The sequence below is a fragment of the Artemia franciscana genome, chromosome 6 (genome assembly GCF_032884065.1).
Source record: "Artemia franciscana chromosome 6, ASM3288406v1, whole genome shotgun sequence".
NCBI classification, from domain to species: domain Eukaryota; kingdom Metazoa; phylum Arthropoda; class Branchiopoda; order Anostraca; family Artemiidae; genus Artemia; species Artemia franciscana.
This window is the reverse complement of record NC_088868.1, coordinates 22518376-22653985: the sequence shown is the minus strand read 5'-3', so window position 1 is coordinate 22653985 and position 135610 is coordinate 22518376. Positions and strand designations below refer to the sequence as shown.

Sequence of the window (135610 nt, the reverse complement as noted above, 5' to 3'; positions counted from 1 at the left end):
AACAGGGACTTGTCAATAAGCTAATTTCCGTGTTTCTCATCATTTGAAAACCATCGAGTATTTTTGATAGCTTGGAAAATGATTTTGATTTATTTATTGATAAGTGGTGTAAGAAAGAGAATAACAATAAAGAGAGTTTTCACAGTTGGAAGAATTTAATTATTAGTAGAATACGAAATAAAATATATTCTAACTTAAAAAATAGTAACAGTAAATCATTATTTTATAATGCTAAGATAAAACAAGTAATTGCTAATCTGCAGAATGAATTTGTAATTGTGCTGGTAGATAAAGCTAATAACAATTTTGCCATAATTTGTCAGAAGCTGTATTGTGATGTCTTAAAAAGGGAGTTATGCACAACTAATGTTTACGAAAAGGTAAATTTAGAGGATGAGAATTTAATTGAAAAAAACTGAAGAAATACTCTTTAAAAAATGTAATATTAAAATTAATGATAATGATAAAAAGTTCCCTTTCCTATATTGGACTGTAAAATTTCATAAGAATCCCCCTAGACAACGGTTTATTGCTGGAGGAGCTAAATGTCCAACCCGTATTGCTGCTATTGACCTCTCTTTAATTTTAAAGGAAATTATAAATAAACTTAAAACCTATTGTTCTGGTATTAAAAATTTTCGGATTTTAATCCATATTGGAGTGTTAAAAATTCACTGCAGGTGATAGATTCTTTAACAATGATTTCAGCTAAAAGAATTGAGTCTTTCGATTTTGCGACAATGTATACTAATTTATCACTTAATGTAGTGTTAGATAATTTAAAAACGGTTATCAAGAAATCTTTCCTCTTATCTAGTAAGAGGCTCTTAAAAATAGACGCTTATAATAAAAAAGCTATATGGACAAACTGCTTTAAGACTACAGTTAACTTGAGATGTTACAGCTTAGATATGATTTTTGATTTATTAGAATTTGTTTTGTATAATACTTATATAAGATTTAATGGTAATTAGTGCAAGCAAATCGTGGGAATTCCCATGGGCGGGGGGGGGGGAATGCCAGCCCGTTTATAGCTGACTTGTTTATAAGTCAACTCGAATATAATTATATGATGGATAAGAATAATCCAAATAATTTAAAACATGTTTTGTCAAATAATAAAAGATATTTAGATGATATTTTGGTTTTAAATTGTAACGAATTCATTGATACTTCTAAAAATATATATCCATCAGAGCTTACTCTTGAACCTAGTCACGGCGTTGGTCTAGAAGATCATTTCTTAGATTTAAATATTAATATTTATGATAATAATAAATTAAGTTTTAAAATGGATAATAAAAGGGATGATTTCGATTTTGAAGTGATTAATTCCCATTCCCTGAAAGTAATATACACTCAAATATCACACATTCGGTATTTTTCTCACAGTTACTTAGATATGCAAGTATTTGTAGTAATTATATTGATTTTAAAAATAGATGTAAAATCTTAAGCCAAAAATTGATTTTAAGACGTTTTTCTGCAAATAAATTAATTTGACAATTTAAAAAATTTAGTTTTCATTATAACGAACTTTTAAATAAATACCAAAAGAATTATCTGGAAATACTTAGAGAAATCCTTGGTTAATTTTGATTTTCCTTGTTACTAAGTTTGGTGTGTCCCTAATTTTTGAGTGGATTTCCGAGGATGTTGCATATATTGTCGTTTCAGTTGGTCTTATTTACATTAATAGAGAAATTTTGACACAGTGAAAAACTTCGAATAATTGTTTAGTTTTAATATAGATTCTGAATTGGTAACTTAAATACATGAGAGCCAGAACTAAGGTAGGATAAGCTTATTTTGGTATTACTTGGTTGTTCTACATTTGCTTGTTATTTCATAGGCATATAGTTTGGGGGTGATACCTTACCTTAGACCTTAGTTCCTCCTGTGCCGCCAGAGGCACCCAGGGCATCCAAAAAGAGCCGCCAGTCGTCCCTCATATGTGCTGCTGCCCAGGCGTCTTCCCACTGGGGTTGGACTATCGCATTGATGTGTTTTAGGTCCCGCTGGTACGTACGACGAAGTGTATTCTTCGGCTTCCCTCTTCTTTGGGTTCCCTCTGGTTGCCACTCCAGTACAGTTCTGGGGAGTCTATCTCCCGCCATACGGATAACATGCCCCAGGTAGCGCCATCTTCGTTGGCGTATGACATCTGTTACCAGGGGCTGGCGCGAGATAGACCGAACAGTCTGGTTGGTTATGTGGTCTCTCCAGTTAATGTTCAGTATTCTGCGAAGACAGTTGTTCTCGAAGGCAAGATTCCTCTTTTCTTGGTTTTGGTTTAGTTTCCAACATTCACAGCTACAAAGGAGGGCGGAGATGACGTTACTGTTGAACAGCCTCATTTTCAGTTTCAGGGAGTACTTTTTCGATCGCCACACTGGCTTTAGTCGATTAAAAGCTCCACTGGCTTGTCCAATCCTAGACTGCACCTCCTTTTCGCTGGATCCAGTTCGTTCGACTGTACTTCCAAGGTATCTAAAATCCACTACCTGCTCTACTGTATTGTCCCCGCACTTTAAGCCCAGTGGTGAGTCGCTCGTTGCCATGCTTTTTGTTTTGTCCGAGTTGATCTTTAGTCCCAAAAGAATCGCTTTCTCTCGGATTACTTCGAGAAGATCCTGGGGCCTTTCCTTGTTTGCTTCCATCAGGGTGATGTCGTCGGCGAAATCAAGATCTGCTAGTCGTTTGTTGTCGCAGATTTGGATACCAAACCCCATGCAGTCTCGGAGCATATAATCGATTACAAGGACAGAAAGCAAGGGGGAGAGGACACACCCCTGTTTGACACCAGACATGATATGGAAATACCTTGTATTTCCTTCGTGGGTCCGAACGCAGCACTCGGTGTTTTCATATAGGGCAATGATCAAGGATACAAGTTTTTCTGGAATGCCGTAATATCGGAGGATATTCCACAGCGAATCTCGGTGTATTGAATCGAAGGCTTTTTCGAAATCCACAAAGACAAGGTACATCTTTTGCCTCCATTCATTGCATTCCTCGATCATCATGCGTAGGACATATATAAGGTCGGAGCAGGAGCGGGATGGGCGGAAGCCATGTTGCTCGTCCCGCAAGTGCTTATCTAAGGCTGTCTGGATGCGACGAAGGATTATCTGTGAGAATAGTTTCCCCGGGATAGAAAGGAGACTGACGCCCCTCCAGTTATCGCATTTTGCTGCATCTCCTTTCTTAAAAAGCTTGATGAGTGTGCTTTTTCTCCATTCTTCGGGGACTTTCTCTGATTTCTATATACATGCAAAGAATGTGATCCACACAGTTATGCAAGCGCCTAAAGAGGCTTTAATCATTTCTGCTGATATCCTGTCGCTTCCTGGTGCTCTGCCGTTCTTCAGTTTGCGAGCGGCTTGTACCAGTTCTTCGGTTGACGGTTCTTCCGTATTGATTTGAAGTAAAAGGGTTGTGGGGATATCTGCTGTGTTCGGAGGACTAGGTCGGTTGAGAACTTTCTCGAAGTGTTGGGCCCAAACTTCAGAGATTTCATCGGGGGCTGTGACTGTCTTCCCGTTTCCGTCTTTTACTGGTCCATTTAGGTTGCGACGTTTCCCGATGATTTCATTGGTGATTTTATAGACGGCTCTGGAATCGCCGCGCTTGGCCGCTTCTTCTGCCATAGCTGCCTTTTGTTCTAGAAAGTTCCGTTTATCTCCCCTTGCGCTCTTTTTCACCAGCTTGTCTTGGTATCGATACAGCTGGTTACTCAAGACTGTGTCGCTGTTATCTCCATCATTTAGAAGACGTTGTTTTAGTTTCCGACGCTCTTCGATAAGGGTCCATGTCTTATCGGATAACCACTCGTCCTTGGGTCTTTTTTTGTGCCCAATTGTTTTTATTGCTGTCTGGTTGTAGGCTTCTTTTAGGGTGGCCCAGGTTGTCTCCACAGTGGCTTCTCTATCCAAATCTAGGGCCAAGCTCTCAAACCTGTTTGTAAGCTGTATGTTGAACCTATGACGAACTGCTGCGTTTGAGAGCTTTTCAGAGTCGTAGGCAGGTTTCTCTTTGGTTTGGGATTTTTTTTTTGTGGCTTTCAGTTTGAGGGACAGCTTTGCAATCATCAAGGCGTGGTCTGAGGCGACGTCGGCTCCTCTGTAGGCTCTTACATCGTGAAGGCTTGACTTCCACTTTTTGTTGATCAAGATATGGTCAATCTGGTTGTGGGTTCGACCATCAGGCGAGTTCCATGAGTATTTGTGGATAGTTTTATGCTGAAACTGGGTTCCTCTGATGCTAAGGTCATTTGTTAGTGCGAAGTCAACTAACAGTATCCCATTCTCATTTATTTCGCCGAGGCCTTGGCTCCCAAGAACCTCAGGACAATAGGACTTGTCGCTCCCCACCTTGGCGTTGAATTTAAAGTGCCGAAACCCTATAGGCAAGTGTGTATTCTCCTGATGAGCCCTTTTGGGTTGTTGCCTCTGAATTATTTGTCTTTACTGTTTTTATGGTTTGGTAAATGACGACTTATACTTATTGACGACACGACTGTCTGTCCATGGATTATTCTTTATGGTTGATTGTGTATGGCTATGCTGTTTGACCTATGTGATTGTATGGATGAGTAGGGTTAAGGCCTCATTCAAGTGCTGATCTATATTAATCACTAATGTAGGAAAACAGTCTTCCTTTTCTCCTTCTGTCTTCCTTTTTTTAATGTGTTTGTGCTGTTGCATTGGTGATTTCTCTTTTCATTATATATAAATAAGTTATATGTATTTTTGAATGTTTGACAACTGACGTCATTATAAGTATATCAGGCTTTGTATATGACGTCATTATAAGATAACGCTACAGACCGGGACACAAATGACGACCGAGACACAGGGAATATAAATGACGACCGGGACACTCAAAGAGAAATTACAGACCGGGACAAAAATGACGACCGGAAAACAGGGAATGTAAATGACGGCCGGGACGCTCAAAGAGAAATTACAGCCCGGGACACCGGAACACAACTGACGACCGGGACACAGGGAATATAAATGGCGACCGGGACACAGGGAATATAAATGGTGACCGGGACACAGGGACACAATAACAACGGGGACGCCGGGGGGGGGCACAGGGGGATATATAAATGACGATGGGGATAGGGAATATTCGATTAGCAATCACCATCAGCAAAGCTGAAGGGCAATCATTAGAAAACTGCGGTATAGATCTGAATACGGATTGTTTTTCCCATAGACAATTATATGTTACATGTTCAAGAGTTGGTAAACCTGACAATCTTTTTATATGCACTGACAATGGGACAGCGAAGAATGTTGTATATTTGCAAGTTTTACGTAGTTACAAACATATATATATATATATATATATATATATATATATATATATATATATATATATATATATATATATATATATACATATATATATATATCTATATATATAAAAATAAGTTGTCTGTCTGTGGATGTGTGGATGGATGTGTGGATGGATGTGTCAGGTGACGTCACCTGAAAAAACTGGATTAGGTGACGTCAAAACTGAAAAAACTAAAAAAAGGCAAAAACTACAAAAAAAAACTAAAAACTAATAAAAAAAATAAAAAAGCTAAAAAACTAAAAAAACTATAAAGGTAAAAACCAATAAAAAACTAAAAAAAAAACTGAAAAAACTAAAAAAAGGCAAAAACTACAAAAAAAACTAAAAACTAATAAAAAAAGTAAAAAAGCTAAAAAACTAAAAAAACTAAAAAAACTAAAAAAAGGTAAAAAACTAAAAAAAATAAAAAATAAAAAAAAACTAAAAAAAAGGAAAAAACTGAAAAATAAGCTAAAATAAAGGTAAAAACCAATAAAAAACTAAAAAAAAAAAGGAAAAAACTAATAAATGACGACACTCAAAGAGAAAGCGACCAGGACAAAAAACTAAAAAAAAAGGCAAAAACTACAAAAAAACTAAAAACTAATAAAAAAAATAAAAAAGCTAAAAAACTAAAAAAACTAAAAAAAGGTAAAAAACTAAAAAAACTAAAAACTAAAAAAAAACTAAAAAAGGTAAAAACTAAAAGAACTAAAAAAGAAAAAAATAAATGACGACACTCAAAGAGAAAGCGACCAGGACAAAAGGAATGTTCGATTAGCAATCAACAAAGCACCGGGACACAGGGAGTATAAATGACGACCAGGACACAAGTAAAAAAAAAAATTAACAAAACTAAAAAGAAGGTAAAAACTACAAAAAAACTAAAAAGAAAAAAAAACTAAAAACTAATAAAAAAACTAAAAAATCTAAAAATCTAAATAAACTAAAAAAGAAAAAAAAAGGAAAAAAATAAAGGAGAAAAACAAAACTAAAAAACGAATGTATATACAGACCGGTACACCGGGATACAAATGACGACCGGGACACAGGGAATATAAATAACGACCGGGACACAGGGACACAACTACAACGGGGACACCGGGGGAAACAGGGGGATATAAATGACGACCGGGACAAAAAAACTAAAAAGAAATAAAAACTAAAAACTAATAAAAAAAACTAAAAAATCTAAAAATCTAAATAAGCTAAAAAAGAAAAAAAAGGAAAAAAATAAAGGAGAAAAACAAAACTAAAAAACGAATGTATATACAGACCGGGACACCGGGATACAAATGATGACCGGGACCCGGGACACAGGGAATATAAATGACGACCGGGACACAGGGACACAACTACAACGGGGACACCGGGGGAAACAGGGGGATAACCTGACAATCTATTTATATGCAAAGACAATGGGACAGCAAAGAATGTTGTATATTCGCAAGTTTTACGTAGTTAAAACCATATATATATATATATATCTATATTCACAGGTGGGACATAGGGACACAACTACAATGGCGCGTAACTATTATGGCGCGTAACGACTTACGCGCGCGGGGGGGCTTGGGTGGGGGCGCGAAGCGCCCCCACCAACTAGGTGTTGGGGTGGCGCGAAGCGCCACCCCAACAGCTAGTATATATATATATATATATATATATATATATATATATATATATATATATATATATATAAAAATAAGTTGTCTGTCTGTATGTCTGTCTGTGGATCAGGTGACGTCATGTTTCTGTGTCGGCTGACGTCATGAAGTTAGTTGTCGTCATTTTTGCTATGACGGTGACGTCATTAAAGATATTTAAGACATATATGTTCACGTAGAAATCTATTAATGTTTAAGTTTAAAATGACTGATGAACTTACAATGGCAAAAGCCGATGAAGATGCTCAAAGAGTCTATGCCAAAAAACTTGCTGCTGATAGAGAAAGTCAGAAAAGAAAGCGTGCCGAGGAATCAAAGGAACAGCAAGGAAACAGGCTTGAGGCTAAAGAACGCAAAACCGCGCAGTTAGATGAAGATCCACCCGGACAGCGAGAGTCAAAACATATCAAAACTGAAAATGATAGCGATGATGATTGGGTTTGGGATTTTGACTCGGATAAGGTCATCAATGCCTAACAGATTTTAGTTAAAAAAACAAAGGTTCGGCGATATGTATTTCATAGTGAAGCTGAAAAATAAAGAAGAAAAAGAAAACTGAAAAAAGAAAAAATGTAAAAAACTAAAAAATACTAAAAAGAAAAAACACTCAAAGAGAAATTACAGACCGGGACACAAATGACGACCGGGACAGAGGGAATATAAATAACGACCGGGACACTCAAAGAGAAATTACAGACTGGGATACCGGGACACAAATGACGACCGGGACACAGGGAATATAAATGACGACCAGGACACAGGTATTTAAGAATGTCGTTCAAAGACAAATTTTTAATTGTAAGAAGACTGTTGAAAGAGAAATTTCTAATTGTAAAATGACTGAAGAACCTACAATGGCAACGGTACCACCATCGAAGTAGATAACCAGTGGGTTGTTCCATATTCCCCATTAGTGCGAAACGTCAACCCCAAGTCAAATTCGTGCATTGTTTGGCATCATTTTAACAACTTGCTCTCCATCAGCTCCTACAGAGTTATGGGAAAATATAAGTCAAAAATGTCCGAAGATATACTCCATCGAAAACAGTTAGAGACGTCAGATATGACTTTTGATTTTACATCAGAAATTTATAACTACACTTTAGTTATTATAGAAGATTTGTGCGTACGTATGGCAAACAAACCTCTTCAGGATTTGGGAATGCCTTCACCTAACCGTATCGCTGCTGTTTCGACATGTGTAGAATTGGATCGTGAAAAAAGTTACAGTACGAATGATCTATTGTCGTATGTACAAAATAACATTTCCAAGTTAACGTCGGAACAAAAAGGACATTTATGATACGATAGACTCAATTCCAGGACGTATACAACTACCTGCTGATTTCTGTAATTTAGTGACGTCCAAAAATGAATTGATTGAAAAAGTATTTCCGAATATTCTAAAAAATTATAAAAATAATAAATGGCTAAGTGAAAGAGCGATTCTCGCACCCAAAAATATAGACGTCCACGAAATCAACAATATTGTTTTGACCAAGATTCGAGACCAGGCAGTCCTTTACAAGTCAGTCGACACAGTTTTGGAACCAAATGAAGCGGTTAATTATCCATCTGAATTTTTAAATTCCATAGATCTTTCAGGGTTTCCACCACGCGTGCTACAACTAAAAATAGGCGTACCAATAATACTTTTAAGAAATATCAACCCACCAAAGCTTTGCAATGGCACGCGACTTGCCGTAAAAAAAAACAATGGAAAACCTAATAGAGGCCAGAATCTTGACAGGGCCTTTTGAGGGTGAGGCTGTTCTTATTCCTCGCATTCCCATGATTCCAACGGATCTGCCTTTTCAATTTAAAAGATTGCAATTCCCAATTCGATTAGCATTTGCAATCACCATTAACAAAGCTCAAGGTCAATCATTAGAAAAATGTGGTATAGATCTTAATACTGATTGTTTTTCCCATGGACAATTGTGCGTTGCATGTTCGAGGGTCGGTAAACCTGAAAATCTATTTATATGCAGCGACAATTGGACAGCGAAAAATGTTGTATATTCGCAAGTTTTACGCAGTTAATTTGTATTGTATCTACCTATCTATCTATCTATATAAAAACGAGTTGTGTGTATGCATGTTTGTTTGTTTGTAAAAAAAGCGTTTGCATATGACGTCATCCTGTTGGGGTGGCGCGAAGCGCCACCCCAACAGCTAGTATATATATATAAATAGGTTGTCTGTGTGTGTGTGTGTGTGTCGAGTGACGTCATGTTTGCGTGTCGACTGACGTCATTATAAGGATTGAACTGTATGTGTCATGAAGTTGTTTGTCGACTGACGTCATGTTTGTCAACTGGTGAAATTACATCCCGGGACACAAATGACGACCGGGACACAGGGAATATAAATGACGACCGGGAACCTCAAAGAGAAATTACAGACTGGGACACCCGGACATAAATCACGACCGGGACACAGGGAATATAAATGACGACCGGGACACCGCGACACAGGGAATATGAATGACGACCGCGACACTCAAAGAGAAATTACAAACTGGGACACCGGGACACAAATGACGACCGGGACACGGAAACAACAACAACGGGGACGCCGAGGGGCACAGGGGGATATATAAATGACGACAGGGACACAGGGAATGTTCGATTAGCAATCACCATCAACAAAGCTCAAGGGCAATCATTAGAATAATGAGGTATAGATCTGAATACAGATTGTTTTTTCCATGGACAATTATATGTTGCGTGTTCAAGAGTCGGTAAACCTGACAATCTATTTATACGCACAGACAATGGGGCAGCCAAGAATGTTGTACATTCGCAAGTTTTACGTAGTTAAATATATATATATATATATATATATATATATATATATATATATATATATATATATCCATTTTCACAGGTGGGACACAGGGACACAACTACAATGGCGCGTAACTCCCCCAAGCCCCCCGCGCGCGTAAGTCGTTACGCGCCATATTAGTTACGCGCCATTGTAGTTGTGTCCCTATGTCCCACCTGTGAATATATATATATATATATATATATATATATATATATATATATATATATATATATATATATATATATATAAATAAGTTTTCTGTCTGTGTGTCTGTCTGTGGATCAGGTGACGTCATGTTTCTGTGTTGACTGACGTCATGAAATTAGTTGTCGTCATTTTCGCTTTGACGGTGACATCATTCAAGATATTTAATCATGAAGTTAGTTGTCGTCGTTTTTGCTATGACGGTGACGTCATTAAAGATATTTAAGACATATATGTTCACGTAGAAATCTATTAATGTTTAAGTTTAAACATTACCTATAATACCTAGATCAACTTCTGCAGACGAAATGAATGCTTGCCTGAAAAATTCTAATTTATGGGCACACGTAAAAATATTAAAATTAACTACAAATATGCGTGTCCGATTGCAAAACGATGACTCTGGTCAAACATTTTCAGATCAATTGCTGGCAATTGGAAACGGAAAGCTCCCAGTAGACTCAATTTCAGGACGAATACAACTACCTGCTGATTTCTGTAATTTAGTGACGTCCAAAAATGAATTGATTGAAAAAGTATTTCCGAATATTCTAAAAAATTATAAAAATAATAAATGGCTAAGTGAAAGAGCGATTCTCGCACCCAAAAATATAGACGTCCACGAAATCAACAATATTGTTTTGACCAAGATTCGAGACCAGGCAGTCCTTTACAAGTCAGTCGACACAGTTTTGGAACCAAATGAAGCGGTTAATTATCCATCTGAATTTTTAAATTCCATAGATCTTTCAGGGTTTCCACCACACGTGCTACAACTAAAAATAGGCGTACCAATAATACTTTTAAGAAATGTCAACCCACCAAAGCTTTGCAATGGCACGCGACTTGCCGTAAAAAAATACAATGGAAAACCTAATAGAGGCCACAATCTTGACAGGGCCTTTTGAGGGTGAGGCTGTTCATATTCCTCGCATTCCCATGATTCCAACGGATCTGCCTTTTCAATTTAAAAGATTGCAATTCCCAATTCGATTAGCATTTGCAATCACCATTAACAAAGCTCAAGGTCAATCATTAGAAAAATGTGGTATAGATCTTAATACTGATTGTTTTTCCCATGGACAATTGTACGTTGCATGTTCGAGGGTCGGTAAACCTGACAATCTATTTATATGCAGCGACAATTGGACAGCGAAGAATGTTGTATATTCGCAAGTTTTACGCAGTTAATTTGTATTGTATCTATCTATCTATCTATCTATATAAAAACGAGTTGTTTGTATGCATGTTTGTTTGTTTGTAAAAAGAGCGTTTGCATATGACGTCATTATTAGTACATACGGCTTTGTATATGCACAGACAATGGGAAAGCCAAGAATGTTGTATATTCGCAATTTTTACGTAGTTTAACTCCTGCACACGAAATGAATGCTTGCCTGAAAAATTCTAATTTATGGGCACACGTAAAAATATTAAAATTAACTACAAATATGCGTGTCCGATTGCAAAACGATGACTCTGGTCAAACATTTTCAGATCAATTGCTGGCAATTGGAAACGGAAAGCTCCCAGTAGACTCAATTTCAGGACGAATACAACTACCTGCTGATTTCTGTAATTTAGTGACGTCCAAAAATGAATTGATTGAAAAAGTATTTCCGAATATTCTAAAAAATTATAAAAATAATAAATGGCTAAGTGAAAGAGCGATTCTCGCACCCAAAAATATAGACGTCCACGAAATCAACAATATTGTTTTGACCAAGATTCGAGACCAGGCAGTCCTTTACAAGTCAGTCGACACAGTTTTGGAACCAAATGAAGCGGTTAATTATCCATCTGAATTTTTAAATTCCATAGATCTTTCAGGGTTTCCACCACACGTGCTACAACTAAAAATAGGCGTACCAATAATACTTTTAAGAAATGTCAACCCACCAAAGCTTTGCAATGGCACGCGACTTGCCGTAAAAAAATACAATGGAAAACCTAATAGAGGCCACAATCTTGACAGGGCCTTTTGAGGGTGAGGCTGTTCATATTCCTCGCATTCCCATGATTCCAACGGATCTGCCTCTTCAATTTAAAAGATTGCAATTCCCAATTCGATTAGCATTTGCAATCACCATTAACAAAGCTCAAGGTCAATCATTAGAAAAATGTGGTATAGATCTTAATACTGATTGTTTTTCCCATGGACAATTGTACGTTGCATGTTCGAGGGTCGGTAAACCTGACAATCTATTTATATGTAGCGACAATTGGACAGCGAAGAATGTTGTATATTCGCAAGTTTTACGCAGTTAATTTGTATTGTATCTATCTATCTATCTATCTATATAAAAACGAGTTGTTTGTATGCATGTTTGTTTGTTTGTAAAAAGAGCGTTTGCATATGACGTCATTATTAGTACATACGGCTTTGTATATGCACAGACAATGGGAAAGCCAAGATTATTGTATATTCGCAATTTTTACGTAGTTTAACTCCTGCACACGAAATGAATGCTTGCCTGAAAAATTCTAATTTATGGGCACACGTAAAAACATTAAAATTAACTACAAATATGCGTGTCCGATTGCAAAACGATGACTCTGGTCAAACATTTTCAGATCAATTGCTGGCAATTGGAAACGTAAAGCTCCCAGTAGACTAAATTTCAGGACGTATACAACTACCTGCTGATTTCTGTAATTTAGTGACGTCCAAAAATGAATTGATTGAAAAAGTATTTCCGAATATTCTAAAAAATTATAAAAATAATAAATGGCTAAGTGAAAGAGCGATTCTCGCACCCAAAAATATAGACGTCCACGAAATCAACAATATTGTTTTGAACAAGATTCGAGACCAGGCAGTCCTTTACAAGTCAGTCGACACAGTTTTGGAACCAAATGAAGCGGTTAATTATGCATCTGAATTTTTAAATTCCTTAGATCCTTCAGGGTTTCCACCACACGTGCTACAACTAAAAATAGGCGTTAGTTAATTTGTTAGTTAATTACGCAGTTAATTTGTATTTTATCTATCTATCTATCTATCTATCTATATAAAAACGAGTTGTATGTATGCATGTTTGTTTGTTTGTAAAAAGAGCGTTTGCATATGATGTCATTATTAGTACATACGGCTTTGTATATGCAGAGACAATGGGAAAGCCAAGAATGTTGTATATTCGCAATTTTTACGTAGTTTAACTCCTGCAGACGAAATGAATGCTTGCCTAAAAAATTCTAATTTATAGGCACACGTAAAAATATTAAAATTAACTACAAATATGCGTGTCCGATTGCAAAACGATGACTCTGGTCAAACAGTAGACTCAATTTCAGGACGTATACAACTACCTGCTGATTTCTGTAATTTAGTGACGTCCAAAAATGAATTGATTGAAAAAGTATTTCCGAATATTCTAAAAAATTATAAAAATAATAAATGGCTAAGTGAAAGAGCGATTCTCGCACCCAAAAATATAGACGTCCACGAAATCAACAATATTGTTTTGAACAAGATTCGAGACCAGGCAGTCCTTTACAAGTCAGTCGACACAGTTTTGGAACCAAATGAAGCGGTTAATTATCCATCTGAATTTTTAAATTCCTTAGATCCTTCAGGGTTTCCACCACACGTGCTACAACTAAAAATAGGCGTACCAATAATACTTTTAAGAAATATCAACCCACCAAAGCTTCGAAATGGCACGCAACTTGCCGTAAAAAAAAAAAAACAATGGAAAACCTAATAGAGGCCACAATCTTGACAGGGCCTTATGAGGGTGAGGCTGTTCTTATTCCTCGCATTCCCATGATTCCAACGGATCTGCTTTTTCAATTTGAAAGATTGCAATTCCCAATTCGATTAGTATTTGCAATCACCATTAACAAAGCTCAAGGTCAATCATTAGAAAAATGTGGTATAGATCTTAATCCTGATTGTTTTTCCCATGGACAATTGTACGTTGCATGTTCGAGGGTCGGTAAACCTGACAATGTATTTATATGCAGCGACAATTGGACAGCGAAGAATGTTGTTTATTCGCAAGTTTTACGCAGTTAATTTGTATTGTATCTATCTATATAAAAACGAGTTATGTGGATGCATGTTTGTTTGTTTGTAAAAAGAGCGTTTGTATATGACGTCATTATTAGTACATACGGTTTTGCATATGCACAGACAATGGGAAAGCCAAGAATGTTGTTTATTCGCAATTTTTGCGTAGTTTGAAACACATATATAAATCTATCTATATTCACAGATGGGACACAGGGACACAACTACAATGGCGCATAACTAATATGGCGCGTAACGACTTACGCGCGCGGGGGGGCTTGGGGGGGCGCGAAGCGCCCCACCAACTAGGTTTTGGGGTGGCGCGAAGCGCCACCCCAACAGCTAGTATATATATATATATATATATATATATATATATATATATATATATATATATATATATAAAATAGCGACGAAGACCACACTGCCTTTCCATAACAAACAAATACAACGTAGAGACAATAGGGAAAAATTTTTCAAGACAATGGAAATTATTTATGTAGATATTTCGGTCCTACGTCCAAGGGCCGTCTTCAGTACAATACAAGAATAAGAGAGAAACTATATATATATATATATATATATATATATATATATATATATATATATATATATATATATATATATATATATATATATATATATATATATATATATATATATATATATAAAAGAACTTACATCAAATTGTGAGAATTAAAACTGATTAGTTAAAAACACTTATTAAAACATTTTTTTTTAAATATAGCCCTAGCATCCTTACTTCAGCGAAGTTCAACCAGGACTGGCGAAAAGAATGAAACGAAGAAGTATAAACTCATTCAAACTAAAGAGAACAAAATGATTAGATGCAATTTCTTAAAGCTAATCTTGCTTGTTTAGCAGCCTGTCTCAAAGGCCTTTTCGTAGTTGGTTCAGTACTATTATAAATTGGTTTAGTAAAATATTTTGTTAGATCATTTTTAATTAAATTTGCGTATAAAGAATTTAGTGGGTATTCCCCCAAGTCCCTGTTCAAAGAAATATTTTCATTTATTTTGAGATTAATTTCAATTCATTCTCGAACCACCTGTTTTATTCCCAAATCATTACTAATGAGTGAAGAGTTTTCAAAAAGTATCATGTGGGACGGATTTTTAAATATATGCCAACCTAGAGCAGAATCAAAGGAGTTGTTGGAATTATTTGAAATTAAGGCCTTGTCTATGTCTTTTTTATGCTGTTGTAACCTTTTGTCTAGATTCTGATGGGTCCTGCCGACATAGTATTTTCCGCAATCACAGGGTATTTGATAGACCCCTCTTTGGCGAGTAACTGGGGTCTTATCTTTACCCGAATTTAAGAAATTGATGATTTTAAAATTATTAGTAAAAACTACGTACAGATTATTTTTTGTGCAAATATTTTTTAATTTTGTTGTAATCTTTGGGATATACGGAAGATAGACAATATTTGAGGGCTTATCAGTAGCCTCACGTTGTGAAGTATCTTCTTCGATTTTACAAGAATGTCTTTTTATTCTACGGCTAATTATTTTATTTACAAAAGGAATGGGGTATCCATTACCAAAAAGAATATCTCTGATAAAATTTATTTCTGCATTTATATATGAATGGGAGCAAATAGTTAGGGCACGATCAATGAGGGAAGTTACAACTGCTCTTTTAACTTGTGGGGGGTGATTTGAATTAAAGTGAAGATATCTATTGTATCAGATTTTATCAGAGATATTCTTTTTGGTAATGGATACCTTTTTGGTAATTTGGTGTTATGCTAATTTATAGTCACTTATCAAGTATCCAACCCAATTTTTTTTTTTTTTTTAATCCTTCGTGTTCCCTGTATCTACCTTCTTTAAGAAGTCTCTTTTTGCAACCATATCCTTTAATTTTTTTTTATTTAAAAATTTTTCTTAAAGTAATTTTGTTTCCTAAGACACTTCTTTAGCAGCAAGTCAGACCAAAATTCTGACGCTAGCAATTATTCAAAATTAAAATTTAATTGGTTGTAATTAGTCTGGGCGTAATTGCTGTGGTTGTTTGCTTGATTACTTTTTCTTTTGTTGATAAATCTAAAGTGAAGTTGTAAATCCCCAAGGGGAGGGGGCATGTCTTGTGGGCTCTTAATAAAATTCAGAAATATCTATAAAGATTACCATCAAGCTGTGTGGTTGTCAGATTTTATACAGTTTGTTTAGAATTAAAAAATATTTAATTTCAATAATTCTTAACTCATTTGTGACCCTCATTATAGTGCAATTATAATTAAGGTCTTGTCCAGATTTAAAATCAATGCTCAACTTGAACTTGTCTAAAGGAATTACTGTTCTTGAGAAAATTGGCCATGAGTCGAATAAAAGTTGAATATGATCATATTGTCATCCCATTTGGTAATCTTAGTTTCTGTATTATCCTTCTCTCTTTCCCGAGGATAATTGGACAGCCGCAACTTCACAAAAATGTTATCTATCATCTTCAAGTGTTCATCATTTTGCTCTCAAACGTCACTCAGATCAATTATGGAATTATGGGAGACCCTGGCTAGATTCTTTAGTTCAAGAACTTCATCAATGTTGAAACTCTGGGTATTAGAATACAAAAAAATAGAAAGTTAAGTTTAGCATTGTATTTTTTTTTTTTTTTTGTATTTGGAAAAATCATTTTAAATGGAACCTTTGCTTTGATCTTGATGAGGGAAATGGGTAAAGGGGTAGATGTAATTAGTGGAGGACTATTTGTCGTACAACTTGTTGAATAGTATGAAGGTTTGGGTGAGACAGAGGGGAATGCAGAGGGACTCGAGGAAGGATATGCTATCGTGATACGGGAGGAAGTTGTGTCAAAGACATTTGAGTGGCAGGAAAAGGAATAGAACCCCCATCAACATTCCTGGCACCTCCACGGTGCCCGTAAGAGAGTTCGAATTTCTGGAATAAATGGTCTGATTGTATGGAATAGCTGGGTGGACTTACAGGTTGGAAGGGGGGATAAAATGGGCATTGAATGACTTCATTGATTAATATGTGCTGGTTTCTTTGATATTAAAGTTTTTTTATTCAATTATATTATGGCATTGTTTACTTGATTAGGATTTCCTGTTGAATTATAAACTAAAGTTTTATTATTTTTGCCAAGGAACTTACTTGAAAAAATTTCACTTAAATAAGAGGTACCGCTGTTGGAAAATGGCTAGGGATGGCAATGCTCACAATGATCCTCTGTATCATTGCTAACTGATAGCAACAAACACTGCCTTTCCATCGTAAACAACATTTTTTTTTTTTTTTTTTTTTACAAGACGGACATTTCATTTTTTTTTGTTTTTTACAAGACAGTGGTACAAAAACTTTAAATGAATGTTTCGACCCTATAACCACAGACTTTCCTCAATAAAACAAATAAAAAAAGAAAATATAAAAGAAACTCGCATAAAATATTTAAAACTAAAATCTCTTCAAAACAATCCTAGCATCTTTACTTCAGGGAAGTTCAACCAGGACTGGTTGAAATTCAGTTCAACTGAAGTATTCGTCATAACGCTTTCATTACTTCAGGGAAATGAACTTTTCTGAAGTAGCAGCATACATTTAAAGTAGCAGCATAATTTATTGTACCTCAACAGTTTCCCCACATTAAGTGTAATCTCTCTCATCATGTTTTTACCTTATGTCTGAAATAGTGGAGCAGTCCAACCACCTTACAGGCTTCTTATTCTGCTCTCTGCCTGATATCTTGAAATGTCATGAAAGTTCTTACTTTCAAAAGTAAAATAACACATAAACATATTCAGTACCAGGTGTGTAGTCAGAGATGAAGACCCCCCCCCCTAAAAATTTACATCTTAAAATTTGTTTCTGTACCTCCTATATTTTTCTTAAAATGTGTCCTTTTTATTCGTCCCCTTTACCACTTACATACATTTCCTCATACACTGCCTGTTTTCAAATGTATATCTTCCCTTTGCAATAGATAGAATCGTGGCCATTCCTCCAGTTTAATTAAATACTAATTCTTACTTGGTATCCTTTTGGATGAAATCGCACAGATGAAAGTTTATCTGTTTTCCTTTTTCTAGGTAAATCCTGAACAAAATGAATAGATCTGTTGTTGTAACGGGAATCGGCCTAGTCACCCCTCTTGGCACTTCGAAGCTTGAAACTTGGAATAATTTGATTAACAGTGTTTGTGGCATATCGAAATTAGAGGGTGAGCAGTTTGAAAAGTTGCCTTGCAAAGTAGCTGGTCTTGTACCTAAAACATTATCTTCTGAACATATATTCAAGCCACATGAGTTAAGACATGTCAACAAAGGAACTGTCTATGCTTTGCATGCAGCACATGAAGCTGTCAAAGATTCTAAACTTGAATTAGAAAATAGCGACATTAAATCGAGGGTAGGTGTCACTGTTGGCATGGGGATGACTGAAATGGATTACATTTATGAGACTGGAAAAATTCTTGAAACTAAAGGGCCGAGTAGAGTTAGTCCGTTTTTTATACCCAGAATCCTTACCAATATGGCAGCTGGACTTATAAGTATAAAATATGGTGCAAATGGACCAAACCATTCAGTATCAACCGCGTGCGCAACGGGGTTACATTCTGTTGGGGATGCATTTAGGATTATAAAATATGGGGATGCAGATGCAATGATTTGTGGCAGTGCTGAAGCCTGTATTTATCCACTTTCCTTAGCCGGGTTTTCTAAAGCTCGGGCATTGGCAACTAAATTCAATGACTGTCCCTGGAAGGCTTCTAGACCCTTTGATTCAAAAAGAGATGGATTTGTGATGGGAGAAGGTGCAGGAATTATAGTCCTAGAAGAAGCAGAACATGCAAGAAAAAGAGGTGCCAGGATTTATTCTGAAATCTTAGGTAAGTCGTTGTTACACTTTGTTTATTCTGTTGCGTTTTCATGTCCCTCCTCCCTTACGTGTAGGCTTTATTTTATAAGTTAGCTTTTGGTTCGTTAGTAAAAAAAAATAGCTTGCCTATAGGCATAGGGTACACTTGGTGCAATTTATTAAATCATTATAACCAAGGCTCCAAACTTATACAAATATTTTATGAGAATAGATGCAGGCTATTTAAAAGAATGGTGAACACCTTACACCTTTCTGAATTCAGAGCTATAAAAATATTTTCGAATATATGATTGAAAGGTTCTTGGGTTTTTGATCAATGAGGCTCTTGGTCTTTTGCCGCTTCAAACACCCCTTCTCTAGTTCTGCTCTGCTTTTTATTTTTACCAGTAACGACATTAAAGGGTTTTATTATCTAGTTGATTACAAATGTGAGACTAATGTTATAAAATGAAAGTAAAAATTCCGAACAGTTTTCACTAATAATGGATTGTTGCACCCTTGTTGAAAATCTGAGTCTTGCAAGGATTAAAATCTTAGTTATTGAATGATCAGTGGTGGTCCCACTTCCTTCCCCTGTTACACCACCTGTCCGAATCCTAACTTATATTTTATAGACGTATTGTATCTCTTTCGACTCATGATTGCAAGGGGATTTGTGCCCTTTCCTCTTACACCACCTCTCCCAATCCTAACTTTTATTTTATAGACGTATTGTATCTTTTTCGGCTCATGACCGCTCCGGGATTTCTAGGGAATGGTCCTAACTGATGAAATATTTATCATTAAGCATAGTTAGGATTACAGTCGGTATTTGATTCATGGCATTTAAGAAGTTTGAGGTTAGTGACAGAGCCAATGTATATTCTACAATATAGGTCTAGAAATCCGAAATCACGGCGTGACTACTCTTTATCATAACTACATCATGATTATAAAATGTTGCTAATGGAAAACAAACAGAGATTTAGTAAATAAAAAGAAACAAAATCATTTTATGGAAAGTACAGAATGAATTTTAAACTATAAACGAGCAGAAATTAGCTCTTGTTATATACCAAAGCTGGAACAACTAGAAATTCTGTTGAAATGAAAACTTGAACGAACAGAAATTATAGTGAACAATGAAACCAGACTTAAAGTGAACAAAAGTTTTACATATAAGGTAGGGGCTGCCCCCGTTCATGCCTCCCCCACAAAAATGTCTAAGTGATATTTACGCTTGAATGAAAGCATACAATAATTATTCTTTTTCATTGTATCATTAGCAAATTAAATATTGCTCAAGCTTTCAGAAATCTTTTTTCTTATATTATCCTGTTAAGTTTTAGTTAAAGAGCAATTGGCTTCTGGAGAATTTGAGGGATGGTAAGTTACCGTAACTTTTAACAACTTCTTTCAGTCGTTCATAGAATACCTCTTTTTTTAATGCTTGTCGAATATAATAAAGGTTATGCCTCTTGAGGATATATATTTATTTTTTAACCTAAGCTGCCATCAGTTGTTCTTCTTTTTATTAATTTATTTTGCTCTTCGTGAAATTTATATTACCAAGAGATAAATTTCACCAAGGTGTATTAATAATTCACGAAAATAACGTATATTAACATAATGGAGGTTATGTTCATAGCATTCATTTATGAATATAATATCTTTAGTCTATGCCCTTAAATGGTTAAATATTTTCAATAAAATCGTACACTGAAATCCAAATTTGGTCAACCAAAAATATCGTAAAAACATGCTTCTAGGAACGGCGTGATGGGTGTAGCCCCACTAGCCCCAGAGAGAAGGATAGAAAATTATTAAAGTGTGTTACAAATTTGTACAATTCCAAATAGCTCACTGCAAGGCACGAAGAAGGGCCCATTGCAGCCTTCCCCTTCCTTTCGCAAATTTAGGCACATTGCACCTCATTGTGTTGCGAGAGCAACTCTTTGGCTTTGTCGTTTTTTTTTTGTCTTTTTTTTTCTAGCACCCCGATTTCAGCCTATTTCTAGAAAGTGGTAAGGGTCTAACCTCTGCGGTTTTTACGGAAAGTTCGGACCTTAGACCGGATGGATGAATATGGCTTTGCATTTTAGAAAGCTTCGTAGAGCTCTTGCCTGGGGCCAAAGGGGATGGTTTTTGCTTGTCCTTGAGCCAGAGCCTATAGTGTGTGAAGTGACTTGGAGTTATATAGCCTATGTGAGAGAGAAGTATCTGAAGTTATGCAGTCAAGCTTTCGTTTCATCAAACCATGTTTCTGCTTTCAAGTGGAAAGCTCCGTTCTAGCAGGCAAGCCGGCAGGCACCCGCGATGGACTAAAATCTATAAATGTTAAATATATGCGGCAGTTACCCGGCCCCACAGCCAAAATATCTTCTTTGAGTGATACATAGAAAAAAAACTACAAAAATAAAAAAGTGGGGACCGAAAGCGCTGCCAACTATTGCTTCTACCCATTTCTGTTCGTGATTTCAGCTGAGTTTATCACTCGGTTTTTCACACTTGGGATTGCGGTAGAGAATTGGTATCAGATGTACCTCTTAAACTTTAAAAAGTTCTCTCATTGCTAAAGAAATTAGAGTTCATCCTTTACTTCTTTTTAAGTGACGACGTTAGAAACTTGGCATACGGCAAAAAAGTCAACTTTTGAACTTTTGAAGTCGATAGCTCTTGACAATAGGTCTTGATCAAAGTATATGTCATTCATTTTTTGGTAGAAAAATTCCTTCATGAGATGTACCAGTTTGAAAGTTTAAATGGGTGTACAACTTCAATAGTAAGGTACACACTAAAACCAAAAATAGGCCGATACAGAAATGGTATCAAATATGCCTCTTATACTTTAAAAGTTCTCCCATTGCTGAAGAAATTAGAGTTTACCCTTTCTAAGTGATGAGGTTAGTAACTTGGCCTACAGCAAAAAATGTCAACTTTTGAACTAAGACAGATCGATTTTTTTTCGACTGCAGTCGATAGCTCTTGATGGTCTCATCGAAGTATATGTCATCCATTTTTCTGTAGAAAATTCCTTCATGAGATATACCAGATAGTAAGACACATAGGTACAGAAAGAGACGGAAACGCACGTACAAATTAACAGAGACATGTAAACAGATGGTCAGACACATGGGCCCAGACAGAGAGAGACAGAAACATAGACACAAACACACAGACACAGACAAGTAAACAGCCAATCAGACACACAGTTACAGAGAGAGAGAGAGAGAGAGAGAGCTATACGCAAAAACACAGAGAAAGACAAAGAGACAGGCAAACATACAGTCAGACACACGGATAAAGAGATAAAATCAGACAAGGAGACATAGAAATAAATGATCAAACACACAGGCACATCGAGAGAAGACACATACAGAGAGACAAGCAAACAGACGGTTAGACACACTAGCATCGAGAGAGAGAAACAGAAACACACACACAAACACGCAGAAACAGACATTGAGACTGGCAAATATACTGTCCGACACATAGGCACAGAGAGAGAGAGAGAAAGAGACAGGCAAACGGATGGTCAGACACACAGGCACAAAGATTGAGAGAGAGACATAAACACACAAACACACAGAGAGAGGCAAACAGCTGGTCATACACACAGGGACACAAAGAGAGAAATGCACCCACAAACAAACCCAGATAGATACAGAGATATTTGAACAGGTGGTCAGACACATGGGCAGAGACAGAGAGAAACAGAAACACGCATAAATACACAGAGACAGACAATAAGAAAAGTAAACAGAAGGTCAGACACACATTCACAGAGAGAGAGAGAAACACGCAAACAGAGACCTGCAAACATGCCGTCACACTCAGACACAGGCACACAGAGAGAAAGAGATAGAAAGACACACAAGCCGACAGAGACAGACAAACAGACTTCAAGACGCACATAGCCTGAAAGGGAGAGAGAGAGAGAGAGAAAGAGAAACACACATACAAACAAACAGAGATATTTAAACAGACGGTCAGACACATGGGCACAGACAGAGAGAGACAGAAACACACACACATGAAAATACACAGACAGGCAATGAGACAAGTAAACAGACGGGTAAACACACAGTCACAGAGAAGGGGAGAGAGAGAGAGAGAGAGAGAAATAGAAACACGTACACAGAGACCTGCTAACAGACGGTCACACTCACACACAGGCACATAGACAGAAACAGATAGAAACACACACAAGCAGGCAGAGACAGGTGAACAAATGGTTAGATGCACAAGTACACTGAAAGAGAGACAGAAACACAAGCACACAGACAGGAAAACAGACGTTAAGATGCAGATAGCCAGAGAGAGAGAAAGAGAAGGAGGGAGAGACAAAGAGACAGGCACAGAGACACTGAGAGAGAGACGGAAACACACAAACACAGAGACAGGCAAACAGATGGTCAGATACATAGGGAAAGAGAGAGAGAGAGAGAGAGAGAGGGAGAGAGAGAGAGAGAGAGAGAGAGAGAGAGAGAGAGATTGAGACGCCCATACAAACAAACAAAGATAGATACACATATTTAAACAGACGGTCAGACACATGGGCACAGACAGAGAGAGACAGAAACACACTCACAAATGCACAGAGACAGACAATGAGAAAAGTAAACAGACGGTCAGACACACAGGCACAGAGAAAGTGACAAAATACCTACAAACACGCAGAATCAGACAAACAAAGACAGATAAAGAAACAAGCAAACACCTGCTCAGACACACAGGCACATGAGAGGGAAGCGAAGAGCCGCTCAGACACACACACACAGAGAGAGAGAGAGAGAGAGAGAGAGAGAGAGAGAGAGAGAGAGAGAGAGAGAGAGAGAGAGAGAGAGAGAGAGAGAGAGAGAGAGAGAGAGAGAGAGAGAGAGAGAGAGAGAGAGAAAAGCGAATAGCCGCTCAGAAACGCAGATACAGAGAGATATAGACAAAAACATATACAAACAGAGAGCTAGACATCTAATTTCCCACTGTCATGGCAACGCAAGCCTACATTTTGAATAGTGTTGCCACTAGTAGTTTTTTCGAAGTTCAATTATGACTATCAGCTTTCACCGCGACGATAACTTTCTCATGTGACACATTCTCTTGAAATATTTCATCTTCACTTTTTTAAATATGATATAAGTGTATATCATTTCAATGTACAAATAGTAGTGTTTGAAAACTAAACTAGGTACAGTCAATGACCAGCCTTAGAGTACCACGGTAGCAGCCGCATAAAAGTATACAAAATTTCATGTTCACATGGCCAAAAATTTTTTTGAGAAATTGAAAAAATTCCAAGTCCAAAAAAATTATATTTCCCAAAAAATTCAGAGTCTAAATCCAAAAGAAAACTTCTAAGTCCCGGAAAAAAATTTCAATTAAAAAAAGGGGGTAAAATGCTGGGTTTATGTGTCCAATTTACTTTACCCAAGCGTGTCTCATAAGAAAAAAGGGGTAGCAGATTTGTTTCTTTTTAATTCACAAAAAACCTCTCCGTATTATAAAAACGCGTCTAATTTACTTTTACCGAAGCGCGTTTCATAAGAAAAAAGAGGTAGCAGATTTGTCGCTTTTTGATTCACTAAAATTATGTCCGTATTATAAAAATGCGTCCAATTTACTTTACCCAAGCGGGTTTCTTAAGAAAAAAGGGGTAGCAGATCTGTCGCTTTTTGATTCACTAAAATTATGTCCGTATTATAAAAATGCGTCCAATTTACTTTACTTGAGCGCGTTTCATAAGAAAAAAAGGGGGAGCAGATTTGTTGCATTTTGATTCACTAAAATTCTGTCCGTATTATAAAAATTCGCCCAATTTACTTTACCAAAGCTTGTTTCACAAGAAAAAAGGGGGAGCAGATTTGTTGCATTTTGATTCACTAAAATTCTGTCCGTATTATAAAAATTCGTCCAATTTACTTTACCAAAGCTTGTTTCACAAGAAAAAAGGGGGAGCAGATTTGTTGCATTTTGATTCACTAAAATTCTGTCAGTACTATAAAAATTCGTCCAATTTACTTACCAAAGCTTGTTTCACAAGAAAACGGGGGAGCAGATTTTTTGCATTTTGATTCACTAAAATTCTGTCCGTATTATGAAAACTCGTCCAATTTACTTTACCAAAGCTCGTTTCACAAGAAAAAAGGGGGAGCAGATTTGTTGCATTTTGATTCAATAAAATTCTGTCCGCATTATAAAAATTCGTCCAATTTACTTTACCAAAGCTTGTTTCACAAGAAAAAAGGGGAGCAGATTTGTTGCATTTTGATTCACTAAAATTATGTCTGTATTATGAAAATGCGTCCAATTTACTTTATCTAAGCGGGTTTCATAAGAAAAAAGGGGGAGCAGATTTGTTGCATTTCGATTCACTAAAATTCTGTCCGTATTATAAAAATTCGTCCAATTTACTTTACCAAAGCTTCTTTCACAAGAAATAAGGGGGAGCAGATTTATTGCGTTTTGATTCACTAAAATTCTGTCCGTATTATAAAAATTCGTCCAATTTACTTTACCTAAGCTTGTTTCACAAGAAAAAGGGGGAGCAGATTTGTTGCATTTTGATTCACTAAAATTCTGTCCGTTTCATAAAAATTCGTCCAATTTACTTTACCAAGGCTTGTTTCACAAGAAAAGAGGGGGAGCATGATTTGTTGCATTTTGATTCACTAAAATTCTGTCCGTATTATAAAAATTCGCCCAATTTACTTTACCAAAGCTTGTTTCACAAGAAAAAAGGGGGAGCAGATTTGTTGCATTTTGATTCACTAAAATTCTGTCCGTATTATAAAAATTCGTCCAATTTACTTTACCAAAGCTTGTTTCACAAGAAAAAAGGGGGAGCAGATTTGTTGCATTTTGATTCACTAAAATTCTGTCCGTACTATAAAAATTCGTCCAATTTACTTACCAAAGCTTGTTTCACAAGAAAACGGGGGAGCAGATTTTTTGCATTTTGATTCACTAAAATTCTGTCCGTATTATGAAAACTCGTCCAATTTATTTTACCAAAGTCTGTTTCACAAGAAAAAAGGGGGAGCAGATTTGTTGCATTTTGATTCACTAAAATTCTGTCCGCATTATAAAAATTCGTCCAATTTACTTTACCAAAGCTTGTTTCACAAGAAAAAAGGGGAGCAGATTTGTTGCATTTTGATTCACTAAAATTATGTCTGTATTATGAAAATGCGTCCAATTTACTTTATCTAAGCGGGTTTCATAAGAAAAAAGGGGGAGCAGATTTGTTGCATTTCGATTCACTAAAATTCTGTCCGTATTATAAAAATTCGTCCAATTTACTTTACCAAAGCTTCTTTCACAAGAAATAAGGGGGAGCAGATTTATTGCGTTTTGATTCACTAAAATTCTGTCCGTATTATAAAAATTCGTCCAATTTACTTTACCAAAGCTTGTTTCACAAGAAAAAGGGGGAGCAGATTTGTTGCATTTTGATTCACTAAAATTCTGTCCGTTTCATAAAAATTCGTCCAATTTACTTTACCAAGGCTTGTTTCACAAGAAAAGAGGGGGAGCATGATTTGTTGCATTTTGATTCACTAAAATTCTGTCCGTATTATAAAAATTCGTCCAATTTACTTTACCAAAGCTTGTTTCACAAGAAAAAGGGGGAGCAGATTTGTTGCATTTTGATTCACTAAAATTCTGTCCGTTTTATAAAAATTCGTCCAATTTACTTTACCAAGGCCTGTTTCACAAGAAAATAGGGGGAGCATGATTTCTTGCATTTTGATTCACTAAAATTCTGTCCGTATTATAAAAATTCGTCCAATATACTTTACCAAAGCTTGTTTCACAACAATAAAGGGGTAGCAGATTTGTTGCATTTTGAGTCACTAAAATTCTGTCCGTATTATAAAAATGCGTCCAATTTACTTCACCCAAGCGTGATAAGAAAAAAAAGGGGTAGCAGATTTGTTGCTTTTTGATTCATTAAAATTTTGTTCGTATTATAAAATGTGTCTGGTTTACTTTACCTTGTTAATCAAGTCAAGACAGGTATATGTAGCCTAAATGAGCTGCCGACTGGATTATGCTAATTATGAATCTTTTATTGCTCAGTGGGATCTAGATTTGACTAGTTTGCTCTAATTTTGTACCTGTTGGACTATATAAATTATATACCTCGTTCCTGTTAAATATATAGTAATTGGTTATGCTAATTTTGTTACCACAGGTCGTAGAGAGGCCATAGCCTACTACTGCATTAAATTTTAGATATATATATTATCTTCCTTAAACTTTCCCATAAGATGTGTGAAACTTTTTCAAACAGTTTTCCGTAACTAACTATAAGCAAGGAGCTACTCGGCTCAATAGTAACCAAAATTATGTATAAAAAACAGAATTTGAAACCAATAGATATAGATATATCAAAAGAACTGGCTTATCATGCTGATTCCAAAAGTCCTACCCATCAAAGACTATGAGCCTGAAAAAATTTGCCTCATTTTCGAAAAAAATGGAAAATATCTCTAAAATAAAAAAAAATCTTAATGACAATCACACCATCAGATTCAGCGTATCAGAGAGCTCCTCTGTAGAGATTTCAAGGTCTTTGTGGAACTTTGTATTTTTTACCAGAAGGAACATCACGGATGCGTGTTTGTTTGTTTTTTGTTGTTGTTTTTTTTTTTTCGTTTTTCCCCAGGGGTGATCGTATTGACCCAATAATCTTAGAATATCGGAAGATGGTTCGTTCGAACGAAATTAAGAGTTCCAGTGTCTTTCTTAAGTGACCAAAAAGACTGGAGGGCAGCTAGGCCCCGTCCCACGCCGCTTTTTCGCAAATTTTTTTTTCTCAGAGATACTCATTTTTTTTAAAGCATAGTTAAAAGGCCGAATAACTATGCCTTTGGAGATAATTTGACCCCCACAGCCCCTAGAGAAAGATCTTTAAGTCAAAAGTTTGCTCATTGTGTACGTATCGTATTTGTTATTAGAAAATATGCGTAAATTTTTCGAATTTCTGCTTTGGGATTTTCAAAGGGGAGAATTTCCTATTGGAGGTAAGTTTCTAGAGGGTGAATTTTTCAGGGGAAATTTAACGCTGGGGGAATTTGCCTGAATTCCTATACGAAATCCTTCTTATGTCGTGCTCTTTCTTTGCCGACTCAGTTCTTTCTTTTTTTTCGGGCTTAAATAAGGAGACATATCATAGTCAGAACGCCAGATTCTGTATCTCGCTTATTTCGATTAGTACCGATGCCGGAAGGTACAAAAATGTTAAGGGTGGATCCCATGTTAGTCGACCATGTTGAAAACGAATATCGTAGGGCACAGACTCGTCGTTGGGGTGTTTCTGAGATTTGGGCTAAAAACACCAAATTTGGCCTATAATGGAGTTTGACGATTCTAAATTTTTATTTTACAGACAAGATTGGTCAAATCCAGCGTACTCATACATCAATAGAATGAAAGAACTTGAGGCTACACGAACACGATCTTTGTTTGTAAAAAAAAGTAAAACAATGGTACATTTTTTCTGCAGTTTTTAAAAAAATCTGATTTTTGTCAACAAATTTCTAACAGAAAACCTAAAAACTCGAAATTTTTTCAAGATGAAGTATTTTTTTATATTAAAAAAAGAAAGCCCGTTTAATTCTGAACACATTGAGCTAAGAAAAAAAGTTTAAATTATTGTATCTTGGGGGGTCTGCAACTTTTTTAGCGAGTGTACCCGATAATAGGAATTTTGTTTAGTAATCTGCTACCTGGCGGGAAGTTGATTGATAAGCTAAGCAGAAGAAATTGATAAGCAGAAGATGAAAAAGAAAAGTGAGTTAGGTAGGCCAAGATAAAAAAAAAACAGTTACTTCAGGTTGAGTCAACATGTGACTCTGACGCAAATACTTATTTGCTGATGGATGATAATGAAGAATATGACACAAATTTGGAAGATCAAAAAAAAACTGAAAGAAATAGAATTTTCGAAGAACTTTTGGTGTTGTGAAGTTGGCTGGCAAAAGGAGTGTAAAATTTTTTTGCAGAATTAAGAGACTTAATTAAAGTAATTTACAAAATTAAATATTTTGAAAGAACTCCTTCCTGTTAACTTACTTCTCGAGACTCCAAAAGAAATTAGATACCTGGACAAGGCAATAATACTGGCTAGAGAATGCCCAACACAGCTTGTGGCCACAGAAGAAAGTCCCCCGTCGTTACTAAACTATCGAACAATTTGCAGTAAAGTCTCGAAGGAAAATGTTCCTAAAAGCAACGTTGCAAGGTTGCACTCCTAACTTTGCCTTCAGAGAGAAAAACTCAGAAGATGAAAGGTGTCCTTAGAACTGATCTCTTGAGCTCTGAAGTCACAGCCTTGAAGAGAATTATTACTGCTCTGTTGACCTACGGCGAAGAAAAGGAGAAAGCAGCTGCAAAGATCCTCACAAAAGAGATTCTTCCTTTCCCTCTATCCATTTTTGAACATCTTTAGCAACAATCAACCAAGACATCCTCTGGCTGGAAAATGAGGACCGGGAACAAAGCTCTGCTGTTGAACTAGCTAAGACAAAAAAGGAGGACTTTGAAATTCAAAGAAAAAACATCAGCTACTATGCACATCAATGACCTGATCTCCAAGATAAGGTCATATCGCCCTACCAGGTTTGAAACAGTCAAATCCTTCGCGGAAAGATCGCTTCTATCGTTGCTGAATGATCTTCCAGTGGGTATTCCTGAAGTCCATATTGTCGCAGATACGCACGACAGGCTGTTTGGGAAGCTTATGGACACCGGAGAGTCGATCTCCTTGAAATCAGCATGCAGACTCCGACGAGGGAAAGGGAAAAACCTCCAGATTTCCGCTCTTAGCACATTTGAAAAATCGGATGCCGTACTTGCAAGTTCAGCGTCTAAAAGTCGGCTCCTCGAAATTTTGTATAAAACCTGGGAGCATATGGGTGATGAGCTTCCGAACGCACTCAACCTTTTTATCTCAGGTGGGTTCAAGGAGAGATTGAAAGCGTCTCTGGTCAAGCGTGGTTCCAGTCCAACTTTACCAGAACACTGTGACTACGAGGAATGCTTGTCCTCCACCCACGAAGAGGCTGACCAATGCCTTATGACACATGCCAAGTACGCTAGCCGTTACGCTTGTAGCCTCATTGTGCATGCCAACGACACAGATATGACAGTAGCCTGTGTTCATTTTTTTGAAGAGCTTGAAGCTGAAGGGCTGAGCGAACTTTCCTTGAAGTTCCCGACTTACATTATCTCTGTACACGAGCTGGCGGTCCGCTTGTCCAAAGAGGAGCAGATTATGTTACCGTTCGTGCACTGTCTGTCAGGGTGTGACACAACGAACTTTTTCTTCGGCGTCGGGAAAGCTTCTTTCTCAAACACCGCGGCGTCTCCAACTTTTGCCTCAAAAATGGTGTCTGTGACGGAGCTGATCAAGGATGCAGAAGGGAAGCTTTCAGTCGACGCGTTTAGAGAAGTCTGCGACCTATCAAATCTCTGGTCATTGAAATGTACGGTAAACAGACAGGATTCAATTCACTGGCCAGCGTAAGGGCTTAAATTTGGTGCCAGAAACAAGATGTGAGAAGACTGCCACCTTCTGACGACACCTTCGAGCCATGCATACGAAAAGCCATATTCGCTACATGAATAATCCTGTCGTCAGTACAGGATCGGCCGAGCATTCCAAATCCACTCCTCCATGGATGGAAGATGGCTGAAGGGGGAGTAGATGCGGTCGTCTCAAGCTGTAAAGAAGCATCAAGCCTGGAAGCTTACTGCAGATGCAAAAGTGGAAGATGCATGAGAGACTGCAGCTGCTCAAAAATGAAAGGATGCTGCAGCTTATTCTCCTGCCGCGAAACGAGGAGAGCATGCAGGGAGTCTGACCTTGCCACATCTTAATTCTCGGAAGAAAAAAATGAGGAATATTTTTGAAAGTTTTATTTGATACCTTTTACTTTTAATTACAACAGGTCCCTAATCAGTTATTATTACCCAATTTTACGGGCATGCCGAGTAAGACAACTCCAGTGCGCCGACTAAATCCATCTATGGAGCAGAATTCTTTTATGTAGTAAATAGCTCAGTCGTATCAGTGGCAAATCAGGTCCCAAAAAGGTAATTGCAGACACCTTAGTACACTAGAAAACATATTCGTTCATTCTAAAAAAAAAAAATACTTTTTTTAGTCAACATTTTTTTAAACCTATTTTTTTTTAAGTAAAAGTTAATAATTTTAAACACTAGTGATCATTTCAGTGACACTAGAAAAAAAACGCAGACGTTTTAAAAATAAAAACAGTTTCTAATTTTTTAGCTCATTGAATGAACTTTCTTTTCGAATATGGAAAAAAAAGTTTGTTACCTTGTAGAAATTTCGAGTTTTTAGCCTTTCTTTGAGATATTTGTCGAATTTTACAGCACTTATTTTGAAACTGCAGTAAATAGAGAAAAAAATAGTGGTTTTTTTTTTTCAATTTAAAAATAATTTTCTTGTAGAATTACATCTCTTCCTTGGTCTCGTGTCCTTAGGACATTTGACTCCGATCGATTATATAGCTTCTAGATTATTTGATGTTAGAAGAAAATACCATATGGTTTATTAAGCTTGGTTTCTTTTTGGGCTAAGATTTATATGCGTTGACTGACTGCTTATGGACAATTCATCATTAAATTGCTAGATTAGCTGAGAAATATGTTTTTGTAAAGATATCAGCAGTTTGATTGTAAAATAGAAGTAGAAAATTGTAAAAAATTTAATGTAAATTATACATCCCAGTATGTACATGAAAAATACTGTTATAGTATTTACACTTGTTAATTACCAAAAATTTTATATTTTTATTGAAAATTATATAAAAATTTTATATTAGAAATGTAAAATTGTAAAAAATTAATGTAAATTATACATCCCAGTATGTACATGAAAAATACTGTTATAGTATTTACACTTGTTAATTGCCCAGAATTTTATATCAATTTATTTGTTATAGGATATGGAATGTCTGGAGACGCTTATCATCCAACTGCTCCCAGTGAAAACGGCCGTGGCGCGAAGCTGGCAATGAGTGCTGCTCTACGTGACGCTAAAACCAGTCCAAAGGATGTGCAGTATGTAAATGCTCATGCTACGTCGACTCCCTTAGGAGACGCAGTTGAAAATGCTGCTGTCAAAACTGTTTTTGATGGTTGTCAAAATTTTAAAATTAGTTCCTTTAAAGGAGCTCTTGGACATTTGCAGGGAGCTGCCGGAAGTGTTGAGCTGGCATTAACTGTGTTAGCATGCTATAATGGTGTTTATCCTCCAACAATTAACATTGAAGGTCTTACTGAGGAATTTACCTTAGATTACGTGCCTAATGCTGCCAAAATATGGAAATCTGCTGATAGAAGAATAGCTCTTAAAAATTCTTTTGGTTTTGGAGGGACAAATGCATCACTAGTTGTTGCTTCTGTCTGAATATTGAATTAGGCTTTATTCGACTATAGTTACAGTCGACTAGAGAGAACTGGCTTTTAGTTTATTAATTAATTTTCACCTACGATTATCAATTGAGCGAAGACATGGGTGCCGAGTTTAAATAATCCATTACATACTTGCCAGAAAAAGAAAAATATTTCCTGAGTAAAAATGTAACTCGCATTCTATGAGTAAATCCAATCATATACGAGAAAGACTGTTTCATTGCAAAAAGACGACTCTTTGTTTAGCCTCCCTCTACTTGCAGGGGTCTTTGACTCTCGCTTTGCTCAGACTGGGCTCTAAAATAACCGACTCTTGACCATGTTAGTGTGCAGAATTATACTACCAGGAGGTTACATTTCTAGCTGATATACAAGTATTTTTAATGCCAACAATATAAATAGAAAATCACAATGCTATTAAGAGTTTAAAAATTAGCGTTACTATAAATAAGAGCGGAGCTACATCCCCCCCCCGTGTACCCTTAAGTCTTTCAAAAGATAAGCACTGTTTGTGCCTTACTAAAATCAGTCTGGGTTTCGAACAGAAGAATTTTTATTTGTCAAAACATAAAAAAAAAGAAGAAAATAATGATAGCGTAAAAGTTACAGGACAGAAAAAAGGTATTCCACGAATAAATATATTCGTGGCTTAGTTTAATATACTATTTGGAAAGATTTTTTTTTTCATAACTTTAGCTCTTAATTTAATTTTATTTAAACATAAACAATTGATGCCTGGAAAAATTTTTAAATGAACTTTGGTTAATTTTGAAGCAATCTGTTTAGTTTATTCAAGCAGTATTTTATACATTAGTACATTTGGAAGGAATATACTACCAAGATTTACTGAAAGTTTTAGAAAAATAATTCTGTACAGTAAATATAACAGAAAAATTGTTTAAGTTTTTTTTCAGTAAGGCGCAAATCAGGCACTAGAGTTTTTTTTTATTTGTGGTAATTTCTGGTCGTTTTGATTTTGAACTGATTATATATTTAATTTCTGTGTGTTTTAGGGTTAATTTGCTCGTTCATTTTAACTTTTGGTCGTTTTACCTTGGACGAGTTATATGCTTCATTTGTGCTTGTATTTGGTTTTACTTTAATTGATTCAATTTCGCTATGGGCTAATTTAGGACTACTTGTTAAAGTTTTTTCAACTTTTCTGATCAAGGGCTAAAATGTTGGCCCAAAATTTAAATTTTAGGCAGAACTTGAATATTCAAAAAAATGTCAAAGCTTTAGTTTTTTTTTATGGCATATGGTATGACTTATTTATTTAAGGTTAACAACAATTTACATACATGAATCAATATGATTCACCCAAAACCAAACGGTTGACGTGGGGGAATATGGTAAAAAAAATCACATTCAAATAATCTCATTCAAAAAATAAAAAAATAAAAATTCCGTGAGGGAAAGGAATTTCCATGGAGGGGGTGGGGGTTTGGATTTACTGGTATTATTTAGTCCAATTTAACCCAAGTCTTTTTGGTAGCATTTGGTAAAATAAAAATTCAGCAGCATTTTTGTTTGTTTAGAATGGCAAATAACAAAAATCCCAATAACTAAACAAAATAACAGTATTTACAGAATAATATCTTGTGACAGAGAAGTACCAGTACTACTACTACTACTAATAATAATAATAATAACTCACTGTATCCACTCAGTCATACATCTTTGGAAATCTTTTATTTGGGGTCTCCAATTGCCCACAAATGTCTCATAAAATTTGTAGACTATTTAAGTTACCCTAAAGCCATGCCTATCCACCTTAGTTCTTTTTAGGATGGATCATCATCAACTATAAACAAGTGAAATGACATCGTTTTATACAATTATGAAAAAAGGGCTATGCCAGCTTTGCCTCTCACTGAGACTACCTATCTTGGTATTTCTCCAGTTAGCCATGGCTCTGAATTTATTCATCACAGTCCACCAATATGTTTTTAATTCGGGGTATCATACCCAAAGAACTCTTATACCAGCCTCCATATGCTCCATCGGGCTGCCACCCCTCGCAGTTAACTCTGGCTTAATTATGTTTCTCGCTTAACTTTCTCACTTAATTATGACCCACGCAGTCATAATTGCGCAGTCATCGACATAACCAAACAGTCACAATCAAAGCCCCCTGTCCCTCTCCTATTAAAGGGGGACATTTTCCCCTCCTTAAGATGTCACTTGTAGAGGAAAATTGTAAGACATCATACTTTTTCGTGGCAGGGACTCAGATAAAGGACTTATAAATCTAAGTATTGACAGAGATGTATCCTGTGAACCAGAAGTACCACTACTACTACTGATAATAACTCACTGCAGTGCCAAGCTGCCAAAAAAGCCATGCGCGGTCCTCTTCCATCCCAATCTATTCAACATCTCCCATTTTACACCCTCCCAGTAAGTTCCTTTTTCCCTTAAATCTTTCCTTGTGATATCTTTACACCCAAACCGGGGATAACCTGCATTTTTTTTTATCCTAGATGGTTGGCCGAAAAGGACAATCTTTGTCACTTCATCTGCAGAACAGGCACTGGCCATCTCAACCTTTTTCACATAATAGCCATAGAAAGTGGGATTGAACCACATTTTTCGTACAGCCTACTGTCCGAGAAACGGTCAGTCAGTCTGGTACCCAAAAAAATCCGTAGGCAATTTCTCTCGAAAACATCTAGCAAATCTTCCTCCTTTTTGAAGCGCCCATGTTTCGGAACCTTAATTCACCATTGTCATCACCTTAGCTTCTAATATTCTAATCCTGGCTAGCAGACTTGTATTCTTATTCTTCCAAACATTTTCAACTGTGAAAAAAAAAACCTGGACCTTAGCTATTATGCTTTTAATAGTTTCACTGCACCAGCCGTTTTTACTAATAATACTACCTAGGTAAGGTCGCCCTGGTGACTTAATCATCGTAATATTAATTTTCAAGCCTATTCTCTCACCCTGAACTTGCAAAACCTCTAAAAAGTTCACTTGTTTTCCTAACGCCTTCATCTAGGATGCTTGAATTATCGGCATAATCTAAGTCCAGGATAGTTTTACTTCTTCACTTGTTTCCGTGTTCTCCCATTGCATTGGCTGTGTTCCTTAAGATAATGTCCATAAAAATGATCCACATAAACGGGAATAGTACGCAGCCATGCTTAACTCCTGATTTAATCCGAGACCAGCTACTAACCTCATTTCCTACCTTATCCTCAGTAATGTTACTTTCGTACATAGCACAAATCACTTTGGTGTATTTTTCTGGTTTACCATACAAGAATAAGACATAAGCTAAATCTCTTTTATCAGCTGAATCAAGCACATCCTCATGATCTATAAAACTGAGGACTAAAGGTGTGACTCAGACACTTCTCAATTATTAATACAAGAGTGAAAATTTTGTCGACACATCCTCTTCTCTTCCTGAAACCGCACTACTGTTCTGTCAAAACTTTATCTCTAAGTCTAAAAATTATCATCATATTAATTAATTTCCTATCTACACAAACCAGACTAATACCTATCTAATCTGATAATTCTGATATCCTCAGGTCTTCGATGCCTGGAACCATATGCAAAATGGCACGATATGTGGAAAAGGCGGGAGAGGCTCAGTCGAGCCCGAGTGAATGAAAATAAGTATTGTTTTATATTAAGTGTGGGTTCTGTGCAGTGTTGTATTATTAAATCATGTTGTGTATGGCCGTAGGGCTCTAATAAAGTTTCTTTCTTTCTTTCTAATTACCACAGTCTTATTGTCTTTTTCTCACAGGGGTTTCATTAGAGTTTTCCTGAAATCGCTAGGTACTTCCCCTTTTTCAAAAATTATATTCATGATCTTCAATAACTTATTGCTAACCTCAAAACTACCAGAATTAGGAAACTCATTTACCAAACTGTCAGCACCAGGAAGTTTATTATTTTAATCTTTTTAGTACTGTTACTAATTCTTCCTCACAAAATATATTCTCCTTCACATCCAAAGCGTCACTAACTTTTTTTTATTCTCATCTATAAAACTTCTGTATTTCTATTATGGTTTAGCAAATTCTCAAAATTTTCTGCCCATCTCCCTTTAGCTCTATGGTTATCACTAATTGAGGCCCCGCTACTATCTTCAACTCAGGCAAGTCCAGATTGAGCACTGCCTCTCAATTTATTGACATGCCAGTACAGTATTTAACTATTATGCCGTCTGGCTGCATCTTCCAGATCTTCGATAATTTTATCCATGACCTCCACTTCACACCTCCTTATTTTATATTTTAGTGTTTCACCACTTTTTTTATATTCCTCTTATTGTCATATGATCAATCACTCAGATAATTCTTGTACATCAGTGACTTTACATCCATATTTTATCCATTGTCAAATTTTAAACTCGCTAGTTATGGCTATTTTATGGCCAAAAATTGTAATGTTTATAACTAGATTGTTATACCTATAGAATTCCAACAGTCTGGAGCCATTACTGTTTTCTTTTTCTATAGCCAATTACTTCGGCTAGGGTACCATCTGTCCCTATTTCTACTGACCTGGACGTTAAAATATCCTAATCAAAACGCCGCATTTTCAACCTTGGGCCCTGTCTATTTGTTCCTGTAGCAGTAAGTAAAATTCATCTGAGTCACTACTATCTCCGTCAGTCAGTCCTACAGGGACATGTACTACTATGACTGATACCCTCTACATTTTAGTAAAACGAGCTACTAGCATTCTATTATTAATACCTTCGTAATCTAAAGCAGACTTTGCAGTTTCTTTATTCATCATGAGCCCTACACCCTGTCTATATTCCCCATCCTTTCTGCCTGACTAAATAACTTCTATATCACCTCATTTCATGTTTCCCTCCCCTGGGACGTGAGTTTCAGAATCTCCTGATAAGTCCAGTTTGAAGTTTCTGAATTCGTCAGTAAAAATGTCAATGCGATTGTTATTTTGTAACATTGTAATATACCAAGTTGCAATTTTCATATTAAATCATTGAAATTATTTTCGCCTGAGGAAAAGCAATGGCCCCAGAACCAGCGTAGGACAATGACTAACACATTTTCTCAAGTATAAACCAAGCATTTAAGCTGGTCTAGAACCGGACAGCAAGGAGTCGCTGGGACCTTCAATTAAATGGAGTCTTGGTGCAATCCTGGGCCTATCTTGGCCACAATATGGTTTTCCACACATGGTAATGCACTTCTACCAACAAGAATTGAAATTCTTCTCGGACAATCTCAAGCCTATTACCCCCGACTCAATATATATTCTTGCCTACAAATATGCTACTTATGCTACTACGGGGAGGAGACCCATAGTAGATAAATTATTTAGGAAGAGTTAAATCAGTCCCAAAAAATCCCACCTAAAGAGACCAAGCCCTGAAGAATTGTCCATTGATCAGAATCCATTGCAAATGCTGTGTCGTTTACTAGCCCATAATTTCCTTGAGGGCAGAGCTCGTCAAGGTCACTCCATTGTGCGTTACCCATCACCTTGCTTGGTGTGAGGCTAGGAGATGTTAACACCGCTTTGAGGTGTGCTGACGGATTTCCTATGCTAACTAAGAATGGAGGGTCGAATTTCACTTCCTAGAACTCTACCACCGCCGCAGAAATGTCCAGGTTTAGCTTGACCCTTGCTCACACCTAGTGTCACCAATAGGCTTCAGGAAGGGGATCAATAGGTCACAGAAGAAATGGTGAGAATAGTCAAAGCAAAACCTAAATAACCTTTTTGTCGTTGAATAATGGAACTTTATTTGTATTATCTAAGTCGTGTGATTGCCAATGTAATACAAAATGATTCGATTTTAAAATCTTTGAGTACTCATAAGTCTTTTTATTAAATTTAGATGTTTAGACAGACATTGAAATTATTTCACGATATCCAAAACCCACATTTTCTTACGTTACAGGAAGTGAATTGCTAGGGGGCTGGGGCAAATGGAGTTCTCGTTCACCCCCAAGATTTGGCCAAAATTGCGCCTCTGAGGACAGAAGTATAAATGGTTATTTTTTGGAGGGAGGATAATTTCACGTCGAATCGGCTTAGAAAAAAAAATGAATTAACCTATACGAGTCAGCCTTTGTCACCTCCGACAAAATGGGTGGAATTATATTCCTATTTATATTGTTGTTTTGAAGCGGTTTGAGCTGAATGCGTTTGAGTTGTGTTGAATAGGGGTTTAATTAAATAGGGGCTGAGTTGAACGAGGGTTGAGTACACAGAGGTTGAGTCGAATGAGGGTTGACCTGAATGGGTTTGACCTGCATGGATATTGAGTTGGATGAGGGTTGAGTTGAATTGGCGTTCAGTTGGAAGAGGGTTCAGTTAGATGAGGGCTGATGTGTACCAGTATTTAATTAAGAAGGGTTTCAGTTGCACGAGAGTTCAGTTTTACAGGTTTTAGTTAAACGATGGTAGAGTTGCAGGAGGGTTCAGTAAAACGGGGATTGAGTTACACTAGGGTTCAGTTACACGGTGGTTGAGTTGCACGACGGTTCAGAAAATCATGTTCAGTTGCACGGGGTTAAGTTACATGGGGGTGTAGGTGCACCTGGGGTTCAATTGCTTGGGGTTCAGTCACATGATGGTTCTGGTACACGCACACTAGTATCTTTGTTTTTGGCTATTCACAGGTTCATTGGCTTTTACCTCTTTATATCAATTAATGTAAAAAAAACACTTCTTCAACAAAAGATTTTTTTCAAATAAAAGTAGTACTGCAATAAACCAAAAACGAGCAGAAATACAGTGAAAGAATAGTTCAACCGTAAAATGAATCATTTTAATAAATGAATGAAACCCAATTACAATAAATAATCGCGTCACACTTAAAACAAACAGAATTTACCACATACAAGAGAAGAACGATCGCCTCTATGGTGGACCAGGCTGATATTCTAAGGACCAGACCGTCAGTTGCACTTTCCTGAAAACAATTTTTATTCCGAGCTCTATTTTTTTATGTGTCAACTAATCTACTGGAAACAACTAATGAAATTTAGACTGACAATTCAATATCGGTTGAAGTTTATTCCTAAGAGTCTCAGCAATTTCAGAGTTATTAACGATATAAAAGAGAAAAAGTTTCAAATGCATTTTGTTTTAATAAAGCGGAAATGACGTTCTGGTATTTAGGAGGCATAGGGAGTGTTAGCCTTACTCGTTTTTCTCGTAATTTCTGTTAGTCTCAACTTTGACTTGATCATTTATTGTAATTTCTTTTTGTTGAGAGTTTCATTTATTTATTAATTGTGACTTAAGTTTGTTCTACGTTTGAATGATATGTTGACTTTTCTGCTCTTCTTTGGTTTAATATACCTCTATGAGAATTTTGTACATAGGTTTGGTTCAAGATCCCCTCAACATGCCTTAAAAGATTTTCCTTAATATCCTTAGCAATTCTAGAAGTATTGCGTATGCGTTCCTTTGGAACCAGGATACACATTGTGTCTTTCGGTATAGTTCAACATGCCTAGTAACAAACCTGAAACTTCTGTTGCAATACCCTTTTGTTGTCTCTGGGATACGGCAAAGACATTCTTTGACAATCTCATGCTTTACAGATGGTTTCTTTTCTAAGGCTCAAGAAAAGTACTAGGCCCCAACCTGTGCAGGACAAGCACTGATACTTATTTTTTTATTTAATTGATATTTTCTACTTTTATTAAATACTCTGCTCCAAATCAGTTGCATTCTGCGGCACTGAAACAGTTGAGCATTCTTTGTTTCCAAATTTTACGATGTTTTGGATTTTGAATTAATCTTGGCCGACTAATAATAAATATCAAATCATTCACATTGCTTTTCTTTTAGCTATCTTTGCGCAATCGATCTGGTTCTTTTCTTTTCTCATATCAAAAACAGCCTAATAACGCAAACTTGGAATAGTTAATAATGGAGAGACCTAACCACTAAGAATGGGAAAACTAGGGTAGTGCAGTTACCACAATGAATGGGAACAACATCAGCGCAATTATAGATCACAAACTTAGAGTTATCTGCATTAAGCCGCTTACTTCTATCTACATATATAAGGTCAGACAGTTTATGTCGTTTTGTTTTTTAAGGAGTTTTCCTGCAGTTTCCTATGCTATAACTTCACAAATAGAGAGCCATTTGTTTCGATAAAAAAAAAGTTTCTTAAAAGATCTATTAAGAAGCTAACGCTGCTATCCGATGTTTTGATTTATTGTGCCAATATTAATGTTGAAGCTTCACAGGAAGATTTGTTGTGAAACATTCGACTGTGAATGTCACCAATATGACTTTTAGGGGGGGGGTTAACATCAAAAACACTAAATATATACCAAAATAAATGTTTTAGGACTGGAACTATTATTTCAGCAAGAATTTAAGCCATATAAAGGCTTCTCCCCAAATTTAGAAAATGTGTTTATAAATCCTTAACGTGTCAACTTCTAGCGTAAATTGACATATATACGGTTGTTTTTCTGTAGATGGTATTGACTTGAGCCTATTACGTTGTGCCGAAGATTTGCTCTTGAGTGGAACCTTGCTCATCAACCTATAGGCTAATATTGACCTTGCTCTCAAGAGTTATGTAATCATTGGCTTAACAGTTCACTTATTCTCAGTCTTTATTCGTTAACATTGAAAGAGAGAAGATCTTTCCTGGATCGAGTTCCAAATATTTTGGTATCACCTACGGAGGAAATGTGTGAAGTTCAGGCCTTCAAGCAGTTGACCAAGTCATTTTGGTCTAAATTTAGGCTACGCAGAATCTGTAGCCCTTAAATTAAATGCAAATAATATAGTTTGTTTTGCTTTTTTTCAGCAGCAGCACTCCCCAGCATTTGCTACATTTCCCAATATGACATTGGTTTTTAATGTGAATAAGCTTCGTACTTTTTCATGCTTCCAAAAGGACCTTCAGTGTCTAAATGGCCTTTCATTGTACCTACGACACATGTAGTTTGTTTAGATAAATACCAAATCAATGACCCTGTTCTGTTTGTTTCTGAATTATAAGACAGTCGGTACAACAGTACTGAATCTTTGTTTTTTTACATACTATTGATATTTTTCCCTAAAGTTTGTGCGATAATAACTGTTATTTTTGTTATACATTTTTTTTATATCTTTAGAAGGTATTTTTCAAATTTATTTTCTTCAAATTTCAGGACTGCTGGCTAACATAGGTAGTGCAATCGCGATGCCTAAGTAATGAGCGATATGGGACAATGTATTTTTTTTTAGTCCAGGGCACTTAGAACAGAATGAGTTGTCGTAAGATTTTCAATGGGGGCTCATTCGATTGCAAATTACAAGTTCTATTGCCCAAGTTATAAATAGCCCCCCTACCACGCCCATTATTTCCTTAAATCCATTCAATCAAATTTTGAGATAGTCATTTTGTTCAGCGTAGTTGAAAGTTCCAGTCATTATGTCTTTGAAGATTATCCCTGCCCCCTCAGAGCCCTAGAGGCAAAGATTATAAGTTATGCTCCGGGGGCATATAAGGCTTTTATGGAAAGGGTGATAGCATAAACCTCGGAAGGGGATCATTAAATCGGGAAATTGAAAGGTTTAGTTTCCTTTTAATAGTCAAAAGTAATCGGAGGGCATTTAGTCGCCCCCCTCACCCATCACTTCCCCAAATAGATCCAATAAAAATTTTGGGGAAGTCATTTTATTAGCATATTTGAAAGATCCAGTAAATATGTCTTTGGGGGGTCACAACGCTCACCCCCCCCCCTCGTGGCCCTCAGGACAAGAGCTATAAGTTATATTAATTGTCCATTGTTGACATTTGAGATGTTTATTGAAAGGGCAGTCGCATAAACTGTGGATGTTGCTCATTCAATTGAAAGTCAGAAGTCTTAGTTATTGCACCCGATAGAATTTTGAAATAGTCGTTTTGTTAAAAGTAGTCGAGGAATCATGTAGAAAGTGCTTCGGGGTTGAAATAGCCTCTCAGAACTTGGGGACAAAGGTTGTAAGCTATGCCCCGAAGCAATTTAAGGTTTTTATAGAATTGATGGTCATATAAACTTTGGATATGACTCATTTGATTACAAATTGAAAGTTATTGTGCTCTTTTTAAAAGTCAAAATTGTTTTAAGGGCAGCCAACACTGTTCCCTCTCACAACCATCAGTTTCAAACAAGCATCCAATCAAAATTTTGAGACGTCTAGATTCCTCAGTATTGTTGAAAGATTTTGTAGTTAGGCCTTTATGGGCGTCCACCCCCTCACAGCCCCCAGAACAAACGCAGTAAGTTAGGCAATTCGTTCACTGTTTCCATAAAATACATATTATTGGCAGGGGTGTAGCTTCAACATTCTATTGGGGGCAAGAGGGGGTCCGCATCCAGGGAGTCAAGGAGCATGGGATATCCCTAAGAGGAAATAGATTTTAAAATATTTCTGAAAACACAAGCCTAAATGTGTTTTCAAAATGTCAGCGAACTTGTTTTAGAAAATTATTTTATAATGGATACTGAGCACCCAATGAAAAAAAAGGTTAAGGTGGCCTGGGCCTGCCCTTAGTCTGCTATAGCACATTTCTCTTCAAGCAGCAATGAAGAAAAGTTACTACTTAGCAAAGGTGTAACTTTGTTAATTTGATGAGATTACATAATAAACACACTCTAAACAAACAAAATTCAGTACTGGTGCTTAACCTTTTTAAAAATTAGCAACAATGTCTTTCTGCAGACAATAGAAGCATAGTGTAAACAAGTTTCTGGGGGGTGGGGGCGAAGTTGAATGTCGCATACACTTGGCTTTCTCTTTGGCTCTTTCTCTTAACTCTACTTTTTTAAAACAGTAAAAAACTTTAGCGTAAAGAGTGGGGTGTTGATGAGGAAGCATCTCCGTTCATATACGAAGTAATTTCTGTTCGTTTTAAGTTTTAATGTCGCTCCTTACTTTCCGTTAGAAAACTTGTTTTTTTTATTTAATTTCTAAACGTTTTTGAATCAATGGATGTTTTGATTTTGGCTCTCCGCAGATGAATAGTTAAAACGAAATTTGCATATTTATTTATTTTTTTTGCTAAATGGCTTTCTCATTGTTTTGATCGAATGATTTTGAGAAAAAAAGGAGCGGGGGAGGAAGCCTAGTTGCCCTCTGATTTTTGGTTACTTAAAAAGGCAACTAGGATTTTTATTTTTTTTACGAATGTTTTTATTAGTAAAAGATATACGTAACATACAAATTAGCTTACGTAGAGAACTTCTGTATTCTCATGTTTTTATTACGTATACAAAGGGGTTCACCCCCTCGTCAGAACCTCGCTCTTTACATTAAAGCTTAAATTTTATTCCAATTTCTTAAGAATGACCCCTGAATCACAAAAGTCGTAGAATAAATAGTTGAAATTACTTAAAATACTTTAGTTTAAAAAGAACAAGGTATAAGGAGGAGGTGAGCCCATTATAAGCGTAATAATTTCTGTTCGTTTTAAATTTTAATGCTTCTCCTTACTTTCAGTTGAAAAAACTTTTTCATATTTAGTTTTTCATTGTATTTTTTTAAATAATGCTAGATAATCCTGCGCCTCCTTCATGAAAATTTTCTTCCCCCATGACAAATTCCTCCAAGGAAAGTTCCACCAACATATTCCCCTCTTCTCAACTCCTCCCCCAACCTAAAAATCCCCCTGAAAACGTCTGTACACTTCCAAATAACCATTACTATATGTAAGCACTGCTCAAAGTTTGTAACTTGTGGCCCCTCCCACGGGGACTGTGGGTTAGTAAGTCGTCTCCAATGACATAGTTATAAGTTTTTTTTTTACTAAATTTTTGACTAAGGCTTTTTGACTAAGATTTTTCGACTAGTATGCTGAATAAAATGTCTATCTCAGAATTTTGATCTGGTGACTTTGGGAAAATAATTAGCATGGGAGGGGGCCTAGGTACCCTCCAATTTTTTGATCACTTAAAAAGGGCACTAGAACTTGTAATTTCCGTTAGAATGAGCCCTCTCGCGAGATTCTAGGACCACTGGATCGATACGATCACCCCAGGGGAAAAAAACAAATAAACACGCATCCGTGATCTGCCTTCTGGCAAAAAATACAAAATTCCACATTTTTGTAGATAGGAGCTTGAAACTTCTACATTAAGGTTTACTGATACGCTGAATCTGGTGGTGTGATTTTTGGTGAGATTCTATCATTTTTAGGAGTTGTTTTCCCCTATTTTCTAAAATAAAGCAAATTTTTTTTCTTCGATTCTTTTGATGTAGCTATTGATATCAAAATTCCATTTTTTAGAGTTTTGGTTACTATTGAGCCGGGTCGCTCCTTACTACAGTTCGTTACCACTAACTGTTTGATAAGAGAATCTGGAGCTATGCTAGAGTTTCAATTAAATACTGTAAGTAAAAAGTAAAACTTCAAACAGATTATTGGGGCAGATGCCCCCCCCCCTACAAAATTCCATGACCAAGCTAATACTTGTTTGAACTATCTAGCTTTAGTATTAACATTATTATAAAAAGCACTAAGTCTTGCTTTCGTTTTATATAATTTGTTTTTGATTCAGGAGATTATATTCACTATATATACCTTCTTTGTCTTCAATGATTCTATTTCTGTCTTATTTGTAGATGTAGAGGATGTATTCACATCCACTTTCAATAGTTTTAAAGTAAGAAAACCTAATCTTGAACTGATAGATTTTAGGAAGTAAAAGAACCTAAATATCAGGGTAACAAATTAACATGAGCAAACGTGGCGCAAAAGTATAATATTATAGCAATTTTCCATTGACTAGGCTCACTTATTTACTTGACGATAAAGATTCAAAGGCGGTATATTTGCATAAATATTAATGTCGCTCGTGTTAGAAAGGGTAACGGACCAGTGTTTGTCGCGTTTTTTATATAATAACGAGCACTGATTAATTTAAAAAAAGATTATTCGTTTTATTTTCCAAATTATTGGGGGACTAGCGTGCATCTTCAATATGGATTTGAGTATTAACTTGGAATTTTCAGAAATAATTAAAGGGGAAGATCAATTGACCAAAAGGCAATGTGTGCATGTTACTACTACTGCTACGTTTACTACTGCTGCTGCTACTTCAACCACCGGTACTACCTCTATTGCAATGACTTGTAATGTTAAGAGCATCAAGATGAAAATCAAAAAGGTACATAAATATTCAATTTATCAAAAGGATATATAACCAATATCTTAGCAACGGCTAATTTGATCAAGTTTGAACTTCCAGGACTTGATAAGAAAGATGTTCAAATCACCAAAAGGCAATACATATACTACTAACGCTACCACTATAGTTACTATAACTAACGACGCTAAGGGTATTAACGTGAAACTTTTTGGGAACGTTTAGGGAGAGTTCAAATAAACGAAAAAACTATATGCATGCAGGTTTTCAAAAGGGCACATAGCCAATATCATAGACAGTGTCACTCTATAATAGCTAAAAATATCATTTAAACTATTGAAGGAGATAATTTGGTTCAAGATTAAAAGTTCTAGTTCCCTTTTTAAGATAAAAAGACATTGGAGGGCAAGCAGTCCTGCTCCCAAGCTCATTCATTTTCAAAACACGTCCAATCAGAATTTTGATACAGCTATTTTATTTAGAATAGTAAAACAGTCAGGCAGCTATGTCTATAGGGATATTGACCCCTTCAAATTATACAATTGGCCCATTATTCTTTAAAAATTAATGTTCCTTTAAAACCAAATTAAAAAGCACTATGTATGGCTGCCAATAAGAAACCTCAGCAATATATCGAGAACCACTGGGGATTTGAAACTTTCATGGCTACTACTGGTGCTATTTCTGCTCTTACACTTTAAATAAATCAAAATGGTGTTAGTGTACCCGAGTTTTCAAAAAGCATATGTAGGATTGGTTGGTGCGCTGGATTTGGGATCCTTTGTCTGAAAGGACGCCGGTTCGAATCCCAGTGTACCCAATTGTTCAGTTTGGGACGGGAGTCAGTGGCGTGACTCTGTAAGCTTAGCCAGAGTCGACCCAGCTTTAAATGGGTACCTGGAGAAATCTGGGGAAGGTAAACAGGAAGGGTGTGCGAAAGCACAGGATAGTTGGCCCCCAACCCCCCATTGCACTTCCTGGCTGAAGGGCCAAGAAACGGAGATCAGCACCGCCGGTAGGGACTGTAAAGTCTAATGCCGTATCCTTTACCTTACCTTTATATGTAGGATTGTTTGGCAACACTATTAAGTTCTGTTTCTCAGGTCAACTTGAGGAGGTATAAAATTAAGTTAAATAGTACTATTTGTGTCAGGATTAAAGATTGTAAAAAAGTTTCTCCCGCATACAAATAGCCAGCCAAACTATGGATTCTTATAGAAATAAACAGAAAAAAAAATGTGAAATATTAATTTTTTCCATGGAATGACTATGTTATTAAAAACTATCTGAAATAATTAAAAAAAAAATTCCGCAATGCAAGTTTCCAAAGAAAAGTAAAGAGCTCCAATAGGCAAAAGGAGCAAAAATAAACTCAAATAATCTTTCAAGCGTAAAACTACCACAAATCGTCATCAACAAATAAGTGAAACTCGAATCGAACAGATATTATAATAATAGCTGATTCAAACTCAAAACGAGTTAAAATTAACATGAGCAGAGCTGATAGCCTCCATGCTGTCTCAAAACCAGAACACAATTTCCACATTACTGAAAGCAAAATACATTTAAAATTTTTCACTTTTTTCTACTTTAATAAATAAGACAAATATTGAAACTTTAAGGAACAAATTTTAGTATGTTTATTTTAAACCTATAATCCACGGTCACTTATTCTTTTTTTTTTTTGTTTTTTTCCAGTGAAAAAATTTTTGTTCTGCCATGAGAAGGCATAGAGGTTGTCAGTCCTACTTAAGTTTAATTTTGATGGTTTTGAGTTTGTATTGGCTATTTATTGTAATTTCTGTTCGCTTTGGTTTTATTTATTTATTGATGGTGATTTGTGGTAGTGGAGATCTTTACTTTTGTTTGAAAAACTTGTTTTGTGGAAATAGCTTTTTAAATTAATATGCAAAATAAATTCATTTTAAAAGAAAACCTTACCAACGTGAATTTTGGGGGAAGGTTTTTTTAAACACCAATTAAGGGGGAAAACCCACTTTGAATAGCAAATTTGACTCGATTACAGCTGTACACAAACTGCCCACAGCTGTATCTAGCCCCTGAACATTGTAATTGGCAACTGTTAGCGTATTGGGCAGTTTTGCAACGAGGATATCATTTGATTTCACGTAATTGGTTTCTTGGGATATAAAACTCGAATATAAATGTCAATTTTCATCATGCACCTCATGACACAGACTTGGAATATTCAAATTCGACAGGTCAAGAAACTGCGACTCTTATTGTTTAAGTGTATCCATTTTAAAACTGAAAACACAAACTATTTAAAAGTTGAGTTTCCATTGTTGCAAAAAAATCTGGTCAATAAGCTAGAGCTAATTATTGGGCCTCAGTCTTGATTTTACAAGATTCTCGAAAATACGATCCATTTCTTGAAATAATCGATTAAAAAAAATACAACTAAAAGTTTTATGAAAGCGTTAAGCAGAATACTTTTAATTCGGCTTAACAATTACTACTCATAACTTTCCCGGCTGCACTTTCCAGTAGCAACACGAGTTTTAAGTCTAATTTTTGTCTTCTCACAAATACCAGTTAGACAGTTTTCTGCTAATAGCAAATATCGCTGGAAAAAAAAATCCGGTTTAAGCAGTTAGTTTACAAACAACGCCTTTTACTTAGTAGTAACACTGGAAATAAAAATTAATATTAATATATTTAACCTTTTTACCTTTTTTACTTAATTTTCTGACCTTTTCAGGCTAAAATTTTGATACCAGCTTATTGACAGCGGTGCTTTAAGAAGAATCGGTTCGTGGTATTTAAGATTTAAATTTTCTAACCAACATGGATGATTTGGCTAGCATTCTTAATCAGGCTGAACAGCTGACTAATCGTATTGATGGAATTGGAGCGACTCTAGAACTTCCAAGAGTTGATAGAAATTTGAAACAGATATGTGAAGAAACTCAGCAACTTCTAAAAGCTGGAGGACAACCTGCTGGACTTGGGCAACAGGATGTTAATGCGTAAGATTAAAGCAAACAATTCCTTTTTCCTGTGCCAAATTCAACCTATTTTTTTTTTATTAATGGTAAGGGAATAGGGTAAAATTCTAGTTTAGTGACTTCTTGCTATCTTAGAAAGGGGTTAGGTTAGGAAAATGAAACTTTCAGGGTTGGGTATACAGGCTAAAGTATGGCCCAGGAAGTTATTTTGAAGTAGCCTACCTACAGTAAAATTCTAGTTAATTGACTTCTTGCTATCTTGGAAAGGGTTTATGTTAGGAAAATGAAACTTTCAGGGATGGGTCCACAGGCTAAAGTATGTCCTGAGAAGGTATTTTGAAGCACCTACTCTTTCTCCCTCTAGAGGGCCTTGACCTTTGATCACCTTCAAAAATATGTGTTTTATAAAAGTGAAACCTTGCAACATAGATCTTCTGCTTGAATGAAGCACAACAAAATTGTTTTCAGCTTCACAATTTTGCTCAATCTCAATTAATAAGATTTTAAAGATATGCAAATACATTTCCTAAATTTTGAAAAAAAAAACAACACTGATATGGCTCAGAATTCTACTCAAATAACAGGAATTGCATTTTTCAGTACTAAAGGCAGAGAAAAAGCAACTGGTAACTGAAAATTAAAGTAAAATGTTGTTTTGTCAAAATTTCAATAGGTATAGACCTGTCATGTAGGCAAGTTTCAGGACCCTCTAGAGGGAGAAGGAGTGGAGGTGGGTACTTTAAAATACTTTCCCAGGACATAGTTTAGCCTGTAGACCCATCCCCAAAGATTTCATTTTCCCAACTTAATCCCTTTTTGAGATGGCCTAGCATAAAGTCACTAAACTAGACTTTAACCAGGAAAAGTAGCCTTTTATCTATCATTTGCCACCTCTGAAATAAAGATACTAAACGAATTAAAGCTGATTAGCCTAGCACCATTAGTTTCAGAACTTTATGGTGGTAAAATTCTAGTTTAGCTGCTTTTTGCTATCTTGGAAGATGGTTAGGAAAATTAAATAGTAAATATTGAGCAGTTCATATTCTTGATGTACAAGAAAAGTGAACATAGCTTACCACTAGATGTCATCTTTTATGCTCCTTCTGAATATAATGGGCCTAGTTAGGTAAAATTCTAGTTAATTGACTTCTTGTTATCTCAGAAAGGGCTTAGGTTAGAAAATGAAACTTTCAGGGATGAATATACAGACTAAAGTATGTCCCAGGAAGATATTTTGAAGCAACTACCTTCACTCCTTCTCCCTCTAGAGGCCCTGACCTTTAAAATATGTGTGTTATAAAAGTAAAACCTTGCAAAATAGATCTTCTGCTTAATTGAAGTACAACAAAAAAATTTTCAGCTTCATAACTTTGCTCAATTCCATTTTATATGGTTTTAAAGGTATGCAAATACAATTCCTTAATTTTGAAAAAAACATTGATATGGCTCAAAATTCTACTCAAATAACAGGAATTGGATTTTCAGAACTAAGGGCAGAGAAAAAGCAACTAGTAACTGAAAATTAGGGTAAAATGTTGTTTTGTCAAAATTTCAATAGGTCACCTGTCATGTAGGCAAATTTCAGGCCCCTCTAGGGGGAGAAGGGGTGCAGGTGGGTACTTTAAAATACCTTCACAGGACATAATTTAGCCGATAGACCCATCCCTGAAAGTTTCATTTCCCTAACCTAAACCCTTTCTGAGATAGCAAGAAGTCAATTGACTTGAATTTTACCCTAGTTGCTTTTCTTGCAAATTTAATTTTAAGCCTGTTTAAGACCCTTGAAAATAGTAATTTCAGTCTTTAATTTTGGATATAAAAATGGGTTATAACATTTGTTTCAAACTTACTAGGTTATTTCATTATAAATTCATTTTTTAAAAGTTGTATAGTTCACAAAAATTGATTTGTCCAGATTAAGTTGAATGAAAAATTAAAACAAATCTGCCATGTTTTCTTCTTATTCTCTTTGGCTGCTTATAAACTTTCATTTCACCTATATGTTGAAAAATATTAAAGCCACCTGAAGAAACATGGCAGATAGAAAAATGGAGAAATTTTGTATGCAACTTAATTATGACAAATCAATGCTTTAAGATTATATGACTTTAACAAAATGGATATGTTCCTAGCCTATAATGAAATAGTAAGTTTGAAACCAATGTTTCAACCCTTTTTATAAAAAAAAAACATAGAAAGAAATTATCATTTACAAACGTCCAAAAAAAGGCAAATTTGCTAGATAAGGAATTGTTATATTCAGAAAAAACATAAAAAATGGCACTAGTGGTATGTTCACTTTATTTATTGATCAATAATATGAACTGCTCAATATTTACCAATTAAACTTTCAGGAATTGTCTATATACTAAAGTATGCCCTTGGAAGGTATTTTGAAATATCTACTTCCTATCCTTCTCCCTCTAGATGACAGTGACTTCTGATGATCTTTAAAAATATTTGTGTTTTAATAGTGAAACCTTACAAAAAAGGGTCTTCTACTTAAAGCAAGTACAGTAAAACTGCTTTCAGCTTCACAACTTTGCTCAATTCCAATTTATGAGGTTTCAAAGATCTGAAAATACATTTCCTAAATTTAGAAAGACCATTGGTATGGCTTCTTAAAATTCTTCTCAAATATCAGGAACTAAATTTTCAGAACTAAGGAACATTTTCAGAACTAAAACAGAAAAAAAAACTGATCACTGAAAATTTAGGCATAAACATGTCAATTAGGGAAATTTCTAAGGATTAGACATCAGAAGAGGGTTAACATAGAAGCTTGGCAATACCTTCCCAGAGTATGTTTTTGGCCCTGTATTCATTACTGACAGTTTTGTTTTCCTAACTCAACCCCTTTTCATCAAAGCAAAAAGTAGCTCTTGTTGTTTCTTGACAAAAGGGTAAAAACATACAAGATTTCATAACTGACATACAGACAAGATTATTGCATGACTTATTTCTTATTCTCTGCTTTTTCCAAATATGTTAATCAACTTGCTATCTAATGCACACACCCTTCCTCCTGATGGTCTTATATGCAATCATAATATGGTACTTTCTATTACATCAATTTAATCAGATGTTATAGGACAAGACCCTCAGTACACAGCCAGTGCCTAATCTCTGCCATATATCCTGGTTAAAAAGTATCTTTCCGATTAAGAAGGTCCAATTTATGGAGCCTAAGTTTAGGTAGTTAAGATTAGCTAATAGTTTTGACTAGACATGATTGGCTGACATCAATCTTGGAAAACTAATGGTTTTTAGCATTTGAATTTTGACAAAAGTTACCCTAAAACCTATTTCCATACAATTACTCTGTTTCATAAAGATTATATTAGATTACATCTGTCCAAGATTGACTCTGTCAGTGATTTAGATATTCTGTTCTAACTTTAAGATACTGTTTCCAAGATTGGACATAATTTTCCAAGATGTGGCTCAAGTTTTAAATGTATCCAAGATTATGCTCTACTTCCATCTGTCAATATATTTGAAATTGTTAGTGTTTTATATCATCCAAACATTTAAGCCAATAACATGCTTATTAAAAAATTGGGCAAATCTAATGATTGAATAATCTACTTTCTAGGTGTTATGGTAGAGATTTTATGATGATTTAACTGTTGTATGGGTGATTGGCTGTCCAATTACTGGGTGTCTTACTGTAGCTCCTATATTAAACCAGTTATATTTTAAGTCAGGATTTATCTCTGTGTGAAATTAAGTGTATAATTGACTAGAATATTGTTTGAAATGGTTTTGATAAGATAATTAAATAATAATGGAAGGAAGCATGATAATCTATTAAAAAATTGCAGCATATCATAAACCGAGCATTTTGTCCTTCTAGTCTGTCTTATTTTTGTATATTCCTTAGGCTACATATGGGACCATGAGGGGGAGGGGGCAAATTTCCATGTGAATTAATTATTATATTTAGAAAGAGGATTAAAAAAATGACCAATGTGTTCACCTTGTTCCTATGTCAGTTATGGAATCTTGTATATATTTATTGCTAAGAGTTTGACATTAAAAGTAGTGGTCTATTGTTATATTCCTTATTTTATGGTCTTTTTCATTGTAAGAGTTCTTATCCTGACTCTGTATCTCATCCCCCTAATGGCCTCATATAATGTCCCAAAAGTTTACATTTCTTTCTTATTTATTATCTTGTAATGCATTATGTATTCTACAATAAAACAAGATTGCTGAGTTAATTCCATGGGACTTGTGTTAACTACTCTGCCTAAGTTATTTCGAAAGAATTGTTAGAACTAGATGTCACCTCAGTGTCCATTTAAAGGCTCTAAATGCTATTTGCAAGCCAAGCAAGTATCATATTTGAAGATAAAAAAAGGCAATGAGTAGTGTCATCATCTTGCTTCTACATAAGTAATGGCATTGTCTTAAAGTTTATCCCAAACTCCTGATGGTTTGAAGTATAGATTTATGAATATATATATAAAATTAAAGCACTAAAACAATGAAGTTTTCAATTAATAATACCCAGCATGCTTTTATCAGTCAGATGATCATGTTTCCTTTCATTTGTGTTCTTTTTTATAACCATTTATTTCTAGGTAAATATATAGTGCCATTAGATTCCTTATTTTATAATTTTCCAAATATCATGGTTACTTTTTTAACAATGCACCCTCCCCCCTAATTGTATCAGCTTCAGCCCTAGGAAACTAAAAGAAAGCACTAAAAAAAACAAATGAAATGAAATTCCTACTTCTTAATATACCAGACATTTCTATTAATCAGACCATCATGTTTCCTTCTATTTTTGTGTTGTTTGAAAAAATATTTTATGCATGTCTCATTGTAGTTTACTCCACCAAAACCAAATTCCATTAAGTATGATAGTGACTGCAGAAACCTGTCAGAGGCAACACTATAGATTTGTCTTTTGTGGGGGCCATAAGGTTTCAATGTTTTATTATTTATTTATTTAAGAAATTTCCCAGAGGCTCTTCATATGGAAAGGGTGATTGTATAAACTTTAGAGGGAGCTTATTTGATTGGAAGTTGGAATTTCTACTGCCCTATTTAAGAGTCAAAAGTGATTGGAGAGCAACTAGCCTCCTCCCCTCATACCATTTTCCCCAAAATGTGTCCAATCAAAATTTCACAAAAGCCATTTTGCTCCTCAAAGCCTGGGGGCAAGTGATGGAAGTAATGCCCCTGGGCCATATCCAATTTGTATGGAAGGAATGGTGTATAAACTTCAAAGGGGACCCATTTGATTGGAAATTGAAAATTCTAGTTGCCCTTTTAAGAGGCGAAAGTGATTGGAGGGCAACTGGGCCCCCTTTCCCATACCCTGAACCAAGCAGGCACCAACAAAAACTATTAAAAGAAAGAAATAGAATGCATTTAAAAAGATCACTAACAGGAATTTCTTATGCAGGGAGGGGGGGGGGGTAAGTACTACCTAGAATTTGTTATTTACCAGGGTCTAAATGAGAATTGTTTTGCGTACCTAATAGATAATGTTATTTAATATTTCCTTGTTTCCAAGGGGTAGTGCCTGCTGCCTCACCCCCTGGTTATGTCCTTGGCATGCAAAAGACAAAAAAAGCACAATACTTTATAAGCTAGCTTGACAGTTATGAAAAAAGATGGATACAATTAGATACTACCAAATGAAATAACATAATTGGTCCAAACAATGTTGAAAGACATTTTAAAAGCTCCAGTATTCTTTGTCCTTACAGTTTTCATGTTTCTATTTTAAAAATATTTTTATATCATTCACTCTGTCAATATTTTTTAGATCCATCTTGCTAGGAGCTAAAGGGGTGGATGTCCCCAGACTATCACAGAAACTAGAAAGTCTCAGTGCCACAGCAAATCTTGAGCCACTAGAACCAATTCAAGAGACTGATATTCAGAGTTTCCTTAAGAATGAAAGAGAAAATGCTATTTTGGCTATATTGGAAGAGACACGCAAAGAGGTAAAGAAAATTGTCCATTTTCATCTTTCAACAAAAGACTTTCTATAGTAACATTCCCAGTGCCAACCATAATGAAGATATTCTGATAGCTGTCGCAGTTATCTCTCCTAGATAATGGGAAATGTGTTAAAGTAGGAACTGGTGCTAGTGTCCAAAAAGTGGTAATCATTATCAAAAGCGTTTGACAGTTTTAACCTTTTTTCCTTGTCCCAAACTGCTTCATACTGCTCTTTTTATGTACTTTGAAATATAGGAGAGAATACCGACAACAAAATTCTGTTACCATCAAAAAAAAGTTAATGGTAAATTTTCTAAAGACAGTGATTAGAATATAACCAAAGTAAGCACTTTGAGTATATAAATGTCTTCAGCATAATATAATGCCAAAAAAGAACAAAAAACAATAAAAAATCTAACTCAAAAGTTTGCTTAGGATTTATTTTAATAACTCCCTTCAGAAAGTTCCTTATTAACTTTGTGTTTTTCATAATATTAAATATAAAAACAAATTCTTTTAAATGAAAGTAAGGAGCAACATTAAAACTTAAAACGAACAGAAATTACCCTGTATATGAAAGGGGTTTTTCCTCCTCAACGCCTCGCTCTTTACGCTAAAGTTTGATTCTTTCTCTTAACTCTATTTTTAAAACAGTAAGAAACTTTAGCGTTTCTAAAGTTCTAAAGAAAAGAGCGGGGCCTTGAGGAGGAAAAGCCCCTTTCATATACGGAGTAATTTCTGTTCGTTTTAAGTTTTAATGTTGCTCCTTACTTTCAGTAAAAAAAACTTGTTTTTTTATTTAATTTCTGGACGTTTTTGAATTAATGCATGTTTTGATCTTGGCTCTTCGCACATAAATAATTGAAACGAAATTTGCATATTAATTGATTGCAATTAATCGGAAGATTTTGAGAAAAAAGGAGCGAGGGAGGAGGCCTATTGCCCTCCAAGTTTTTGATTACTTAAAAAACAAGTAGAACTTTTAATTTTTTATAAAGGTTTTCATTGATAAAAAATATACGCAACTTACGAATTAACTTACGTAATGAACTTCTATATTCGTATATTTTTATTGCGTATATGAGGGGGTTCAACCCTCGTCGATGCCTCGCTCTTTACACTAAAGCTTAGATTTTGTCCCAATTCCTTAAGAATGACCTCTGAATCACAAAGGCTGTAGAATAAATAGGTGAAATCACTAAAAATACTTTAGCGTAAAGAGTGAGGTATAACGAGGAGGTAAACCCCTCATATGCGTAATAATTTTGTTCGTTTTTAGTCTTAATGCTGCTCCTTACTTTCAGTAGAAAAAACTTTTCATATTTATAGTTTCATTGTTTTTTCAAATAATGCTAGAAAATCCTGCGCCCCCTTCATTGAAATTCTCTTTCCCCATGAGAAGTTTCTCCATCGAAATGTCCTCCCACGTAACCCCCCCAACTCTCCCCCTAAGCCAAAAAAAATCCCCCTGAAAACGTCTGTACACTTCCCAGTAACCATTACTATATGTAAACACAGGTCAAAGTTTCCAACTTGCAGCCCTTCCCACGGGGACTGCGGGGGAGTAAGTCGTCCCTAAAGACATAGTTATTAGGTTTTTCGACTATGATGAATAAAATGGCTATCTCAGAATTTTGATCTGGTCACTTTGGGAAAAAATGAGCGTGGGAGGGGGCCTAGGTGCCCTCCAATTTTTGGTCACTTAAAAAGGGCACTAGAACTTTGAATTTCCGTTAGAAAGAGCCCTCTCGCGACATTCCAGGACCACTCAGTCGATACGATCACCCCTGGAAAAAAAAAAAACAACAAAAAAACAAATAAACACGCATCCGTGATCTGTCTTCTGGCAAAAAATGCGAAATTCTACATTTTTGTAGATAGGAGCTTGAGACTTCTACAATATGGTTCTCTGATACGCTGAATCTGATGGTGTGATTTTTGTTAAGATTGTAGGACTTTTAGGGGGTGTTTCCCCCTATTTTCTAAAATAAGGCAAATTTTCTCAGGCTCGTAACTTTTGATGGGTATGACTGATATTCATGAAATTCATATATTTAAAATCAGCATTAAAATGCGATTCTTTTGATGTAACTATTGGTATCAAAATTCCATTTTTTTGAGTTTCGGTTACTATTGAGCCAGGTTACTCCTTACTACAGTTTGTTACCACGAACTGTTTGATGTAAAGGCAAGGTTGTCTTTGTTGCTATTTAATTGTCAACAGTAGGCATTACAGATTAAAGTCAATTAGCCTACTTAACCTGCAAAGATTTTCCCAAGCTAACTTAGGCAAATATTATGCAGACAGATTTTGACTTAAAATAATTTTTGAAGAAGACAAATGCTGATTAATTATAGGGAAATCTCATTGCGTATTAATTATGGCAGTTATCTAATTTTATTTAAAATTTTCTGTTTTTTTTTGTGAAGTTACCAGACGCTAAACTGTCAGTGGTGATAGCAGTTTTTTAATCAATATCTTCCTTCGCTAAACCGTCAAAGGTCAAACTTTGTTAAATTTCCCTTTCTCTTTGACCTCCCATAACGGAGTTCAAATGAAGACTGGAAAGTAGGAGTAACTAGTAATAGAGATTTAGAAGAGTAAGAATAAGATGTTGTTACTGATTTTCTATTTGTTTGCAGAAACGAAACTATCCACTAGTAAAACTTCGCTACTAACAATTCATGGACATACATAACTTTGGTAGGAAATTAAAAAATGGGATCTTTATCAAATCAATTCGTTTATCGTGCTAATCAAGTACAGATCAAATTAAACACTACAGTAGAAGTTTCAACCAGAAGAAAGTTTACAACAAATCAATGTTTTAAATTTTAGCCCATCTTCCTCTTTTCCTATTGCATTTGCTTTGACAGAATTTGTTAGAGCTGTCCACTTGATAGTCTTTGACTAGTTTGTGAAGGACTGAACCTACAAATCAGTGTTTAGAATTTAAAAAAATAACAATTGGAAGTGAAATGTAGATAAAAGAATCAAAAGAATGGAAGTAGATAAAGAAGTGCAACAATGGAAAAGTAGTAAGAGAAATTAGTAATAGAAAAAGTTAAGAGATTGGAAATTCAAAAGAATATTATTATAAGCAAAGATAGGGATAAGATATAAATATCGTTTATCTTCATGAGATCATTAGGAGTGCAAATCCTCCCCTTCCCCTAGTGTGTCAATGATTCCCTGTGGAATAATAATTTTTAGCTGCAAAGGGTAGTTTCTTATGGTATAAAAAGCCTTTAGGACCTAGTTTAATTGGAGAACACGTCCTTTACGCCAATCGAACGGAAATTTTTTTCTTTGTCTAGGAATATATTTTGTTGTTGACTGTATAAATTGACCTAAATTTCATTTTAGACTTACAACCATTTTAACAAGATTTGCTGGAATTCTATCCAGTCAGATTGGGAGAAAAATAAGCAGAAGATAATTGATTCCCTTGGAGGGGCGAGAGAGAGTATACTTGATCTGACAGCCCCCAGTGGTGAGGTAAGACTTTAGTTTGACCCTGTTGTGCAATCAATATAAAGTAATGGAACAACTTCTTAAAAAAAATCGATGTACCTAATACCATGTGACAGCACAGTTTTAAAAGAAACATGGGGAAAGTCAGCAGATTGCAAAAGCCAAACGTGAAAAAGACCCGCGCTCACATCGCCCCGATACTTGACGCCAAAGCGGTCCCTGGGTCTACTACGCGAGGCGGCGCCATCACACCACGCTAGCTGCCCCTGGGAGCCACCACATCATCACTGCGACGCCACGCGCCCTGGGACACGCCACACACGTAGCCGCTGCACTTACTGCTCCTGGGAGCCGCCACGGCGTCCAGTAGCAGCGCAAAGTGAGCGTTGTTGGGTGGTTCTTTTTTACTCTTGGCTTGCGCAATTTGAATCTAGTGTTTGGTATCATATTTTTTTAGCTTATTTTTTTGCTGAATTCCCCCATGTTTCTTTTAAAACTTAGTCCTTGTTGAAGAATATGAAGCTTCATGTTGTAAATTTCTGAAGAAAATGGTTTAGTATAGGTGATAAAGGTATATGTTTTTTTTCTATAGAATATAGTCTTTACTAGTTACATAAATTAGAAATTTGAGCAAAAGAATTAGCGCAAATCTGGCAGATACAAGTTTTAAAAGTGTGGAAATGACAAAAAAACATAATTTGTATTCATGTTTACTCTAACCTTTCTAGAAGGGAGTGGGGGGAGGTTCGAACCTTGATTAAGAAAGCATGTGGGTTAGATCAGATCTCAAGTAAAGAGTTTAAACATACTTTATGAATTAATTTTCTTCAAGAATTCAAGATGTATGGAGTAATGATAAGTAAATATATTGAATTAAAGGATGCGAATTTTTGAATAATTTATAAAGCCGATTTCCTGAGTGAGTGTCCAGTGACGTACCAAGTCATAGTAAGTGTATTGCATACAGATACGGTGACTAATCACCAAGCATTACATGGCATCAGTTATTTCTCTATAGAAATACTTGATTTTCTTTTTGCTTGTATTTATGTAGGGTTTTTTTTTTCGTTTGACCAGTATATGTATTTAACCTTACTGTGTCTTTAGCATATACTATAGAAGAGAGTATGATTAAATAGCTGTATTCACCCCCTTCAGAAAATAGATAAAAGTTATCAGAGAGCAGGGAATACATTCAGATAGTATGGGTGAGTCACATATTATGGTATTAAATGTGCCAGTTTTGGCTTATTTAAATGCTAGGTTTTGTTGATGGGAAAATGTTAAGAGGTAAAAACGAAGTTTGTGAGGCTAGATAGAATTGACCTACCTGAATAGTGGTTTATATTAAAGACAATTAAAGTATAGCTTTTAAAAGGTTGATTAGGGACAAAAAATTATATGAACAAATAGGGTGAAGCATAGAAAATTATTTTCTGTATTAATTCAAAGTTACTACGGTCCTAAATCCCACATAAAAATGAATGAAACCCAAAAGAAGAGAAAATAAATAAAACAATCAGCAAACATCGTGAAAAGAACTAGTAATATAAATGAACAAATCCTAAACAAGTAAAAATTAAATTGCGTATTTAAGTCAAAGATAAACGATAGAAATATCTAGAGAAAGGGCTTGGGTAATGGTCCCTACTCCCTTCTCTAACCGTAAAAATCTAAAGCTTATTGCCTCATTCGCGTTTTATCGAAAACTATATTTGTCTTGAACAATGTGCTTTTGTTTTTTCAAAACATTTAGAACAAAAAAACTATCATTATAAAAGATCTTTGTTATGTCTAAGAACTTGCAGAAATATGGGAGGCTACGCTAGGTGACAGTCTGTGAAAAAGGGTTGAAATTCAGAAGTTCATGTCCTGGAAATAAAGTTTGGAATCAAATATCAAATAGATAGATAGATAGATAGATAGATAGATAAGTGTATTTCAAAAGCCTAAGGGCCATATACACACAACAATATAAATAAATAACACACAAGCAAGAACATTAAACAACAGCACAAATTACAAGCACGCACAGAAACAGAATACAGCGCGAAAATATCTAAACTAACGACAAAATAAGTTAATCATAAACACGTTTCTTCTTACTAAGGATTAACGGACTTTTCCCCTTTATTAATAGTATTTTCACTCTTAACAACCTATTCTAAAAATATTGCCAAAGACCCCCACGCTTAATTGGTCGTCCCATAAATCTTCCGCTTTCCCGATTGAAAGAGAGAGAAAAAAAAAGAAGAGAAAAAGAAATTCTTGTGTTTTATATCATATAACGGGAAAGAGAGAGCACTTCCAATCTTGATGGGAAAAAGTTGACTCTCAACTAGGATTCAACGGAGGAAATTTAGTGCAATTCTATTCCGGGAACGTGGAGAGAAGAAAGGATTTGCTTAGGAAATTCTCCAGATCTAGGCCTCAAATTATTAAGACTCGCTGTCTTTGTGACTTATAATAATAATTCATATTGTGTCTTATAATAATAATTAATAATAAATTATTCCAGAAAAAAAAGCCCGTGGGCCATAGGAAAATTACATAATACACAAACAACAAATTCACTGCATTAAATTAAAACTATTTAAAGAAAACGCTCCCGATGCACCGCTGCAATCCTGACAAACCTTGCTATCCTTTTAATACTCAGGAAATTTGTATCATTCATTCTATCTACCATCCATATCTCATTCAATTTTTCTTTACCATACATCTCACGCCTCCAATCATTCAATTCGACACATTCACACACAAAATGTATTAAACTTTCATCCTGAGATCCGCACATAGGACAAGCAATAGATACTACCTTCTCCCCTTTTCTCCCTTGATACTTTCTTTTCTCCCCAATCAAAAATCCATTTCCCCTCCAATCCAAATACGCCTTCAAATCCTCTCTACTTAACCCAACCTTCCAAAATACCTCCTCCCCCCAACTCCTCTTTATCTGTTTATAAAATTTTAACGACCCTGAACGATCCAGGCTTGCCCACCATATCTGTATTTCTTGATTCTTCAATCTCTCTTGTACCTCCCTTATTACTATTTCCTCCATACCCATAATCCCCTTTCCTTCATTCCACCATTCTCCTAATCCACACTTGTCTAAGATGTCCTTAATCTCCGCCGGCCACCCTGTTTTACTATTCTGTCTCAACGCCTCTAAGTATGCTGCCTTTGCTACCGTAAATCTCTGCATACCCAGTATCCTAACCCAATATCTCACCATGGTCACTAGCCTCATAGATCGCAGCGATACTAGCCCTAAATCCCCCTGGATTACCAAATTACTAAACGAATCCCGTAGTCCTAACATCCTCTTATAATATCTCATCATAACCACCTCAAGTTTTGGACCTTTCCGATACCCCCAGATCTCTGCTCCATAATGCATCGCCGGTACTATCTTACTTGTCCAAATCCTCTTATGTACTCTAATATCTCTCACCCGTCTAAGACTACTCCTCGCTATTTCACCGCTAATATACCTCCCCCTTGCATTCGCTAGATCCAGATGCCCACTGAATTTCCCATTACTAGTAAACTTTACCCCAAGATAAACAAATTCATTATTCACTGGTATAGTTTCACCTTTAAAGGAAAAATTCACATCTTCACTTTCCATGGCTTTACGACCAAATACCATCACCACTGACTTCGATGTGTTCAGGATTAACTTCTTCTCTTCCAAATAAACCTCCGTAATCTCTAATAATTGTTGCAGTTTCTCCTTTGTTTCAGCCAGTAATACGATGTCGTCAGCAAATAGTAGTAAGCACAGTTTAAGCAAATCTATCGATAACATTGGTGCATTATTCTTAGCGAAAAATTCATTGGCATCATTTAAATAGAGGCTAAACAATTTTGGTGACAGCACACATCCCTGCTTTAGTCCCAATAAAGATTGCACCGGAGTTGAGCACTTTCCCGCGACTTTCACTACTAACTTCACGTATTTATACATTTCGCACAGCAACAATACGAAATAGTGAGGCAGTCCTAAAGATAACAGGTTTAACATTAACAGGTTCCTATCGACATTATCATATGCTCCTTTCAGGTCTAAAAACGCTGCATATAACCTCCCCCCTTTTCCTTTCCTATACTTCTCTACCATAATTCTCAAAGTAAAAATATGATCTACTGCACTATGATTTTTTCTAAACCCTACCTGAAAAGGGGATAGCAGTTCCTTTACCTCCAACCACTTCCCTAATCTTGAGTCTATAACCTTGCAGAAAATCTTACTCATCACATTTCCTAAACTAATTATTCTATAATTACTATGATCCTGTCTGTTACCTTTTTTGAAAATTGGTATTCCTACTGACACATTCCACTGGTCAGGCCATTTCCTATTTTCAGTCACAAAACTGAAAACTGCTGCTAAAACTGGTACTAGAACTGTTTTCCCCATTTTCCAAATCTTTGCTGGTATTCCATCCACCCCCGGCGCCGAAGATCCCTTCATTCCTTTTAGGCTTGCACAAACTTCCTCTACCTTAATCGGTTCTAATAGACTATAATCCTCTTGTCTTAAGGGGAAACCATTCTGCTCTCGTAGCTCCTCTACTAAACTCCCTATACCGTCTTCATATTGCTCCCTTTTGCTAGTGTCCTGCTCCAGGTATGTTTTCCACGACTCAGCTGGAGGTATGAGTTTGTCGTTGGCCTTGAATTCCCGCCTTACTTCACTCCAAAACTGTTTTGGGTCTTTTGACAAGTATTCCTCGCTGATCTTTATAGCCCTAATCTCTTCTACTTGTTTTTTTCTCATTTTTAATAACCTCTTGTAGATTTTTCTCTCTGTTCGGTACTCCGATAAGTGTTTATTCATTTCCTGGTCATTTAGTGCTCCTTTCACTTTCCTGAGAAGTTGAATAAGGTTTACTTTCAGCCTCCGACAATCCTCATCAAAGAATTCGTTTGTATTTCTCACCCTCTCCTTGTTATTTGATATCCCACTGCATTTCTGGTATACTTCCTCTGATATTTCTTGCACGGCTTCTTCTAACTTCCCTTCTCCCAGTATATATATGCATTCCTCCGCCCTTTTCTGCATCTGTTCACTTTCCAACAAATTTTTCAAACGGTTTTCCTCCATACAATCTACCCTAATCTGCTGCTTCATTACCTTCCTATCCTTATCTTCCCTCTTCCCCTTATTCTTCCAACTATATCTCTCACCCTCTATCTCATACATCCATTTCTTCGCCTGTCCTGCCTTCATGACTACCTCTATTGGCTGGTGATCTGATCCTACAACATCCATAACATAAAAATCCAAACAATTTTCCCATAACCTCCTATCAACCATAATATAATCAATCACGCTAGGCTTCCCCGAACCAAAGCACGTAAAATCTCCCCTTTCATGATCTTTACCCACCCTTCCATTCAAAATTATCAACCGACCCTCAGTACAAAAATTTATCAACTTATGGCCCCACCTATTTTTCCTCCTAGTTTCATCTTTGCTTGTCCTACCTTTCGGACATCCGTTTCTTCCATACCATTCAACCATACTCTCCATACCTGATAAGCAAGGGTTGCCAAGATCCACCTGTATGTCTTCAACCTCCGTACTCGTACCCGTGTAGGCGTTGAAATCACCTAGTAATACAAAAAAATGGTCACAAAAATAATTAACATACTCCTCAATTAATATGTCCCATGTATACTCATTCATATAAGAACTATTTTCAGGGGGTATATATACACAGCCTATAACATACCTCTTATCCCACATGGACATTTGTAACCACACAATATTTTCTGACGCACTCAATAGCCTATGGATGCTATCAAATATATCATCCCGGATCAATATCGCTATCCCCCCATAATGTCGACCATTACTCGATTTATTTCTCACTCTTTCAAAAACATTGTACCCTTCAACACTTAATGGGTTTTTCCCATCACTCCATGTCTCTACTAGTCCAACTATATCTTTCTTTTCATTATCAATACACGCTTCCTTCAACAGATTACTTAGTTTTGTCGCTGAAAACCCTTGAATATTCCAATGCACCATGCGTACTACCCTTTCACTAGAATTTTCACTATGGCCCCCCGTTTCCTATTCATCACCAGCAGTTACTATAGCCCCTTGACTCGGCTGTTCTCTTGACACGCTTTCACCATCCCTTGCCCTCACCTCAAGACCACTGCCATCCATTGGTGCTTCCTGGTTGAGCACTCCCACTAATCGTGACTTTCTGATAGGTTGATTTTGATCGTCACTTGGACTTATTATCCTAGCATGGTCGCGTTTGGCCCGTGGTTCAGGCCTCCCGGGCACCTTCAAAGCAACCGTATTTTTCGGTGTAATAGATGTCGTTGTGGTTCGAATATCCGTGTTTGGATCGTCCAATTCATTTTCATTGGCTGAAAAATATCCTTGCAAGCTACCTGTAGATTCTGCCCTGCTACGCGTTGGAGTCTCATGGTCAAGGGACTGACGGCTCTGACCTTGAAGCCTTCCCAAAGCTATCGGGACCATATCTCTAACACTCGGACCACTTACTTCAATTATTTTCTCATTCTTAAAATCATACGTCAAAATTTTGTCCTGTAAAATTAGCCTTACCCCCCTTAATTTAGCAGGCATATTTTTTGACCTAGCCTCCGCTAGCAGTGGTTTTAACTTATCTCGAGCCATCCGCTCTCTTTCCGTGTAGTCAGGGGATATATACAACTTATGACGGCTAAATAGCCCAGAGGATCTCAACACCAAATCTCTCAGAGGCTTGCTAATAAATTTAATGACAACCGGGGGCACGCCATTATTTTTAGAGCGAAGGCGGAAAATATCCTTTATGTCTCGCCTCTCTAAATCCAAATTCGGGACAATTTCATTTAAGCATGACAAAATATCTGACGCTAGACTGGGTCCTCGATGTTTAGGGTCAAAATTGTATATAATCAAATTCATGTTCTTCAATTCTTTTTCAATAAAATCTATCTTGGACTGGGTTTTCCGCAAATCTTTATTAACAGTCGAGCAGCTTAATGCCAGTCCCGCTATCTCCGATTTAATTGCTCTGTTGGTTTCCTCTACCTTGCAAGAAAATTCCGAAAAAATCGTCTTTAGGCCTTCAATTCCCTTTCAATATGCCCAATATTCAATATTTAGGCCTTTCAATATGCACTATGCAAAAAAAATAACAACAACAAATATGCACGGTAATGTCGAAATATTCTAGAAATATGAGTTTAAAACAATTAAGATCAAAGATTTTTTGTAGTTTAAACTTGGAAATTACCCAGTTTCTTGATAAATTAGAAAAAGCCGTAAATTAGAGATAGCCAAAGAGGATGGGTGGCCACAAACCTACATGAAGCGGAGATCAGAGCTGTTGGTAGTGACTGTAAAGTCCAGAGGTGCGTCCTTTACCAGTTGTTTAAGCTCTGAACAAAAAAGTTTTCTACGTGTCTAGGAATTTACCGAAATATAGGAGGCTACTCCAATCTGTAAGAATCAAACTTGAAAATAGGCATAGAAAATGTACACTAAGCTCGGGTTATTCAGAAATACAACTGAAGAAGACTGTTTAAACGATTAAAAATACCCAGTTCCTTAAGAAATTAGAAAAAGCCGTGAATTAGAGATAACCAAACAGGACGGGCTACCTTCACTCCTCATGGAAGTTGGGAAGGGCCCCTACACGGGGCATAAAGAGAAAATTTCTTCGATATGCGGTGTCTGAGAATAAAATTAAACGCCAAAAATTGTAATAAAACAAACTTTAAATAATAAAAAAAATCTGAATGTCCGAATCCATGTCCACGAATTTTTGTCAACGAAAAAAATTTAAAATCCATAATATCAGTTCTAGCGAAACGTCCAGAAGTCCTTCCTAAGTGTGTTTTGAGAGAATGCTAGGCCTCAGGTTCTATGTCTCTGTTAGTTAAATCGAAAAATAAAAGCATGAGGACATTTCTTGGCGCAAATAATTGGCATTTCCATTTGTGTGGAAATAAAGATCACCTTTATCCTTATAACTTAGCCTCTCTTAGAGCTTAATAGACAGAGAAAAATAATAATGTCGTAGTAAGTCCGCGATGACCTGTGGCGATCATAAAGGCATCCAGTGGACATTAATATGACCACCAACTAGTGGAGACCCCCTAAAAATGTCATACAGGGACCCTAGGAAATCCCTAAAAAAAATTGCGATGCGAACGCTTGCCTAGCGGGAAATCATGGAACTGAACGATACCGTAGGGATCTAAGCAGAGAGATCTACTCAAGACCTAGGATGGGTAGGGTCAACTCTTTAATATGATCTGTAATAGCATTACGAGTCATTGCCAGACCCATTGTGTTTTGATATTTACTGATTTAAATCTATTCTCTTTGAATTCCGGACTGTCCCAAATAATGATTGAATTTCTGTATTAGAAAAATGAAAAAAAAAAAAAGGTAACTTCTTCCACTTATCAAATGATTATGAACTATATTCATTCTCTCAAAATAGATTTCGGATACAACTCACTTTTAGATTTTGAGTTTTTCATCACGTCAACAGGTAAGTTTCCAGATTCATCTTATGATATTGACGAAATCCACTATTATCCATTGTTTGCACCCCGCCCCTCTCCTCTGTCTTAAATTAATTTTTTTCTCATGTAACATATATCCTTGATAGATTTAAGAACCTCCATTCCCATATTTCTAGTTCTTTTGTATTGTAAGCTTAATGATGAATGCTCAACACTAAGCTGAATTTTGATTGGTAAGATTCGCAGCAAAATATTTTTAAATAGCTTCCTATCATTGCCTTTTAGCTTAAGTTTGCGTAGGTTAGTTACAACGTTTTGTTTATTCTTCTTTTATATATTTATAGAGAAGCTTGCTTGGTGATACTCTTTCTGCGTATAGCACTTTAAGCAACGAAGAAATGGTCTATGCTAGAGTTGTGGCAGAATTTAACGACGTGGTTATACGTGGTGGCGTGAAACCATCTCTGGCTGAAAAGTTTGCTAAAGCTGTTACTACTTTCGGTGACCAAGTCAGGATTGCTTTTTACTATTTATTTTTTTTTTGTTTTCTTGTAACCGTAAAACAATTTTTCAAGTGTTTACTGATGATTTCTTTGTCATTCCAAAGAGCATGAAAAGCTGATAAAAGCGAAAACTCAAGTTGATAGCCATTAATTGCATCTACTGGTACTTAGCAAAACCCTTCAATAGGCTACGATTTTTCGATTATTCTCTAAAATGGCATATCTCCTGTAGTCCTTGTAATACGCAATTTTTTTTTTACTTTTCATCAAAATTAGTAGCACGAAGTAAGTCATGTATTTAGTATCCAAACTCTAAATTGTGTAAGACGGTAGAAACAAAATAAAGCTTATTGCCCAGCAGCGAGGGAACCAAGATTTGCACGGGCTTAAAAAAAGAGGAAAGAAGACATAATGCTGCTGAACTTCTTACATCCAAAACTTAAAAAGCTCACAAATAAATCCCCCCCAAAAAAACACTGAAAAAATACCAGAGAGACTGGACTGTGAACCAACTGCCAAACCTCAATAAAAATATAATATATAAAAGTTTATACAAAAAATAAGGTTGAATTAACTTTCAATAAAGATAAAGCAACCTAGATGGCTAATGTCTGGTCAGGGGCTGACGAGGATTGAAAGATGAGTAGAGTAGTGATGGACACTATTTGTTGAAGACAAATTAAGTAAATACGTCATTGAAGACAGACTGTTCTTAATATAAGATTCCAATTAAATAATCAAAGAAAATTGAAAAAGAAGAAAGCAACTGAGAAAGAAGCAAAATATTAAGGAGCTGATAGATACTCTTCGTAGTAGTTCGATCCAGCAATGACAACAGAGATGACAAATACAGAACACGAATTCCCCAATTATATTGCCAATGCTGCTCGTTGCACTAGTAGTATTTAACTCTGATGGTAGGCTCAGATTCACTGTAAAACCAATCTTCCAGCCTATAAATGCAGGTGCTTGGTGTGGAAAAACGTTACTGTTTACCTTTTTACTTTTTTCAAGCAGGGGGAGAAGGATCTTTTTTCTGACCTCTTCATACTGGTTCTTTGTTGAAGAAAACATTTAAAACAAAGATATACTGCACTTGATTTAAACAATCCAAAGATATTATTTCTCCTGATGATAATTTACCTGCCTCTTTTATAGATCCTGCTCGGATTTCGAATCATCCACCTTCATGGTTTTGTAGGCTGGGAGACCGTCCTACCGATAAATCTTAACTTGCCGCTATAAGAGCCTTGTTGAAGATCAAAGATCTATTCTGTCAGATTTGGATGTTGTGTATATTCTTTTAGGTTACTTTTGACCAGTCTCTCTCTCTCTCTCTCTCTCTCTCTCTTTCTCTTTCTATCTCTCTCTCTTCTCTCTCTCTCTCTCTCTCTCTCTCTCTCTCTCTCTCTCTCTCCCTCTCCCTCTCCCTCTCCCTCTTTTTCTTTCTCTTTCTCATTTCTGCGTTATATTTTTTTCCTTTTTTTTAAGCAAGATAGTCCTTTTTTCCTTTTTTGTAGCTCTTTACAAATTTAGCTGTCATGGATATTTTTTTTATCCTTAATTTAAAAATGGAGTTATTTTTGCAATACTAATAAATTAATTGAGTATCAGTTTTATTTACTTGGTGGTTTAAATATTATACGAGCTATGATTTTTTTATAGGATGTTCATGAATTATTTTTTTAGCGCTTGAATGAGATATGGAAAATGATAGAAGTTATGTCAGAAGTTCCACTCGTAACTAGCTCAAGCCCGGTTCTTGCTCGTTCCTCAATACCTGTCCAAAATTCCTTAGTTCGAAGTGCTCGCAAGATACTGGAAAACAGGTAATATAATTTGTCTGAATGGATTAGGATCATTGAAGGAGATAAAGAAAAGTTTCAATACTTAAAACTTAATAATTACTACATTAAAGTAGCGTAGCATTTCTAGCTCATGGTAGCGCAGACAAACAATGTGTGGTCTAAATCTACTCTAACCGTGACATTGGCTATGTCACAGGGAGAAAAATTCAACAAATTTAATGCTACTAGTAACAACACACCGCAGCCACCTCAACCACGCACACTCCTCCACCATCCCAGTCTATTCACAGCCTCCCTCTTTACACCCTCCCTGGAAGTTCCCATTTCCCTTGAATCTTTCCTTGCGATATCCTCCCACCCCAACCGAGGACGATGTTTCTCGTTTAAACCTGGACGGTTGGCCGAAAAGAGTAATGTTTGGCAATCTGTCGTCCTTCACCCACAAAACGCGGCCTAAACATCTTGATCTTTCTTTCATTATAGCTTTAGGAAACGGGATTGAAACAAACTTTTGTACAGCCTACTGTTTGAAATAAGGTCAGTCGGTTGGGTTCCCAAAACAATACGTGGGCAATTTCTCTGGGAAAGATCTAGTAAATCTTCCTCCATTTTTCGGAGCACCCATTCTTCAAAACCATATATGACCACTGTTATCACTGTAGCTTCCAATTTGCTGCTTTTGGTTCGCAGAATTATCTTCCAGTCTTCCAAACTTTTTTCAACTGCCAGAAAGAACCCTGGCCTTGGCTATTCTACTTTTAACATACTCACTGCACTCACCATGTTTACTAATAATACTACCAATGTAAAGGAAGCTGCCCACTTCATCAATCTTTTCTTTTTGTAACGTCCCCTTTTCATCTTCACTCATGCCTAGCCTTAGTAACTTTGTCTTATTAACATTAATTTTCAAACCTACTCTAGCACCCTGGACTCGTAAAGCCTCTGAAAGTTCATTCATTTGCTTACGCTTTCTTCTAGGACGCTAATGATTCTGATAATTCTCTAAATCATCAGCATAATCTAAGTACAGGAAAGTATTTCTTCCCCAATCGATTCTGTGTTCTCCTATTGCCTTTCCTGTGCTGCTTTAGACAAATTCCATCAAAATTATCAATATAAATGGGGATAGAACACGACCCTACTTAACTCTGATTTAATACGAAGCCATCTACTAAACTCATTTCCTACCTTAACCGCAGCAGTGTTATTCTCGTACAATCACTTTAATGTATTTTTCTTGTATACCATACAAGGACAAGATCTTTGCTAAAGCTCTTCTATCAGCTGAATCAAGTGCTTGCTCATAATCTATAAAACTAAAGGCGTTTGATGACTCAGGTACTTCTCAATTATTAACCTAAGAGAGAAAATTTGGTTGACACATTTTCTATCCTTTCTAAAACCGTACTGTTTTTCTCTTAAAGCGCTGTCTACAGCGTTTTGGAAGTCTAAAAAATATCATCATACTAAATAATTTTCTACCTACAGAAACCAGGCTAATCACTCACTCGTATCACCTTTCTTGTACAGGGATTTAATTAGAGTTTTACGTAAACCTCTAGGTACTTCCCCTTTTCCAAAAATCGCATCCATAATCTTCAGTAACTTTTTTCTAACCTCATAGCCACCATATTTAAGAAAATCATTTACAACATTATCAACACCCAGGGCTTATTTTTTTAATCATGCTAGTGCTGTCACTAATTCTTGCTCATAAAGTAGATCTTCCTTCACATTCTAGGTGTCACAAACTGTTTCATTTTGCTCTATATCTTTTCCTGTAACTCTATCTTGGTTTACTACATTCTCAAAATATTCTGTCCATTTCAGTAAGGTTAGCTGTTTTACCATCGTGTGAATACCATGTTAACTTAAGGGCCATTTTATGGCTAAATACTGTATTGATTATAACTAAATTGTTATACCTTCAGAGCTGCAACAGTCTAGAGCTATTTCTGTTTTCTTTCTCAACACCCAATTTACCTAGGCTAGGATACCATCTGTCCCTATTTTTACCAACCTGGATGTTAAAATCTCCTAATAAAAAAAAACATATAACTATCTTGGACCCTGTCTATTTGCTCCTATAATAGTAAGTAAAATTCATCTGAGTTGCTAGTATCTCCGCCAGTTGGTTCGGCAGCGGCATATACCACTAAGACTGATACCCTGCTCCTTTTAGTCACAAAATGAAAACTAGCATTCTGTTATTATAACCTTCCCAATCTAAATAAGACTTAGCAGCTTCCTTATTTATCATGAACCCTATTCCCTGTTTATGTGCCCCATCTTTTCTGCCTGAATGAATAAATTGCACATCCCCTAATTTCATGTTTCCTAGCCATGGGATGTGAGTTTCTGAATCTCCTAATAAGTCCAGTTCGAAGCGTCTAAATTCGTCAGTCACAATGTCAATGCGATAGTTATTTTTGACATTGTGAAATTCAAAGTTTCAATTTTCATATTCTTTAAATTATTGAATTTATTTTGGCTTCAGGAAAAGGAATGGTCCCAGAACCAGTGCAAAACAAGGACCAACACATTTTCTCAGTTCTGAATAGAAACGCCTAAGCCAGCTTAGAACTGGACATCGAAAAGTTTAATAGATTTTTTAGAGCAAATCTGGTAAACTTAACCTACCCTAACTATAGACTTATAGACGCTCGTGTCCCCGTCGAACCCCCTACTCTTCAGACTTAAGCCCAACTATGCATCAAAAGGCTTCGACATTTAAGAAGGAACATTTCTTGTTTAAAAAAAACAGTCCCTGAAGGGGCTGACACCCTCTCAGGGACAATGTTGTATGTTTATCCCAAATATATGTCTGCAAATGAAGAGAGGCTAGAGTTTAATCTCCTCCATCCCTCTCTATGTTTATTTGTTGTATCCCTCTATGTTATATCACTCTCCATATTCATCTAGATCGTCCCAATTTTCAAAGAAGAATTCATTCCCATTTTCAAGTTTTCTTATCCAAATAACAATTTACGGGTAAATTGAAACTTAACCAATCTCTTGCAGTTGGTGTAAGCATAATCAAAGCTATATGTTGTCATCAAAATTCGTTTTTCAGGTATCGCTGTAAATAATAACTATAAAATTTCCTCCACTTACCGTCCAACCTTTGCAGCTAAACATAAGAATTTAATGTTCTATAATACACAGAAATATTATCAATAAGAGGGGAGTTGCCGTCCTTCAGTGCACATATTTTACGCTTAATATACTCTCTCGGAATGAAGGGGGGTTAGAGGGCAAAGTCAGTGAGCCATGTTTGGATATTTTACGACCAATGGGTTGATGAGACTATTCTAGAAAAAAAAAATTGAAGATGCATCTGTGAATATCTGTATTAAGAAAATAATAAATTTAGTATCTCTGTTGATGTGAGCTTGTAACGTCTGCTAATGGGCTATCAGATATGCTGAATTTAATAGTGTGATTTTCATCAAATTTTGTTTTGCAGTGTTTCCCTTCTTTCTTGAAATGTTATAAATGTTCTTATTTTCATAAGTTTTGATGAGTAACTTTAAACGTGTTGAACTTTGCATATTTTGAATCCTTATGAAAATCAGCTTATTCTGGTTTATATGTTGTAATGGGGTATTTTCACGGCTTGATTTATGCTTACTGTTTGTTTCCACGAAGATTTCATGTACAATACTTTTTCAATTTTCAGGTATCTCGAATATTTGAAAAAAGAAGTCTATCGTAATTTGAGTTCTGCTCGTCTAGGAGGCTCTATCGGTACGTTTCATTTGGTGAAAAGTTTCCTTGGAACTCGTCAAGTTTCCCGTCAGCCTGGCTTAGAAGACGGGTTGGTTGATGGTCAACCTGTGTGGGCAATTGTTTATTATTGTCTTCGTTGTGGTGACCTCGAAGCTGCTTTGGATGCAGCGAAACGTGCTGGGTAAATAGGTTTAATTTTTAAAATTTATGTCTCTTATCCGCAAAATTAGGCATCATAACCACTGCTCTTCATTTTTCCTGGTATAGCCTCTTCAACAATTGTTTAATTAATAGTTTTATTTTCATATTTGATTTCAATTTTTATTTGTTTAATTATAAATTTTTGATTGTTTAATTTTCTTGAATAAAATAACTGATTTTTTTTTTATAACTGATATAGTTGTCGGTAAGAATACTAACACAAAAAATGAAGCTTTTCCGATAAAATGAAGAGTGACATTGCAACTTAAAACGAACAGTAATGAGAATAATCTGAAGTGAACGTGCCCGGGTAAATGTTAGGTTAAGGCTATAGACTAGCTTCAGAAATTCGTATTATAGCTTGAAATTATCCGTACGATAGCCAGATGTAACTGGACTTGTTGACTTTATGTTATTTTTATTTGGTCGTGGTTTTGAATGATACTAAAGCATGTTTCCAGTATAAAGATTGTTCATGACTAGCTGTTGATACTGCGGCCGGTAAGTCCAATAAGTTGCCTTATAAATATGTCGATTATTTTATTGATTACTGGGGATATTAAAATAAATTTTCTTTTTTTTTCTTCTGTATTGAAAGTATTTAAATGTTTTACTAAAAGTTATCAATACCAAGGGTTTCGATAAACTATAAAAAGCCTAATAGATTAACCCCTTTTCTGCAGGCTATTCAAGGATTTTTATTTTCCTAGAATAACATCCTTTTTTTGTGTGGGTTTTTGTTGTCAGTCAAACGCTAGCTTTGTATAAAACTAGTTTTGCGTAAAAAACTTGGTTACTGCAGCAAACATGATGCAAAAAGAAGGAAATAAATATAGCACGTTTTAAAAAATGCAAGAATTTGCGTTTGCGGAATTTTAAAAACAGTGGAAAATCGTATTATTGCATTTCTCGGAATTTAGATTCTCCTAGAAAAACATGGAGTTGAATCATAGATAGAATTTGAAGAAATAGAAATATGCCTGTGGTGTTGTTTAACGAGAATAGTATAGAAGTCAGTTGGGGAGAAACTGTTGCTGCTACGTCCAATGATTACTTTAAAAGTAAAGAATCATCTGTTGCCTTAATAAACATTGACCTTCTCCCGTATAGGTCACATGATCAGTACCTCTTGCTCTCTGAACATACGAGTACGTTTTAAGCGCAGGTTAGACTTGATGACCTTTCTACTAATTTGCTACAAAACGTTGCAGATGTAATTCTCGAACCGCTTCATCATATAATTAATTTATAGATTTTTTTTTACATAAAAGGAGAAGCAATACATAAAAAGGAGATAAACTTAACATAGATAACTATCTCCCTATTGTGATTTTGCCATCATGATCAAAAGCGTCGGAGAAAAAGGGAACGATTGCTGCATATTCAGACACAACAAATTTCTTTACCAAATATTAGTTTGGATTTTGAGCAGGTCTTGTATCAGAAAGTAATTGCATATGTTCTATCAAAATATAACGATTACTTAGGTAAGTAAAATTTGCACAAAATACTAGGTCTGTGCACCTTGTTAAACAAATTTTTCTATTTTCCTCTTTAAAAATAATTTATCACTTTATGGTTGCATTTTATTTAAATTACTTCGCAATCATTTATTAAAAAAACTTTTTTGAAAGTATATAGAATCACGTACTTCAAATAGAATCATATGTACTTCAAAATGAAACAGTGAGAATGTTTGGAAATTTTTTTTTACATTGACCAGCAAAACTAACAAAAAACATTAATTTTTCTTGAATATTTTGGAAATTGAAACATACAAACAGAGATGCTGTCATCGCGATTTATCTATTTATTTATAATCCATCAAATAACACAAAAAAGTAAAGTACACAGAGACGGAGCACAAAATAGAGAAAAAGACCAGATACGGTATTTTACACCAGAACTCCAGCAATTATTTGGACGAAAGGTCTATGTGTACCTTTTTCGCTTTTTAGGCATTCTAAAGCGTACCCACTTCCTTTTGTTGATTCTGAACGATCTAGGTTCTCAGTTAGATATCTAATATCGTTAAACTCAAATAAATATAGATTGAGAGATAACATGCCAACTGTGTCTGTTGGACATGATCACTATATTTTGAAAAAGAAATATTGAGGATAACTTTTTAAGCTTTGATGATTTTTAAGCTTTTATTTAGAGCATCTCTGTCTTGTGTTTTATTTATTTACTCATGGCGGTGTTACTACCTTTCTTCGAGTGCTTGCCCAGTTTTTCATTTTCTCATTTCAGAGTTTTGTTCTTTTATTTCCATATTAACTTTTCAGTTAATAACTTTTCATTTTCAGAAAATGGAAAGTTTTAGTGCCCATTTTAAGGGCCGATATTGACCAAAGGGCAACCATTCCAAAACCTGCGTCTCCCCCTGTCTCCCCATATAGTATTGGATTAAGATCTTGAAACACTACTTTTCTCAAATATCTCCGGGTCCAAAAGTGTGCTTTCATGAGGGGGGGGGGGGCATGCTGTATGCTACCCAAGGGACAGGGGGTCCAAATTGTTCGATTATACTCTTTTTTATTTGAACATACTGCCCCTTGTTAAGAACGGAATCATTTGAGAATGTGCATCGTTGGAGACGCAAAGTTCCCATGGGCTTCTCTCCCCCACCCTACCCAAATAATGTCAGTTTCTTTTGGCAGAAAAGTAATCGTGTTGTACATTGTTTAATGGAGAGTTCTTCAAGGACTTCCAAACTGTGGAACTGAAGGGTAAAGAGACGGCCCGTAGAAAATTATAGTTTCCTTAAGTTTCTGACAAGTGATTGCATTAATGTTTGATTAAATGTCAAATTAAGTGAAATAAAAAATTTGTGGACGTTAAAATGGCGTTTTCCCTCTGTATTTTCGCTTCTTTTTCAGTCCAAGTTTGTCTGAATTTTCTCGGAACCTTGAAGAGGTCCTTGCCAGCAACGATTGCCGTCTTACTCCCAACAATGAAGCTCAGGTCAAACTTAACTACCGCCGGACTGTAAGAAACGCAACAGATCCATATAGAAGGTAAAACAGCTTATCTCTAATAAGCAGTGATGCTTTTTTGTTATGATTTGTTATTTTTTGTTGAAGCGCTAAGCTAAAAAGCAATATGAATGTATCTCTTATATTTAACAAAAATAATTTACACAGTTTAAACTAATGATTTCAGAAGACAACGGAGAATTACCATTGGAAGGTTTTTTCGGGGAAAGTTGGATTCAGCAGCACAAAAAAGCACATTTCAAGTCCAATATTTTAATATTCTTGTGGTGGGACATTTGTACCAATGTTTGGGGGTGGAACTGTTGACTCTGTTTACACCTTTGCATTTAGGAGATATAACAAATAAGAATAAATATGCACAACAGACGAGTTAATACACGAGAAAAGTATTCTCGCTGGGACGTAAACTGTATCAAATTACTCCAATATGAAATTTAAAATGCTTTTAAACCATTTCGAACTGTTTAGGTCAGTAGGCCAATTCAAAGATTCTTCTCTTTTTTCTCTATAAGTAGAAAATATGAAGTTTAAATTAACATAAAGGTTACCATATGTATTGACTCAGCATTATTTTAAGCTTTTTTTTAGTTTTAGAACAAGAATTTCAAATTCGTTAAAACCTTATAAATCAAGATTTAATAAAGATACGAAGGTGGAACTACATTGCTTGGGCCTCATTTTCGCTATATATTTGTTTCTGACGGTAATACTATTATGACGCAAAGTTTGTCCTAGTTCTTCAAAGATAAGTGCCCTTTGAAGAGGACAGGGGAGGAGGTAGGTAGCTCAGATTAAAAAATTGAGCTGAAAGTACATGTTTTGTGGGTTTATACCCCTCCGTCCTAAGAGCCTGATAGGCGCTTCTCCCATGATTCAAACCTGTCTGCAAATATATTAATACAAAGAAGAAATACGAAAGATACGAAAATAAAGAAAGAAGATAGAAAGAAAATACAAAGATAAACAAAATCAAAGAAGATACGAAAATGAAACTCATCTTTAAACACTGAGTGAGTCAGGTAGACTTAAATCTTTCTCTCTTATTTTCATGAAATCGTGGCACAAGCTTTCGACAGATGTCTGGTGAAAAACTTCAGTGCCCTGACTTGCAGTTATTTTCAGTTAAACTTTTTGTATTTTGTGCTTAAATAGGACACGGAAAAATTAGAATAGAATATTCGAAAAAGGTATGACTAGATAGCAAATAAAGCTTGCACATAAGACTCTTTAATTACTATTAAATAAAATATCCTAAGGAAGATAAAATGATCGATAATACTAGCTTTAAATGACTATCGATGGCAACCTTGAGTAAACAAAATTAAAAATAGGGTGATATTGTTAATTGAAAATAACTGGGCGAGAATCAAGAGTCTTCTATAGATGGATAAAGAGTGTCCATTCATTTGTCTTGGAAAATATGGAAAGGAAATGTGTCAAAAGGTGTAAAACTCTTTTATGTCCCGGTGGAATATTAAAATAATTAAAAATAGGGTGATATTGTTAATTGAAAATAACTGGGCGAGAATCAAGAGTCTTCTATAGATGGATAAAGAGTGTCCATTCATTTGTCTTGGAAAATATGGAAAGGAAATGTGTCAAAAGGTGTAAAACTCTTTTATGTCCCGGTGGAATATTTTTTTGGGTCGCTCTGCACCTTTGATCTGGCTGCTTGCCAATTGCACAGAAATATTGGGTAAAATATAGTGGATGTTTCAGTTAAGACAGGTCAGGAATGATCGTGCCTACTTTTGTTGTGGTTTTGGATGTATATACTTGCATGCTGTTTGACCTATGTGATTGTATGGATGAGTAGGGTTAAGGCCTCATTCAAGTGCTGATCTATATTAATCACTAGTGTAGGAAAACAGTCTTCCTTTTCTCCTTCTGTCTTTTTTTTTTTTTATGTGTTTGTGCTGTTGCATTGGTGATTTTTCTTTTCATATATATATATATATATATATATATATATATATATATATATATATATATATATATATATATATATATATATATATATATATACTAGCTGTTGGGGTGGCGCTTCGCGCCACCCCAACACCTAGTTGGTGGGGGCGCTTCGCGCCCCCCCCCCAAGCCCCCCCGCGCGCGTAAGTCGTTACGCGCCATATTAGTTACGCGCCATTGTAGTTGTGTCCCTATGTCCCACCTGTGATATATATATATATATATATATATATATATATATATATGTTTTTAACTACGTAAAACTTGCGAATATACAACATTCTTTGCTGTCCCATTGTCTGTGCATATAAATAGATTGTTTACCGACTCTTGAAAATGCAACATATAATGGTCCATGGGAAAACAATCCGTATTCAGATCTATACCTCATGATTCTAATGATTGCCCTTGAGCTTTGTTGATGGTGATTGCTAATCTACCATTCCCTGTGTCGCCATCGTCATTTATATATCCCCTTGTGCCCCCCGGCATCCCCTTTGTAGTTTTGTCCCTGTGTCCAGGTCGTCATTTGTGTCCCGGTGTCCCAGTCTGTGATTTCTCTTTGAGTGTCCCGGGCGTCATTTATATTCCATGTGTCCCGGTGTCTCGGTCGTCATTTATATCCCCCTGTGCCCCCCGGCGTCCCCGTTGTAGTTGTGTCCCTGTGTCCCGGTCGTCATTTATATTCCCTGTGTCCCGGTCGTCATTTGTATCCCGGTGTCCCGGTCTGTATATACATTCGTTTTTTAGTTTTGTTTTTCTCCTTTATTTTTTTCCTTTTTTATTTTTTTTCTTTTTTAGTTTATTTAGATTTTTAGATTTTTTAGTTTTTTTATTAGTTTTTATTTTTTTTTCTTTTTAGTTTTTTTGTAGTTTTTACCTTTTTTTTAGTTTTTTTAGTTTTTTTTACTTATATCCTGGTCGTCATTTATACTCCCTGTGTCCCGGTTGTCATTTGTGTCCCGGTGCTTTGTTGATTGCTAATCGAACATTCCTTTTGTCCCGGTCGCTTTCTCTTTGAGTGTCGTCATTCATATTCCCTATGTGCCGGTGTCCCGGTCGTCATTTGTGTCCCGATGTCCCGGTCTGTAATTTCGTCAGTTGAAAACTTATGATGAAATAAATTTTTAATATTTTCCCTTTTTTTGTTTTTAGTTTTTTTTTATTGGTTTTTACCTTTTTTTAGGTTTTTTAGTTTTTTTCTTTTTTCTTTTTAGTTTTTTTTGAAGTTTTTATCTTTTTAGTTTTTTTATTTTTATTTTTATTTTTTTAGTTTTCTTTTTCTCCTTTATTTTTCAGTTTTTTCCTTTTTTTAGTTTTTTTCTTTTTTAGTTCTTTTAGTTTTTACCTTTTTTAGTTTTTTTTAGTTTTTTTTAGTTTTTTAGCTTTTTTTATTTTTTTTTATTAGTTTTTAGTTTATTTTATGGTTTTTTCCTTTTTTTAGTTTTTTTTTAGTTTTTTATCTTTTTTTAGTTTTTTTTAGTTTTTAAGCTTTTTTAGATTTTTTTATTTTGTTTTCTTTTTTTTTGTAGTTTTTACCTTCTTTAGATTTTTGCTTCTTTTATTTTTTTAGCTTTTTTAGTTTTTTTTCGTTTTTTCTTTTTAGTTTTTTTGTAGTTTTTATCTTTTTTATTTTTTTGTATTTTTATTCATATTTTTTTAGTTTTCTTTTTCTCTTTTATTTTTCAGTCTTTTCATTTTTTTCTTTTTTAGTTTTTAGTTTTTTTTTAGTTTTTTACCTTTTTTTAGTTTTTTTAGTTTTTTAGATTTTTTAGTTTTTTTATTAGTTTTTAGTTTTTTTTGTAGTTTTTGCCTTTTTTTAGTTTTTTCAGTTTTTTTTAGTTTTTAGTTTTTTACCTTTTTTTAGTTTTTTTTTAGTTTTTTAGCTTTTTTAGTTTTTTTTTTCTTTTTAGTTTTTTTGTAGTTTTTACCTTTTTTAGTTTTTTTTCTTATTTTGTATTAGTGTGAAATAATTCAGACGTCATATGCGAACAAACATGACGTCACCTGATCCATCCACAGATCCACACACAGACAACTTATTTTTATATATATAGATATATATATATATATATATATATATATATATATATATATATATATATATATATATATATATATATATATATATATAGATATGTATATATATATATATATATATATTATAAGAATTATAACTAAAACCCTAAAGAAAATTTATCTTTCAGAGCTTGTTACTGCATTATCGCTAGTTGTGATCCAAGCGAAGATCACTCGGAGATTGCATCAACTACAGAGGATTATCTCTGGATTAAGATTTGCCAACTCCGAGCAGATGGAGAAGAAGAAATGGGGGCATCAAGAGAAATCCGTTTTACTCTTTCCTATTTTCAAAGCTTGATTCTTGAAGAATATGGTAATTGTCTTGTTATGCATTGTTTTACGTGGAAAGATTTTTTTTCTTGAATATCTTTTTACCTCTTACTGTAGGAATGCGATGCATGGGTCGTGGGTTCGTTTGGGCAGTGTGCTAAATTCAATTACCTACGATTATGTATTGTAGGATAATGGGGCGTTAGTTATTTTGTTCGTTTGCAGGTATGTTAAACTTATTGAAGGATAACAAAGTGAAAAGAAGTGGTGACGACAAATCAGTAATAAGTTAAAATGTAAGAATTGTATTTGTTTATTAGATAGATATAGATATTTATTCATATATAGTCAAGAAATGATAGTAAACCTGGACCTTTGAATTAAAGAGTTTCTAGCGCACAAGTCCTTGGTTATAGGGCGGAGCAGCCGCTAACGTGTAATTATTCTTCTTCTTTAGGTGAACGGCACTTTGATGCGTATAAAGAGCCACTTCGATACTTTGAGGTTCTTTTCCTAACTTCTCAATTTGAAGCTGCTGTGGAATTCCTTTCCAGAATTGATAAATGGAGGACTTTGGCGATTCATGTTGCCTTGGCATTGAGGGAAACGAAGCTTCTTCTTCTTCCTGAATCTGTTCAGTCACCACTTAGTAAGAAGTTTTTCAGCTTTTACCTTTATTTTCTCTTTTTCTCCCCTCTCTCTCTTTCTCTCTCTCTCCATCTATCTATCTATCTATCCATCCATCTATCTATCTATATATCTATCTACATATCTATCAATCTATCTTTTTCTCTCTTTCTCTTTTTGGGATGAGTAAAGGTGTACAAATATAGTGAATGTACAGGTTCTTACTGCCCCTGCAAAATCTTTGAAAAAGAGTTCAAAATTAGACCATAGAAAAAAGGTGATTAGACTAAGTTTTTAGCCTTTGAAAAAATGTATTTAATTTAAATTTGTTAAGTATTTTTAATTGGTGCTTTAATCCGTTTTTAAATGAAATTAGAGAACGATAGTCCCGAAGATGTATTTCAAGTGGTTCGATCTTCGGCCAATAGGTATTTCAGATTAAAATTTGGAATAGTTATGCTAGTATCAGGGACGTTCGTGAAAACTTAAGTAGTTATGCCGTAAGAACATTACAAACAATATGAACTTGGCATGTTTTGTTTGAATTCTGATAAGAAGCAGGTATGTACAGTGTGGTCTTCAATATCAAGCCGAAGATTATAAACTCTTTCAATTATCTGTATCTTGTCGATTTAAAAGATAAAATGCAATCTATTTCATGTTTAAGGCTCCAAAAGTATTATCAAAATGAATAATTAACTTTCTCAATAGCCTTTTCCGCAATTTTTAGTTTAGACAAGTTTTGAGGAGACGGCTTGTAAATACATATTGAAAATCGTCTATTAGATACAAAATTAAATTTCCTGTGAAAATCAAGCGAAATCTGTATTATATCTTGTGTAAGATTACTCTCGCTATAGTTTTGCTAACTATGATAATTCTGTTAGTCCGAGGGTTCATTTCTTTACAGTATGTTCTAAATTAAACTCCTCATTTTTTTTTTTTTTTTTTTTTTTTGGAGGGCATTTTTAATTTCACTTTCAAGTTAAAATTCGGTTTATACGTAGCTTTGTTCTTTGAATTCAAATGCATTGCGTAGATTCGTCAGGGCAGTTAGAAAATTAAGGCTTATATTCTATTCCTAGTACTACACAACTTCTTGTGTTTGAGCCTCCTAGACGCCGAATCTATCAAATCTAATTGTCTGTTTCTCGAGGTTATACCTTATAACGACGCATAGCTTTGCGTAACTTCATTCCCTCTAACCAAAAACACCACAGCACATTTTTACTGTCGAAAGCTAAACCGTTCTTTTAATGACGCTCTAGTGCTTTCTCCTTGCTTAACATATAAGTATATAATGAAAATAATAAAATTTAAAATATAGAATAAAATTTGAAAAATGTAAAAAAAGTAATAAAATATAATAAAAACGTGTAAAAAAAAATCCTTTACATCTTTCTCAGCAAGTGATTTGCCCTTTAAATAAAATAACTGCTAGTTTTCTTTCTTTTTTTTTATTGTTTGTCTCATAGATTGATTAAATTCTTGTCTTTTTAAAATTGAGTTTTGTTCATGAGAACAAAAGTTTTCAACGGAAACAATTTTTTTTTCAGCAACATAATCTCAAATATTCTCTTAACATACATGTTCTATTATTCTTCTTCCAATATGTCCAACTAAGTAGTATATCTTTGACCATTAATGTTCATTATTTTCTCTTTTAGTTTCAAAGGTTCCAACAGATAAACCTCCTATGCGACGTCTTAATTTGGCTCGTTTGGTTATGCTTTATACAAAGAAATTCGAGAACACCAATATCAAAGAAGCCCTAAATTATTACTTTTTTCTAAGGTTAGTCACATAATTTTACTATCCATTTCTTTTTCACTGATATTTCTCTGATTTTTGCAGCATTTGTCAACTTCGCTTGTTAATACTATGGAAGTATTCTACAAGAGGTAGCGCTCTAGGGTTGCCGCTAGCCCTATGCCTCCCATATATTTTTCCCCCTGCCACTTTATTTGCCTGAAGTGGTGGTAGAACATTTGGAAGGGATGATTCGATTGTAATGTGAAAATCCTAGTGTCCCTTTATTGGTCAAAAGTGATTGCAGGGAAATCAGCACCCAGGCCTCCCGTGTCTTCTTTTGCTACCCAGCCCTCCCGTAACCCAACATGATGTCAGATCGAAATTTGGAGATGGTGGTTTAGCCAAAACCTGTCGATAGCTTCAATAAATATGGCTCTGGGGAATACATGACCTTCCAGCTTTGGGATAAGGATCGTAAATTATAGAATTCGCGAATTATTTTAAAATAGGTCTTTTGTAGAAATTAAGGGTAATACTTGTTCTTCGATGTCTGATTGACTCGAAACTTTCAGGGATTGATCCCTTTTCCAAATGGGAAAAATTAACTAATTTTTTGTGTTTTGATATGTGACGCCCGAAAATGGGCCTAAATTTGTTTTATGTTTGATAGGTTTAAAACTTTCAGAGTATGTATACAGGGCGAGGTGCACCTCAATGTAAGAGAAAGCATGTTGGAGTTTAGTTCTATTGATAAGTGACACCTTAAACGGGGTAGCAAGTTATCTTTTGTCAGATTTTCTCGAGCTTACCGGACTTGTAGATAGGGACAAGAGAACCTCAATGGACACAAAAAGTATTGAACAAAATATTCGTGTTGATCGGTGGCGCCCAAAATAGGTTCCTATTTAGTCTGTTCCGATTGGCTTGAGTCTTACTGAAAACACAGTGGGCAAAACAAACTTAAGAGGAGAAAATATTTGATAAGAATGGGTTTTACTTACTTACGACGCCATAACATAAGCCAATCATTGTTTTTCTCCGATTGGTGTGAAAAATTCATTTTTTTAATCTAACTCTAACTGCAAAGAATTCATCTAAAAACTCATCTAACTGCAAAGCAATTAGTTTTGTTTGTTTTCATTTCAACTTCGCTCTTTACTTCCGTAAGAAAAACTTTGTTTTAAACAATTAATTTTAGCTGAATGTGTACATTATGCCTTACAAAAAGAATTTTGCTTGACTTAAGCGATGAAATTAGGTTAGTCGACATGAGTTTTTTTTTTATTAAAACAGGGCATTAGATATCAGTTTTACCTCCTAGCTCCCTTAAACCTTCGAGATATATGAAACTCTATTACACAGATAAAGAGTCGGGGAGAGGGGTGTGACCGCTCTAATTGAGAATATGTATATAAGGACTTAACTATTTTCGTAAAAGTGAAAATAAACAAGTGATTTATTTTTTATTAAGCATTTTTTTTAAACTTCTTTTGTAGTTTCCACTTACGAAGGGGGCGGGAGGGGCATCAAAAAGAGGGAGGATTATTAGCTTCTTTTTAAGAACTTTTGACAGTGGAGATTAAAACGGCGACCCTGTTATGTTTCCCAGCCTTTCGCTTACCGAATTGCCCCAAAAGTTGCTACTTGAAACTTACGCTATTCGGGAAATATGCTATTTGGCCCGTCGATATGAGTATTACCTTTTAAATGAGTCATTAAACATATCTCTGTTACCTTGCTAGCCCTGGCAGAAAAGAAATTTGAAATGAAAAAGAAAATGCATGCTAACTATGCGTGGTGTCTTGTTGTTTCTTGTTTTTCAATGTGGGGGACTGTAATTCTCCAAAATTGTACACATCCCTACGTCGAACATAAATTAAAATGATTAATCATAGGTAAAGACAGCAGGTACGACTGTGTATGTTTAAATGGATCCTAATACGAACAGAAATTAGAATGAGTAATCAAGTACAACTCTAAACTGACAGAATTTACTACAAATAAGAGTAGTGTGCTGTCTCCGAAACAACTTAAAAGCCTAAGGCATTATTTCTGCTTTACTGCGAACAGTTTTTATTTGAGCAATGAGTGTTCGCGTAGATTTTTGTAGCCATGTTTTAACTGGGCTTATGTGGGAACGGGCCCATCTGTTTTATGAAAAAAACTGTTTATTTTGTATGATCTGAAAGTTTATGGAAAAATTGTAAAAATAGCGTCCCAAAGTCCTGTAATATAAGGTGTAGTCCTTCCCCTCAATACATATTGTACAAAAATTTATGGAGCTAATTCTGGACAGTAAACTCACACTCAATTACGTGAATATTTTTTAAATTATTTATGGCCGCACAGAAGATTCTGCACATATATATATATATATATATATATATATATATATATATATATATATATATATATATATATATATATATATATATATATATATATATACTAGCTGTTAGGGTGGCGCTTCGCGCCACCCCAACACCTAGTTGGTGGGGCGCTTCGCGCCCCCCAAGCCCCCCCGCGCGCGTAAGTCGTTACGCGCCATTGTAGTTGTGTCCCTGTGTCCCACCTGTGAATATAGATAGATTTATATATGTGTTTCAAACTACGTAAAAATTGCGAATATACAACATTCTTGGCTTTCCCACTACTGGGAGCTTTCCGTTTCCAATTGCCAGCAATTTGATCTGAAAATGTTTGACCAGAGTCATCGTTTTGCAATCGGACACGCATATTTGTATTTAATTTTAATATTTTTACGTGTGCCCATAAATTAGAATTTTTCAGGCAAGCATTCATTTCGTCTGCAGGAGTTAAACTACGTAAAAATTGCGAATATACAACATTCTTGGCTTTCCCATTGTCTGTGCATATACAAAGCCGTATGTACTAATAATGACGTCATATGCAAACGCTCTTTTTACAAACAAACAAACATGCATACACACAACTCGTTTTTATATAGATAGATAGATAGATAGATACAATACAAATTAACTGCGTAAAACTTGCGAATATACAACATTCTTCGCTGTCCAATTGTCGCTGCATATAAATAGATTGTCAGATTTACCGACCCTCGAACATGCAACGTACAATTGTTCATGGGAAAAACAATCACTATTAAGATCTATACCACATTTTTCTAATGATTGACCTTGAGCTTTGTTAATGGTGATTGCAAATGCTAATCGAATTGGGAATTGCAATCTTTTAAATTGAAAAGGCAGATCCGTTGGAATCATGGGAATGCGAGGAATAAGAACAGCCTCACCCTCAAAAGGCCCTGTCAAGATTGTGGCCTCTATTAGGTTTTCCATTGTTTTTTTTACGGCAAGTCGCGTGCCATTGCAAAGCTTTGGTGGGTTGATATTTCTTAAAAGTATTATTGGTACGCCTATTTTTAGTTGTAGCACGTGTGGTGGAAACCCTGAAAGATCTATGGAATTTAAAAATTCAGATGGATAATTAACCGCTTCATTTGGTTCCAAAACTGTGTCGACTGACTTGTAAAGGACTGCCTGGTCTCGAATCTTGGTCAAAACAATATTGTTGATTTCGTGGACGTCTATATTTTTGGGTGCGAGAATCGCTCTTTCACTTAGCCATTTATTATTTTTATAATTTTTTAGAATATTCGGAAATACTTTTTCAATCAATTCATTTTTGGACGTCACTAAATTACAGAAATCAGCAGGTAGTTGTATACGTCCTGAAATTGAGTCTACTGGGATTTTTCCGTTTCCAATTGCCAGCAATTGATCTGAAAATGTTTGACCAGAGTCATCGTTTTGCAATCGGACACGCATATTTGTAGTTAATTTTAATATTTTTACGTGTGCCCATAAATTAGAATTTTTCAGGCAAGCATTCATTTCGTCTGCAGGAGTTGATCTAGGTATTATAGGTAATGTTTGCCTGAAATCTCCCGCAAGCAATATTAATGTGCTGCCAAAGGGTTTCGACTTCTCTCTCAAATCTTTCAAGCATTGATCCAGAGCCTCGAGCGATTTTTTGTGTGCCATTGTGCACTCATCCCAAATAATAAGTTTGCATTGCTGCAATACTTTACCCATCCCAGATGATTTGGAAATATTGCACGTGGGAGTTTCTGTAGAATGCAAATTCAGAAGCGGAATGAGCAGTTCTTCCACCAGGCAGCAATGTTGCGGCTATTCCGGACGACGCAATTGCCAACGCTATATCATTTTTTGATCGAATTGATGCCAGAATCAGTTTTATCACAAACGTTTTACCAGTACCTCCTGGCGCATCCAAAAAGAAAATTTCTCCAACGTTGTTATCGACACAATGCATTATCGTATCATAAATGTATTTTTGTTCCGACGTTAACTTGGAATTGTTATTTTGTACATACGACAATAGATCACTCGTACTGTAACTTTGTTCACGATCCAATTCTACACATGTCGAAACAGCAGAGATACGGTTAGGTGAAGGCATTCCCAAATCCTGAAGAGGTTTGTTTGCCATACGTACGCACAAATCTTCTATAATAACTAAAGTGTAGTTATAAATTTCTGATGTAACATCAAAAGTCATATCTGACGTCTCTAACTGTTTTCGATGGAGTATATCTTCGGACATTTTTGACTTATATTTTTCCCATAACTCTGTAGGAGCTGATGGAGAGCAAGTTGTTAAAATGATGCCAAACAATGCACGAATTTGACTTGGGGTTGACGTTTCGCACGCGTCATTGATGCAGTTATCCCAGTGTTGGTCATTCTCCAATAAATTCAGAGCTTGGCATGTACTACGGTAAGTGTCATGTATAGTACCGTTTACAGTTCTCAAATACTCAAAGGATGTCGGACCGGGTACATTCACCAAAAGCAGGCGTAGAAAGAAGCATTCATGTTGAATGGGGTGAACGGTGTAGAGTCTTCCTATCGTGGTATCTTTGAAGATGGTAGGTTGGCCGTCGACTGACTTACCCTGTTTTCGACGTTCAAATACTTTATTTTTAGTATTCCACGTGTAATACGAAGGCACTTCAGTATACAGCAGTTTTTTTGCAAAAGAATCATTTTTGCAAAGCGAAAAAAAAGCTGTTAATGTTGTATCCGGTGGATTCAGGGCTCTTTGTTGCACGTTGGTTTCCGTGAAATAAACACGTTGACCATTCTGTAAATGTACCGCTAAGTGAACAACAGCTGGACTACGTTCATGCATCGGAAATGAAAGAATTCGCCAAACAGCTTCATTACTGCTTATGTATCTTCCAGCCTGATATTGTACGATTTCGTCGAAATCTTTGATTTCGGGCTGCAAGCCAAAAACTGCCTTGTGTGCATTAAATGTTTTTGATAATAATGGGGAATATGGAACAACCCACTGGTTATCTACTTCGATGGTGGTACCGTTACGCTTCTTTATTATTGCTGTTTTACCGCCATCTTCAGTAGATCTTCTTCTATATTGTGGGTAACCATCATTGCCAGTAATTGTGTTTGATACTAAAAGTCGAGGATATTGCTTTGTGCACCTTCCTTTGGCCATGCATGGTGAATTTTCATTCAGTGCACCGCAAGGTCCATGTATCATATTTTTTACAATAATATCATGTAACCCCTTATCGACATATATATCAGGTATTTCAGCGGAAATCACATCATCAATTTCGTTCGAAGTAATTTTTTTTATGTAGCCAGATTAGTATATGTGCGTGTGGCAAACCTCGTTTTTGTCATTCCACTGAGTACATCCAGCATCGCACTGACCCAAACACTTCAAGTTTTACTATGTAGTTTATCAGTGATTTCAACTTTTGCCGGAAGACACGGGCCGTAATGTCATGCCTATGAACCGCCGATTGTCCTTGAAGTAAAAGCTGCAGTATCTCGTCCCAAGATTGATTACATGTAAATGTAATAAATAAATCTGGACAACCATAGAGACGAACATACGCAATAGCATCTTGAGCATATTCATGCATATGACGGGGACTGCCAGCATATGACGAAGGTAAAATTGTTAATCTTCCAACGTTTGTGGTATTACCGTCATTTATAACTGCATCTCGCAAATGAATGTATTCTTCAGAGCGGAGCTTGGTCTGATTCAGGCGGATATATAGCAAACGTTCTGATTCAATTTTAGCATACATATCAACGACGTATTGGTGAAACAATTGACGGCATTTTAAAATATAATTTTCTTCATCCTGCCGAATCATTAGTCTATAGGAATAATAATGCATTGCACTGCATTTCTTATTCATTTCTTTGTTAGTGGCTGGATTCATCAATTTAATATTAAAGTCATAGCCGTCGGCTCCATCCCAAAAAATGATAGGATATTGTAGGGCATCGTAGCATCGATGAGTTTCAGCAATTCTTAAGAACTGAGCGTTTCGCTTATGAAGAATAATATCTCGAGGTAAAAACTGATCACCGACCATAACGATTGCCACTTCGTCGATAGTTGGAGCATTGTATCTACGCACATGTTAGCCAGGAGGCGTTTTGCCAGCGGAAGTAACAATTTTATGCGTATCAGCAGGCATCAAATCAATGGCTGTTTTGAACAGACGCACTAAATTATTATTTTCATGGAAAAGATCTTGCAATTGGGAAACGATTGTCCTTTCAACGTTGGGAGAAATTTCGCAACGTGCATTCAATTCAGAATTTCTATAACTGATGAAGTACAATTGTAAAAATTTATGATTCTCGCCTGAGAATGGTAGAAGGGACCCTGCTCTATGATAAATTTGCCCTTTTACTTTGAAAGTAGACATAAATTGATCTGGATTTTCGATTTGGGCTCCAAACGACGTCATTTGGAAACATGAGTTATATTTTCTGATTTGTGATAAAAAACGCTTAGATTCTGACGTAGTTCCAGTAAGGAAAGTCTTCAATGTCTCTGGTGGTGCAGCCAATAGAGGAAGTTTAACTTTTCCTGAGGCGCAACACATTCCCATTGTTTCACCATTGAATTTCAAGGCCTTGCAATAGGGACTAATTTTAGACATAGTCCCGATTTGAACACATCTACTCAAGCTATAATCATCGACTGGGCTGTACCTGAATGCCAGGCGATAACTTTCAGGTTGCTCTGATTCCTCGGCACGCTTTCTTTTCTTACTTTCTCTATCAGCAGCAAGCCTGATTTCTTGCTGTTCTTGTGATTCCTCGGCACGCCTTCTTTTTTCACTTTCTCTTTTAGCAGCAAGTCTAGTTTCATGTTGCTCTGGTAGTTCCTCGGCATGCCTTCTTTTTTCACTTTCTCTTTTAGCAGCAAGTCTGGTTTCATGTTGCTCTGGTAGTTCCTCGGCACGCCTTGTTTTTTCACTTTCTCTTTTAGCAGCAAGTCTGGTTTCGCGTTGCTCTGGTAGTTCCTCGGCACGCTTTCTGTTCTTTCTTTCTCTATCAGCCTCAAGCCTGTTTTCTTGCTGTTTTTGTGATTCCTCGGCACGCTTTCTTTTCTTACTTTCTCTATCAGCAGCAAGTTTTTTGGCATAGACTCTTTGATCATTTTCCTCGGCTGTTGCCATTGTAAGTTCATCAGTCATTTTACAGTTAAACATTAATAGATTTCTCCGTGAACGCATGTCTTAAATACCTTTAATGACGTCACCGTCATAACAAAAATGACGACAACTAACTTCATGACGTCAGTCAACACACAAACATGACGTCACCCGACAGACCCACACACACAGACAACTTATTTTTATATATATAGAAGATAGATATAGATAAATAAGTTGTTTGTGTACTGACGTCATGTTTGTCGACTTTCGACTGATGTCATTATTGTCGAGTCGACTGACGTCATTATAAGGATTGAGCATTATGCCGTCATGAAGTTGCTTGTCGACTGACGTCATGTTTGTCGACTGACGAAATTACAGACCGGGAAACAAATGACGACCGCGACACCGGGACACAGGGAATATAAATGACGACCGGGACACTCAAAGAGAAATTACAGACTGGGACACCGGGACACAAATACCGACCGGGAAACAGGGAATATAAATGACGACCGACACACAGGGATACGAACTACAACGGGGGCGCCGGGGGGGCACAGGGGAAATATATAAATGACGACCGGGACACAGGGAATGTTCGATTAGCAATCAGCATCAACAAAGCTCAACGGCAATCATTAGAATAATGAGATATAGATCTGAATACGGATTGTTTTTCCCATGGACAATTATATGTTGCATGTTCATGACGTCATTATAAGATGACACTACAGACCGGGACACCGGGACACAAATGACGACCGGGACAGAGGGAATATAAAAGACGACCGGGAAACTCATAGAGAAATTACAGACCTTGACACAAATGACGACCAGGACACAGGGAATATAAATGACGACCGGGACACAACTACAACGGGGACGCTGGGGGGCACAGGAGGGATATATAAATGACGACGGGGCCACAGGAAATGTTCGATTAGCAATCACCATCAACAAAGCTCAAGGGCAATCATTAGAATAATGAGGTATAGATCTGAATACGGATTGTTTTTCCCATGGGCAATTATATGTTGCATGTTCAAGAGTCGGTAAACCTGACAATCTATTTATATGCACAGACAATGGGACAGCGAAGAATGGTGTATATTCGCAAGTTTTACGTAGTTAAAAGCATATATATATATATATATATATATATATATATATATATATATATATATATATATATATATATATATATATATATATCTATATTCACAGGTGGGACACAGGGACACAACTACAATGGTGCGTAACGACTTCCGCGAGCGGGGGGCCTGGGGGGGCGCGAAGCCCCCCCACCAACTAGGTTTTGGGGTGGCGCGAAGCGCCACCCCAACAGCTAGTATATATATATATATATATATATATATATATATATATATATATATATATATATATATATATATATATATATATATATATATATATATATATATATATATATATATATATATATATATATATATATATATATGTGTGTGTACTATCTCTTGAAACGAGCAATAATTGTGTGTGTTTATTTATTTATGTATGTTGCTCGAAAACGGCTCCATATTTTTTCGGGAAAATTTGCATCCTGAAATTTTCTGGCCAAAGAAAATGATCTATATAGGTCAAAAGTTTGGGGAAATTCGTAAAGAACTTTCATTTTGGAAAAAAAGATTGATGTATGTGACGTCATATTTATGAATTCAATCGTTAAGCATACCCACATCATATTTGCCTTAGTAGTGGTTCTATCGTTTTTAGTGTCCATAATGCAGGCAAAATTACGCAAAAAACTTATTAATAAAAAGAAAAATTATATGATTGACGTCAGATTTATGAGTAGGCTACATTGCAAGAGAATAATTTTCAAGAAAATTACTTCATTACTCCCCCCCGCAAGAGTGAACATAACGTTTTAATATCTATAATGCATGCAACATTACTAAAGGAACATTGCTAAGTATACAATACAAAATGTAATTAGTCTATTTACAAGATGGGTTTTAAGTAGTTTAATAATGCCTAGAGGACAAATGAAGAACATAGACCATAAAATATAACAAGACTAATCCGGGCAGCTAAGGTAAAGGGTATTGAACGAATCAAAAACAAAAGGGAAGAAGAAAGAAATATCCGGTTCAAAGATAAGTGGCGGCAATAATTAAAACAAGTCAAAACAAAAGTTAAGATCAAAGAAATATGCGGTCACAATACATGCGACAACAAAGAGTAGAATGAATTAGAAACGAAAGTGAAGAAAAAAGAAAGATTTTGCTAATTGTGCTAAAAGATTAAAAGATTATGGCTAAAAGATATGCCACAGCGAGGACAAAGAAATATGTTGTTTTTGTTTTTTGGCTAGATTTTGAGATAAACCCTAGGTGTTTATTTCTTTTTTTGAGAAGAATTCAAGTTTAGAAAGTTCTTTTAGATTGTTTTTGAAAACTATACGGCTTTTCAACTGTGGGGTATTGTAGACCAACTAAACTGCACTCTTAATAGTTGACCCCCCCTAATAAATCTTTTAGGGCATTGAGTTTAGGACACAATAGATGCTATATACTACTATTTTAAGTGATATTTTCTGCACTTTATCTTTTTTGACAAAATACACAGTGTAGTCTTAAAGTTTATTTAATTTATATGTCAATTCCCGTTACCGAAAATCATATATTCTGTCATGTTGATTCTGCCAAAGGGAGATATAAATCTAATCAAATTGGCTGTCCCAATATTATTTTACTGGTATTTGGAGTCTAGCAATGCAAGCTTTTGCTAACGATGATATCCTTCCAGAGACTTAGAAACACCAGACGGCACCAATCTCTTTACTGTTTGCATTTCTGAATTAGCAGTTGAAACTCGTCAATATGAACAATTGCTAGGAAAAATTGAGGCTGATGGATGTCGCAGCCCTGGGATAATAGATCGTTATCAAGGAGTTGATATTTCAGTCCAGGAAGTGATCCAGCATATTGCTGAAATTGCTGAAACAAGTGGTCAGTTTGAAGATGCTGTTGCCATTTATGATCTTGCAAAGGTGAGTTATAATGACCCACGCTCCCTCTTCCCTATATTATAGGCTTTGTTTTAATTTTAAGTCTGAATAACTCAGCCCATCACGAGACGGATTAACTGACTAATTTGTTTGCAAACTGATATAAAATAAATATCGCTTACAACAATCGCCAAGTGAAAGTAAAAAAGTACCTGATAAAAGACGGTTGCAATTTTTTGGCTCTCAACTGATTAATCATTCATTTAAAAGAAAAAAAAATGCTCTCTCTTCATACCTTTTTTCATGAAAAAAGAATAAAAAAAAGATTAGAAAAACAATTATTACAAAAAATCTAAATAACTTCTATTTCGTCATTCAAAAATACTTCTTTAGTCTATTTTAAAATAAATTAATGTGCTAAAAGGTCACTATTAAAACGAAGGACCTGACTAAAGGTTGAGGGACATGCATCAATTTAACATTGATACCCAAAAATTGTTCATTATGTTGTTTATCGCAGTTGTTCATTGCGATCGCATAGGTCGCAAAAAAACAACAAAATTACTGCCTGAGCTTGACAACCGCATAAAGAGGACAAAATTGTAATCACGCGTGATAATCACGAATTTTTCCTACGTTAGGCACTCTTAAACGCTTGAAACAAGAAACTCTATTATTAACTCCTTCAGCATAAATTCCTAACACTTAAAGGGCTTTATTCTATAGAATTTATGGCACTCACCAAAAATTTGCATAAAAATTACTCGACAACAAAAAACAACCATAAGGAATGTAACGGCTTATTAATGCTGGGTATGATGCTAGAAGAGCCGGTAGACGTAAAACATACTTTAATCTCCGTATAACCCCGAGACTTTTTGAGTTTTACTGTGTTCTTATTAACACATACCAACTCTATCGCATAGTGGCTAGAATGCTCTATAGCTAACATGCCAAAAATGCTCGGCCTTGCTCAAGAATCTTAGTAATGGTTATTACATGCTTATGATTTCATGTCTCTAGTTTCTAATGCATCCTGATATCACTTTACCGTCAAAAACTCCCTCCCCATCAAAAACTCTCTCTTGACATCCTCCTACCACTTTTCGTCATTTCCTACTGTAAAGGCAAAGTGTCAACACAGGCAAAAAAGTGGTTCTTTTTGTAACCTAGTTTCCGTAAAGCAGACGCGATAACCATGATAACAGCATGAAAAAAGGTAAATATAAATACTATTTCTAACAACTCACTGTATTACTAAGCCGCATGAAGCTAACACAAATACGAACGCCCCCCTCCATCTGATCTATTTAAAGCCTTCTTCTTTACACCCCTACTAGGAATTTCAAACTGAAGCCAACTATGCAACATTAATTAAATTAAATCAAACTGTCAAGAGTTGTTAGCACGAGAAAAGTTGCATTATTTTTACGAAAAAGGGAACTAGACCTTTCAAAAGGGATCAACCTTGACGAACATTGTACCGTCAAAATTTATAAATTGTAGGTTTTGTTTCCCTATCTAAGCTCAAAATTTAGTATCTAATTACAAGAAGCTTAGAAGCAATATATGCATCGTAAATCAACTTTTTATCCTGATCCTCAATATGTAAAAGTAAGCATGTTTAAAATTACTGATCTTGGGTTATTAGCATAAGCGACTTGCCATAAAACACTCAAACTAGAAGTTTGCTGAAATTTCTGAGAACATGTCTGAGAACTGCAAAGCTGAGAACTAGTAGACCATCAGAAAATCAGAATCATATATATTGATTCTATAGTCTTATGTACTCAGAACGGTTGCACCTGAGGCATCTTTGGAAACACTTGAAATTTGTATTTGGCGCCCAGGCTATCTGCTGCAGTTATGTCATATTCATACTGTTTTTTAGAGTGTTGAAATTAGAATCATCAGTACTGATGATTCTAATCCAAATTCTGATTTTTAGCTGATGTTCAGTGGATTCAGACTTGTCTGGTAGTTTCTGCGTTACAAAAGACATTGAATGTATATCTTGATGACTCTTTCGTCCACTGTGGTACAGCCCACTTTTTAATTTTTTTTTCAAGTTTGTGGGCGGCAAATAAAAATATTTAGAAACAATTGACTACACGTTAGGATATAGTTAAACTTGTGATGCACGATCACGTGGTAGAAGGTATCCAAAAAGTGACTTATTTTTGAACAAGAGAATATTTTTTTTAAACATGAAAATTTATCTGAAGCTATTAGGAAATTGACTTAGGTGTTAGAAGTAGAAGATACTCTATTGTATTGCTAGCTTTCATTTTTATTTTCAGAAAGATGATAAGGTCATTGAAATCCTTATTAGGCTGCTCGCTTCGAATGTCTCCCGGCCAGCAACCACTGACGCTAAGATTGTCGGCCTTCAACGTCATGCTCACAACATAGCTGAGCGTTTGCGATCTGCTCGCCGTCCAGTACCCTCTCACCTTAGCTCAACATTTTATCTTCTGTTGGATTTGGCCACGTTTTTTGGATTGTATCACAGTGGCCGGGTTAATGAGGCCTTGGACGTAAGCCATGTTTATTTCTGTGGATTAAGTACATCTTTATTATTAAGAGAAAAAAATATATAAAGCTTCGCGACCTACATAGCATTATAGATAAATAGCATACATTTTCTTAAAAAGCTCGAGCATGAGTAATTTTATGCCTTTAGCCAAAATTGTATTCTCGTGTCAGCAGTCCAAAATCAGCGCACATAAAATTGAAAAATACATTTTGAGAAAGTACTAGGTCTTGATAGATCTTTCAGCAGAACTCGTGTATAGAAACAGATAAGAACGGAAACTCAAGCTCAAAACTGAGAAGAAAACAACTGGTGCCATCGTTACCTCCAAAACCGCTATATTAAATATACTAAAGTTCTTAATTTGGCCTAATTAATGAACATAAATTAGAAATGGCATTTAAACTCACCTGCAGCTATGGAACTGTAAGGTATCAATGGAAACTCAAGTAGTAGTTTGACCGGTCCTTTGTCGTCTCATCTTTAGGCTTGTTTAACTAAGATTAAACATTAAATTTCATTAAAATGGTTTTGTAGCGAAGTCTGTTATGTCATCAATGGCTTAGCACTGCAGATCGCTTTGAAATACATCCCTTAGATATACGAACTCACACAAACCGGTTGTAACAAATATTATTGAAGTTCAATGCTGGGTGTCTCAGATTACCTTTTCTGAGAAGTCATAGGAAATTATTTCCTATGCATAGGAAATAATTGCTGACTGCAGTTTGATTGTAGTCCTTCCTTACTAGTTTTCTGATGAACGGATGAGTAAATTCCGGAACGGAATCTTTAAGCGAATCGTATAGAAAATCCTCCCCTTTACCACAGTGTGCAGTTTCTGTATGTTCGTTTAAAATTTTAAATTAATTAAGTAAGATAATAAACAAGTAATCTACAAATAGAATTTAGTAAAATAAGTAAAATTTCAAATAAAAAATTCAAATAAAAATGACAATTTTCTAGCTACTCCTAAAATTGACAAAAAGAAGGTTTATGCATTTTAGAAACAAAACTTACACATCTAAATATATATGGAATCAAACAAGATGCGGGTAAAGCAGATTGAGTCAATCGACAGAACTTGTTGAAACATAAAAATGTACAATAAGAAGCTCTTGGAAATAATTCGATATAACACATTTCGAACTAAGATAAACGATCCAGATACAGTTCCAAGAGTGGATCTATAAAAAAATATAAAATGTTGAATTCTTATAGAAAAGCTTGTATCTTCCTGATCCCTTGTCAAACAGTTCGTGGTAACGAACTGTAGTAAGGAGCGACCCGGCTCAATAGTAACCAAAACTCTAAAAACTTGAATTTTGATATCAATAGCCACATCAAAAGAATCGCATTTTAATGCTGATTTTAAATATATACGTTTCATCAAGTTTAGTCTTACCTATCAAAAGTTACGAGCCTGAGAAAATTTGCCTTATGTAGGAAAATAGGGGGAGAACACCCCCTAAAAGTCATAGGATCTTAACGAAAATGACAACATCAGATTCAGCGTATCAGAGAACCCTACCGTAGAAGTTTCAAGCTCCTATCTACAAAAATGTGGAATTTTGTATTTTTTGCCAGAAGACAAATCACGGGTGCGTGTTTATTTGTTTGTTTTTTTTTTTTTTTTTTTTTTTTTTTTTTTTTTTTTTTTTTTTTTTTTTTTTTTTTTTTTTTTTTTTTTTCTCCAGGGGTCACCGTATCGACCAAGTGGTCCTAGAATGTCGCAAGAGGGCTCATTCTAATGGAAATGAAAAGTTCTAGTGCCCTTTTTAAGTGACCAAAAAAATTGGAGGGCATCTAGGCCCCCTCCCACACTCATTTTTTTCCCAAAGTCAACGGATCAAAATTTTGAGATAGCCATTTTGTTCAACATAGTCGAAAACCACAATAACTATGTCTTTGGGGATGACTTACTCCCCCACAATCCCTGGGGGAGGGGCTGCAAGTTACAAACTTTGACCAGTGTTTACATATAGTAATGGTTATTGGGAAGTGTACAGACGTTTTCAGGGGGATTATATTTTGTTTGGGGGTGGGGCTGAGGAGAGGAGGCTATGTTGGAGGATCTTTCCTTGGAGGAATCTGTCATGGGGGAAGAAAAATTCAATGACAAGGGCGCAGGATTCTCTAGCATTACTATAAGAAAACAATGAAAAATAAACATGAAAACGTTTTTTCAAATGAAAGGAAGAAGTAGCATTGAAACTTAAAACGAACACAGATTATTACGCATATGAGGGGTTCTAAAAATACTGTAGCATAAAGAGCGAGGTATTTAGGAGGAGATAAATACCTTGCTCTTTATGCTAAAGTATTTTTAGTAATTTCAACTATTTATTCTACGGCCTTTCTGATGCAGGGGTCATTCTTAAAGAATTGGGACAAAACTTACGATTTAGTGTAAAGAGCGAGGTATTAACGAGGGTACAAACCCCCTCGTATACATAATAAAAATATAAGGTTTTGAAAGTTTGTTACGTAAGTTAATTCTTAAGTTACGTATATTTTTTACTAATAAAAACGTTCGTTAAAAATTAAAAGTCCTAGTTGCTTTTTTAAGTAACCGAAAAATTCAAGGGCAACTAGGCCTCCTTCTCCACCCCTTATTTCTCAAAATGGTCTGATCAAAACTAAGAGAAAGCCATTTAGCCGAAGAAAGAATTAATATACAAATTTCATTTTAATAATTTATGTGCGGAGAGCCAAAACCAAACATGCATTCATTAAAAAACGTTCAGAAATTAAATAAAAAAAAAACTAATTTTTTTAGCTGAAAGTAAGGAGCGACATTAAAACTTAAAACGAACAGAAATTACTCCGTATATGAAATGAGTTGTCCCCTTCGCAATCCCTCGCTCTTTACGCTAAAGTTTGACTTATTGCCACAATTCTACTTTTTAAAACAATTAAAAGTTTTAGCGTAAAGAGCGAGGGATTGCGGAGGGGACAACTCATTTCATATACGGAGTAATTTCTGTTCGTTTTAAGTTTTAATGTCGCTCCTTACTTTCAGCTAAAAAAATTAGTTTTTTTTTATTTAATTACATCTATGAGTCCATACTTTTAACAGTGACTTAAGTATTAATGATATCACACCCACTGCTCCTAAATCAGCCCTCGGAATTTCAAGAAAACTCATTGAAATGCCTCTCGAAACCAGTTTAATTAGTTGATCCATTGCGAAATAATTTGCTATTTTTTTTGTACACTCTTTACCCTAAGTTTACACAACGGATAGAAACGGGTTATCCGATTAATCTTTTGAGACTTTATCGTTTTTTTTTTTCCTACACGGTGATTCCTGCATTTTTTTTTCCTTTGAGTATGTAAAGCGACTAAGTAACTAATCTAAGTAAGCAAGTGCTAGGAACACGCTGATGACCTACGGCATTTGTCTCAAAGTTGACCAGAGAAATCTATAACTCTGTGGTGAGAGGACAAAACATTTAATTGTTGTACCTAGCTGTCATAGTTGCCAAATGAAAAAAGCAGATCAATGTTTGATAGAATATTATCATTAATTTGTATGTGCAGTGCTGCCTGCCAAATACCATAGATGTTCTTGTATAACTATTTTGTTAATATCCATTATCTTCCAAAACATTCATTGCCTTATGTAGGCTATACAAACGTAAACATGGGATAATACCGCAGTTTTGAGGTTTAACAGAATGTTTCAGGTCAGTATACAAAAAAATATATACGGTAGTACTAATTGGGGGGGGGGGCAGTTATTGCCATCGTTTCTCTTATATTTCACAAAATAGCCTATTGTGACATTTCCTTGAAAGAAACAAAAAACGTAAACTTATCCTTCCCCCCTCTTCGTTCTAGATCTTGAAAATAAATTTTGCCCAATATACATGCATATGAGTGTCTGAAAGGTAATCCATTTCATTGAAAGTGTTTATGTGTCTTATAATTCTACAACTTAGTAAGAGGCTAGATTGTGTTAGAAGCTAGATGGTGTATTACTTTAAGAACGTTTTGGAAATAATTTTTTTGTTCACCTTGCTCTGAAGCTATGCAATTAGCTTCATATTTTTTTATTTACTATGTATGCTGCTATTCATGTTTTGTATTTGTGGTTAATTTTTATCTATTTCATAGACGATCGCCCAGTTAAGACTCATTCCTTTAAACCAAGAAGAAGTTGATTCACGCGTTTCGATGTTTAAAAATCTTGCTGAAGAAATTAGAAGAAATATACCTGACGTCGTTTTAGCTACTATGAATCTTCTCTTGAATAAATACAAGCAGCAGAGGTAGGTAGTTTACGGTTTTCAACCTGGGATTATAAATACCAGGGCTGTCTTTTATTGGGACTTTCCCAGAGATCTTGGAGTTTCAATTTTGGGCTTGGGGTTTCGGGGAAAGTAAATATATTAAAAACTCCTTTGTACCATATTTGGTATGGTACAAAGGAGTTGGCGAATCTGTTCGTACGGCTCTTGACTGGTTCTAGTTTATTGTAATGCCTAGTATGTCTGCTGATTGATGCGGACGGTGGAAGTATGGATCGGTGCTTCTCGTTTGTTGATAGTGATTTCCCAAATTTCATTATTAGCTCATGTCTTCGATCGAATAAGGTGGGCAAATTCAAGAGCTCAAGGGCACTTTCGTAGCTACTGAAACTGGGTCCGAGTGTTTTCCTAGTAGTGCGTTTTTCAACATGTTCTAGTTCATCTCCCATGTAAGCTGGGTTCCGAGTTTGGGGGCCCCAAATAGGACAGCAATACTCGAGGAAAGGCCTGATATAGGTTATATACGCCAGCAGGAGCTGACGAACAGAGAAGCCTAACCTGCACCTACTTGTTAAATTCTGGATTCAGTAGTGACCTTTGTACACAATACCTTTTGATATATAGCCTGATATACCTTTCATGGAGAGATCATTTAACAAGTGAATTGAAAGTTGCACCGTATTTCGTAAGTGTATCTAACTAGTGGCCATTTTGTGATTGTAAAAGTAGCGTAATTTAGCGTTCATTTTTTAGTGCTACGATAGCTATTTCAATAAACCAATACGAATACGAATATATTGTCATCATTTGACATATCAAAATTTTTCGCAAATGAGTTTGAATTTTGGGATATTTTTTAAATAATTAAAAAAGACTTTACGTATTGAAGAACAAATGAAACCCGAAACGAAAGACTTTAAATAAATAATCATAGCAAAAAAAACGTACAACAAGAACTAATGTAAATTAATAAATAAATCTTAAAACGATTAATGCTTAAATCGAATATGCAAATAAAGCTTAAAACGGACAAATATATTTTGCAATTGATGTATAAATGAAACCCAAAACGAACAGAAATTAAATAAATAACCAATGCAAATAAACGTACAAAATATACTGAATAAATAAATCTTAAAACAAGTGAACCTAAATTAAATACGCAAATCAAGCTTGAAACGAACAAATTCTACAAACAAGAGTTTGGGTATCGCCTCCTTATTTAACTTTAAAAGTCTAAAACCTACTGCATCATTGGTGCTTTACTGAAAACTTCACGTGTCTTGAACAGTCCTGGAAAGTACAAATAGAATCAAATTGAATATGACAAATGATGATACTAATTGTTGAAAGATCATCAGTTCAAGATTTCATTTTACTGTAATTTTTATTTTCATATTCAATGCTGTAATAAGGGGAAACGAAAATATTTGCAATATAATTCGTTCTCAGTGAAGTACCAATGACGAAGTAGGCTTTAGGTCTTTATAGTTAAGGAAGGGGGTAGTATCCAAGCTCTTGTTTGTACTGAAACTATATGTATCTTGAACAGTCTTGAAAAGAGTTAATAATGTGCGCTCCGAAAAGCGGATGAAGATTTACTAGATGTTTTCAGGGGGAAATTGTCCACGGATTGTTCTGGGTACCCGGCTGACTCACCGTATTTCAAACAGTAGGCTCTGCGAAAAATTTGGTTCAATCCCGTTTTCTTGTGCTATAATGAAAGAAAGGTTGAGATGGTTAGGGCAAGTTCCGCGGATGAAGGGTGATAGATTGCTTAAGATTGTCCTTTTCGGCCAACCGTCTAATACTAAACGGAAAGCAGGTCGTCCTTGTCTGGGTGGAAGGATGTCACAAAGAAAGATTTAAAGAAAATGGGAACTTTCTGGGATTTTGTAAAGAGGGATACTTTGAATAGATTGGGATGGAGGAGGAGCGTGCGTAGCTGTGCCGGCCTCAGGCGGTTTGATGCTGCGATGGATTGTTACTTAGTAGTATGATTGTTTTTTTTTTTTTTTTTTTTCGTTTTGCGTTTCATTTGTTCTTTACTAGTAATTTCTGGTCGTTTTGAGTTTGAATTTTAACAGGTATTTGTATCTGCTGATTTCAAGTTTAATATGACCTTTAATTTTCTTTGAAAAACTTCATTTTCGGAAATATATATTTAATTAATATATTTTTATGTTGTTATATTAATTAATATATTTTTAATTAATTTTTGGCTGCAAAAAGTTTGAAGTTTTTAAAAAATTCTTTATTTCAAGATCAATTTTTTTTTCAACATCAAACTATCAACAAAGTATCAAAACTAGTATCAAAGTAACAATATCAAATTAAAAAAATAACAAAGTAAAGAAAACATCAAAGTAAACAAGGTGTCAAAGTTACAATAAGCAACTTGCATAACTTAAAGTCCTTGCACCGTAAACCGAAGTTGCCACGTAAATCACTAAATCTAAGCATCAAAGTAAACAAAGTATCAAAGTAAAAATAAGCAAGTTCCGTAGCACAGAGCCATTCCCCCAGGGTTTGGAAGGGTGATAAGAGACTAGCACTCACAATCAGTATATAAAGCTACCCTCCCGATTTGTGCTGCAAATGGGAGGATATTCAGAGGTTGGGTTTGATGTTACGGGGTAGACGGGGATGGCGGTGCACAACTTCCCATCGGTGACCCTGTTTTCACTAATCTTAGTGTACAGCTAGCAGCGCATCCAGGAAATCCAGAATCAAACATGTCCTTTTTTCTTAAAAAATAACCTGAAAAAAGGAAACTAGAACTTTTCTATACACGACCACCTCTTCCATGAAAACCTTTTTCCTTCTGGGCATGTCAAATTCTTCCCTCGGGCTGCATGGGGGTATGTTGAACCCGAGTAGTTTGGCATCTGATTGTTGGACTGTTTCAAACTTAATGACTGTCTCAAAATTTTGATCAGATACATTTTGGGAAAATAGGGTGTGTGTGTGAGGTGGAATGCCCTCTGATCACTTTTGATGACTCTTAAAAGATAACTAAAACTTTCAATTTCCAATCAAATGAGCCATCTCTGAAGTTTATACGGCCACCCCTTACATTAAACCTTATATGCCCTCGGGGAATATCTTAAAGCAATTTTTCATTTTTGAAGACTTGAAAACCTCTGTACTCTGTATTTAAATTGTAAGAACAGAAGTAGTAATAGTAGTATTCCCAAAAGTTTCAACTTAATAAAATGTAAAAGGTAAAGGATACGGCATTAGACTTTACAATCCCTACCGGCGGTGCTGATCTCCGTTTGTTGGCCCTTAAGCCAGGAAGTGCAATGGGGGTTGGGGGCCAACCATCCTGTGCTTTCGCACACCCTTCCTGTTTACCTTCCCCAGATTTCTCCAGGTACCCATTTAGAGCTGGGTCGAGTCTGGCTAAGCTTACAGAGTCACGCTACAGACCTCCGTCCCAAACTGAACAATCGGGTACACTGGGATTCGAACCCGCGTTCTTTCAGACAAAGGATCCTAAATCCAGCGCACCAATCCACTCGGCCAGGACTACTCATGTTAATTTACCCCCAGTCATTTTCGATATATTGTTGAGGTGTCTTATTGGCAACCATAAACACAATGCCTCGCGATTTATTTTAAAGCAACATTTAGTTTTGAATCATAATGGGCCAATTGCATAATTATGGGGGGTTGACATGCCTAATATCTCTAAAGATATAGTTGCCAGACCGTTTTACTATACAGAACAAAATGGCTGTCTCAAAATTTTGACTGGATGTCTTTCAAAAAGGAATAGGCTTGTGAGAAGTGCTTTTCCTCCAATCTCTTGTTACTCATAAAAAGGGCACCAGAGACTCGCACTGTAGTTGGAGTGCAAGGGGGAGGGCTTCCCCCTTCTTATATCTATTAAGAAATTTTAAACAAGTAAAAACAAAGTGAAAACATTTTAAATATATTTTGTTTTCAGTAAAGTGCAAGTTATGTTCTGGTCTTGAGAAGGCATGGGGGTTTTCAGCCCTGCTCATGTAGTTAGGCTCTTTTCTTTGTTGTATGATTTAAATAAACAAAATGCGTTTAAAATGTTTTAACTTTTTTAACTTTGATAAATTAAGAATTATCATAACTTTTAAGGAATATATCAGTATATGTATATTAAATTGACAATCCACAGCCATTTTTTTCAGTAAAGGGCAAATTATGTTGTGGTCTGGAGAAGGTATGGGGGTTGTCAAAGACAAAATTTCCAGACCTTCCAACTACATTGAACAAAATGGCTATCTCAAAATTTTGATTAGACATTTTTTGGGAATTGATGGGTGGGGGGAGGGGCTTGTTGCTCTCCAATTACTTTTGACCAATAAAAAGGGCACTAGCCTTTTCAATTTCCAATCGAATGAGCCTTTTTGGAAGTTTCTACGACAACAAATGGCCATCTTAAAATTTCTGTCAGATGCATTTTGGGAAAATACGAGGTTTGCGGGGGGGAAAGTTATACACCCTGCGATCACTTTGAATCTTCAAAAGGACACTAGAGCTTCTGATTACCATTCCAACGAGCCCCCTCCGAATTTTATCCGATCCCCCTTCTTTATATACCTTATTCTGCCCCTAGGGTATAACAAACATTACCCTGAGGGATGTGGGGGGTTGTCATCCTCAAAGACATAATTTCCGGACCTTTCAATTACGCTGAACGAATAAAATGGCTATCTCATAATTTTAATTGGATGTGTTTGGGGAAATGGTGTGCGTGGGAGGGGGGTTAGTTGCCCTCCAATCACTTTCGACTATTAAAATGAGAACTGACCCTTTCAATTTCCAATCGAATGAGCTGTTGTTGAAGTTTTTTCGATAACAAATGGCCATCTCAAAATTTCCATCAGATACATTTTGGGAAATACGAGGTGTGTGTGGGGGGGGGGTATCCATCCCCTTGATCACTTTTAATCTTAAAAAGGGCACTACAATTCTGATTACCAATCCAATGAGCCCCCTCCAAAGTTTATACGATCACCCTTTCTATATATATATATATATATATATATATATATATATATATATATATATATATATATATATATATATATATATATATATATATATATATATATATATATATATATATATATATATATATATACCTTATATGCCCCCAGGGCATAACTTAAAACCCTTGCCCTCAGGGTTTCGGGGGGGAGTGTCATCCTAAAAAAAAACATTATTTTTCGGACCTTTTAATTAGTTGAACAAAATGGTTATCCAAATTTGATTGGATGCATTTGGGGAAAGGATGGGGGTGGGAGGGGGCTAGTTGCCCTCCAATCACTTTCGACTATTAAAAAGGGCACTGGCTCTTTCAATTTCCAATCGAATGAGATGTTTTTGAAGTTTATACGAAAAAAATGGGAGTATGGGGGGAGGTATCCACCCTCTCGTCACTCTGAATCTTGAAAAAGGTACCAGAACTTCTGATTACCAATCCAATGAGCCCCCTTGGAAGTTTATATGATCACCCTCTTATATATACCTTATATGCCCCCAGGGCATAACTTATCAACCTTGCCCTGAGGGCTCTGGGGCTGGATGTCTTCCTAAAAAGACATAATTAACGGACCTTTCAATTATGTTGAACAAAATGACAATCTCAAACATTTTATTGGATAAATTTGGGGAAACGGTGGGCGTGGGAGGGGGGTTAGTTGCCCTCCTTTTTTTACTATTAAAAAGGGAACTGGCTCTTTCAATTTCCAATCGAATGAGCTGTTGTCGAAGTTTCTTCGACAACAAGTGGTCATCTCAAAATTTCTATCAGATATATTTTGCAAAAATACGACATGTGTGGGGTATTCACCGCCTGATCACTTTGAATTTTAAGAAGTGCACTAGAACTTTTGATTACAAATTCAATGAGCCCCCTCCGAAGTTTATACGACCTCCCTTTCTATATATACCTAATATTCCCCCAGAGTATAACTTACAAACCTTGCCCTGAGCGCTCTGGGGGGTTTTCATCCTAAAAGACATAAAATCTGGACCATTCAATTACTTTGAAAAAATGGCTATCTCAAAATTTTGATTGGATGTGTTTAGGGAAAGGGTGGGTGTGGAAGGGGGGTTAGTTTCCCTCCCATTACTTTCGACAATTAAAAAGGGCACTGGCTCTTTCATTTTCCAATCAAATGAGCTGTTTTCGAAGTGTCTACGACACCAAATGGCCATCTCAAAATTTCTATCGGATGCATTTCGGGAAAAATGCGAGGTTTGGGGTAGGAGCTATCCACCCTCCGATCACTCTGAATCTTAAAAAGGGCGCTAGATCTTCTGATTATAAATCCAACGAGCTCCCTCCGAAGTTTATAGGATCACCCTTTCTATATATGTCAAGTCTATTATCAGATGACGGATTTTATGGGTTTTCGGAGGATGGAAGCTATTTTGAGCGGACTGATGGAGTGGAAGGGCTTTTCGCTAGAATGTTTTGAGTAGTAGATCATATGAAGATAAGAGAAATGTAAGAAAAATAAAGCAATCATTACGTGTGATTTAAGAAGGTGTGAAGTGGAAGCTATGGATAAATTGCTGAAGATCTTGGAAGATGCAAGTAAACGGCACAATAGTAAAATATTTTATTGGCATGTTAAATCGTAATAAAGTTATAGGAAATAATGAAAATGGAAACGTTTGTGACAGTTCGGAAGTGAAGATAGATTTATTTTGCTAGGAAGAATTACAGACAGTATTAAAAAGATTAAAAAACAAGTGAGGCCCCAGTTGCTCATAGTTTGGTAAATGAGTATTTTCAATTCGGTGGTTGTAAAGTCAGAGAAGTCATTGATGATTCTTAATAGGATTTTTGAAAAAGAGGTGAAAGAAGTAACTGGCGATTTTAGGAAGACTTCAGTTAAACCCCTCTAGTATGATGATACTTTTTTAGGCTTAGAGATGTATGTAACATCTTAAGAGAAGAACAGTACGGTTTTAGGAAGGGGAAAGCATGCATCGCCCAAATTTTCACTCTTAAGATAATATTTTAGAAAAGCCTGAGTCATCAGACCCATTTAGACCCATTTCAACCTTGATCCGCCGAACGTGTCCTACCCATATCATGCTTTTTTAAATTAATTATTGTTATTTTCACTAGTTATATTATTAGAAATTAAAAAATTTGGTAACGCAAGAAAAGCCCGATCTTTCCGATATGACTGTTGGGAGTCAATGCATCATTGGACAAACAAGAAACAAGGAGAATGGTCAAACAGGAGCGTTTACTGAAAATGTTTGTTTGAAGGTTTGATATCAGAATAATATAATATAAGGCTTGATTTCTTCAAATTCAGGCTACTTTAGTTGCCTGGCTCCATAAAAAAAAGAAATTGAAATTTGTAAGAGATCTGACATACAGAAATACTATTAATGATTCTTATAAGCGGGTTTTGGTGTGTTACGTGAAGTTCGTAATGCTTAGAAACACTGCTAAACTATTCAACTTAAATATCCTCCGCTACCCAAGGACACTTGATATATGCAGGAGCTGCCACTGGTTTTTTCATATTCCTGTAGCTACCGGAACATCCTCGAAATTGGGTTGAAATGAGTTTTTGAGATTTTATTCTTCGTCATATTAGCATTGTCTTAACGTACCATTCTCTTGTCTTTGTGTATCCACGTGGCTTTGGAGGTGGTCTTCTGCGTATATCTTCCAATTTCTCCTTGGGCTTTTCAGTAACAACATCTCTAATGTTCGCTTTTGTTTTTGGAATTCCGCTTCAGTTGAGATTAATTATCGATCCCTTTACAGAAATCTATACAAAATTTCATTAAATAAAGATACATTGGCTTTTTATTTTCAATGTCCCTGTAGTTTATGCACTGCCATATAAAAATATTGTAATTATCAGGTCGGGGAGTCTTGTTAAGCAAAAAATCGATTGTGGCAATGAAAATGTGTTCTAACATAAAATCCAAGGTTGAATAATTGCTCTTTGAAAATACTTAGCGTTTTCAATGGCTTTTGTTTAATATAATGGACAATCTCCAAAAAAAAAAATATATATATATATATATACTAGCCTAATACTGTACTTGAGTGTTACAAAAACAGTATTTCATATTTCACTGGATTCTCGAAGTGTTATTCAAAGCCTAGGTAACGACATGACTACCATATTTGACTACCTATTTGACTACCTATATTTGACTACCTAAATTTGTGTTTTCGTCGATGGAGTAAATTTTACATTCAAAGACTTAATTACGTAATTAAATGACATACAATGACTTGTTAAGATTTCGAAAACCAGTAATAATAATTTACACTCTTTAACTAATAAACTTCTAGTAAAAATCGTGTCCAATTTCTGTGAATTTTGGAATTGTTGCTCTTTTAGAAAGACATACCTTCAATAAAAGCTGGCTTTCAACTTTTTGAACCTTAGTGGTCACTGGGCATGTTCTTAACAAAGTCGCTTTGAGCTCCGTTGCTAATGAAATTTATCATCATTCAAGTTGTCTTATAGCCCTTCTTTTTCTTATGCCATCCCATCTTGACACTTATCTGATTTTGTCGTTATATTGACAATGCTTAGGGAAATTTGGTCATAACTATTTCTTGCATACTGTATACCAATAAAAGATGTTCAGAAGAATAATTCAAAAGACGATATCGTAAACAAAATTTGCAATAAAACGAAGAAAGAAAGTCTTTTACTGTCTGTAAGATTTTATTTAAGCCCTTAATTGCGTGTCTTGTTATCTTGAACACACTTCCTTAGTCAGCTCGTTGGTTTCACGCTTTTGAGGCTTAACAAAAGTAGCAAATTCTCTGTACTTCCATATTTTTTGTCTTTCTTTTACTTTTCTCCCTTTCATACCTATCTTTTAGATGGTCTGGCTTATTCCCCTAGAAAATACCTCTCCGCGGAAAATTCCCCCTTGAAAATCCCCCAACATGTAAAACTGAGCAGCTACAATGGAAGTATGACAAATAAAGGAAATTAAAATAATATACCTATATTCCAAATGTAGGAAGAATATGTGGCGTAGAATATGCTGCAGTATTTATTTTTACATTTGTTTTTTCGTGTTTCTGCAAAACTTTTTTCCCTGATTAGTTTGAAACTTAAAGCCGTAAGTCATTTTGGTCAAAGGGACTAATGTACATAAAATTGTTCGAAGAATTTGTCCCTTTGAAATTGGTTCCTCCTCTAACAAAGAGGGACCCAAAAACGACCGAATTTTTTGACTGCCCTTGGGAGGGAGCTAATTCGGTTGGAAGCCCCTATGTTAACCTTTTTTACCCTACTATGATAACTTAACTCCCAGAAACATGGAAAAAAGAACTGAAATAAAGTGAAAATGCAAAAATGAATACTATAAGACACCAGGAGTCAACCACTTCTTTTGGCTCCGAGTCAAAATCAACCACAATATGAATATTAAAGGACCTGGGGTGTGTGATATTTTCATTTTAAAGCAGTTTTTTAGTGAATAATAAAAAAGGTAGCATTATGAAAAGTATTCCACTCTGCTTTTAAACTTTATTTGTTATTATGAAACTAAATAAATTCCTAAGGCTCATTTTGCGGTAATCTGCAGGCCATAGGCTGCCAACCCCTGTTCTCCACCACATATTTTGCCTATATTAGGAATGTAGGTAAAAATATTCCATTTTATTTTGTGAATTGTTTGTATTTGTCATACTTTCTCTGTAGCCGCTCAATTTTATGTAAGGTGGGAATTTTCCACGGGGGGGGGATAGGCCTTGTACAATTTTGTGTTTGTATAATGTCGAGTATCTATGAAGAGCTAGTAGTTGGGCATGTTTTATTCTCTGTTACACATGGTCACTTAGCCTTGATCATGGCGTAATTGCTTTGTTTTGTAATTTTTTCTCAGATAAGTTGATTGATTGACCAATATAAAAAAGAACTTTTATTACCGCTTGTCCTATATCATTTTGGACTTGAACAAAGAATTCATCTCTAATCTTCATTGCACTGCCATTTGTTAACTATCCTTTATTCATGTGACAAAATTTATAAATGTCATTTTTAAACACCTCGTGGAGCGCTATTTTTCAAACTAATAGCAAGGTTTCAATGCGATGGATCTAGCAATTAATAACTAAACTAGTAACATAATGCTTGCACCTCTTATTTTTGCTGAAATACCAACAGAAAACCTCATGTTCATCCTTATGCGCTAGGAGTCAGTAGTTTCTTAGTTGATTATCATTTGGAATTCTATATCCCATTTTGATTAAGCATATTCTTTCCCTGTTGGCTGTCTCTTTGATCATTTTAGATTCTTTACTTTTCTTTTTTGTATTGTTTGTTTATTACTTTTTTGACGACTTTTATAATTTATTTTTCTTGGCCCCTTCAAGCTAGCCTTTGGGGTCTTGACTTTTTTTTTCCTGTTTTTATGTTCACTCAGTGTTTTGTAGTCTTGTCGCAGTGAATAAATTACTGATTGATTGATCGGGCTCACTTAAACAGTAAATGTAGCTGATAACCATAATATACCCGAAATACTATTCAAAAATTTACCAGTGATTTATTTATGCTTTTTCATAATTACTTGTTGGGTTTAATTCACATACAGACCGCTGTTGATGGACTAAAAACTACTGCTCTAAGCGGTTTTTAGTTTATGGATATCTCTTGTAGTGTAGAATATGTATTTCTTGGGTAATACCTTAAAGCTGCTCCATTGTATTTCTGTTTTGTTTTCCTCTTAACATTTCTATTTTTTATAGGTCTGTACCAAGCCCTTCTTTACGCAAAACAGAAGAAATTACCAGGGACAAGGTCAGATTTTTATTTAATTTTGTAATAAAGAGCTTTTTTGACACTTTTGGAGGGAACGGGGGGGGGGGTTAACAATCTTCTCGAAAAATATTGAGTAAGACATTAATCACAAAAAGGTGCCTGGAGAGGAAATGTAATGTTGTTTCCGTAATTAAGAAATCCTAGTAGTATACTCTAAACAAAACGAAAATAAAATAAATCAATAGCTCCGGAATTCTTGTCCGAAATCTATGTGCTGCTTTTGCTTTTATTTCCAAGCGACTAGAATAATTAAGAAAAAACAAGGGGGTGAGGTTCTTTGTCCTTCATGGCTGGATAAAGGAAAGCATAGAATTCTAGAATGTAAAGTCTTTGATCACAAGAAATTCAGATGGCAAAATCTGCGTTATCTAAGGTGGTGGTCACAACCTACGGCTCGTGACGGCAAGCTGCTCTTTCGCGTTAAAATGTAGCTTTTTAGCAACTCTTGGTTTTTCTCATTATGCATGTTCCACTACCAAGGCCGTATCAAGGAGGAGGGGGTACCAGGTTTGACCCTTCCCTCCCCCTTAAGTTTTTGTCCGACTCGTAAAAAAGTAACACAAATACACATAAAGAGCTTTTTGGTGCCTTTTATAAAGTTTTGTTTTATAAATTTAGTTTTTTGTTGTTTTTTTTACGTAGAAATGTGTGTAAAATTTGGAAATGTGCTTTACAAAAGGTTTTGAGCTGTTGAATGCTTAAGTTAACAATCTAATCCAAAATAGTTCTTACAAAATTCAAGAAAGTTCTTGCAAAACCTTACGGTTGATGACGATGGAAGCTAATTAAATAAAACTTCGAAAGAAATTAGGAAGTTTTGATAATGTCAAGTACTATTTAATAGTAACTTAACTAGAATATGCTACTACTACTACCAACAACTCGCCGCAACACCAAGCTGCTTGAGGCCAACACAGCTACGCAGGCTCCTCATCCATCCCAATCTATTCAAAGCCTCTCTCTTTACACCCTCCCAAGAAGTGCTATTTCCCTTGAATCTTCTTTTATGATATACTCCCACCCCAACCGCGGACGACCTGCCTTCCGCTTAGCCCTAGACGGTTGACCAAAAAGGACAATCTTCGACAACCTGTCATCCTTCATCCGCAGAACGTGCCCTAGCCATCTCAACCTTTCTCTCCTTATAGCCCTAGAGAGCGGGATTCTACCACACTTTTCATATAGCCTACTGTTTGAAATACGGTAAATCAGCTCGGTACCCAGAATAATCTGTAGGCAATTTCTCTGGGAAACATCTGTCAAGTCTTTATCCGCTTTTCTGGACGTCCATGCTTCAGAACCATATTTGACCACTGTCGTCACTATAGCTTCCAATATTCTAATCTTGGTTTGAGGACTTATCTTCCTATTTTTCCACACTTTTTTTTAACTATGATAAAACTCCCTGAGCCTTGACTATTCTACTTTTAATATCTTCACTGCTTCCACTGTCTTTACTAATAATATTACCGAGGTAACTGAAGCTGTCCACCTGATCAATCTTTTCGTTACCCTACTTCACCTTTTCTTCTTCACTTATTCCAAGCCTTAGCGATTTAGTCTGCTTAACATCAATTTTCAAACCTACTTTATAACCTTGCACTCTAAAAAATTGAATTTTGATACCAATAGCTACATCAAAAGAATCGCATTTTAATGCTGATGTTAGATATATAAGTTTCATCAAGTTTAGTCTCACCCATCAAAAGTTACGAGCCTGAAAAAATTTGCCTTATTTTAGAAAATAGGGGGAAACACCCCCTTAAAGTCATACAATCTTAACGAAAGTCACACCATCAGATTCAGTGTATCATTGAACCTTGAAGTTTCAAGCTCCTATCTACAAAAATGTGGAATTTTGTTGTTTTTTTTTTTTGCCAGAAGGCAGATCACGTATGCGTGTTTATTTGTTTGTTTGTCTGTTGTTGTTTTTTTTTTTTTTTTTTTTTTTTTTTTTTTCTATGGGTGATCGTATCGACCAAGTGGTCCTAGAATGTTGCAAAAGGGCTCATTCTAACGGAAATGAAAAGTTCTAGTGCCCTTTTTAAGCGACCAAAAAATTGGAGGGCACCTTGGCCCCCTCCCACGCTAATTATTTTCCCAAAGTCAACGGATCAAAATTCTGAGATAGCCATTTTATTCAATGTAGTCAAAAAACCTTATAACTATGTCTTCGGGGACGACTTACTTCCCCACAGTCCCCATGGGAGGGGCTACAAGTTACAAACTTTGACCAGTGCTTACATATAGCAATGGTTACTGGGAAGTGTACAGACGTTATCAGGGGGATTTTTTGGTTGGGGTGAGGGGTTGAGAAGAAGGGTATATGTTGGGGGAACTTTCTGTCGAGGAATATGTCATGGGGGAAGCAAATTTCCATGAAGGGAGCGCAGGATTTTCTAGCATTATTAAAAAAAACAATGAAAAAATAAATATGGAAAAGTTTTTTCAACTGGAAGTAAGGAGCAGCATTAAAACTTAAAACGAACAGAAATTACTAGGCATATGAGGGGCTCACCTCCTCCTAATACCTCGCTCTTCACGCTAAAGTATTTTTAATAATTTCAACTATTTATTCTACGGCTTTTGTGAGTCGGTCATTCTTAATGAATTGGGACAAAATTTAAGTTTTAGTGTAAAGAGCGAGGTACTGACAAGGGGGTGAAATCCCTCATATATGTAATAAAAACATGAGAATACAAAAGTTCGTTACGTAGGCTAATTTATAAATTATGTATATCTTTTACTAATAAAAACATTCGTAAAAAATTAAAAGTTCTAGTTGCCTTTTTAGGTAACGAAAAAATCGGAGGGCAATTAGGCTTCCTCCCCCACTCCTTTTTTCTCAAAATCATTCGATCAAAACTATGAGAAAGCCATTTAGCCAAAAAAATAAATATACAAATTTCATTTTAATTATTCCTCTGCGGAGAGCCAAAATCAAAACATGCATTGATTCAAAAACGTTCAGAAATTAAATAAAAAAAAGTTTTTTTAACTGAAAGTAAGGAGCGACATTAAAACTTAAAACGAACAGAAATTACTTCGTATATGAGAGGGGCTGCTTCCTCATCAACGCCCCGCTCTTTACGCTAAAATTTTTTACTGTTTTAAAAAGAAGAGTTGAGAGAAAGAGTCATACTTTAGCGTAAAGAGCGGAGTGTTGATGAGGAAGCAGCCCCTTTCATATACAAAATAATTTCTGTTCGTTTTAAGTTTTAATGTCGCTCCTTACTTTCAGTTAAAAAAAACTTGTTATTTTTATTTAATAATTCAAAAAATATAAACTTTTTCAAACAGTTTGTGGTAACGAACTGTTTTGAAAGGAGCAACCCGGCTCAATAGTAACCGAAACTGTAAAAAAACGGGATTTTGATATCAATAGTTTTTTTATTGTTGCAAGAAGTAGAACTGTTACAAAGAGTCAAACTTTAACGTAAAGAGCGGGACGTTGAGGAGGGGACAGCTTCTTTCATATACGGAATAATTTCTGTTCGTTTTAAGTTTTAATGTCAATCTTTACTTTCAGTTGAAAAAAATTGTTTTTTTATTTAATTTTATAAAAAAGACGCCATTGTTTCCTTACTGTAAAAGATTTCGCTTGTCTTCTCCCTATAAATTTACGCGAGAGTTCCCCGTGCTGTAGGTAATCGAATTAGAAGGCTACAGTTCTCACTATTTTGTTCTGTAAATTTTCCGTTTTGCTCTAACCGACATATGAGCAAGGAGTCTCATAATTTTTTTTTTTTTTTTACGCTACAGGTAATGTGATCCCTGCCCGATCCAAAGTTCAGACGAGACTAATTATTCATAAACTTTAAATTCGGAATAAATTAGGGGGCTGAATGTAGAATGTCACAAGAAACAAAAATATGCTTACTTGCGGGACTGTATCCAGAATTTTGTTCGGGGGAAGATAGGTGGGTGGGAGAGTATGTCAAAAGAACTTTTTGGGGGAGGGGGTAATGTTTTACCCCTATTTTAAGTCCAATTTACGAGTTATAGAAGTATTTTTTAGTTGTTTAGGAGAAACAGTTTTTCCCCTGTATTTTGCGACCAATTTAAGAGTCTAAGAAGTGCTTTAGGGGGGGGGGATAGGTTCAAAATCGGTAACACCCACCCCTGGATGTGTCCCTGTTCGATTGGCTATATATTTATACTCTTTAATTGTGGGCATGTTCAATCTTGACGTACGACAATTCTTTTTGATTTTATGGGGGTCAACAATTACAAAACAAAGGAAGAAAAAGAATGAGCATCTTAGAACTAGATAGCCGTTTCTGACTGAGCATTCTATTTTGTTTGCTCAGATATAAATCATAAAAGTAATATAACTTGAAAGCAAGAAGAAAACGAAGCAACATTTTAAAAGAAATTACTGTCAGTAACAACATTTAGCAGCACACCTTCAAAAGAGAGACACCCCTCCTCCATCCTCTTATATTTCAGTTATAAAGCATAAAAGTAATGTAACTTAAAAGAAAGAAGAAAAAATAAGTATAAATTTAAAAGAAATTACCTTAACGTGCAGCAACGTGCCTGCAATATTAGGAACTCCTCCCTTCTCCGAGGTTAGCCATCCGCATCCTGTCCAACGGTTTGGATGGCCAGTAGTTAAAATGGGGAAAAAAATGGTCAAGTTCCCTTTGGATCTTGCGACCTTTCGGAACAATAACAAATATATACACGCTTTTCATGTCAGATCATCTCAACCATGGAGCTATAGGCTACTGTTGCTTGGCCTACTTAATCACGCTCCCGTTGTCAATACAACTTCCTTTGATGGCAATTATCTATTTTTCGGATGTAATTCAAAAATTGAACTCGTGGTATTTTAACATATGTGAAAATCTTCTAACGAATTATATCAGGAGCCTACTTTAGCCACACTGTGAAGCTCTGCTAATCGTGAATGAGAAAAAAGCGCCTCTGCTATCCTCGCAATCATCTCAGAAATAAACTCCTTTAGTGCTTCACTTGCGTGTTAGTGACGTCAAATGTGAAATGAAATGAATGAAGTGTAGTTGGTTGTTTTTATTATTTGGTCAGTTTTGGTTTGGTTTTGGTGTTGTTAAGGTTTTGTTTGGATGGTTGTATTGTGTTGAAGATATGAACGAAAATAATGCCATACATTTAAGGATATTAGATGAAACTTATGACGTTTCTTGGTCAAATATTTTCTTTTATGGTATGTTAAACGCTTATATTTATTTCTGCACGGTGTTAATTTAGAGAAATATAGGAGAGGGACAAAACAAAATTTTAAAGTCTAGGTTGACAATGTTTTGTTGTTTTGTTTTTTTTTTTTCAATGAAAACGCAAAAGAAAAAAAAGAAAATGCCAAAAAAACCAAAGAAAAAAATGCAACGGAAAATCCCCCAAAAATCTCGAAATCTAGGGGAGAGGCAATGCTTCATTTACTGATGAGAGTGGGCATTGGCAGATCCAGAGTGTTATCTGGAATGACTTTTTTTGCTCGATAAATTCGTATAGATGTAGATTGTGTGGTTAAAATGCAGCCTAGACAAGTGGGGGCACTGGCGGAGGGGCCGGGGGGCCACGGGCCATCTCCAATAATTTTTTGGCGCCCTCTTATCCTGTTTTTTCTTCTTTTTTACTCCTTTTTTGGAATAAGTTTGTCAATTCGGTCAATAATTGGCACCTGGGCCCCTCAAGATTTTGCTCATTAGCACCCTTGTCACATTGGGCCTCCCCCAATATTTTGCTCTAGATTCATCCCTGAGTAGGGGGGCTCTCCCCCTGGATCCACCGTTAGTGATTTATGGGTAGACCAAGTAGCGAAAAAGGCCAAACTAGAGAACATGTATTGAACGGTGTAAAATTGAATATCTCGAAAATAAGGAGATTTTGAAAGTTTAGGAGAGAAGTGCCTTCTTGGGATGGGTAAGTCATGTGGAAGAATTGAGTTTTGAACCGAATAACAAACCGAAAAGGTGGTAGACAGGTCCCCATAGATGTATGCGAATTTTGCTAATTGTCTAGCTACGGAGTGGTGAGCTTTGTAATTGTTACGAGTAAAAGCCTGAACAATCATGGCAGCTCCATTAAAACAAGCGTGAATACTTACGTATATTATTCCTAATAGTGTATGAGTTTACTCTACCACCCCCTTGAAGCGATACTATATATGCTTCCGATATATTTTGCGGGACTCTTCTTGTTATTTTATGGGAAACAGATTTAGTGGTTGGCACCTCCAGAAGGAAAAACTACAAAATTTTTAAAACCACTTTAGAAAATTCTAAAAAAAATAGCATTCCTAGAAGGCCCATCACTTTACCCCCTCTCCCCTAATGTGCAAATATGTAGCCCAAATCACATTATTAAATTTTCTTCGATAGTTGCCATTGCCCTTGCTTGTTTGGCGTTAAATAAATTTGAAGATAAGAAATCGCCTATGGAAAATTGATTGAGTATGATTAATTCAGGCTATTTATTTGCACGTTGGGAAGAGGGGGCCGGTAAAGTAAATTGATAAGTTTTTTTGGAATGATCTAAGACCTTATTTTAGAAATCTTAAAAATAGTTTTCAGAATTTTATAATGTTTTCTTCTGGAGTGTTTCCTTCCAACTACTAAAATAGTAGCTGTTACGGCCAATTGTTGGGAAGAAAAAGAATAGAAATAAGGAAGTATTTGTATTTGATAGGGTTTCCTTCAAATGTGTCCCTCTGTTTAACAAATACTGTGAACCTTCTTATATCTATGTCGACTTTGGGAATAGAAATAATGATTATACCGATGGTGTCCATTTAGTTCGTCGAATGAGAGAAAGGTCTAAACAGTTGCTTTGAGCTTCTGTCAGCACCCCTTAATCGTATGGGTCTTTAAAAACTTTTAAATCTGAATTTTATTTCTAACATTCAAGTTGGATTGTCCTCTTTCCGTTGATTTGATTGTATATTAATCAAAAAACGAGATTAAGTGGCCAGGAATCTCATTTGCGATATTCCCTTTTCAAATGTTAATGATTGCATTAGTAATGTCCGAGTGCATATGGTAGGGTTTCTCCTAATCGCTGTCTATTTTACCATAGGGTGCTAGGATACCTCTAGGCTGCTTCTTGCGTTCTTTCCGTTCTTATGGCACTTGGTATTGACCAATTGACATATAGCAATCGCAAATTCTGTCGGTCTGTCTGTTTGTCGGTCCCGGTTTTGCTACTTTAGGCACTTCCAGGTAAGCTAGGACGATGAAATTAGGCAGGCTTACCAGGTACCGGACTAAATTAAATTAAAAATAGTCGTTTTCCCGATTTGACCATCTGGGGGGGGGAGTGGGGGCCGGTTAATTCGGAAAAAATAGAAAAAATGAAGTATTTTTAACTTACGAACGGTTGATCAGATCTTAATGAAATTTGATGTTTGGAAGGATATCGTGTCTCAGAGCTGTTATTTTAAATCTCGACTGGATCTGGTGGCATTGGTGGAGGGGAGTTGGGAGGGGGAAATTTAAAATCTTGGAAAACACTTAGAGTGGAGGGATCGGGATGAAACTTGGTGGGAAAAATAAGCACAAGTCCTAGATACATGATTGACATAACCGGAACGGATCCGCTCTCTTTGGGGTAGTGGGGGGGGGGGTTAATTCTGAAAAATTAGAAAAAATCAGGTATTTTTAACTTACGAACGGGTGATCGGATCTCAATGAAATTTGACATTTAGAAGGATATCGTGTCTCAGAGCTCTTATTTAAATCCCAACCGGACCTGGTGACATAGGGGGAGTTTGGGGGAACCTAAAATCATGGAAAATGCTTAGATAGGAGGGATAGGGATGAAACTTGGTGGGAAAAATAAGCAGAAGTCTTAGATACGTAATTGACATAATTGGAACGGATCCGCTCTATGGGGGGGGGGGTTAATTCTAAAAAATTGGAAAAAATGATGTATTTTAAACTTACGAAAGAGTGATCGGATCTTCATGAAACTTCGTATTTAGAAGGACCTCGGAACTCAGATCTCTTATTTTAAATCTCAACTGGATCCAGCGTCATTGGGGATCTTAGACCGGAAATCTTAGAAAATACTTAAAGTGGAGAGATCAGGATGAAACTGGATGGGAAGAATAAAAACATGTCTAAGATACGTGACTGACATAACCAGACAGGATCTGCTCTCTTTGGTGGAGTTGGGGGGGGGTAATTCGGAAAAATGAGGTATTGGTAACTTAAGAAAGGGTGACCGGATCTTAGTGAAATAAATATTAAAAAAAAACTAGTTTTTTTAACTGAAAGTAAGGAGCGACATTAAAACTTAAAACGAACAGAAATTACTCCGTATATGAAATGGGTTGTCCCCTCCGCAATCCCTCCCTCTTTGCGCTAAAGTTTTTAGTCGTTTTAAAAAATAGAATTGTGGCAAAGAGTCAAACTTTAGCGTAAAGAGCAATGAATTGCGGAGGGGACAACCCATTTCATATACGGAGTAACTTCTGTTCGTTTTAAGTTTTAATGTCGCTCCTTACTTTCAGTTAAAAAAACTTTTTTTTTATTTAATTTCTGAACGTTTTTGAATTAATGCATGTTAGATTTTGGCTCTCCGCATATAAATTATTAATTCTTTTTTTTTTTTGGCTAAATGGCTTTCTCTTAGTTTTGATCAGACTATTTTGAAAGATAAGGAGTGGGGTCTAGTTGCCCTCCAATTTTTCGGTTGCTTAAAAAGGCAACTAGAACTTTTAATTTTCAACGAACGTTTTTATTAGTAAAAATATATGTAACTTAAGAATTAACTTACGTAACGAACTTTTATATTCTTATATTTTTATTATTAATATGAGGGGGTTTGTCCCCTCGTTAATACCTCGCTCTTTACACTAAATCTTAAGTTTTGTCCCAATTCTTTAAGAATGATCCCTGAATCAGAAAGGCCGTAGAATAAATAGTTGAAATCACTAGAAATACTTTTGCATAAAGAGCGAGGTATTTATCTTCTCCTAAATACCTCGCTCTTTATGCTAAAGTATTTTTAGAACCGCTCATATGCGTAATAATCTCTGTTCGTTTTAGGTTTTAATGCTACTCCTTACTTTCAATTGAAAAAACTTTTTCATGTTTATTTGTTCATTGTTTTTTTTTTATAGTAATGCTAGAAAATCCCGCGCCCTGTTCATTGAATTTATCTTCCCCCATGACATATTCCTCCAAGGAAAGATCCTCCCACATATCTCCCTCCCCTCAACCCAACCCCAAACCAAAAAAATCCCCTGAAAACGTCTGTACACTTCCCAATAACCATTACTGCATGTAAACACTGGTCAAAGTTTGTAACTGGCAGCCCCTCCCCCGGGGATTGTGGGAGAGTAATTCATCCCCAAAGACATAGTTATTATGGTTTTCAACTATGTGGAACAAAATGGCTATCTCAGAATTTTGATCCGTTGACTTTGGGAAAAAATGAGCGTGGGAGGGGGCCTAGGTGCCCTCCAATTTTTTGGTCACTTAAAAAGGGCACTAGAACTTTTCATTTCCGTTAGAATGAGCCCTCTTGCGACATTCTAGGACCACTTGGTCGATACGATGACCCCTGGGAAAAAAAACAAACAAACAAATAAACACGCACCCGTAATCTGTCTTCTGGCAAAAAATACGTAATTCCACATTTTTGTAGATAGGAGCTTGAAATTTTTGCTATTGGGTTCTCTGATACGCTGAATGCGATGGTGTCATTTTCGTTAAAGTTCTATGACTTTTAGGGGGTGTTTCCCCTATTTTCCAAAATAAGGCAAATTTTCTCAGGCCCGTAACTTTTGATGACAAAGACTAAATTTGATGAAACTTAAATATTTAAGACCAGCATGGAAATTTGATTGTTTTGATGTATCTTTTAGCATCAAAATTCCGTTTTTTAGAGTTTCGTTTACTATTGAGCCGGGTCGCTCCTTACTATAGTTCGTTACCACGAACTGTTTGATTTGATATCTAGAAGGATCTTTTGCTTTAAAGCTCTAATTTTAAATTCCGATCAGATCCTGTGACATTGGGGGAGTTGGAGGGGGAAACCGGAATTCTTGGAAAACGTGAAAATTGGGGTATTTTTATCTTACGAATAGGTGGTCGGATCTTAATGAAACTTGATATATATATATATATATATATATATATATATATATATATATATATATATATATATATATATATATATATATAGAAGGATCTTATCTCTCAGATGATCCATTTTCGACTCGAATTGGATCCGGGGACATAGGGGGTTGGAAGAGGGAAACAGAAATCTTGGAAAACGCTGAGAGTGGAGAGATCGGGATGAAACTTGATGGGAAGAATAAGCACAAGCTCTAGATACGTGATTGACATAATTGGAACGGATCCATTCTCTTTGGAGGAGCTGAGGGTGGTGGTGGTGTTAATTTGGAAAAATTAGAAAAATCGAGGTATTTTTGACTTAAGAACGGGTGACCGGATCTTAATGAAATTTGATGTTTAGAAGGAATTCATGTCTCAGAGCTCTTATTTGAAATCCCGACCAGATCTGTTCACATTGGGGGGAGTTGGAGGGGGAAATCTTGGAAAACGCTTTGAGTGGAGGAATCGGGATGAAGCTTGGTGGTTAGAATAAGCAAATGTCCTTGATACGTGATTGACGTAACCGTACTGGATTCACTCTCTTTGGGGGAGTTGGGGGGAGGGGTTCAGTGATTTGGCGTATGGTGCTTCTGGGCGTGCTAGGACGATGAAAATTGGTAGGCGTGTCAGGGAGCTGCAAATTGACTTGATAAAGTAGTTTCCCAGATTCGACCATCTGGGGGGCTAAAGGGAGAGGAAAAATTAGAAAAAATGAGGTATTTATTACTTACGAGTGGGTGATCGGATCTTAATGAATTTTGATATTTAGAATGACATCGTGACTCAGAGCTCTTATTTTGAATCCTGACCGGCATTAAGCCTCCGATTTTGCTTTTAAATCTATCTATTGATTCTTAGAATTTTGATAGAGCTCATACCATATGAGCTCTTGGCTCTTAGCTCTTCTTGCCTCGTCACAAGTGCCATATGAGCTCTTAGCTCTTGTTTTTGTTCATTAACATTTTTTTATTATTGTTTTTTTTTTAAGTAAAGTAATTATTTTCATCCTTACAACTGAAATTTCAACTTTTATGTCTAATGCCAAAAAGGTCGTGTTCTTCTTTGCTTTCTTCTTGCAATTTTAAAAAAGACTTATTTTTCTTCAAGTCTTGCCATTCACTATACAATAAATTAATCAGAGTGTTCATCAGATGTCTGAGACCGGTATTCTGGTTTAGTGCATCTCCCATTAATAAATCTCCTTTTATTGCCTTCACAGATATTCCCAGTGGCCTTAGGCTCAACTCTACTAGTGACAACTGAAAAGACCATTCAGCAGTCATCTAATATAGACCTCTTTATTTGCTTTTAGCCCTTTTAAAAAAGTTTTAGTTATGTTTCATCGGCCATCTAGTTTTAATTGAAAGATAATTTGTTTTTCTTTTATGAACAAATGGGATATAATTTGTGCTCGGATAAATTGAATCGGATCCATATTCGAATTAACCCCTAACATCACATTTAATTTTTTCAGTTTTTATCAACCACCAGGGCTCAGGCGAGATGTCTCATCACTTTTACAGGAATGATTCCATACAGAATGCCGAGTGATATAACCTCCAGGCTGGTTCAAATGGAATTACAAATGAATTAATTGAACGCATATTTTGGAAATTCTGCTTAACATTAATTGAAATAAACATGTTTCGTAAGATCCTTTTCTTCCCATAGTCGGCCAATTGTGTTTGAACTAAGGCTGGGAAGTAGATGTAGGTTTTTATTGGGTAAGAATGAGTGGTGATGGAGGCCTGTATTTGGATCGCGTTCTTTGATGCCAGATACACCTGGGTGCTAAATATTCTGCTGTTGTTTTACCCAGTTTGTCGTAGACTTTGGCTTCTATTGAACCTTCCCATGAATGAATCAACTGGTTTGATAGAATAACCCATTTGGGATATGGTTCCGGATAGATTTGGAGTGCCGAAATAGGCTTTTTTCAAATGTAATTGAAGCGAGCAGTATACCTACGTGTTAGCTTTGTCAATTTGGCAAACTATGGCAAAAGAGCGAAAGTTCCTCACCAGTAGGTGGATAATACACTTGTAGAAAACAGTCTTTAACGCCAAATCCACTTTTTCCTTTAAATATAGGGGGTACAGCCTGTCGTACTAGCCCTATTCTGGATCCTCTAGAGCAGCACCAAGTGAGTTTGGGAGCTTTAGCGTAAAGTGAGTAGCCATAGACAGCAACAGGTCTCACGCAGAACTTGTATAAAGGGTTAACCGAGCTACGTGAAAGAAGGCTTTTAGAGTGAAGAATTAGTCCCAACTTTCCAGCCTGATATAGCACGATTTCATTGAGGAGGGGGCTTCAAGAAAAACAGCCAAGAAAAGAATTTTCAGACGACAAAGTTTACTGTGTTGATAGCTTCTTTTTTCAAAATAAAGCTGGGTATGCAACTTGGGACCTTGGATCTAGAGATAGGTGGCCTCTTTGCTTTCTAAAGTTGACAATCCAAATATTAGACCAATGCTCGATATCCGGAAGATTCGTTCGAAAGGATAGGGAAGAATAGAGGGGCTTCCGGTTTTTGAGATGGCTGAATGGGATGCTGTGTCTTTGGTCAAGAAGCTTAGAGAATTCCTTAGGCTGTCCCAATATAATTGGCTGGGGCCTAGGATTCTTCCTTGGAGAACCACAGCCTACGCCATAAGTCACCGAACATAAAACTAATAAGGTAAACCTCTGGTGTTATTTTTACTCTTCAAAAAAGGAGGTTTAAATAATGCATACTTTTTTAACAGTTTCCTATAAAAGTTCAGGAAGTTCTGACTGAAAAATTCAAATATGCTTTTTGATCTCCATAGAGAAGCATAGTTGGAGTAGGATTAGCATAAAATCCCCTTTAGCAACCAGTATGTATGTATGTATATATTTATTTTCCATCAAAAGAAACAGATGGAGTATAAGATAAAAAAGCAAACAACACACTACAGAAGAATACACAAACACAAGAAAAATAAAGAACAAATGGATATCTAACTACAAAAAACAAAACCTATTGCCTCAAAATAATTGCCCAAGGATGAGTACCAATATTAGAATTATATCTGGCGATCTGGGCTATTATCACTTCATTAGGTTCGATAATCCCATACCGACTTGTCACAATACTGTTACTTGTCCATGGTGGAAGCCGTAAGATGTATTTCGCATATTTATAATATGTATGCCGCAATTCTTTCTTATCTTCCTTTTGGAATATCCTCCAAAAGTGACTTAAATACAGATAATGGGCTAGTGCCATTGCATTATACAGATAAGCCTAAATCCGCCGATCAAACTGACGCTTATAAACTACAACACGGTATACGCTAAAGAGATCCGTTTCTGCAGATGACTCTGCAAAAGATGACGGGTTTCAAGCATAGACCGACTAGCAGGGATCCCCAAATAAACTATGTCTTCGGCAAGCCGAACAGTGGCACCACCCAGCCTAACATCAACAGCAGACCCTTGCTTAGCATTAAACAACAACACATCTGATTCTTTTCATTAAACTGAAGGCCTATTTTTCCATATTCTACTTGAAACTGGATAAAATTCTCCTCTAAACCGCGAAGGAGGTGGCTCAGACTAAGTACATCGTCTGCATAGCTTATTAATGATAAATCAATCCCTCTCAGAATATATGTCAGATTTGACTTAGATTGTGGTTTGACGATGCTGTTGTTAAATGCAGTAGCTGATGTCAGTGCACCCTGCCTTACACCTTTTTAACGGGAAGCACCGGGTTATTTGTCAGCTTTAGTGTTGTCGGTAGCTTAAGCCTAGCTTTTAAATTTTTATACATATCATATAAAGGGTTTAACCTACTTGGGTCAACACCTGCTAGGCCCATATCTAAAATAATCTGCTCATGAATTAGTGAATCGAAGGCCCTTCTGACATCATGCGCAGCGAGAGCTATGCTCTTTCCGCTTTTCTTACCATCTATCAAAGCCGAAACAAGAGCAGAAAGAACGTGGCCACAACCTAGACTAGGCTGAAAACCGAATTGATGGTCAGGAACTATGCATTTTGACCGCAGTTCATCAACAATAAGTGCCTCAAATAACTTATAAAAAACTGTAGCCACAGTTATAGGTCGGAATGACGAGCACTGGCTAAGTGGCTTTCCCTTTTTAGGCACAGGTGTTAATATTCTTATTGAAAAAGAATCAGGCACTATACCCAGGTTAAAAATTATTTGAGAAAGCAGGGCAAGGTGCTCAAGGAACAACTCACTGCAAAACAGCAGGTGCTGAATTGATATACCATCACAACCGCGCGATTTTTTTTTTTTTTTTAGTTTTCTAATAGCAGTACGGATAGAACAGCTCGTAATTATAACACCTGGACTGTTTTCTTTTCGCTTACGTGAGAAGAAATCATCCAGTTTCACACCGAAGCTTTTTTGTAGCCTGATATCAGGAGCCGAAAATTCATTTCTATAATGCTGAACCCAACTATCTCGAGATGTTGAGGTCATTGTTACATGAGATCTTTCTTTAAGCAATGAAGACCAAAGTTTATTTGGGTGGGTAAGGATAGCCTGAGATGAAGAACGAATAATTGCATTACGGTGTAGTGAAAGTTCTTTCGCGAATTTACGTTTACTATGAATTCGAAATTTATTCACCCACCCGTCTCGTGGACAGCCAGCCTCACGCCAAACCGAAAGCCAAAATTTTGTCGAATTACACGCGTTTTGCAGATTAACATTTGCAGACCAGCCTGGTACTTCGGTACCAGGCCACACCCGTCTAGATGGTACAGCTGACTGTTCAGCGAGACGTAATGCATGCACAAGCTCACTACAATAAATATTCAACCAATATTCAACCGAATTCGTGATTCCGCCGGATGGTTCTTTGAACTAACCATCAGCAAATCAAAAGGAACATGGATTTTTGAAGCAAGTTCATCACAAGTCGACTGAAATGAACTCATAGACGCACGTTTCCAATCACAAACAAAATAAGGACGCTTCTGGAGCCTTCCAGGAGGAGGCGAAACACTAGTATTTAAATCAATATTAAAAAACAACGGAAAATGGTCTGATGTAAAATTTGAATCAGAAACAAGAACCTCACTCGGTGTAACTGATCGAGTGTGCATAACATGATCTGAGTTTGACATACTTCCCGAATTATGAATATATGAAAAATTCTTATTCTTAGACGCGAGTATAAATTCATCACCTAGCATACCGAGTAACATATTAGCACGATTAGAACTTGAACCGTTGTTGCTGCTCAGGTTTTCAAGATCACAGTTAAAGTCACCTGTTATCAGACACGTAAGTCCATACTTTTTTATTTTATCAATACACTTCGATAGCCTTGCAATACTTATGGCAAACAGTCTATCTGATCGATCATCACGATTGTCCGTAGGGAGGTAAACATTCACTATAACCATATCTTGGATTTTGACAGCGAGAAAGTCTAATCCCGAGTCAAACATAGAAGTGGATAGAGAGGATCTAACATGAGTCGCAAGGCCGCCAGATGGCCGGCCATAAGTGCGAGAGCGTTTGGCTGCGACTGTAAAAACTTGATGGTTTGGTGACAGGTTCAATAAGGTAAGGCTGAGAGAGGTTGCAAAATGTTCCTGCAAACACACAATATCATATCTTGAAAGATGGTCCTCAATAAAAACCGACCGGTTAAGGAGATTTCCATTTAAATTCCACGTTGCAACTGCATGCTTAGCACAAGCGGGTTCTAGATTCATTTTGGTAGGGAATTCATATTGATTATCGCTTTAATAGCCGGACATCTTATGTTATAGCATGTATGGCCTTTCTTTTTGCATAAGATGCAGGACATATCTTTAGTGCACAAATTGTCCTTCGTGGATGTGTGATCAGAAGCACCACAACGATCACATATAGGCGTCAATACGCTATTAGTCGCTAAGTGACCAACTCTATGGCACGAATAACATCTTTTTGTGAGAAATTTGAATTCTTCAGCAGACAGCTTCTCATAACCGACTTGGACTGAGACTGCAAGAAACCTTTGAGATCCTTACTGGTCCCGAAATACAGCTTGAACACTTTGGAGCGCTCAAAGCTACCGATTTCTATTGCTTTTAATGCACTTGGAACAAGGGATTCTAAATCAGTATGGTTCATACTAGGTGGAACCTGTTTCAAAACAGAAATAAAAATTTTCTCTTTGAGCCTGGCAGAGACCTCAGGCTTACTAACTTTCATTTTCTCAACGATCTTTTCAGCAGAAGATTTGGACTTGACGAACAATTTCCAGTCCTGTCTCACCTTTTTTTAGCTCATTTACCACACCAGTGTGGTCTTAGACCACCAGTGTGGTCTAAGAAATTATTCGAGTAAAAACCTGCTCCGAACTACTTCTAGTACTAACCCAAAATTGTCCCTAAAACTGTTGTAACCAGCGGCCAAGTTTGGCTTTCTTGTGTCATATCGCGCCAAATATAGTTTATAGTTTTATAGGGGTATTATAGTTTTACTTTAAAATCAGCTCTCACAAGAAAATTGCCAAAGATGTCATCCCTGAAAAAGTGGCTTGGTCGGGAGGGAGGGAGGGGGGTGAGATATGACAGTTTTACTTTAGAGTCGGTTCTCTCAAGCAAACATGTTGGTCTTTTCTTTTACTTCAAAACAATACATCATTTGTCACAAAGGGCCCAATGCAAGAAATATATCAATAATTATCATTTATACTACACAATATATTTTTCAATTCGTAATCTCGTCAATAAACAAAAATTGAACAATAATTTATATGAAGAAAGAGTCAAAAAAGATAGGTCAAAGTTTAAAAATAAAAAGATAATAAAACACTCAAATTGAATAGCAAACCCTTGAACTTAGATGTAACCCCTTATAGCCAATTTAATAAAAAAAAAAAGTTTCCTCAACTGAAAGTAAGAACAAACACTAAAACTTAAAAAAAAATAGAAATTACTACGTAGATGAAGGTGGTCGCCTCCTCTTCAAAACCTCGCTCCTTACACTAAAGTTTTTTAGTACTTTTGAAAAAAAAGCTTCTTATTGTTCCAATGAAATGACCCTTGTGTTTCAGGAGTCGTTCTTAAGGAATCGTGACAGAAATTCAAATTTTAGCGTAAAGAGCGAGGGTTTGAGACAAGCCCCTTCATATACGCAATAATTTCTGTTCGTTTTAAGTTTTAATGTAGCTCCTTATGTTCAGTTGAAAAAAAAAATTTTATATTTCTAATCGTTTTTTAAATAATTCCAGGAAATCTAGCCCCACCTACACGGAGAAATACTCTCCCTATGGATTTAACCTCAAGACAATCCTGTGTTGATGAAAATTTACATAGGACTATTATCCTCAACAACTCAACGCGCAAAATTAAGACGGAAAAGAGAAAGCAAGAAATATAAAAATAACTTTGTTTAGGAATTCTGGCAAAGTCCCCCACTATGTAATTTCCTTTGACGAGTTCACCCCCTGGAAACTTCTCTCTCCATCGTAAGTTCCCATGTGAAAAGAAATGCAGAAGATTCGTCTTTCCACTCTAAAAAGTATGCATGCTTCCCAATAACAAATATTATACGTAAACAGTGGACAATTTTTATAACTTAAAGAGCTTTCCCCTGGGGGCTGGTTAAAGGCATAGTCATTGGGCCTTTCAACTATGATGAACAAAATGGCTATCTCAAAATTTTAATCGGACGATTTTGGGGGGAAAGGTGTGGGGAACGGAGCCCAGTTGCTTCCAGTCTTTTTTGTCTCTTAAAAAGGGAACTAGAACTTTTAATTTCAGTTTGAATGAGCCCTCTCGTGATATTCTAGGACCATTGGGTTTATATGATCACTCCTGGGGAAACAAACAAATAAACACGCACCCGTGATCTTACCTCTGGCAAAAAATACAAAATTCCACATTTTCGCAGTTAGAAGCTTGAAACTTCTACAATACAGTTCTACGATACACTGAATCTGATGGTGTAATTGCAATTAAGATTGTATGGTTTATAGGGAGCGTTTCCCCCTTTTTTTCAAAAATAAGGCAAAGTTTTTCAGGCTCGTAACCTTTGATTGGTAAGACCAAACTTAATCAAACTTATATATTTGAAATCAGCATAAAAATTTGATTCTTTTGATTTATCTAATGCTATCAAAATTCAATATTTTACAGTTTCGGTTACTATTGAGCCGGGTCGCTCCTTACTTACAGTTCGTTACCACGAATTGTTTGAAAACTAAAAAAGGCATCTTGTCGAGTAACAAGCTATAGGGACCTACATATCCAACTCCCCTTAAGTAAACAAATCGAAAAAATGTTGAATTCCATGCACCTTTCACTTACACAATCGCTGTATGATATAAAATGTATTTGTTAACACTAAAAACACTGTTGAACCATGGTTGGTTCACAAAACTACACCCTTAATTTCAAACTAATACTACCAACAACAATTCATTGCAACACCCAACCGCTTAAGGCCAATATTGCTGCACCACTCTTCTTCCTCCCCACCCTCTTCTTTGATTACCCCGTTGATTCTTTACCTCGTCCCATGTAGTTTCACTTTCTTAGAATACTCTTTAGTGTAATATCTTCTAACCCAATCTGGGACCACCTTTTTTTTTGTTCGGCCCCTGGTGGAAGGTTGAAAAGCAGAACCTTTGGAAATCTATCATCCATCATCTGTAAAGCATGGCCTGGTCATCTTGACCTTTCTTTCACTGTGGCCCTAGAAAGTGGGACTAATCACATTTTTCGTACTTCTTACTGTTTGATGTTGGTTCAGTCAAACGGCACATGGAATACCCAAGACTATCCTTGGCCAGGTCCTTTGGAAAAAAATTTAAAACAAATGTCCCTCAGTCTTTGAAAGCGCTCACGTGGTCAAGCTGTACTTGATCACTGTCATGAGCACAGCTTCCAATCTTACAATTTTAGTTCACATGCTTATCCTCCTTTTGTTTCAAACGATTTTCAACTGTTAAAAAACACCCCATCTGTTGGCCATTCTGATTTTACGTCTTCGCTGCTAATAATACTATCAAGGTAAGGGAAGCTATCAACTTGATCAATTTTCTTGTTGCACTACATTACCTCTTCGCCCTCATTTATCACTATTCTAAGTAATTTAGTCTTCTCAAGATTAGTTTTCGAACCTATATTTGCAGTCTGAACTCTCAAAACCTTAAAAAATTCATTCCGTTGGCTACCCTTTTTTTCTTGGACACTACAAATCTTCTGCATAATTTACGTTATGGAGTGTTTTGCCTTCCCATGGGATGCGATATCATCCTATAAACCATGCCGTACACTCCTTAGGACTAAGCCCATCAAAATAATCCTTATAAACAGGGATAAGACACATCATGCTGAGACAGTTTTATTTATCAGTCTTTTTAGTTCTGTCCCTTACTCCTCCAAGATGAATATTCCTTCACTTCTTGATTACGGAAAAAATTTTATTCTCATTTACTACTTCTTATCAATTTTTAAACATGCCAATACAATATCTTACTATTTTGCCGTCTGGTTGCATCTTCCGTATGCTTGGCAATTTTATCAATTGTTTTCATTTCACATATCCTTTACTCACACTTGACGTCTTTGCTTCTTTATGTTTCTAAGAAACATAATGATATCAGACAAAATGTCTTTGCTCTCTGAAGAAATGAACTTATATTAGCGTCTGAACTGCTACTCGCTTTAAGAGTTCTGGCACTACCAGCCACATCAAGAGTGCCTTTCCGCTAGTCCTTACTCAACCCTACTTCCAGGTAGAATATAACTTTTAACCTATTATTTACAGAATCAACAGGTGACTTTGATGGGCATTTCTGCTCATATAGACCGTTCCAACTCATAATAAAATGGACTCCTTGAAGAAAACAACAGGTCTCTTTAAATGAAAAACAAAAAAAATACGAAGACTATCAGCGCAGCTTTAGGAACTAAAATGGCTTTGGGCTGTGGTGTCTTTTGGCGGCTTTGTGCTGCAATATGTCGTTTGTAGTAGTAGTAGTAGTGGCATATTATCAAGTAAAGGATTGAACAATATGCAGGATTAAATGCCTAAAGAAGATTACTGGAGAAGGCTGATAGGCTGGAGTTTGCACTGTGAAGGGAAGCATCTATTGAAAAATTGTTATTGTTTTTGTTGACAACAGGATGCGCTCAGATGGTCTGATTCGACGAAAGAAAATACACTTTCGAAATAATACTTGCTTATTTTAAGATATTGCATAAATGTTTTAATATCCATTACATATCAGTGTGCCCCGGGAGGTAATTAAAGAGCCCTATTGTAGTTCCCTTTATTTCAGTCAAAAGACATCATCTTTCCTCATTGTTTTTTCTTTCCTTTTTCTGGCACTTGGTATTAACCAAGTGACATATAGCAATCGCAAATTTTGTCGGTCTGTCTGTCTGTCTGTCGGTCCCGGTTTTGCTACTTTAGCCACTTCCAGGTAAGCTAGGACGATGAAATTTGGCAAGCGTATCAGGGACCGGACCATATTAAATTAGAAATAGTCGTTTTCTCGATTCGACCATCTGGGGGGAGAGTGGGGGGCCGGTTAATTCGGAAAAAATAGAAAAAATGAAGTATTTTTAACTTATGAGCGGGCGATGGGATTTTAATGAAATTTGATGTTTGGAATGATATTGTGTCTCAGAGCTCTTATTTTACATCCCGACCGGATCTGATGACATTAGGGGGAGTTGGAGGGGGGAAACCTAAAATCTTGGAAAACACTTAGAGTGGAGGGATCGGGATGAAACTTAATGGGAAAAATAAGAACAAGTCCCAGATACATGATTGACATAATCGGAACGGATCCGCTCTTTTTGGGGTAGTTGGGGGGGGGGGGGGGTAATTCTGAAAAATTAGAAAAATGAGGTATTTTTAACTTACGAACGGGTCATCGGATCTCAATGAAATTTGATGTTTAGAAGGATATCGTATCTTAGAGCTCTTATTTTAAATCCCGACCGGATCTGGTGACATTGGGGGGGGGAGTTGGGAGGGGGAACCTAAAACTTGGAGTGGGGGGATCGGGATGAAACTTGATGGGAAAAATAAACACAAGTCCTAGATAGATGATTGACATAAACGGAACGGATCCGCTCTCTTTGGGGTAGTTGGGGGGGGGGGTATTTCTGAAAAATTAGAAAAAAGAGGTATTTTTAACTTACGAACGGGTGATCGGATCTTAATGAAATTTGATATTTAGAAGGATATCGTGACTCAGAGCTCTTATTTTAAACCCGACCGGATCTGGTGACATTGGGGGGGGAGGAGAGTTGGGAGGGGGAAACCTAAAACTTGGAAAACACTTTGAGTGGAGGGATCAGGATGAAACTTGGTGGGAAAAATAATTACGAGTCCTAGATACATTATTGACATAACCGGAACGGATCCGCTATCTTTGGAGTAGTTGGGGGACGGGTTAATTCCGAAAAATTAGAAAAAATGAGGTATTTTTAACTTACGAATGGGTGATTGGATCTCAATGAAATTTGATATTTAGAAGGATATTGTGTCTCAAAGCTCTTATTTTAAATCCTGACCGGATCTGGTGACATTGGGGGAAGTTTGGGGTGGGGGAACCTAAAATCATAGAAAACGCTTAGATTGGAGGGATCGGGACGAAACTTGGTAGCAAAAATAAGCAGAAGTCTTTCATACGTGATTTACATAATTGGAACGGATCCGCTCTATGGGGGGGGGGGTTATTTCTGAAAAATAAGATAAATGACGTATTTTTAACTTACGAAGGAGTGATCGGATCTTCATGAAACTTCATATTTAGAAGGACCTCGTAATTCAGATCTCTTATTTTAAATCTCAACCGGATCAAGCGTAATTGGGGGGGGGGCAGTTGGGGGGACCGGATATCTTAGAAAATATTTAAAGCGGTGAGATCAGGATGAAACTGGATGGGAAGAATAGAAACCTGTCTAAGATACGTCACTGACATAACCGGACCGGATCTGCTCTCTTTGGTGGAATTGGGGGGGGGGGGTAATTTTGAAAATTGAGGTATATGTAACTTACGAAAGGGTGACCAGATCTTAATGAAATTTGATATTTAGAAGGATCTTGTGCTTTAAAGTTCTAATTTTAAATTCCGGCCAGATCCTGTGACATTGGGGGGAGTTGGAGGGGAAACCGGAATTCTTGGAAAACGTGAAAATTGGGGTATTTTTATCTTACGAATAGATGATCGGATCTTAATGAAATTTGATTTTTCGAAGGAATTCATGTCTCAGAGCTCTTATTTCAAATCCCGACCAGATCTTTTGACATTGGGGGGAGTTGGAGGGGGAAATCTTGGAAAAACACTTGGAGTGGAGGAATCGGGATGAAGCTTGGTGGATAGAATAAACAAATGTCCTTGATACGTGACTGACAGAATCGTACTGGATTCGCTCTCTTTGGGGGAGTTGGGGGGAGGGATTCAGTGATTTGGCGAGTTTGGTGCTTCTGGACGTGCTAGGACGATGAAAATTGGTAGGTGTGTCAGGGAGCTGCACAATTTGACTTTATAAAGTCGTTTTCCCAGATTCGCACATCTGGAGGGCTAAAGGGAGAGGAAAAATTAGAAAAAAAATAGGTATTTATAACTTACGAGTGGGTGATCGGAACTTAATGAATTTTGATATTTAGAAAGACATCGTGACTCAGAGCTCTTATTTTAAATCCTGACCGGCATTAAGCCTCTTATTTTCCTTTTTAAATCAATCTATTGATTCATAGAATTTTGTTAGAGCTCATACCATATGATCTCTTGGCTCTTAGCTCTTCTCGCCTCGCCACAAGTGCCATATAAGCTCTTAGCTCTTGTTTTATTCTGTATTTTAGATATTTTCCATGGTTTCTCTTATTGTGGTATGGATTCCTCGGGCAAGCGTAAGCTTCTAGAGCCATTAGCAAATTGTTTTTTTTGTTTTTGTTGTGTCACTTAGTGAAACAAAAAATTTCACTCAGTACGGCAAAATATGACGGAATTTGAACTTCATTACCTCTGTTTCTTTTAAGGACCAAGAAGCTCATGGATGAGCAAATTTATAATAAAGGTTCTTCCACTGATTATTTTTCATTTCGAATGTGCATGCAGACGAAAAAATCAATGGTTTTCGTATTGAAATACATAAACAAACACTATTAATTTCAATAGTTGCTCCTCAGCGCATGATCAAGTCTACTCAAAGCCACCTATGAGTTTTCTTTAAAGGTTGTTTCTTCTTATGCAGCTGTTTCATATAACTTTTGAAGAGCTCTGAGCAGACAGTCAGGTAGATGGAAACACTCTCCTCTAGAATGCTGATTTCTAATTTCTAATTAAATTCTAATTTCTACATTAGTTAAAGGACAATTGAAATAAACTATAACAGAAATCATTCAGCAATGGGATGAAAAACGTATTTAGGGAGCGGAGTGTCACACTCAATAAATCCAGTTTTGTGCCTTCCAGAAAGCCTTCAGATCAATTGACTATTTGATGCAAAGTATTTGATGCCGAAAAAAGTTAAATTTTACTTAAAGGCTCTTCAAAAGCAAATGCATTGTTTCATAAGCCGACACTTGTAATCAAAGTCATTAAAAAAAAACGCAATTCTTGTAATTTAGTCCGGGCCTGAGCTCTTGCGAAATGAAGCCTGTGAGGTCTTTTCATTGAATTTGGTTTTATATGAAATTAAATTTATAGTTTTAAAATTAGTTAAAAAAAATAATGACTAACTTTAGCAAAATTGTGCCAGGCGTAAATAATTTCTTTTTATGTATTAGTACTATGAATTTTATTACGTGCACTTGAATTTATTTCATAGAATTTGGTTAAATGCAGTTTAATGACCAAAACATCTTTTGCTAATTATCTTATTATCTTAGCATTTTAACTGCTAAGAAGAAAACTGTTGCGTCGTCTACGCATTAATTCATACTTGGGGAAGGTAACATATGTCTCATATACTTTTTTTGCTTCGTTATATAGAATGAACGGTCGAAAAGTTTGGTAGAGGGTCATTTGCTTGTAAATTGAAGTTTAGAACCCTTTTTTGTAAACAAACTGAGTGATTTCAATTACTAATCATTCAGCAGATATACCACCAGAGGCAACGTAATGCAATCCAGCTATTTCTAAGGCTCCCAAAATATGGAAGCAAACCATCTTAAATCAAAATTTAAATCATGATCGTACAAAGATTTTTATCCACATAATTCTAGGGCCCTTGGGCCCTCCTTCGTTTCATTTTATACATATACATCTTTTTTGACTCGTGATTTCTCAGGAATCGTATCGGGAGCGGATTTAAATGATTGGACGACTGTCCTGAACTAAACCACAGAAAGCATATTTTCCGCACAAGTTGTTTAAGTTGGCTAATTAAGGAGTTTTAAAGTTGCTAATCACAAATATGGCGCTTGAATTGTAGTTTAGTCACATATTTGCTTGTAGTCACTCACACAAGGGTCCGATTTTTTTTTTCAAAAATTATATTTTAAAACAAATCCTTCATAGATAAAATTTTGGTGGAAGAACGGGCTTTCTAAAACTTGTTGAAATTAGAATTGCGCAAACGTTTTAGTGCAAACCGTAGGGTCCCTCAAAACCAACCCTTCTCGCCACCTATCAAACGCCATGAGTATAGGACATGCTCCTGCTCTTTTGAATGGTAATTGTTCATAGATATTATTGGAGTGGGGGACTTGGCGCTCTCCCAGATCCCCCATGGGATACTCCCACCCAAGAAAAAGTCCCCCGCGCACAAAATTGAGCAACCACCGAGAAGGTACATAACAGGTACCTCAAAATATCATTCAGATGTCATCAGGGGAAACAAAAGGACCAGATATCAAAAACAGTGTAAGGGCAGGTGCTGGCTGGTCTTCAATCACATTCGATTCTAAATTTCAGATCGAATGAGCATCCTCCAAAGTTTCTACGACTATGAGGGACAGGTTGGGGATAAAGAAGGGCCACCCCCCCCCTATATGGGATATATTTTTCTCATTTTGGGGTTTTACAGAAATCAAGATAAATTAAATACTAATTTCTACCTCTACATCACCCTTTCTTATAACTATTCTGCATTTATCTGAAGGATCAACGAGAGTTAGGATGCTTTGGTATTGAAA

General features: G+C 36.0%; 2 protein-coding genes and 1 long non-coding RNA gene across 3 annotated transcripts; 2 read left to right on the top strand and 1 right to left on the bottom strand.

Moving 5' to 3' along the window:
* Positions 1–18113: 18113 nt before the first annotated feature.
* Positions 18114–36079, top strand: LOC136028193 (3-oxoacyl-[acyl-carrier-protein] synthase, mitochondrial-like). The gene is made up of 2 exons (XM_065705898.1): positions 18114–18935; positions 31879–36079. Exons 1-2 carry the CDS (start codon positions 18152–18154, stop codon positions 32343–32345), a joined length of 1251 nt encoding a protein of 416 aa, XP_065561970.1. The 5' UTR covers positions 18114–18151; the 3' UTR covers positions 32346–36079.
* A 12119-nt stretch (positions 36080–48198) lies between these two features.
* LOC136028198 (nuclear pore complex protein Nup93-like) lies at positions 48199–122164 on the top strand. Its single transcript, XM_065705913.1, has 15 exons — positions 48199–48431; positions 54196–54376; positions 57742–57873; positions 66711–66875; positions 68559–68698; positions 72360–72590; positions 75493–75630; positions 79785–79972; positions 80387–80578; positions 82224–82350; positions 92606–92849; positions 95108–95344; positions 99460–99614; positions 110335–110386; positions 121985–122164. Exons 1-15 carry the CDS (start codon positions 48250–48252, stop codon positions 122102–122104), a joined length of 2484 nt encoding a protein of 827 aa, XP_065561985.1. The 5' UTR covers positions 48199–48249; the 3' UTR covers positions 122105–122164.
* On the bottom strand, positions 102305–115279 carry LOC136028201 (uncharacterized). The gene is made up of 2 exons (XR_010617758.1): positions 114927–115279; positions 102305–102353 (listed from the first exon to the last, which is right to left on the bottom strand). It is a non-coding gene; the product is annotated as an uncharacterized LOC136028201 (long non-coding RNA).
* Positions 122165–135610: the final 13446 nt, after the last annotated feature.

Bases quoted from the DNA above. Each gene is read 5' to 3' on its own strand.
- LOC136028193 (XM_065705898.1), top strand. From the start codon at position 18,152: ATGAATAGATCTGTTGTTGTAACGGGAATCGGCCTAGTCACCCCTCTT. The intron at 18,936-31,878 runs GTAAGTCGTTGT...TATTTGTTATAG, and splicing joins GATTTATTCTGAAATCTTAG to GATATGGAATGTCTGGAGAC.
- LOC136028198 (XM_065705913.1), top strand. From the start codon at position 48,250: ATGGATGATTTGGCTAGCATTCTTAATCAGGCTGAACAGCTGACTAAT. The intron at 54,377-57,741 runs GTAAAGAAAATT...ATTTCATTTTAG, and splicing joins TGGAAGAGACACGCAAAGAG to ACTTACAACCATTTTAACAA. The intron at 110,387-121,984 runs GTCAGATTTTTA...TAATTTTTTCAG, and splicing joins AAGAAATTACCAGGGACAAG to TTTTTATCAACCACCAGGGC.